Below are 144,179 nucleotides of genomic sequence, written 5' to 3'. Positions count from 1 at the left end.
GACTGTCAGCAAGCCAAATGAGCCATCTCCTCAGCCCCTGGAATCATTTATTTTTAAATATTTTTAAGTCAATCTTAGTCTTTCAGATGAAACATTTTCAATATTGAAGAGGAAGTAGGCTGTTGTAGCATTGAGATGCTGTTTTTCACTGTTATAGTGGTGGTTGGGGAACAAGGGTCAATCCCCAGTACTCTCTTGAAATTAGAATACCATCTGCAAACATGACTATTTCATTATGTAGCCCCACAATGAAAGTTCAATAATAATCAAACAAAAAAATTAATCATCCCAAAGCACCATTATTTTAGGAAATAAAGGGGTGATGATAATAGTATGCATATTAATATATTAGTTACTATGGATATGAGTGGGTAGGAAAAGAGGAAAAATAAAACAAAACAATATAAAACAAAGAAAGAAAAACCACTGGGACTCAGCAAGACTAGTGATTAGTATTGAATTGAAAGAAAAGCTTGGAAGAGGGACATGCATTTAGAAGAGGGAACAACCTGGGTGGTGGTGGCACATACCTTTAATCCCAGAACTAGGGAAGCAGAGTCAGGTGGACATCTGTGAGTTCGAGGCCAGCCTGGGCTACAAAGTGAGTTCCAGGAAAGGCACAAAGCTACACAGAGAAACCCTGTCTCGAAAAACCAAACAAACAAACAAACAAAAAAAAAAAAAAAAAAAAAAAAAGGAAAAGAAAAGAAGAGGGAACAATAGTGTGAAGAAAAAGTGTGGTCAGGCAGTTGGTAGAAGGTTGGCAGAAAGGGGAGAGTAATATAACAATGCTATCAAAGGACAAAAGTCATTCCCGGCTTCCGGGAGGCTAAGACATAAAGACTCATAACCTGGCTAGCCTGGGGATTTGGGAAATGGAAAATGAAAAGGAAGGAGAAGGGAGGGAGGGAGGGAGAGGGGTGGGATGGGGGGGGGGAAGGACAGACCAGCACAGAGCTGGCCTGCTAAATTGGCACTGAGTTATTAAACAAGGAAGAATAAATTGGAGGGAGAGAGGGCTCCATGGAGTGAAGGGTACTGAAGCAATTTGTCCTTTGTCAACACAAAAATACAACTCTCACCTCATAGAGAATAAGAGCTAATTTATTCCAGAGCCAGTTTTTAGTGACCACGTCCCAAGAACATAGATTTAGGTCTCCTCCCAAATACCATGTTCCAATATGGAAGCAGTTTCATCAAGTTTTTATAGCCACAAAACAAAGGAAAGTTATAAATCAAGGAAGCTTTCAAACACATTTCAAAGACATTAAGTAGGTAGTTAAAGCACAGTGGAGAAATCTCAGCCACAGGCCTCAGATATTATCTCAGCCCTTTGATTTGTAGAGAATAGGGTTTTGTTAATATATTCCAAAGGGTTTTATCTGCTTATCAGGGTTTTAAAGCCAACACAGAGGTGGGCAAGGAACGGCTCTTAGACCAAGAAACAGTGTAATTAGCCCCTAGGACCGCAACATTCCAAACTCTCCACAGTCCTTGACGTTTTAATCAGTCAGCTGGCCTTTGCGGGGACAGCTCCTTTCCAGGGTTGCTTGTTTACAGCCCATTTCTTGATTTGCTCTATTCCATCTCGAATCTGAGTCTCTGGGCATCCTTTCCCTGGCTCCCAGAAGTCTGCGGTGCAGACATTCCTGCTCTCATTTCAGGGTCTCCCTCCCGGGGATCTGTTTACAACTGTGGCCTGGTCACCAGTCAGGGCTCCCCAGGTGGCTTCTCAGATGCTGGCCACATGTCCAGGTGCCTGTCAGACCACTGGGTGCCAGTAACCGTCCCGTTCTTATGTGAACTTTTGTCCATTCAGTGTTGACATCCCTTTGCCTGAGACTTTTATACGACCTTGGGTTTACAGTATATGAAATATGTATGTAAATCAAACCTTTACTGATGTCAAACCGTGAAGTGATGTATATTATATATTAATTTTTCTTTATTCTTGAGAATTTCATACAATGAAGCACAGTCATATTCATCCCGAGTCCCTCCAATACAGCTCCTTTCAGTTTCGTTCTTATTATTTTTCCTTTCTTTTTATTTTTTCGATAATTCACTAAGTCCAGCTAGTGTTTCCAATGGGGCCATTTATATTAAAGCAGTTCTTTGGTATGCATATAATTTTACCTTGTGTTAAAGATGGAATCAAATTTGCATGGTTAATGAGTTGGATGTGTTTGGTTATTTCTATATAAAAAATTTAAATCATGGCTGAACATTTGATACTGCAGGATGTAGAGTAATATCAGTGTTTTTCTTAGTTGAACTACATTTTTACTGTATAATTGTCAATGCTGAAAACCACACTTCCTGTAAACACAAAATGGCAGAGGTATGTTTGGTGCCATTTCAGAAACCGTTGAGAATTTTGTCCTAATCCCAAGCAAAATTTACTTGATGTCCTTTTTATGAAACTCCTGTCAGCAACTCCAACCGCATCCCCACATAATACAGTCCAAAGGCAAACTAACCTTGCACATGCTGAGAATTGATGATAGGAAAGGATTAAGTGCTTTGATTTTCTGTAATTAAGCCATCGTGTTTCTTTAAGAGTGGGAAACTGTATGTACAGTAAGAACGCTGCTATTCATAACATATAATCATCTCAACCCAAGCCGAGGCACTTTAAACCCAGCTCATTGGAGCTGTATTGCCTGATGGCACGCACAATGCAAAGTGCACATGTCCTATGCTTAGAAAAAGGATCCAGCGAGGTCACATGATGCCACTTGGGCAAGCATTACCAGAAGCACCTCAGATTCATTACATATTTGGTTTTGAATTCATTTTTAGCAGCACATTGCAAAATCTTTTGCCACTGCCAAAATTGTTGCAAGCCCTACATTCAGTTACACAACGCCATATGGGGTCATGACCCCCAGCTTAAGAAGCTGGGCTTTAAGGTATAGGTGGTTTCTTTCCCCTTTGTTATTCTCTTTTCTAGTTCTAGAGATCAAACTCAGAGTCTCATCAGTGTTAGCTGCCACTGAGGCAAACCTCAGTTCCAGTCCATGCATTTTAAGTTCAGGTTGCAGAAGCCATGGGCTCATCTTTGCAGTAAGGGGGGCTTTTTCTCCAATAGGCTTGCTGAGAGGGGAGGGTTTCACTGGAGAAGCATGGGCTTTCCTATCAAACAGATCTGGAACAGGATCAGGTGACCCATAGGCTGGCCTTGAGATTGTAGGTAAATTACTTAAGTCCTGTTTTCTTCATCTATAAGTTAGAACTCATCGTTGAGTCTGAAGATCTGAGGCTGCTGAAGCATAATGCAAAAACTACTTGACACGAGACTCGAGAGTCTAAACATCTAATTAATGGAACATCTCATTTGGCTTCTTTATTTTCAGATATGGAAGCAAAGATCCAGGGAAAATGTCTTTCCTAGCCCAGCTCTTGTGGCATGTAGCAAGGTGTGGACCAGAACTTGGCCCTTTGCACAGGTGCTGGGAACCGAATCCTGCAAATGCTAAACACGCAACTCTACTTCTGCGTTCCGTCTCCACCAGAACCTGCTATTTTGTTTTCTGTTATGAGGGATCGAACACAGGGCTCACAGGCAAGTGATCCACCCTAAGCTGCACCCCTAACTTCTCAGAGCCTGTTTAATTGTTTTTTGTTTTTACATTTTTGTTTTTCCTCAAGTGAGACTGGTTTTGCTTTAATCCCTTACATTGGGAAACATCTCTAAACATGATGTTTCAAAACTCAACATTTTAGTACTGAAAACTGATTTCTACAGCAATATAGAAGTGGAGGTTTATGACAAGCATTTCAAAGGGCCATTTTAGTCTAATGTGATTTAATCTACCTTTCAAAATAACCATTCTTGACCCAGGCCATGGAATCTCAGGACCCAGAAGGCCGAGGCAGGAGAATGAAAAGCTCCAATCCAGTCTGGGTTGCAAAACAAAGTGGTTCAAAAAACATACAAAGTAATTCAGCAATCAACCATTGTCCATTTTGGCCCAGTGGGGGCCTGCCTGTCATCCCAGCACTTGGGAGGCTGAGGCAGGAGAAACTAGGGTTTCAGGCCAGCCTGGGCAACACAGCATGACTGTATCCAAAAACAAAACCAACAAAGTAAGGCTGGAGAGACTGCTCAGTGGTTAAGGGTGCTTACTGTTTTTGCAGGGAACCTGGGTTGAAGTTCTTAGTTCCCATCTGTAACTCCAGTTTCAGAGGAACTGATGCTTTCTTCTGATCTTCATAGGCTTCTGCATGCTATGCTCATGGTGCTCATAAACTCTCACAAGAACACATGAGTACACATAAAAATAAATAAATAAACAAACAAACTAACTAAAAACACAAAGCCTCTAGGCACGGTGGCACACAACTTTAATCCCAGTAATCAGAAGGGAAAGGCAGGTGGGTCTCTATGAGTTTGAGGCTAGTATGGTCTACATAGAAAGTTAGTGAGACCCTATCTCAAAACAAACAAAGCCACTCCCTATATAATGTTGGGAAGCATCATAAGTAGAATCAAAGTATAAAATTAGAACCACTTAGTTTTAAAACTTAAGATCCCTGCTGGGATTCCTTTTTGTTCTAGAATTGAGTGACACTGCTAAGTAGGAAGACTGTTTGATGGGCTGAGCAAAGGAGGCTGAAGAAAGCCAAAACCAAGAGTAAAAAGTGTCTACATCCAGGGGAAGGACTGTGGTCCAGGCTACTTGTAGTTCTGGCCCTGGGGAGTCTGAGGCAGGAAGGATTCTGTGTAGGCATTTGAATCCAGCCTGGGCTGTATACCAAGACCCTGCCTCAAAACAAAAGTGTAGGGTCACTTTCATGTTACTTTCCTTCTAACAAAAGGACAAATAACTGATGGGTGAACACGAAGTTGCTTTGGGTGACCCCTCTACGTAAAGATAAAAGCATAGGGAACTTCACAACCATTCCCTTAAGTCTGTCCTGTAGAAGAAACTTGCCGCCTCTCACTTCTCCCATTTTTTCAAATCAAATGACAATGTTATTATGCATTTAGATCGATGGCTTCTCACAACTCTTTAGCTACTGTTTGAAGCTTAAGTACCCAGATTTCGTCAATGATGCTGAAAGTCATCCCACACAGCAGAGATTTTCACTTGCCTTAGAAGGACTTACTGAAATGTAATGAGTCTGTGTGGTAAAGAGGATGTATTTACAGTCATTGGGGAGAGTGCTAAATGAATCAGAAAGCCCAGGGTATCTACCCAGTTGCTGATAATCTACAGGCCTCATAGATGGGAAGGTGCCTTCCCAGGGGGACAATGGGAAATCCCCTTGAAGAGCCATTTTGATTGTGGCTACAGCTTGCAATGTGTCCTACTTCTGATGATTTGGAGCTTACTTTAGTAGGCCTGAACACTCCAAAAACAAATGATTTTGACACGATGACATAAATTATGTATGAGTATCAATTGAATATTCAAGCATAATGAGTTTATGGAATCCAAGAGAATGTTTCCTTTGAGATACTGCAATACTGCTATTGTTAGGTTCAGGGCCCAGCTGATCCCTTATAGGGAGCCTTTGTGCGAATCTGAAAGAGGCACCCCCTCTGGGTGATGCAGTCCTGTGGGTACATGACTTGGCAAGCAGAGCCTGGGCTCAATCTTAGCTGCCTTTTGTCTCCCTGGCTGGATGCCTTTGTGCAATGCACAAACTGCGCCCCTCTAAGTGGCAGTCCCCATTGCTGTTGGAGCCCTGTGCCAGCAGAAGAGAAGATTTACAGGCTTAAAAGTGCCTGTGCTGCTTGTCCCAGAGGGCATTTGAAAAATGCAGAAGTGACAGGCATTTTCCCTTACCCTACCCCTGAATTCATTTGCAAGGGCTAAAGTGCCAGGTTCAAACATCCGCTGAAAGTTGGTGAAGCCTTCATGACGGAGAACCGGGGTTAGAATCCTTTACCCAGTCTTGACGGACTGAACCTGCGGGTTGTGCATGGTAGACATGAAAAGAATACGGGCTTCAGTGTCCGCTGCTGCTCCTCCTGGAACTGCTGCTTCTCGGTGCCACAGCGGTGAGAACACAGGGCTGGGGGTGGGGCGAAGGATAAAAAGAAAAGTGATGGTAAAAAAAAAATCACAGGAATTAGACAGCACTTCCGGTTCTAAGACGCAAAGGAGTAAACGTGTATCTTCCCATGTCGCCTGGTCACTTTGTGTCAAACAGTGCTAGAGAAAAGATGAGTTTGACTAAAAGGGCACGGAAGCCTGGAACCCCGCCCCGCCCCACACCGCCCCGCCCCGCCTCCCCGCCTCCCCGCCTCCCCGCCTTTGCCTTCTAAAATCTAGACTGGGTCCTAGGAAGCAGGCAGTGTGAGAATGTTCACAGGTGCAGACAAACAGCCCTAACAAAAGCCAGTTCTTTCTAGCTACAGGACAAGGAAAGGGGTGGCCTTGTAGAACACCTCAGTGGGAATTGCTTTCTGCTCTAGTTAAATACCACGGCATTAAACGTGCCCTATCACTACTCACAGCAGCAGGACTGAGGGAAGAGCCTAAGCTCATGTCCTTGCTCAGCTGCTGCAAGGTCCTCTTCTCCCCACACCTCACCCGGTGAGATTAAGGAAGAACCAGTCCGGAGCCAGGAATTTTACAGGCGTTTGGCAGAAATGAGCCTCCAGCAACTTCTACCCGAGATGTTAGTTACTATGTGGGGAGCCAGGTGTTCTGCACTCAGCATTGAGCAGGTGCTGTTCCCAAAGCAGTGCTATCAGAGAGGACAGGGTGGGAAGCTGGTAAATCCTAACTGTGCAAACGTCCTGGTTGTTGTTTTTATCAATCCGACACAAGCTAGAGTTGTCTGAGGAGAGGAACCTCAACTGAGAAAGATGTCTCTTTACAGATTGTCTGTAGGCTAGTCTGTCTGACATTTTCTTGATTGATGATTGATGTGGAAGGATCCAGCCCACAGTGGGTGGTTCCAGCCCTGGGCAGATGATCCTAAGCAAGCCATGGAGAGCAAGCCAATAAGCAACGTTCTTTCACGGTCCCCTGCTCCTTTCCGTTCCTGCCTCAGGTTTCTTCTCTGACTCCATTCAGTGATGGAGTGTGACCTGAGCCTTGTAAGATGAAATGAAACCTTTCCTCTCCAAGTTGCTTTTGGCCATGGTGTTTTATCACAGTAATAGAAACTCCAAGGCAATGTCCTGTACTATACTGTGCTGCACTCCATTCCACTGTCTGATCCTACCCTGTACAATAGTATACTATGCTATAATCTGGTGGCAGAGGCCTCAGGGTGGAGACTTGAATTTACTCCACCCAGCAACAATGGGATATTCCTCTGTTTTTGTGATTTGACGGAAGCCAAACAAGTAAGCCATATTCTATATCACCTGACAATAACAACGTGTCACCATCCTCCAGGATCTCAGAATGATAGCAAGGGTGCTCAAGATACAGTTGAGAATCACTAATTTCATGAGTCAGGAAAAGCCGGGCATGGTGGCACTTCCTTGTAATACTAGTACTTGCAAGGCTGAGGAAGAATGACCAGGAGTTTCAGGCCAGTTTGAGCTACATAGCAAGACAAAATAGTCTTAAAAAACAAAACAAAAGAAAAACAAAAAACAAAAACAAACAAACAAACAAAAGCTAAACCAACCTGATAAGTATTTTGAAAATCCCGGTAGTGGGTAACTCCACCATTGCAATAAGCCAAATCAAACCGAATTAAAAGTCCAGATTTAATGAGCAAAGCACTCCTAGGAGGGCTCAGGGAAAGAGGAGAAACCTCATGGAAGGTCTATGGACCAGACCTTAAATACCCTGTCTTGAAGAGCTGGGGGAAGGAGCTGCTGCTTGGAGGATTTTCTGAGGGTGGGGTTTAGAATGGAAGGGGGAACAGGTTCCCAGCCAAACATCTGAGCAGGGTTTGGAATTCGGCCAGAGCTGGAGATTCCCAACACAACCAACAAAAACAGCAAAACAAAGAACTAGGAAAACTAGAAGAGACAACTAACAGAGACCAATTCCAAGATGATACAAATGCTCGAATTATCTGACAAGGGTTTAAGAGCTGCCATAAAAATACTTTCACTAAGTAACCCAAACCCACTTAAAGCAAACGAAAACGCAACAATTTTAGACAAAGGTAGTTGATATAGAGAGGAGCCAAATAGGGGTAAGAGAAAAGGCTCAGCAATTAAGAGTATTCCCAGCACACGCATAGTGGCTTACAACCCTCTGTAACAACAGTTCCAAGGGTCCAATGCCCGCTCTGTCTTTGGAGGGCACCAGTCATGCACACAGTCTCATGGCGCACATACATACATGCAGGCAAAGCATTCAGACACGTGAAATAAATAGAACAGAAACAAATTTAAAAAGCCAAATAGAGCCAGGCGGTGGTGGTGCAGGCTTTTAGTCCCAGCACTCAGGAGGCAGAGGCAGGTGGCTCTCTGAGTCACACAGAGTCTGTCTGGTCTAGTCTACAGAGTTAGTTCCAGGACAGCCAGAGCTGTTACACAGAGAATCCCTCTCTTGAAAACAAAAACAAAAAAAAGCCAAATAGAAATTGAAAATAAAACAATCAGAATAAAACTTTCATCAAATGCTGGCGCTCATGCCTTTAGTCCCAGCACTCAGGAGGCAGAGAAAGGCAGAAAGATCTCTGTGAGTTTAAGGCCAGCATTTTCTACAAAGAGTTCCAGGACAGCCAGGACTGTTATACAGAGAAATCCTGTCTCAAAACAAACAAACAAAGTAAAACAAAACAAAACAACAACAACAAACACTTCTATTAATGAGGTCATGAGCAGAATGTAGAAGTCATAGAAAAGAAAATCAATGAACCTGAAGACAGAACATTAGAAGTTAAATTGCACAATCTGAACAACAGAAAAAAAAAAGTTGGAAAAATAATGAACAGAACCTTAGGATGTATGAGACTATAAAACAGGTACAATATTCATGAGGGTTGGGCTTAATTAAAAGGTGTTTAAGGAGATTATTGTCAAGTGGGCATGGTGGTGCATCCGGAACTCTTGAGAGATGGAAACAGCAGGACAGCCTGAGTTTCAGGACAGCCTAGCCTACATGGCAAAGTCTTGTCTGAAAAACAAAAATGAAAAGTTTGCCTAAATTTCCCAAAATACCTAAATATTTAAGAAACAGAGGCTAAAACCCCAAACAGAAGAATGAGATTTCTCTCTCTTTAGAAGGAGCCAAACACCAAGATCAACCATGAAGTCAGGTGAGTCACATTAAAAACAAATAAAATATGTGGTAACACTGTATTACAGGTCAGTGTTGTAGTACATTAGGTCACACTCACACTCACACCCTACTTGGGCATTCACAGCTGAGTTTCAGGAAAGTTCATATATTACTCTAGTTTGGATCTTGGATATCCCCCAAAGGCTTATTTACTGAAGGTTTGGTCTCCACCCTGTGCCACTTTTGGGAGGTAGTGGGACCTTTAAGAAGTGGGCCTACTATGCAGGGACACTTTGCTCAGCCTAGGTCAAGGGAGGAGGTGACTGAACCTGCCTCAACTGAATCTACCAGGCTGAGCTGAATCCCCAGGGGAGTCCTTGCCCTAGAGGAGATGGGAATGGGGGATGGGTTGGGGGAGGATGGGGAGCGGGAGGAGGGAGGACAGGGGAATCTGTGGCTGATATGTAAAATTAAATTAAATTATAAAATAAAAAAATAAGAAATTTTTTTTTTTTTTTAAAAAGAAGTGGGCCTATAGCTGGGTGTTGGTGGCACACACCTTTAATCCCAGCACTTGGAGGCAGAGGCAGGGGGAATCCCTGAGTTTGAGGTCACCCTGGTCTACAAAGTGAGTTCTAGGCTAGCTAGAGCCACACAGAGAACCCTTGTCTCAAAAAGAAGACGAGGAGGAGGAGAGAGAGGAAGAAAAAGAAGAGAAGGAGGGGCCCAGAGGCTGGAGAGATGGCCCAGCATTGGCTCCTCTTCCAGAGGATGTGGGTTCAATTCCCAGCACCCACATGGCAGCACACAACCATTTGTAACTTCAGTTCCAGGGAATCCAACACCCTCTTCTGGCCTCCACAGGCATGGAAGTGGTACATAGACATAGAAGCAAAACACTCATACATATCGTGCAGTAGGGGAACTGCCAACATGACCGCTCCATTACTGGGGAGATTTTTATTGTGGGTAAGAGGGAGAAAAGATCCAGAGGATGCTATGCTGGAGGAGTCCAGAGCAGAGAGAAATCGGACTGGGCACTGCCAAGGCTAGGGAAAGAGTGGTGGGGACAGCAAGAGACGGAGTACTGGAGAGCACAAAGAATAGAGTGAGCGGCATCAAGATAGCCTGAGAATGAGGGGTGTGGACAAATCATGCCCATTATAAGGAGGAACGTCCCCGCAGTCGGGACAAATCTCTCACCCACAGTCCCGCAGCCTTTTATAAGATAATCACACAGAGGCTTAATATTACTTATAACTGCTCGGCCATTAGCTCAGGCTTATTACTGACTAGCTCTTACACTTAGATTACCCCATAGTTCTTATCTATGTTTAGCCATGTGGCTTGGTACCTTTCCTCAGTTCTGCCTTGTCATCTTGCTTCCTTCTGTGTCTGGCTGGTGACTCAGCCCTTCTTCTTCCCAGAATTCTCCTTGTCTGCTTGTTCCACCCATACTTCCTGCCTGGCTACTGGACAATCAGTGTTTTATTAAACCAGTGTACAAAAGCATTATTCCACAGCAAAGGAAGAGTAGCTTGGGGGAAGGGACTACTTCTGGAGATGGTTCCACAAGTTCCTGAGGAATGCTGGCTTCTACCTATGTCAGAAATCCTATGGTCCAGCTTGAGCTCATTTCTAGACATACAAAGGGCCTGCGACCTAACACATGAAATAAAATAAGATGAAAGAGAATTAGTTTAAAAAAAAAATGTGGGTTGGGGATGTAGCTCAGTGGTAGAGCGCTTTGCCTAGCAAGCACAAGGCCCAGGGTTTGATCTTCAGCTCCAAAAAAAAAAAAAAAAAAAAAAAATGAAGTGCGCCTAGAGAAAAAAAAAATTGTAGGTGGAGATACATCCTTCAAGGGGCTGATGGGGCCCCTGTCCTTATCTATCCTTTCTACTTCCTAGCAATTATAAGATATATAGGTCTTCTCTCCCACAGGCTACTGCCATAACATTCTGCACCAACACAGGCTCCAACCAACAGGGCAAAGTAACCAAGGGCTGAGACTGAGCCAGAACAAACCTTCCTTCCTTAAAAGGTGATCATCTCAGGTACCTTTGTCACAGTGATGGAAAACTAACACAAATATGCCAATCCAATGCATGGTTATATAATCCATTCAACTGTCCAATCACTGAAGTTGTTTGGGGAGATGAACTTTGTATGGATGAATTTCGTATGGGTATTTTGTCTGCATGTATGTCTGTGCACCACATGTGTGCCTGGTGTCTTGCAGAGGACAGAAGATGGCATCAGATCCCCAGTGTTTGGGGTGATAAGACACTTGTGAGCGACCACATGGTTGCTGGGACCTGAAACTGTCCTCTGGAAGAGCAGCCAGTGCTCTTAACCTCTGTATCATCTCTCCAGCCCAGGAGATGAACGTTAAGAAGAACCTTTGATTTTCATAATCTAACAACACGCCTATTCACAAGCCTCACATGTATACATTTTTCCCTTCTATGAAGCTTGGCAGCAAAATTAGGATGTGGGCGTTTAAAAATAAAGTCATTGTTTTAGTATGTGTATTATTTAAAGTTATTTAAATTAACGTTCTAGTGAGAGTAACATCCAGAAGTATTTTCAACAAAATACAATAACCACACAAATCATGATTTCCAACTGGAAATGGGCCAGCTCCTTCATCAGCTGGTGGATCCAAATAACCCAAATGAATGAGATTCCGTGGACAAGCTATTTGAATGCTTTTCTGTATAGCAAGGAATGTTGCTAACTTTCCCATTCAAATTGATAATTATTTTTGGATCCCCAGTAGTAGGTTTCTCCACAGAGGCAATAAGCCAGGTCAAGTCGAATCAAAAAGACCAGGTTTAATGAGCAAAGTGACCCAGGTGACTCTCAAGCCCCCCAAAAGTGAGGTGGGGGAGGGAGGAGGAGAAATCACAGGACAGGTGTAGAGACTGGAGCTTAAATACCCTGTAGGCAAGTCTTGAGTCTCTGTCTCAGAGGAGCCACCGCTTGGTGGACTTTCTGAGCAGGGGAAGGGTTTGGAGAGGGAGGAGGTGGGGCCAAAGCACAGCTCCCAACTGAGCAGAAATGACATGTGAAAAACTCTATCTTTATTGAAGTATTTATTGAGTCGTCCCCTGTAGTCCTTGGAACAAACGGGAAGATACTAGCCTCCTTACAGAGAACAACAAAAGAGACATGAGGAGGGATTTATGTTGGAGATCCCCCCAGCCTAGGGCAAGAGCTAACACAAATCTGATTACAATTCTGTTCTGGCCTTTTAAAGAGTGTCTACACGCTGGTCTTAGCTATAGATTTATGATGGAGAATGTCATTTATTTTAACTAAAATAAAATGCTTTGTTCAGTGGCAGATCTACGTCTTTGACAGAGCTGAATAGTTTTAAATTTTGCACTTCTTGGTTATTTTTTACTCATTTTAACAAACATTTGTGGCCCTATGTGCCAAGTATAAGATTGCTTCTTACTTTTGAGGGGAATGGGAGAGTTGTGAAACACTGTTGTATTTTTGTACACAAGTCTATTATCAGTTTAATCTCATTAATCAGAGCTTTATTCCTTGTTTCCAGGCCTTTGGATAATGTTCTTTATTTTCCAATTTAAGTCATAGAAATCAACTATTTATTATTCAATTCTCATCTTAGTATCTAGAATACTCCTAAATATTTCAAACATGAAGTTAAAAACACCAAGTACCCTTCGTTCTTATATTGTCTAACCTTCTGGAAAAGTACCTGTATTCCCCACCCTTCCATCCAGGTGAGATACAATGATACAGCTGGAAACTGTCAGAGCACAAATAAATCAATATGTCAATAAGCGATGACTCAGCAGTTAAGAGCACTGGCCGCTCATCCAGATGACCAGGTTCAGTTCCCAGCACCCGCATGGCAGTTCACAACCAACTGTGACTCCAGTTCCAGGGGATCTTCTGGCCTCTGTGGGCACCAGGCACACATGTGTACATACATACATGTGGACCAAATACTCATACATATAAAATAAAAATAAATATTTTTTTTTCAAAAAAGAATATATCAGGGTTGGGGATTTAGCCCAGTGGTAGAGTGCTTGCCTAGCAAGTGCAAGGCCCTGGGTTCAGTCCTCAGCTCCAAATAAATAAATGAATGAATGAATGAATAAATAATAAAAATAATATATCAATTAATTTCCTCTTCCCTTCCCCTCCCCAGAAATCACAAAAACCAAAACAACCCCTTCTCTAATGAGTTTTCTTCATCCTTTTCTCTTCACATTTTTCTACAGTCTGAACGTGTTTTACATTTAGTATCTTTCTGCCCCACACCCGCACTCCATTTGGTTACAGGAATTTTAAGAACAAGCTACAGTCCCAGGGGTATGTTCAGTTGTTTTCTGTTTTGTCCACAAGAGACAATCTAGGATGGCCGTTAGTCCCTTCTGACACACTTTAGCCTGAACTTGATCAAGCCTTAGCCAACGGTTTCACTGGAATGTCATTTGATGAGCTGACATCTTCTTCAGAGACTACTGGTTGTCTATTTCAGAATGCTAGGGCTTGTGCGCAGCTAACCGCGTTTGAATGAGAGATATGTCATGAATAATGGCCATGGTAGTGGAAAGGAACTGTCCTTGCACGCCCTCTTACTTTACTTGTAGACAGAGTTGAAGTTTGGCACTAGAAGAAAACTGTTCCCTTGGGACTGTGCCTAGTACATGCTTCCAGTGAGCGTTCCGGGGTGGGGGGCAAAGGCAGGCAGTTAATTTAAACTGACAAAACCCGGATGAGCCCATCTCACCCAACTGTGTCTGAGCAGGTCAGGTTCTGCTCGCTTCCACGATGAACCCACAAATCAATGCTGTCCCGACACCAGAGCTTTCACATTTCATCCTAAGAGAGTGACACTGGTTGCCTACTAGTGCGCTGGTTTGTTTTTTTGCTTTTGTCAACTGGATCCGAACCTGGGTAAAGGGAGCATCAGGTGAGAACTGTCTCTAACAGCCCTGTGGCAAGTCTATGGCGACATTTTCACGGTTGGTTAGTGCCTGATATGCGAGAATGCTGGCACCCCGGGTAGGTGGTTCTGAGCTGCATAAGAAAGGAAGCTGAGAAAGCCAGGTAGAGCAAATCAGGCTTCTGTTTCAGTTCCTGCCTCCAGATTCCTGCCCTGGGATCCCTTAAAGATGGACTGTAAGCCCTAAGCTGAATAAACCCTCTTCTCCCTAAGTTGTTTTTGGCCACAGTACTGATCACAGTAACAGGAAGCAAACTGGAACAGTGGTTACTGTTTGCTTTATTTTTCCCAGTTAGGGTGATATAATGGCTTGGCTAAGTATCCATCCTTCACAGAGGACTTCAGGGAAATACTGAATGGAACACAAGAGAGGAGAGGGAAAAGGAAGGGAGAGATAAGAAGCAAAAGGAGAGGCCAAAGATAAAACATGTGTTTTTCATATGTGGGAGGAAGACTATGCAGATACAAAGAACCACACAGAACCAATGCCCACAACACCTGGATACCAATTCATTTCTTTCAGTGGCAAAAATATGTTTCCATTTTTTAGTTTTTCGAGACAGGGATTCTCAGCGTAGCCCTGGCTGTCCTGGAACTTGATCTGTAGACCAGGCTAGTCTCGAACTCAGAGATCTTCCTGCCTCTGCCTCTCAAATGCCAAGATTAAAGTTTTGCACCACCAGGTAGGGATTCCTTTCTTATTCTTATTAAATAGCACTAACCTTCTCTTAATATGAAAGTAAAATAGTTGACTAATCCTGAACGCAAATCAATACGTTTGCATGCATCCTATTGCTGAACGCAGTCACAAACTTACCTGCAGGGTGGTGTGCAGCTCATCCATTAGTGGAGTCCTTACCTGATGTGCTCGAGGCCTGTGTTTGATCTTCAGTATTACAGAGAAAAACAAAAAGTCCAGGTACGCTATACTTGATGAAATCCCATTTTCCTCACTTCCCCTGAACTGTAGTCAGCAATCTCCAGTTCTAGGATGTAGTGGATTAGGGCAAAAGATTGCATTCCAGACCAGTATTTACTGGATTGACTTACTCTAAGAATTGATCAATTTCTCATATCTGAAAACGAACTCTTTAGATGAAAATCAGTCTTTTCTGGATTCCCCCACCTTTTCAAAGGATGTCTCTTGGGAAACGGTGAACCAGACTTTTTTCCTGCCTCCATGTGTGTTTGTTGCATGCTGTGTCAGCCTGAAGTGAAGTGCCATTAGGAAGATGTTCATTTTATGTCTTTTGATTTGTTTTTTCAGACAGGGTGTTGATGCTGTGTAGGGGTACAGGCTTAGGTCAGTTTTCTCTGCCCGTTAGTGAATAGGCAGGTAAGAAATATTCCTGAAAATCTTGAGGAGTCCCAGCAGAGCCATCATGTGATACCTGGAAGTCTTGTGGGCATCTTAGTTTTATTAATAAAAAGAATTAAGAACAGACTCAAAGGCAAGATCAAGAATAATTTATAAGAGATTAAATGAAAGCTCCAAGGCAGGCAGGCAGCTATAAATCTCACAGCTGCCTGCAGGAAGGAGAAGAATGGAGCAGAAAAGCAACAGAAACCCTGCTGCTTAAGGTAAAGTGGCATGGAGGTTGGCTACCTGGTGATAGGTGGAGGTCAGGTTTGCTTAGGAAAAGAGGCAACGCAAAGCATTAGTTAGTGTTGGTTATTGTTCTATTGCTGTGGTAAGACACATGACCAAGGGAACTTCCAGAAGAGTTTACCTGTGCTCACGGTTTCAGAGGGTTAGCGTCCATGATGACAGAAAGGAGGAAGCAGGCAGCTGGAGCAGCTGTTCCATCTTGGAACGCAAGCAAGAGGCAAAGAGAGAGAATTTAAAATGGCAAGTCTTTTGAAACCTCAAATCACCCACTTATACTTCTTCTGGCAAGGCTGCACCTCCTCATCTTCTCCTAAATAACCACCAACTGGGGCCAAGTATTCAAATGTATGAGCCTGTGGGGGCCAATCTCATTCAAAGCACCATAGGTAGGTAGTGTAGAAGCCTACTTAGGCTCTGGCCAGTGTCGGAAAGAAAAAGACAAGAAAGAAATAGTTAAACCTGGAGATGGAGATAGGTGGCTACAGAACCTAATTAATGTCATGAGTTCAGGGAGGTAAAGAGAATGGGATTTCATCGAGTAAAGTGCACCTGGGTGTGGGAGTCTGTGGTAGTCCAGCTCCAACCTGTTGAAGTGTTCTTTTGGGGAAGAGAGAGAAACGAGGACGAATTAGACAGAAATATAGGCAGAGATGGAGATGAAGACAGAGATACAGATTAGCTTTGGGAGGGCCCTGGATCAATACCCAGCCACCTCAAGGTTTACTCCAAAGGGCTTTTTATACAATACCAAGGGGCAAGGCAAAAGACCTCTCCCTTTCAAGATCAAAGCACAATGTATAGCCAACTGTAGACCCTTCAAAACTCCTGGTAACCATGCCTGTGACCAAATCATCCCATTATGCAGCTTTGCTGGGTAAAGCAAGCTTAGATTCTTAAGTAAGGTCTTACTAGGACGCTCCTGTGGGCCCCCACACCTGGGCTTTTTGTTTTTCTCTGTGATGCTGATGATCAAACACAGGCCTCGAGCAACATCAGGTAAGGACTCCACTAATGGATGAGCTGCACACCACCCCGCAGGTAAGTTTGGTGTGCTCAGCAATATGTTACATGCAAATGTATTGATTTGCATTGGATATTTATGGCTCAGGGACTTGTAGGGACTGTATTAGGAGTGAGAATTCTGAGAAGAAAAAGTATATTATCATAAGAGGAACCTGCCTTCCTAGGGGTGGTCCCCTAACCAGGTCCCTGATCTCTTCCACCATTAAGAAACAAAGGCATCTCTCTACCTAGAGGTGGATTCCCTTCTTTACATCACAGCCCTGTAGTTCTGACTGGCCTGGAGCCTGCTGGGAAAATAAGGCTGCCTCAAGGTTGCAGAGGTTCTCCTGCTTTGAACTCCTAAGTGGCAGATTATACTGAGTATCATCATGCCTACTTTATGTCTTTATAGTTTTTATCTTATATTATTTCCCTTTAACTATTTTTGTTTGATTTTTTACAGTAATGAGAACTGTCTTAGTTAGGGTTTCCTTTGCTGTGAAGACACCATGACCATGGCTACTCTTATAAAAGAAAACATTTAATTGAGTTTGCTTATAGTTTCAGAGGTTTAGTCTATTATCACCCATGGCAGGAAGCAGGACAGCACACAGGCAGACATGGTGTTGGAGGAGGAGCTGGGAATTCTACATCTGGGTCCACAGGCAGAGGAAGAGAGAGTGAACCACTGGGCCTGGCTTGAGTTTCTGAAACCTGAAAGCCCTTCTTCCAATAAGGCCACACCTACTCTAACAAGGCCACACCTCCTAGTAGGGCCATTCCCTATGGATCTTTGGGGCCATTTTTCATTCAAACCTTGTGTCGCCACTGAGCTACATCCTTAGGCCTATTTTACTTTGAGTCAGTGCTGTGGGTTTGGCCTCTGCCAGTCTGCAGCAGCAGTGGCAGCAGCCTGTCTCATTACCAGGTGCTGCCAGGTGTTGAGCATTTTCACTGTCGCAGGGCTGTGCGAGTTTCACAGAGTCGCATAGCAACATGCTCCCCTTTAAAGCCAGGCAGTGGTGGTGCTCGCCTTTAATCCCAGCAGTCAGGAAACAGAGGCAGGCAGATTTCTGAATTCAAAGCCAGTCTGATCTACAAAGCAAGTTCCAGGACAGCCAGGGCTACACAGAGAAACTCTGTCTCGAAAAACAGAGGGGAGAGAGAGAAGAGAGAGAGAGAGAGAGAGAGAGAGAGAGAGAGAGAGAGAGAGAGAGAGAGAGAGAGAGAGAGATAGATCCTGGCCACCTCAGATCATTCTGTCTTCTTCCTTCTCTCTCTCTCTCTCTCTCTCTCTCTCTCTCTCTCTCTCTCTCTCTCTCTCTCTCTCTCATGTCCCCACTGAGATGGCCTTTCACTCTCCCCCAGTAAACCTCTTGCATTAGATCTATTTCATGGCTTGATGTTTTAGGGGCACACCTTGGCCAGCCCACCAAACATCTTTCTGCTGCTTTATCCTAATAGTCAGGGTCTCAGAAAACTGCTCAGGCTAGCCTCAAAGGCCCAAGTAGCAGGGATTGCAGGCATGTGCCCACAGAACCTGCTCCATTTAGTCTTTGAGCATACCTATAGTAACTGTTTCACACCTGTCTTAGTTAGGATTACTACTGCTGTGATGAAACACTATAACCAAAAGCAACTTTGGGAGGAAAGAGTTTATTCGGTGTACACTTCCACAGTACTGCTCATTGACCAAGAAATTCAGGTCAGGCACTCAAGCAGGGCAGGGACCTGGAGGCAGGAGCTGATGCAGAGGCCATGGAGGACTGCTCCTTCCTGGCTTGCTGAGTCTGCTTTCTTATACAATCCAGGACCACCAGCCAAAGGGTATCCCCACCCACAATGAACTGGCCCTCTTACATCAAACACTAATAACAAAAAGCAGTGGTCCTCAACCTTCCTAATGCTGGGACCCTTTACGCAGTTCCTCATGTTGTGGTGACTCCCCAACCATAAAATTATTTTCGTTGCTACTTCATAACTGCAATTTTGCTACTGTTATGAAATTGTAATGTAAATATCTGTGCTTTCCATGGTCTTAGGTGAGACCCCTCTGAAAGGGTTGTTTCACCCCCCTCCAAGGGTCATGATCCACAGGTTGAGAAACACTGTTCTACATGCTTGTCTACAGCCCAACTGTATAGAGGTATTTTCTCATTTGAGGCTCCCTCCTCTCAGGTGACTCTAACTTATGTCAAGTTGACTTAGAAACTAGCCATGACGACCCCTCAGGTGATTCCATTCTGTCACTTTTGCCCTGTGTCATCTGTTCTCCCAGATGTGGTCAGAAGCCATTTGTTTTTTGCAAGCTGAGTTTTATTGGATGCTGTACTTTATGAATGGTACATTGTCAAGTGTTGACATTTTGTTTTTCTCCTTAATAATCCCTTCCTTCCTGCCATTCAACAGGGTCTCTCTGTGTAGCCAGGCTGGCCTCACATGATCTTCCTTCCACATGATCTTCTTTCCTCAGGGTCTCAGTGTTGGAGTAATAATTGCAGAGCACCTGTAGTCAGTTAAGTTACTTGCAAAGATTACCCTGATTTATTGAGAGCTTAAAAACATTGTTAAATTTTGTTTTGTTTTGCTGGGAACTGAGCCCAGGGACTTCCACATGGTCAGCAAGAGCTTTGCCATGAGCCATACTACCAATCTTGGGGATCACTTTAGATTTTTTAAAATATTGAATCTAGAGTTTCTTTTATAGTATCTATAACCCCATATCAGCAAAGACATCTCTGAGGTCTGGACGGATGGGACTGAAATACCCCCAAGCTATGTGTGAATTTGGCAATCCTTACTCTTTGCCCTAGGGGATTTCATGCTATACATACAGAGTAGTACTGAGCCAAAAAATCAAGGAGGTCCTTGTGAAAATTTCTCCGGCTCTTTCATATGCAGCTTGTTCCATTCCATTATTCTGTTCTAAAAATTTCAGCTACTTCAGCATCATGAAACTAGTATTTAGTTCTTCTTAGCTGAGTGGAATTAGCATATTCCATTTGGATTTTCTTTCCCTGTGTCCGAATCTAAATATTGCCTCTTATGAGGGTTGCCAGAATTAGAAAATAAAAATACAGCCTTGTACTTTTACAAATAAAAAAAAAATGTCTTTTGGTCGTAATCTCAAGGCAGAATGGAAAGACACAGACAATTATGGGGGCACCAGAAGGGAAAGGGCCCCTGACTCTGGAGTCTGATTGAGACTTCCCACGGGCTGGTTGCCAAGAATTCCAACACAGTTAACAACACTTGTTGTGAACATTCTATGCATAGAAACAATATTTCTCTTATATAGAATGTTAAAATTAAGAAAAGAATGTTAAAATAGCAACAATCCATGCTTGAGTCCTGAGCAAATATGGCCTTTCTTCTTCCCTGGCTGTAGACTTGTAATTTCTGGAATTCCCACGAGGAGAAACTCTATTTACAGTATGTCCCATTGAAAGTATGTCTTGATCCCATGTGCAATCCATTTGGCTCCTGGTTTTATGTTATCTGATTGTAATCCCACCCAAAGCATCCTGATGTCACTCTATGATCTCATTTACTGAAAGAGAGGGGGAAATGCTTCCTAAAGACACAACCTCAGGCTGTGTCTTCATCTCTTCCTGAATGCCTTTCTTTCTAACCTCTGTGCCTAAATCTGTTGAACTAACTTTCTAATAAATTGAATACATTCTGACTGTGCCTCTAACTAGCTCACTGTGAAATTTTTTTTCTGCAGAAGATATCAAGGATCCAGTTCTACTTGAGTGGAAGTCCCTAGAGGATGAGGGGCTGCTCAGACCGTGGACAGCTGTTCTGGGCAGTGTCTCCTGCTCACTTCTACTGACAAACTGAAATTTCCCGTGTACCTGATATTTAACAAGATTTGTCTAGCAACCCTACTTGTAGATGGAACTCTAGGGCAGGTGTGGGGCTGATTTCAATTTTTCTGTTCAGAATAAAAATCTTGACTATACTGTAGCCACACTGTTGCAATAGAGCTGTTTCTTGTATGCTGTTGAGCTCCCTAGCATTTACAATGGGCAGGTAATACTGTAGAGTTACTCCTCAGTTAGAAACAGAAGTCCATAGTGCATCCACAAGGCAGCTGGGCATGGTGGCACACATCTATAGTCTTAACACCCAGGAGGTGGAAGCAGGATTGGTAGTTCCTGGCTGGCTTTGGCTACATAGCAAGACTTCTTCTCAGAACCAAACAAGCAGTACTGACCCATCTAGAATTCTCTATGCTGTGGGATGTTCAAGTATGTCAAATGTGTTGCGTTGCTCTGATTGGTTAAATTAAAATGCTGATTGGCCAGTAGCCAGGCAGGAAATATAGGCGGGACAAGCAGAGAAGAGAATTCTGTTAAGTGAAGGCTGGGGAGGAAAGGGCTGCCAGCCACCGCCATGACAAGCGAGATGTAAGGTACAGGTAAGCCACGAGCCATGTGACAAGTTATAGATTAATAGGAATGGGTTAATTTAAGATAGAAGAAATAGATAACAAGAAGCCTGCCATGGCCATACAGTTGATAAGTAATATAAGCATCTGAGTGATTATTTTATACGTGGGTTGTGGGACCGCAGCGGCTTGGTGGCACCTGGAGAGAAGTTCTCCAGCTACATCTCTAAAGAAATCATTTAAAACAAATACAGGAGCTGGGTGTGGTGGCTCTAATTCCAGCACTTTAGGGGCAGAGGCAGGAAGATCATTACAAGTTTAAGGTTACTTTGGTTTGCATATCTAGATGCTATCTCATTGTGTCCTGCATCAAAGGGGTAAATTAGTGTGTGACTTCCTGTGCCAGACTTTGAGGTGTCTGTGTGAGAATGAGCTAACTTAATATTCAGAGGCTCAGTCTGACATTCGGTGTCAATACAAAAATAAATAATAAACATTTCTTCAAGACAGCTTCCATATGTAGCCCAGACTATTCTCAAATTTGTATTTCTTCTGTTTGTCTCTGTGTTCACCTTTAAAATAATAATTTCCCCCATGCTTCGTGGTTGCCATAGGCTTTCATCTGTCCTCAGTTTCAGGTGGTCTGGAGAATGCCAAACCCGTGGGGTTTCCTCATCATTCCCTTCCTTCTGGTCTCCCCTGCCCTCTATCTCCTTCCTGTCCTATCTTTCCCTTCCCCTCCTTTATTCTTTCCCTCCTCTCCTTTTTCTCTACTCTTTGGGAAGACTCAGTAAAAAGTCAAGCTCTCTTCACAATGGGGAGGAAATGGAGCCAGCCTAGATGCTCATCAACAGATGAATGGATAAATGAAAATGTGCCACATATATACAATGAACTTTTTCCTAGAGGCAAAGAAAAATGCAGTTCTGAAATTTGCAGGAAAATAAACACAGCCTGAAAGTCTCACACCAAGCCAGGCGAAGGACACCAAACAGAAAGACAGCCACCACCTACTTTATTTTCACATGCATGTCCTCGAGTTTTGTGTGTGTGTGTGTGTGTGTGTGTGTGTGTGTGTGTGTATGTGCGCGCGCGCGCGCGCGCGCGCGCGCGTGTGTGTGAATTGGTGTAAACAAGGACCTAAAAGTCAAAGGAGGCCAAGAACAGGTAGAAAGCAGGTGCCAAGGAAGTGGGGGAGGCAGAAGGACACACATGAACTGAAAGTCTAGGAAGACAGCAGGGTAGAATGTGAGAAGGGAGAACCAACTGTGTCTTAGGTAGGGTTTCTATTGATATGAAAAAACGCCAATACCAAAAAGCAATTTGGGGGCGCCAGGGTTTGTTTGGTTTACATTTCATCATTGCTGTTCATCACTGAAGGAAGTCAGGACAGGAACTCAAACAGGGCAGGAGTCTGGAGGCAGGAGCTGATGCCAAGGCCATGGAGGGGTGCTGCTTACTGGCTTGCTCCCCAGGGTTTGCTCAGGCCACTTTCTTATAGAACCCAGGACCAAGAGCACAGGGATGGCACCACTCACCATGGGCTGGGCACTGTCCCATTGATCACTAAATGAGACAACGCCTTACAGCTGGATCTCATGGAGGCATTTCCTCAGCTGAGGCTCCTTCTTCTCTGATGACTCCAGCTTGTGTCAAGTTGACACACAAAAGCAGCTAGTGCACACTATAACACACTTTGTTTGGAAATACCATGAGGACAGCTAACTAACTTTGTATGGTAATTTACAAAAAGGGAGAGGGGTGGTATGGTGGTTCCTTTAACCTTTGCAGTCAGGAGGCTGAGGTAGGAGGACCTCAAGTTTCTTGGGTAGCATTGGCTACATAGTGAGTTTGAGACACGCCTCTGGATTAAGCATGGTGATCGTGATGGTGGTGGAGACAGAAAGTGAAGTCAGATACACTCTTGAAAACACATCAAAGATGAGACTGGGAGGTTCAGAACAATTGTGCAAAGCCCACGGTGTCAGGGCCAGAATTAAAAAGCAGTCATTTATTGCAGGATGCCTCTCTCTTTCCATTCTAGTGTTTCCTGGACCCTCCCATGCAGATCAGAGTAGTTTGTGGTCCAGTGTTCTGATAATAGTTCCTTTAATGCAGTCCCTTTCAAGATGTCTCACAGATCCAACAAAAGACAAAGACAGCTTCTTTGAGGAGGTGAAGAAGATGCTAGAGAACCTAGACATGACAAGAGAAACAGATAAGTTTATGAAATCAGACTAGTGGAACTGCAAGGGCTAAAGTATGCATCCTGCAGGCAGAATCTGTGCACCTGTGCAGGAAGCATGAATAATTGATCCTCTTTGCCCACCCAACGGAAGGGGATCAGGGTTTGGCCTGGGTCTAGCAAAGGGAAGTCATCAGAGAAAGCAATACTAAGTGCTGGCAGTTGACAGGTGGGCTTGACCGGGCACTTAAGTAGTAGAGCAGGGCTCCAGCAAGATGGCACTGTACTGGAGCGCCCAATGAACAGCAATCGCACAGTTGTGATCATTAGAACTTGAGCTCATTAGAACTGGATTAGCTTTAAATCTTAAAGAGCCTTTCACATGTAGCATCTTGTAGGAACATGTAAAAGCAGTGTCAGAAAAATGGAAATGTCAGAAAAATAATTTGGTCATTGGTACTGAACACCTTTGAGGTATTATAAATCTGGTCTCTTTCATGAGAACTTGTGGCTTTTAAAGTTTTCCTTTTTTATTCAAAGTCCCAATTATCCTTATTCTGGAAACTCACAGAACTCATTTGGTGGGACAGGTATGAGAGTGGGGACATTTTGATGTGGGATCAGCAAAGTATATATGGGTGGTTTAAGTCAAACAATTAAATGCATCCTTTGACATGCATTTAAAAATTACTGAATGAAAAAAAAATAAAAAGAAAAGGACATGACTGCTCCTAGGTATAATGGAGGAGAAAGTTTACTGTAGATAAAAGGGACATCTGGGAGAGTCCAGAGAGGATGTGACCCTGAGCCATGTGAGGGGGAGAAGGGAAGAGAAAGGAACAAAGGGCTGCAGCAAGAGGGCAAACGGTAAAATGGGGGTGGGTAGCCAAAATGGCTGCCTTAGATAGGGAGGAGCAACTCAGCTCCCTGGGCTGGAGAGTTCAGAGTAGGGGGCAAGGTGTGCCAGCCAGGAGGACACTGTAACTGGTAGGGACTGAGGAATGCTGGGAGAACCTGGCAGCCAGGCCCTCTTTGATATGTTAAATAGGCACCTCAGCCATTTGTCCCAGGGACTTAACAATTATTAGACATGTGTATACATATAGGTGGGTAAGTTTTATGTGTGCCTGTGAGTGCAGGTTATGTAGACGAGAGTGAGTCACCTGATGAGGTGCTGAGAGCTGAAGCCAGGACCCTGTAGGAGCATAAGTATCCCTAACCACTGTGTCACCTCTCTAGCTCACATCTGTTTTATAGTAGGGGAGTGTTCCTTCCAACTTCTCTAAGGTCAGGTGAAGTGTGCTCATTCCCGTGAAGCCACCTGGGCCAAAGTCCTAAGCAATATCCTGGAGTCAAGTAGAGGAGTTTGTGCTCCTCAGCCTGGTTTTCAGGACAGCTGAGTGAACAGTATCTCTCTGAAAACAGCTTTCAGAGTTCCTCCCTCTGAAACAGAACTGCTCATTTTAAAAACCCCTCATGGCGGCCTGGCAGTGATGGTGGTGGTGGCAGCGGCGGCGGCGGCATACACCTTTAATCCCCAGAGGCAGACCTCTGCCTCTGTGGAGTTTGAGGCCAGCCTTATCTACAGAGCGAATTCCAGGACAGGCTCCAAAGCTAAAGCAGGAAACTGTCTTGAAAAACCAAAACCAAAACCAAAACCAACAAAAAACAAACAAAAATGAATCCCTTATTCTGGGTTAATGCAAAGCAGTGACCTCACTGTCAGCACAGCTGATTGAGAACTGGGACTGAGAGAAACCCTGAATTTGAGTGGGGGAGGAGAACGTGGGAAGAGTTGGAAAGAAGGGGAAGGGGTGAACCATGTCATTATATTTTAATTAAAACAAAATATAAATATGTCATCAAGTCCAGCTGGAGTTGCTTGTCTGTTGCAAAATGGTCCATGTATTTTGGGCCATTTAAGACAATCTAATATTATAGTGAACAATTATTTACAATTAAAATTTCGTTACAACATATTAGATCTTTATTAGCATGCTAATAATTAAGGTTTTAAACACCAACACCTTCTCAACTAAATGGGAATCGCTATGCCAGCAGAGAAGCGCTGAGCTAGAAGTCAGAAATTTCTGGTAAGGAAAAAGGGGCATGGCTTGCCACTTCAGAGGAATCTTTCCTGAAACCAGGGATGTTCATTTCATGTTCCAGGGCTGTCTTGCCTCTGGCCTCCCTAATTTAATCAGCAAAGCTAGGAAGACAAAGGCAGCATGTTTGGGGACAATGGACACAGTTGGAGACAAAGAGTCACCAGAAAAGGGTAGGATCAGAGCAGGGCAGGATTGGACAGGACAAAAGGTACATTTGCTCTCCTTTGCTCCCATCCCTCAGCCTTGGCATTCTTAGTGAACCATCATTGTATGGTTGCTTTAGGCTGTGTCATATCAGGCAAGCGATGCTAATGTCTAGGATATATATGTATGAATATATACAACACACACACACACACACACACACACACACACACACACACACACACACACACGGCCAAAACATCACCAGGACAGCTTCCTAATGGTTAGATGATTGTCATCTTGAGGGAGTCTGGAAGAGCCTCTGGGTGATTTTCTTGATTACATCAATGGAAGTGAGGATGGAATGTTTAGGAAGAGAATAGACTGGCACTAGCAAGCAAGCATTCATTATTGATCTCTGCCCCAGCCAGTTTAAGTTCGGTTGCCTTGTCTTGCCCACCATGACAGATTGTCCTCTGAATTGTAAACCAAAACAAACCTATTCCTTCCTTAAGTTGCCTTTGTCAGGGCATTTTATCACAGCAACAGGAAAAGATTGAAAGACAAGCTTTAGTTATAGAGATCCAGGAGCTCAGTGCCTTTTCTGCAATTCCAATAGTAAACTAGCACATTTTTGAAGAATAAAATCTAGCTAAATCACTAAAAATTATTTGTGGCCTTATATATACTCTCGACTCCACATTTATATACCTATTACACGTTACCAGGCACTGTGCAGAGAACTTTCTAGAACGAGCAGGTTTGAGAGATGCCTCTGATTCAAATCTTGGAAAGAGGATGTTAGCATTTAGGTATTTTTTACTGGCCTACTCTTAGGGTCCTGACAGGATATATCCTCAGCACCCCACTGTGCACATTGCCTTATAATTTTTGGTTGTGAGCCTAGCCTTTAATGGCTGAGCCATCTCTCCAGCCCATACATTGCCTTATAAAAGGCAGGCCTTGCCCACCTCCCATCTCTTTCTCTTCCTTCACTCCCCTCCCCTAATAAACCTCCCATGTGGGCCATGTTGTATGGTGTGATTCCCGCCATTTTTAAATTATAGCATACGACTTGAGCTAATTACTTCCTGGAGACACTGGTAAGGCACGTGAGCACAGGGAACAGCTTAGCAACCTGGGACTCTACTTGGCTTGTATGCACTTACTTACTTTAATTAAAATACAATTACATCATTTTTCCCCTTCTCTTGCATGTGGCAGCCTGATCCCTTTACCTGCATGTACTGTGCACACCTCTCTGAATAATGCACCTAGCAACTTTGGACTCCCACCAAACAAACACACAAAGCCCTCTCCGGTTTCTTTTACCTTGACAACCATCAAATTTAGGTTCTATTCCAGTCTGTGCTCCTTATGTCTGGGTAGAATGTAAAGGCTGACAGCCCTGAACTGGTTTTGGATGCATGCTCAATAAGGCAAAATTATGGTAAATTAAATTTTAGGGACAATATCCCAACTTACCATCTTATATGTCTTTGCATAATTGGGTATGCATCATGGGAAGAGACATGCACTACAAATGATTGTGATCTAATCTATCAGAATAACCACACAAATTAAACCCCTAGTAATCAACCAAATTCCTTCTCTTTAACCAAATATGAGAGCCCCAAGCAGTTACTGGACCCCTCCTCTATTTTCTCATGTGGCCTGTTACCTTGCAATTTATTTTTTGATCGGTCCCAGAGGTTTGCTTTGAATAGTTCGTTTGCTACTTGTGCAGCCTGTGTGGATTTTTATTTTAGCTCTTTGAGACCAGGGACCTGGAAGCACTGAATCCCAAACCAACCTCTGGCCACACTGGGAAGGATAAGACTAGGGAGGCCAGCCACCAGAATCCTTGCTCTCAAGCCTGTTTAGATTCTTTCCCCCATCATGCTCTGCTACTTCTTTGGTACTCTGGCTTCTCCGATGTACAGCAACAGTCCAGATGTGCCCACAATATGGGTATAAACAGTGCCAAGTGACTGATTTCTGCTCAGTCGCCATCAATGCAACATTTTAACCACTTAAGAGTTTCATTACAGTCTGAATCTGAAATGTTCCCCATCTGATGCTGCTGTTTGAGGGTTCGAGTCTTTGAGGCCAGTCTGGCTGGGAGAGGATGGTCACACTGGGTGGGCCTTCAAAAGTCTGGCCAGCTCCTCAGTTCCAGAGTGCCTCTGTCCTGCTGTGCTGACAAGTACACAGCTGCCATTGCAACCTCTTTCCACCATGCTTCACCACCCAGGATGGGCTGAGACCCTCAGAAAGTGTAAGACAAGAGACCCTTTTTTAAGTCAATTTCCTCAGGCATTTTGTCATAGGAACACCAAAGTAACTAATAACAAAGTTTCAATTTTATTCACACACCTCCCCCCTTTTTTTGTGGGAGACAGCCACTCACTGTATAGTCCTATCTGGTCTGGAACTGTATAGAACAGGCCAGCCTCAAACTCACAGAGATCTGCTTGTCTGTCTCCAGGGTGTCAGGATCAAAGGCATATGGATATGTATTCAAGCTTAAATTATTCAGATTTTGTTTCTGAGGTAGGGTCTCTCTATTTAGCCCAGACTGTTGGGCTCAGTACCCTTCTGCCATAATATCCTAAGGACTAGGATTAGATATGCATAACTACATCTAATTGTGAAGTTGACTACATCTGGAATCAACTAAAACCTAAGCAGTTGCATACACCTGTGAAAGATTTTCTTGGATTATCTGAGGTGGGTCACCAAATCCAGGCTATACTTTCTGGTAGCAGCCTATATAAAAAGACACGGGGGGGGGGGTAGGGAGGGGGGGCTGGAGAGATAGCTCAGAGGTTAAGAGCACTGGCCGCTCTTCCAGAGGTCCTGAGTTCAACTCCCAACACCCACATGGTGGCTCACAACCATCTGTAATGAGATCTGGTGCCCTCTTCTGTATACATAATGAATAAATAAATCTTTCAAAAAAAAAAAAAAGACACGGGAGAAGGAAACTTGCTTTTTGCCTGTTTGCCCTTCTCTCTCATCCCAATACAGCCATCTTTTCCCATTGTGTTTATCCCTTTGTAGGATAATTCCTCTGCATTTGGTTATTTCACACTTGGGTTTCTCTTCCTTTACTCGTGTTATACCTGGTATTCAGGGATTTTAATTATCACACTTTTCTTGTAGAGCTGGATTTCTAATCCAGGGCTAAGCTTAACCAACACATACTTCATATGTCTACTGCAGTTTCTCAGGTTTGTGGTGGGTTTGCTTAGGGTACACTATGCTTAGGGATATTTCACCCAGCCAGACTTAGTGATAACTCTTGACAGTGTCATATGGACTCAGCTATTCTATTTTCTCACAGTGGATCTAGAAGGTTTGGAGACTGACTTTGATACTCAGAGGGCTTGAAATAATACAAAGTCTTTAATGGTAGTATAGACGGCTTCTGATATTTACAAAAGAAACAATGTACTTAAATGCAAATGTTTCATCTAATTTTGTAACATAGAATGCTAACTAGAAGTTTTGATTTCTAGTTTATGTATCCACTTAGTATGAAAGAAATAGTTCATCAAAATTCTTTTGTTCTTTTTGCAACAAGGTGTTGCTCTGTAGGCCAGTGTGGCTTGGAACTCACAGCAATCCTCTCATCTAAGCCTCCCCAGAGAGTGGGATTACAGAATGATCTACCATGCCAAGCTCATTTTAAAATTCTGATTCAGATTGCACTATGCTCACAAATCTGCCTGCTAGCCTCCCCATACTAATTCAAAACTGACTTAAGCAGTTACTTTGGAATATATTAAATTTTTACTTTTGTGGTGTTAGGATCAAATGCAGGGGGCTTGTACATGTACAGCAAGCACTGTTCCATGGTGCTTTCACCTCAATCAGTTATCTTAGAAAAAAAAATCACTCTTGATTATTACAAAATAGCATTTCCCCCTTTTTTTTCCAGTATAAGAATTTGGTGTTTTCCATGATAAGGTCTGCTCAGTTCCATCTGGCCTTGAACTTGTTTCTATCTACTGCCTATGTGCTTAAATTATAGGCATGTACCTCACTGCCTGGCTGAATTTTATTCTTAAATCATACTATTAAAGCTTTTTCCTGTGAGTGTTCTAATTGTATTATGCATTTTTAGTCATGGGGGCCAAGAGGAAATAGAAGAGTCCAGTCCATCTGGATTCAAACAAGCCAATTAAACAGCTGGACAACATTTGTAGACTACTCTTCCTGTTTTTTTCTTTTTCTGTTTTTAAATCTCAGATGTCAAGCAGGTCACTTCCAGGCTAGTGGTGTTCACTTCCTTCCTCGGCATTACTCATCCCTTTAGTCATAGGCATCATCTATTTAGAAATGGGATAAACGCTGCCTCTCATTTCTGCAAATATACTCCAGTCAATTTCTACTCTATAAGTATAAATTGTTCTCAATATGTCAAATTTGTAGTAAATGTGATAAACTCTTATTTATTCATGTGGCCATACTTACTAGGTGCTGACATCTAAAAAGCTCTTATTTTACCTAGTAAACAAAATAGGTTAGCATTAATTAAATACACAATTCATTGAGAAATATGAAAGGAACAGCTTACTGGTATTGAGTGAATAACCAATATGATAATGAAAAACTAGTTATTTAAAAGACAAAATTAAACATTGGAGAGCAGATACATTTGTGTTATAATATCCAAAAGGGTCACTGAAGCAATCCTGGCACTCAGGAGACAGGCAAGAGGACTGCAGGGCCAAACCAGCCTCAGCTGTGTAGCTAGAGCCCCAAGGATCACAGCTATACTGTGGGATCTAGAAGTCTTACCACAGTGCTAATGAGCTTCGCCCCAGAGCAAACAGCTACCTCATCTGGGTTTGTTTCTGCATTTGTAAAATGCATGTTCAGGCTGTATGATCACTAAGCTTCTTAAGATTTGCAGGTTTACCTGGCTTCCTGTAATGTAATACTTGTTCAGGGAAAGTTGCTCTTAAGCTAAGTTTTGGTCATGTAGGATACATAAATGTACCAAGAATATGACAATTGCTATCAGCTACAATTTCAAAAATTCACTTTTATTTACTTATTTAACAATTCATTTCTTTTCAAAATTTTATGTGCATAGATGTTTTTGCTTGCATGTACGTCTGTGTGAGAGTGTCAAATCCATTGGGACTGGACTTATAGACAGATGTAAGCTCCTATGGGGGTGCTGGGAGTTGAACCGGGTCCTCTGGAAGAGCAGCCAGTGTTCTTAACCGCTGAGCCATCTCTCCAGCCCTCTTTTTGATTTATTAAGCTCTTAAACTGAACACCTTTACATATAATCCATCAAGAAAAAAATTGACAATATGTATGTGTGTACACACACACACACACACACACACACACACACACACACACACACACACACGCACACGCACGCACTTATATAGGAGAAAGAACTGGTAAAAATCACCAAAGGCCCAGGTCCAGAAAAGCTTAACACTGATAAACCACTTTATGCTATAAATTTCAGATCTACCAAGAGGTAAGTTTATAGTTAATGAGCCTACAGAAAAAACAACCAACCAACCCACAAAGATTTAAAATATACAACTTAACATCATCTCTCAAATGACAAACCAAATAAAAATTAGCAGAAGGGAACAAATAATGATAAATTATCTCTTACTGAGATAAATAAGAGACCAAAGGAAACAACAGAAACTATCAATAAAACAGAATGGGATCTTTAAATTTGTCTGAGACAGGGAGGGTCTCCTTATGTAACCTAGGCTGACCTCAAACTTAGGACAAATCTACTTAAGCCTCATGAGTGCTAGGTTACAGGTATGGGTCTCCACACCCAGCCAGAGTTAGCTTTTTAAAAAGACTGACAAACCTTTACCTGGATTAACCAAGAAGTGAAAAGGGAGACATAATAACTAACATTATACAAGAGCTCATTAGGGACTATTGTGAAGAATTAAATGCTAGCCAACTGGAAAATATTCTAGAACAAATTTCTGAACACCCATGACCTACTGAAATAGATCCATAAGAACACAAAACTACCTGAAGACCAATGAACAGGAATCGAACTGCAGTTAAATCTCCCAACCAAAGCCCTATCAGATGGTTTCATGAATGAATTGTTGAAATTGAAAGAGTTAACATCAATTTCTTTCAAGCTATTCTAAAGGAATGAAGGGGAGGAAACACCTATTACAGTTTAAATGGGACCCCTCCATATATGTGAACACTTGGCATCTAGTGGAAGCGCTGTTTTTGGAAATCTTGGGACCTTTAAAGAAAGAAAGTATGGCTCAGCTGGAGGAAGCAGGTCACAAGGAATGGGCTTTCTGGGTTCCCACCCAATCCGAGTTCTGAGCTGAGTACTCAATCACTGTGCTTCAGTGATGTGACCAAGCACATTCTCCTGCTGCCACAAACTCTACTGTCCTGGCTAAGATGGACTATACTCTCAAATGCCAAGCCAAAACAAATCTCCCTCCTTCAGGCTGCTGCTTGTCAGTTATTTTGGTCACAGTGACACACTTTCCAAACCCATTCTAAGCAGCTGGTACCACAGAAGGACACACACAACACAAGGAGAAAACACCAATGTTCCTCGTGAACACAGATGCAAAAATTTCGCACAAAAAACTAGTAAGACAATCAGTGATGTATATAAACAGGTATGATGTTGAGAGGCTATGAAAGGATCCATGGATATATCTGCAACCAATGAGAGGCTTCATAACACAAACTAACCAATACCCTGCCCTTGGACATCTGGTTTCCAAAAGAGAATATACAATTTTGTTGTCAAAACCCTAAACCAATTAAGTTCTGAAAGATCACTTTAACCTAACAAAATATATATGATAAAGCCTCAATCAATGTCCCAGTGAGTGGGGAAAAGCTAAAAGCATTATCAATAGCAACTAAAGGCATCATGGGCACTGTTCTTACTCAAATACAGCATTAAAAGATTTAGTTAGAAAATTACACAAGAGAACAATATAAAAAGCATACAATAGGAAAGAAGTCCAATTATTCCTGTGTGCAGATGATGATTTTGTAGTTAGAAAAGCCTAAGAGTCCACAAATGCTGGAACTGATAAATCAATTCAATAAAGTAGGATAAAAAACCAATAGCTTTTCTATACATCAGTAAGAAATCTGTTAAAACAGTGGGTGGTGGTGGGGCACACCTTTAATCTCAGCACTTGGGAGGCAGAGGCAGGCAGATCTCTGAGTTCTGGGCCACCCTGGTCTAGGAAGTGAGTTTCAGCGCAGCCAGGGCTACAGAGAAACACTGTCTTGAAAAACAAAAAACAAAAACAACAACAAAAAGAAATCTGCTAAAATTATGAAAGCTCTATCATTCACAACAGCTATGACCAAACAAAATGAGTACAACTTAAACAAACAACTAAAGAAGTGAAAGTCCTCTATAATGATAGTTTACAAAACACTGATGAGAAAAATCAAAGAAACAAAAAGAAAAACGCAAATACCTTCCATGTTCATGCACTGAAGGAGCAATAATTATTTAAAATGTCCATATTACTTAAAGTGATCTATATTTCAATGCAATCCTCATCAAAATACCAGTATTATTATTCAGGGAACTAAGAACTAGAAATAACAATCCTGAAATTCATATGAAAGCACAAAATTCTTCAAATAGCAATGTTGGGCAAAATGAACAAAGCGGAACATTACAATACACTAAAAGACAAGTCATAACAACCAAAATCAAAATGCTATTACCCTAAAAAAACCACCTTCATCAATAGAGACAGAAATCCCAGAAATAAACATCCACACATCTCATAGCCAGTATATTCTCAACAAAAGTACCACACACATGCCCTGGAGAAAGGGCAGCCTCTTGAATAAACAGTACCAGGAAGCTGATGGCAAAAGGCTCCTTTCTTCTACCCCATATAAAAAGCAACTCAATGGTCTAAAAGAAAGAGCTGGCACTCTCAAACTACTAGAGAAAATAGAAATGAACTATTCTAGAAACTGGTACAAGCAATGGCTATCTGGATAGGACCCCCAGAACATAGGACACAATAGTAAGAATCCCATGTGTGACCATACTGAATAAATCTGTTCATCATTAATCTGGTCTTTTAATGGGCTTGTTGAAGATGTATGCCAAGCCTGGCTCAATAGGGCTGCTAGGGAACAGGCTCTGACCTTAACTCTGGCAAGTTTTAGAGTCAGGAAGGAGACTGGAGCTGAGGCGGTGATGGGCTGGACCACAACTTAGCTGGTACTACTTAGCTATGCATACTGCTAGCCCTCTGCAAACTTAAACCTAATGTCAGGACCCCCAAAATGGACTTGAAAAGAGGACTCACTGGATTTCTTTGCCTTTCTTCAATGTGGCCACATTGATCACTCCCTCTCCTCCCCCGAGTTACTTTTTACTACTGTTTAATTGGCTTATTGAAGACTTGGCTTATTGGGAGCGTCAGGGCTCAGGCTCTGACTCATTAAAGAATAACTACAGTAACAAGCAGATTAGTTAACAAGTAAAATGTGTCACACACCCACAACAGTATTACTTAAGCATAAGGAATGAAATCCTGACATATGCAGTAAAATGGATGAAATTAAAGAACATTATGTTAAGTAAATAAGCCAGATATAGAATGATAAGCATGGGATTTTCCTTTCTTACACAGATGCTAAAAAACTATCCTGAAAGTAGAATACTGGAGCCAAGCATGGAAATGCACATTTTTAGCACTTGGGAGAGGTGCAGAGAGGGAGGTGCATCTTTGAGTTTGAGACCAGCTAGGTCTACATAATTCCAGGACAGCCAGAATTACATAGTGATACCCTGTCTCAAAAATAAAATAAAATAAAAAATAAGTAGATAAAATAGGATTATTAGTGTTAGAGTCCAGGAGGGTGGTGGAAAATCAAAGTTGTACCTGATCAGTCCAAACATTCAATTTGTGGGAATACCAAACTAACCTTTTTAAATGGACAATTAGTATGTTACTACAATTTTTAAAAATATAGAAAACTTTAGAAATGTCCCATAAAAGTGTTTGATTTTTACTCTTTTAACGTGGGGGTAAGGAGTTCCGAAGAAGGCAAACAAGCACAGCTGAGTGATACATTTGTTGTTTTACTGTTAATTTGACATATCTGAACCAAAGCATTCACAATACTTGATATACTTTGAAGAATCATATACTATAGTCTTAGACATAACCACAGAACAAGCAGAACAATGAAAACTACATAAGGCCTTAAAAACATATCCACAGTGTGTATTATTTCAATTCTCATTCTTTACAAATTAGACTACATACCATTAGTTTAATTTTTATTTTACTTTCATTTATTCAGGCAAGATTCATTCAAGGAAAGGCAACTTAGTTTTTGTGTGTGTGAGCTTTATTTATTCATTCTTTTTTACTATACTGGTTAATATAAAATGTATGACATGTTTTCTCATCCCCTGTATTCAGGAGTAAACCCATGACATTTTCAGATAGTAATCCAAAAGAACAGGCCCTACTCTTAAAAACAGCCAAGATGGAAAGGGACCAAACAGCGAGTCTTGAAGAACAACTAATGGAGTTTCAAGTATTCATATAAGGAAGACTACTACAATTCTAATATTAGTCAAAATTGAAAACAACATTGCATACAAAATCATTCTTGAAGCCCTAAATGTCTTAAATAACTGAATGAAAATCTTAAGTAGTTGTCTCACAGTACCAAACATAAATCAGAACTAGTTAAAATTCAGCGCCATCAGGACTTCTCATTTACACGATGAATAGCTGGTAAGTTAACAGATGGCATAAAAATTAAGACTTCATTGTTTTTTAGGATAATGTACTATCATCGGAGAGTACAGAAAACTCAATGTAGTTTGACAATAAAATAACCATTTAAGTCTCTATCCCTGTACAACAGAGTATAGATCAACTCTAGTTAACTTGGGTGTTTTCATACAGTTTTGTTTTTTACAGTTTATTCTGAGTACTTGAATTGCTTTAGATATACAGCTTTTTGAAAGAATATTATATTTGTATATCAGGATATTTAATACATTGAGATGTTTAAAAATATTTATAAATTTGCTTTTGATATGCAAAAGCATTTGGCAATACTTTTACAGCATTTGATTTTATAGAATTAAAATTTCATACAGTACTCATCTTGATGTTTAAAAAAAATTCACAGAAAAAATATAAATTACACAGCCTGACTGCATGATACTGCTATTTCCAGTTTCTAGTTCTGGTAATTAAAACCTTCATTAAGTCTGTTAACAAATCATTACCTGTACAGTTATGAAGGCAACATACATGATTTGTAAACACAACCTTCAGGTTTTATGTTATTTACCAAGGAGTGCAGTTCAGCAAGAAAAGAAAACCCAGTATGCAAATTTACAGAGTAGTTTACAAATTTACCAGTTCCTGTGACACAAACTGTTTTAACCTCTCAAGGTATTGTCCGTAAAGCTCCACATCATTGTGTCCTGCCCCTTCAACCCACAGAGGCTCCACAGGTCTTTGGCAACGCTCAAATAATGCGAGGCCATGCGAAAAGTCAATGACTTCATCTTCAGTCCCATGAATTATTAATACTGGAGAGGTTATCTTAGAGATTTTGTCAATACTGGAGAGAAAAAGAGAAAGGAAGAAAAAAAATCAATGAACTATATAAAAAGGAAAGAAAGTTCCCTGTGTTAGAAGAGAAAATTCAAACATTAGAGGTGTACCAATCAGCTTTGGGGATAGAAGCCACTTAGGTCTGAGTAGGGTCCAAAAGCCACCCATGGTTCCCGTGAACTCTTCTGGGTGGAGGACATCACCTTTGCACAGCTCTTCTGCTTGAGTCACTCACTGTCACCCTTACCCTGAAACACCTTTCTACCGTGCTGAGTTTCCCCTAGGCTTTGAGAAGCACAAACCAAGGAAGACACCTGACTGAACTAATTTTATTCTGCGAGTGCAGAATAAATTTTATTCTATCAGTCACTAAAATTCAAGCAAAATGGTTTGGTTTGTTCTGGTTTAAGGTTATAAACTAACCAAAAGACAGGGAGAATATTAACATAAAAAAAGTTTAAAGCTGGAAAGCAGATGAATGTATGAAATAACTGATTAAAAAGATAAGTAAAAACATAATGTCAAGTAAACAGAAGGCAAAGTGAAGAAGCAAGTTGCAATGGAAAACCCCAGAAGGCCACGGCATTGCCATGGAGATGAGGGAGAGGGATTGAAACATGAAGGAATCCTTCAAAGTCTGTGTAAAATACAATCAAGTCCCTCTTTCCCAGACTTTTTGGAAAAGCTGAGTAACTTTCTTCCTTTAACTCTGGAAAGTCTGTAGATGCAGGACTCCAGTTTAGGGGAGAGGTACCACAGTCACACACACACAAAGGGCTGGCTCTGTGGGGCCTGTTTGCTTCTGAGAATTCTGGCTGGCAGGCTTCCTCATCCAAGGCAGAGAGTTCCACAGTGTTCTTTGCACAGTGTACTAGAGTAGTTCTTTGGTTCTCCTCTCTTACATATGACTAGATAGCCAAGAATGATGAGAAATTGAAGAGAACACATTAAATGTAGGATAGAGACCCAAACAAACAGAATTTTAGAAAGGCAACTTGGGAGGAGAAACTATGCAGAGGAAATCTTACAAACATGTTTCCTGCACCCTCCACCCTAAAGAGAATACTTTATAAAGTAAGATGGAATCTTATTACTCAGTGAAACTGCTAAGTAATCTCTGCCCTCTCAAGACTATTTCCTAGTAAGCAAAACAGAAATGTTGACCACAAAGAAATTCAAGATTAAAATAGTGTATTTCCTTTTCATCTATTTTTGGGAAATGTCTAGGTATGTCAATCATAAGAAAGATAGAAAGAATGAGTGAGTTATGCATCACTCCAACCAACTCTGTAATTCCCATCACTCAGCTAAACAAACTATGTTCAGTGGCCAGGGAGCCCCAGGGACCTACCAGTTTCTATATCCAACCCCTCACCAGCTCAGATACTAAAGTATTTACATGTGAGTATCACTACTTTTTTGTTTTTTTTTTCTTAATTAAAAATGGGTTCTAGGGATTGATCTCAGGTCCTCATGTTTGTAACATCTCTCTAGCCCAAGACTGAATAAATACTGCTTTCGAAATAACTTTTGTTCTGCTAAAGAACCAAGTGATAACTTGGCTTCTGGCCTTCCATTCACAAAAATATCCTTTGTATTCTTGCCAACAGAGGAAAGAAGACCAAATGAAAACTGCCAGCTTTTGCTATTCCCCTCTTGCCTGCTCTGTCCTTGAAAAAAAATAGGCCATTAACTTTTTTTTCCAAGTATGAAGAAGGCAGGTGGCAACCACTCGTCGCCTTGGAGAGCAAGAAGCAGCCCTCCTTTCAGATCTATCCACTACTGTGTATGTCAGCAAAACATACTCGAGCCACTTCAGTCAACCTTCTCTGCAGGCTCCATCCAATGGACTGGGGATCATTACCCAACTTCTCTCCACCCACCCTTCTTTTCTCAATGCTGTGCATCTCACTAACTTTCATATTGTTTTAGCACCTCAAGGCAACAGCTTTGTAGAATCCTACCTCCAACCTACTGCTCTGACTGTTAATTTATATTCACATTTGTTCTCTTATTTTCAGCACTCCTGCTCCTGCTTAGGATCTAAGGCCATTTCACACTCAAACATTTCAGCATTTGTTTTTTAGCTCTTCAAGCTAGTTTCCTACAATTCCTACGTGATTAATTACATGAAGTAGAAGCTCAATGGTATATCTTACTGGTTCTTGGAACCGAATGATTTTGAATATTGAACTTACTTTGGGAATGCATCAAAACAGTAGGTCTTCTTGGTATCAGGGAAAGCAACTCGCATTCCTGAGGTCAAAGGAGAATGGAGAATAACAGCAGCACTCTCATACCGAGCAGCAAGATCCACAGATGGTACCGTACCTATGCTTTGGCCATATATAATCACATTTTCAGGACGAATGCCGTATCTAAGGAATTCACAAGTTCAAAAGATATAGTTGACTAGAAGGAAATATTCCATTATTCTAAAAATTTGCTACAGAATGTCTCACAATAAGACAATGCCAATGTATATTTCTAAATTTAAATTTCTTAGCCATCATTTTTAATGTAACAATAAACTCTATACTCTGAATTATTTCATGCTCAATTCTATTCTTTTAGCAAAGTAATTTCTAAGGACTTTTAAAACTTCAATTTTATGAAAAAAATTTAAGATATTCATTGTGTTTTAGAAATTTTAAGCTTAGACTATATAGTATCATTTATACTTATTTCACTGGACTAATAGTTAATATTTAGTGTTATTTAGTGTGAGTTGTTATTTTCTACTCAATAAAACAGATGTTCTTGATTGCTCTGTACATCAAGAGTAGGTTTTATGATTTTTCTAAACTGGCCCCATGGTGATGAGATACTACATAAAGTTATGGTATGGAAAGAATACAGAACTTATACTTTTAGTCAAGATCAAATTACAGTAGTTCTTGAAATCTCCCTATGGTTATTCAGAGATGGACCAAAACTTACAAATATAACCAAATGACCTAGAGTTCCAAATGGCATTGTTTAGTTAAGTAGGAATAGAATTCATGCTAAAAACCTGAAGAGTATCACTTCATCCCCTTTGACAGCCCTGCACATTTAGGTATGTGAACTCACTAACTCCGAAGATGCTCCAGGAAGTGTTACTTGTTTAGAGTATAATTGTTCCAACTGTAAACTACTTCAGATGTAGGTGAGGTGTCACAGGAGCTAAAGAATGTAAGGGCTAAAGGTTATAGAGACTTTCGGTATGTTTTTCCACTTAGAAGGCCGAGTGGTTATTTCTGGCAGCTAAGAGTAATCTGGACAGCAGTGTCTAATCTTTTGGAGAGGTTAGGGAGAGTTTTGAGAATGTGATCATTCACCAGGAGCAAGGCAAACTCTTCCTATGTCCTCTTCCAGGTACTCAAGACCATTTTTACTATCTAGACAATGACATACCTCCCCACAGCTTCTTCAATCCGTCCTCTACAAGTATACAGGGTACCACCAGAGGTGGGTTCTACCTATTCCTAACTGACTGGACATGTCACTTAACTCAGAAAAGCTCTCAGTAGCCAAGAAGGTGGGAGGATGAGCATTTGCAATATCAGCATAACTCTTGAGACCATACTATTGCTGTCAGCTGCCTAACAGCACTGCATATAGTAACTGGAGGTTTGGGGCTAAAGTCAATATAATCAAAACTCAAGAGGTTCTAGTTAAACAATAATAATTTGAGAAGAATGAGTTAAAAAGAATTTTAGAGACCATTCAATCTACTTAAGCTGCTTAATGACCAGCTATTCAAAATCACAGATAAGTTGATAGTAAACCTACTGTGTAGAACACACATAAACTGACTTCTAGTCCATTAGTCTTTCCATGAAAGCACACAGAGACTGAGGACTGTGGGAGAGGACTGCATAGACTACCACACACACTTTTGTTCCTGTTGATCCATCAGGTCAGAATCTACTATTATTAGAGATTCTCAATTTTCTTAAAAAGATCATTTAAACAATAAATTCATATTGTATTTCCTTTCTTTTGGTTACTTAAATAAAACTGTATGTATAAAAACAGAATAAAAAGCATTTTAACACACATGCATTGAACTACTATAAGTATATACTAAAGATGTGTTAAACTTGCAGAATTTTAAAAGAAATTCAAGGCATTCACATTCTAACTTGAGGATAAATTTCTAGAACTGGACAGGATCTTAGATGCCATTTACCATAACCTCTTTATTAAATAGATGAGGAAACAGGTTTAGAAGCCTGTTAATTTCCCAAGACTACTTACATTACTAGCAATTGCACTGTATTTACAGTTTGTGGTGGTCTGAATAGGAATGGCCCCCAAAGACTCATGTGTTTGAATGCTTGGCCCATAGGGAGTAGCACTATTAGGAGGTATAGTCTTGTTGGAGAAAGTGTGTCACTATGGAGGCAGGCTTTGAAGTCTCATATATGCTCAAACCATACCCAATGGGACAGACAGTTCACTTCCTGTTGCCTTCCTGTGGTTCAAGATGTACAACTCTCAGCTCCTTCTCCAGCACCATGTCGGCTTGCATGCTGCCTTGCCATGACCAAAATGGACTAAACCTCTGAACTATAAGCCAGTCCCAATTAAATGTTTTTCTTTATAAGAGTTGCTGTGGTCATGGGGTTTATACACAGCAATAGAAACCCAAACTAAGACATGGTTTAACATGACAGAAAACATAAAAACCCTTTCAATACTTTTTAGTCTATGGAATTATTTAAGAGTTTATTCAGTTCCTGTTCTTCATTAACACTGGAAATTGGATATATTAAAAATATTAAATTAGGCATAGTGGCGCACACCTTTAATCCCAGCACTGGGGAGGCAGAGACAGATGGATCTCTGAGTTCAAGGCCAGTCTGATCTACATAATGACTTCCAGGATAGCCAGGGCTACACAGAGAAACCCTGTCTTATAAAACAGAAACAGAAACAAAACAAAACACAACACAACATACATTCATATTGGCACTGACATCCACATATAAATCTGAGCTATTTTTTAAAGACTGCTTTGGCTATTACACAAAATTTCAATCTGCTTAATACTTAAGTTTTATATATATCTATACACACACACACACACACACACATATATAGTATATATAATGTATATACATATATTAGTTTATACGTAGCTAGTTTAATATATATAATATATATATATAGGCAAATATCCTCATATTGTAGTTCAAAGCATATATATGTTAAAAATGCTTTCCATTCTGCTGTTCATTCTACAGTATAACTTAACCACCATTAGTATAAAAAGTGATCCCTATAACAATTACCTTGTCCGAAGAGCCAGCCAAGCAGCTTCAACATCTGCATATAGGTTCTTCTCTGTTGGTTTTCCAGAACTAGCACCGTATCCAGAGTAATCATATGAGAATATATTACAATTAATCCGGGACCCCAGACCTATGTAAAAGCTGCTCATCTGACCAAGATCAACAGCATTTCCATGTGAGAAGAGTAAGGTATATTTAGCATTGGGTGAACAACGCACAAACATACAAGCAATTCTATTGCCTTTACTGGTTCTTGTCATGAAACACTCAATAGCATCTTTTTCTCTGGAAGAGTACTGCCAGTCCGCTCGTTCTGACAGGTGTAAAGTCCAGCGGCTTCCACTTTCATCACACATCAGAGTGTAAGTTGGATCAGGTGGCAAAAATGCTAATTTTGAAGCAATTTTCCCTGGACAAGGTGGACAGCAGAAGAGGCAACATAGCTCACTAAATGAAAGATTATTCATCTTCTGAAAAAGAAAAGGAGACAACAAATATTTTAATAACTCAATGTGGACTCTGCACTCTCATACAACAGGCTAAAACAAAGACATCAATAAATATTATTGGTAGTTAATGTCTATTAACTATAATCAAGAATCCTCCCAAATAGATTTGCTGACATTGTTCTGAAAATACTTTAAATCCTGGAGGAAGGCAAACATTCCTGGAAATAGACAGACTTAAATACTATATATTTCTAAAAGCAGTGATTATCCTACTTAACAAAAACATTTAAGTTTATTTACAAATAAGACACAAGGTGTGTTTAGGTTAGTTGGTAATTTCTGTGTAAGTTGATGAAAACTGTCAGAATCCCACAGGAAGGTAAATAAACAAGAGCATTTGGAGACACTATTGGTCAGCAATGTGTGTATGTGTGTGTGTGTGTGTATTTATGTTTATATCTTGATATTCAAAAACAACCTTGTATATAAATTTGAGAAAAGAAATTTGTACAAGTGAGCCAGGTAGGACACTAGTCACTGCTACATTCACACAGAAACAAGGTTTTGAGCCCCTGAAGTGGTTTAACCAAGTGATATAATCCTTTCACACCACAAACCTATTATTGCAGTTTATAATTATGATTCACAAAAAATTCAAATCATAATAACAAATAAGCACAGAGAAAAAGAAAACATTAATGCAGATACTACTGAAATAGAGAACAAGAGCAACAGAGAGAGCCAAAGCTAATTCTTAGAAGAGTACGCAGTATCAACTGAACCTACTCACTTTACTCACTGCCAGGGATTTTTATAAACAACTTTCTCCACAGATACTAATTCATTTAAGAATTTCCAAAAGTGCTTTGACATAGAGACTATGATCCAACCCACTTTGCAATTGAGGCATGAACAGTTATACAATCTGGTTGATTATGATTGAATAAGAAGGCCAAAGAAGCTGGGAGCTCAGGACACACTGCAGAAGAGGAAGCAAAAAGAATTTAAGGGATGGAGTATGGAGAGGAATGCTGGGAAATCCTGTCTTCTGGTCAAGATATGGCTGTTACAATCATGAACTCACAGCAGCTGGAGTTACTTGTACAAGGCCTACACAAGAGCAAGTCAGAAAAGATCCCAGCTTACATGGTTGGAGCTTTGAAAGAAAATGGCCCTCAAAGGAAATGGCACTATTAGGAGGTGTGGCTTTGTAGGAGTAGATATGGTCTTACTGGAGGAAGTATGTCACTGTGGAGGTGGGATTTGAGGTCTCATATATGCTCAATATACCACCCAGTGTCTCAGACCACTTCCTGTTGTCTGCAAGATGTAGGACTCTTAGCTACTTCTCCAACAGCATGTCTGCCTACATGCTGCCAGGTTCCACCAAAATGATAATGGATTAAACCTCTGAACTGTAAGCCACCCCAATTAAATGTTTTCCCCTGTAAGAGTTGTTGTGATCATACTGTTTCTTCACAGCAACAGAAACCCTAAGACACATGGGGTAGAGGATCTCCAGCCCCACTCCCTGCCCACAGTGAGAAGCTATTGGCAGTGGACAGTTGCTGACAGAGGGAAAATTACTCTTTATTCAGGATATGGTCACTGATAAGTTTCCCATGACCAGTGGATCTTCAGGAAAGAAAAACAAGAAAGGAAAAAAAAAAAAAAGGACATTAAGTTCAGAGAGGGCATTCTGGCAGAGGGAAATGGGGCTAGATAGGATCACATTTCATTGTATACATGTATGAAATTCTCAAGAATAAGGAATCTATAATCATTAAGATTTGGTTCTTTAAAAGATTAACAAGATTGACAAACACTTAGCCAACCGACTAAGAACCCAAATTAATACAATTAGAGGTGAGAGGCTGGAGAAATGGCTTGGCAGTTAAGGGCACTTCCTACTCTTCCAGAAGATCTAGGTTCAATTCCTAGCACCCACAATGGCAGTTCACAACTGTCTGTAACTTCAGGATCCAACATTCTGAACACAGATACACATACAGGCAAAACACCAATTAAACAAACAAACATTAAACTCGAAAAATGGCTGGAAAATGGCTTGGTAGTAAAAAGCACTTGCTGCTCTTGCAGAGGACCTGGGTTCAATTCCCAGCACCCACATTGGTTGGCTCATAACCTCCTGTAAATCCAGCTTCAGGGGATCCAAAACCTCTGGAGAGGACACATGAGGTACAAGGAGAGAAAACAGGAGGTACAAGATGGAAGAGAGGTAAAAAGCCAGGAGGCAAAATGTAGATTAATATAAATGGGTTAATTTAAAGTAAAGAGCTAGTGGGATAAACCTAAGCTATAGGCCAAGCTTTCATATTAATAAGTCTCTGCGCCATGATTTGGGGACTGGTGGCCAAAAAAATCCATCTATATCTGGCTTTCCCACTGATATGAACATATGCACACTCACATACACATGCACAACACACACACACACACACACACACACACACACACACACACACGTAATAAAATAAAATTAGAGATGAAAAGAAAGCCATTACAATAAGGTGCACCTTGAAAACACATATTCCACTAAATTGGAAAAAAAAAAAAAGAAATGAATGCATTTCTAGATAAACATGACCCTCCAAAATTAAACCAAGATGAGATAAAATTAAATAGATCTATAACAAGCACTAAGATTGAAATAGCTATTAAAACTCTTTCAACTAAAAAAAGTTCAGGCCCAGATGGATTCACTGGTGAATTTTATCAGATCTTCAAAGAATTAAAACTAATGCTCAATGTTTCTCAAGCTATTCCATAAAACAGAAAGGGAAGGAAAATTATCAAACTATTTTTACAAAGCTAGTATAAGGCCTGATACCAAAATCAGTAAAGATGGAGGGAAAAATTACAGACCAATTTCACTGATGAAAGATAGGCTGATCTCTGTGAGTTCGAGGCCAGCCTGGCCTATAGAGCAAGTTCCATGGCAGGCTCCAAAGCTACAGAGAAACCCTGTCTCAAAAAAACCAAAAGAACACATAGTAGAGATGACTGACCATGATCAAGTTTGAGAAATTTTATTCCAGAGATGACTCAATAAATTTTATATGAGTGGACAGACTCAATAACAGAAATCCCATTGTAATATCAGTATCAGTAGATTCAGAAAAGGCTTTTGACAAAATTCAAAATCTGCTCATGTTAAAAGTCCTGAAAAACTAAGAGTAGAAACATATCTCAAAATCATCAAGGCTAAGTATAACTACAGCCAATATTATATTACATGGGGAAAACCATAAAGCACTACCACTAAATAAGGAACAAGTTAAGTGTCTATTTATCTGACACAGTACTGGAAGTAACAGCTAGAGCAATAAGACAAGAGAAGCAAATAAAAAGGCTACAAATAGGAAAGGAAAAAGTCAAATAGGAAAGGAAAAAGTCAAAGTGTCTGTATTTGTGGATGACATTCTATACATGAGACCCTAAAGACTCCACAGCAAATTTTTAGAGCTGGTAAAACACTTTCAGCAGAGTGGCAGAATATAAAATTAATACATAAAAACCTACAGTCTTCCCACATACTAATGACAAAAAAGCTGAAAAAGAAATCAGGGAAACAATCCCATTGTTAAATACCAAGCAAACAAGTAAGAACACATCCCCAATAAATAAACAAACCCCCCACCAAACCCTTGGACTAAACCACAGATGTGAAAGACCTCTATAATGAAAACTTAAAAATATTTAAAAGATAAACTGAGGAAGATAAAAAGACCTCCCATTGCTCATGGATTGAACAAATCAATATTGTGGTGATGGCTATCTTACCAAAAGCAAATTATACACTGAATGCAATCCCAATCTAAATTCCAGTGACACTCTTTACAGAAACAGAAAAACAAAACAATTTTAAGACTCACATAGTAGCACAATGTATTTTGGATAATTACAGCAATCCTGAACAAGAAGAGCAGTGCTGGATTATCACCATACTTTGATTTTAAGTTATACTACAGACCCACACTACACACTAATAAAAATACAGTTCTGGCACAAGACAGGCATGTAAATCAATGGACTAGAATAGAGGATTCAGATATAAGGTCAGTTGTTAAATATAGTCACCTGATTCTTTGACAAAGATGTCAAAAATATACAATAAAGAAAATATGAAATCTTTAGCAAACTGTGCTAGAAAAACCAGATATCCATATGTAGAAGAATAAAACTAAATCCTTGCCACTCTGAACAAAATCAAAATGGAACACGGGTCTCAACACAAGCCTTCAAACTATAACCTACTAAAGAAAAATATAGAAAGTGTACTTCAAGATACAGGTAATGGTAAGGATTTTCTGACTAGAGCTCTGGCTTCTCATGAAATAAGGTCAATCCCAACAAATGGGCATTTCTCATGAAATTAAAGCTTTTGTAGAGGAAAAGACACTGAACAAAGTGAAGACATCCTACAGGGAATGAGAACACCCTTGGCATTACATTCCCAATAGAGGATTGGTATCTTGAACATAGAAATGACCAATTTTGAAAAAGAAAAGAGCGAAAGAGAAATGGCTATATATATTTAAAAAATATCAACATCATTAGCTAGGAGGGAAGTGAAAATTAAAATTAACCTTGAGATTACAAGTGACAGTGGATGCTGGTTAGGAGGTGGGGAGAAGGAAACGTTTATACACAAAATGTAAATTGGTCTAGCCCTACTGAAATCCTTGGGGATGCTTTCCAGAAAGTTACATACAATAAGTCAATTTATACCTCTCCTGGGCATCGAACCAAAGGACTCATCCTCTTTGCACATCCATGTTCACTGTCACTCTATTTACAATAACTAGGAAATGGAACTAGTCTAAAAGTCCATCAGTTAACAAATGGGCAATGAAAATATGGTGTATATACACAATAGAATTCTAATCCTCTCTAAAGAAAAATGAAATTATAAAATCTTCAGGAATTTGGATACAACTGGTGGACATCATATTAAGCGAAGCAACCAAGGCCTAGCAAGACAAATGTCACATATTCTCTCTCATGTGGCTCCTAGCTTTGAAGTTTTTACTTGTGTGTTTAATTTGGAGTGTCTATAGACGTCAAGAAGCTAGTAAGAGCCTATTGTGGGGAAGACAAAGCCTTGACAGGCAAGGGGACAGAATGCATGTGTTATGCAAGTATGGGGGGGTTAATTTAGGGTTAAAAGTTTAAGCAGGGGTGGTAAAGGGTCAGGGGAGACAACAGGGTGGAGAAAAGGTTAACCAAAACTAAAGATGCATGAAATCGTATCCTGGAAACACACTACCTTACTTGTAAGCTAATTAAAAAAATACAATCAAAATGAGTTTGAACACAGGAACCTTGTATAGTTGGACAATGCTTCCTCCAGAAAAAAAATGGTTATTAAATGAAAATCTCAGTACCAGGCATGGGATACCTTCATATGAGTTATTGGTCACTGAGGTCTCAGAGGACCCAAAAATAACACTGCTCTGTTGTCCACCATAACTAAGTTGTAATACTCCACTGTTGAAGACATAACATACTTTTGTTGTAGGACATAAAGAGATCAAGTACAACTGGCCTGAAAACTTCCTTCTTCTGGCTACTCCTCATAAATTAGTGCTGCTCTTCATTTTGACCAGAAGTTACTTTCTGCAGTTAATGTACAGATTCATAATGGTCAAAGTGTTAATAAGTGACTGCTGAGTATTAAGTGAACAAAAAATAAGGAACTAAGAACTGCTTATGTCATTAACATAAACTTATACATGTATGTCTGTCCGTAAGATACAATTAAAAAAGAAAATGAGCAAGCCATGAGGGGCAAGCCAGTAAGGAGCATTCCTCTCAGTTCCTGCCTCTAGACTCCTGCCCTGACATCCTTGATGATGGACTTGTAAGATGAAATAAACCTTGTCCTTCCTAAGTTGCTTATAGTCATGGTGTTTTATAGAGCAATAGAAACCTTAACTAAAACAATCTATTTAACATTGAAGAGATCTTATCTTTTCAAGAGATATAAAATTTCATCCTCCCTTGTGGTGGGTATTGTGTTCTCTGAAATATTGTGTGTTCCCCGAAATAAACATATCTGGGGTCAGAGAACAGACAGCCACTCGAACAAAGCCAAAAATGGTGGCTAGAAAATAGGAAGAGTAAGCCATAACAGAAGTTGGGCGGTGGTGGTACACACCTTTAATCCCAGCACTTGGGAGGCAGAGCCAGGTGGATCTGAGGTCAAGGCCACTTTAGAAACAGCTAAGCATGGTGACCCACGCCTTTAATCCCAGAAACCCAACCTTTAATCCCAGGGAGTGGGGGCAGAAAGAAAAAGGTATATAAGGCGTGAGGACCAGGAACTAAGGAGTAAAGCATGTAGTTAGTTAAGCATTTGGTTGGATAAGCATTTAGGTTTTAGAGCAACACAGTTCAGCTGAGAGCCATTGGGATGAGGACTCAGAAGCTTCCAGCCTGAGGAAACAGGATCACCTGAGGAACTAGCAAGGTGAGATAGCCGTGGCTTGTTCTGTGTCTCTGATCTTCCAGCAATCACCTCAATAACTGGCCTCGGGTTTGATTTCATTAGTAAGACCTTTTAAGTTTCATGCTACGCTCCCTGGCAGACTGTCCTGCTTTCTATAATGTACATCAATCTCCATCTTTATTTCCCTTTCTATAGGCATACACTCTGAAATACATACACATCCTTAAATATCTTAAGACAGATCTGAGATCAAGAACAGCCTAGTACAGAGTTCCAGAAGAGACAGAGCTACAGAGTAAGACCCCCCATCTCAAACAAAATAAAATAAAATACAGAGCTGAACAATGCAGCCCAAGTTAGCCTGCTTTAACCCATGCTATGCCTGCCCACCATTAGTTTTGTGCTCAATATTCTCTTCAGGTGCATGTTAAGTGTTCTACCACCAAGCTAAACTCCAGGACACATGAACACTTTGGTTACAAAAACTGATGCCTGGCGCTGAGGAGTTGGTACTTGCCATGACCTTAATTCCTTCTTGAGCCAGAAGTCATGTAAAAAATGTGGGTGTAATGGTGTGCCATGTCTTTGAAATCCCCTGTGGCTTGAGAGGTGGAGAGAGGAGGACCTCTGGGGTTTGCTGGCCAGACCTATCAGGGCCAAGTCTGAGATCCTGTCAAAAAGATAGATATATAGATATACAGGTAGATAGATAAGTTCTGAGGAATGCCATGCAAAGTTGGCCCCTGGCATCCAGATGAGCATGCACCTACATGTTCAATGCACCTCCTATCATACCCACCAAAATACTAAAGCTTGATGATTTGAATGAGCAGTTTAAGACACTAGAAAAAAAAAGTACTTTTGAGTCTACCTACTCTAGTAGTGAACAAACAGAATGGATATTTGTTAACAAGAGGTGAACACTGGAATGGACAAAATGACAGCAATTTATCATGTGGTGCTGGGAACCAAACCTGGGTCCTCTGAAAAGAGCAACAATTGCTCTTACATGCTGAGCCATTTCTCCATCCATCCACTGAATTTTTTTTTTCCATCCACTGTATTTTTTTGAGGCAGGGTTTCTCATTGCACCCTGAGCAGACCAGTGAGCTCCAGGGATCTATCTCCATCTTTCACAATGCTGGACACTAAGCCTGGGACTTGGGAAGGTGCTAGCAATCGAACACAGGTTCTCATGCTTGTAGGAGAAGCACTTCACTAGCCTACAAGGACACTGATTTATATTTAACAACTTAATGAATTGTAACTTCATGTAGTAGTGATGAGGTAGGTAATGAGGTGCAGAGAAGACAGAGGTGTCACTGGTAGGGTAACAACCTGTCATTTCCCAGAGCTGTTTTCCAAATGACTCTGCTGATACCCTGGAACTGGACCTACCATATGGGTGGAAAATGAATCCAGGTCCCTATGTATGAACATAGAGTGTGCATGCATGGGGGTTCACACACATACACACCATTCTGGAATTCTGGACTATAAAAAGATGGTAAGACTAGACATTTGAGTGTGGGAAAGGAAGTGTGGCATTGAACAGTGGCAAAACAACAAGCCAATTCTGACCTTGGTGCTTACACTGCACAGCTCTATTGCTCTTCTCTCCTGAGGATTTTGAGGATGACTTTTTAAATGGAAGGCAGTCTTCAAATGTGTCCAGATTCTAGCAAGTCTTTGGACCCAGGATTCAATACTGTTCAACTTCCATTTCATAAAATGTACCTGAGATAGAGCAAGGGCTAGGGCTGCAGCTCAGTGGCAGAGCACTTGCTTAGCACATGTAAGATCCTGGATTCACCCCCAAAGGCCAGAAAGAAAAATGTCATCAATTTGTAAAGGTGCATGCAAGAGCACCCAAGGATATGTATTATTTAGATTAATTTCCATGGTTTAATAAAAACAAGTGAGACTCTTAGAATGCTATGGCACTGACTCTAGAAACCAATTAGGGAGTAGAAATAAAATCTTGCGAGTCCAGTCCTTGTACTTTAGAACAAGTTCTTACTCTACCTTCTGAAAATTACTCTGTACATAGCAACCCTACCTAGAGTTCTTAGCTGATAGTTACCTGCTCATTACATTTTCTTACTTAATCAGAGGTCCTGATCTTGAGCACTGCCAAACAGGCTCCTGTGATTTTCTTTCTGTCTTTTTTTTTTTTTTTTTTTTTTTTTTTTTGTTGTTTTTACACAGGGTTTCTCTGTGTAACAGTTCTGGCTGTCCTAGAATTCACTGAGATCTGCCTGCCTCTGCCTCTGCCTCCCGAATGCTGGGATTAAAGATGCGCACCAACACTGCCCAGTCCAAGCTCCTGGTTTTAAGTGTAAAACAGACATAGCTTTTTCTTTCCCTCTGAGATACAGTCTTGCTTTGTAGTCCAGGTTGGTTGCTACCTGGAAAATGTGGGGATTAAAAGCATGTACCACAATATCTAATGGAGAGTAATCTTTTCAAGGATAATTTTTCCTGTAGAATTTTAAAATGAATATCCTTTATAATTAAGGGAATTTGGGAGCTGGAAAGATGGCTCACAGGTTGAGAGCACTGGATGTTCTTGCAGGGGAGTTGGGTTCAATTCCCAGTTCCATGGGATCTGACACCCTCTTCTGGCCTCCACCGACCCAAGGACACACGTGGTACACAGTTATACATGCAGACAAAACATGCATACACATAAAATGAAATAAAAAAAAAAAGAAATTAAGGAGGTTGTCTTTTCTTTTTTAGTTTCCAAAGAGTTTTAATGGGGTATATGATAGAAAACCAACTTTCTATTCTTGAAATAGTTGTTTTGGTAATAATATATATAACATTTACACATTGCTAGACTTGCTTTGCTAACATCTGCCCAAGATTTTTGTACTTATATACATGGTTGAGAATGACTTCAGGTGTGTCCTTGTCTCTCATTACATTTTTGGATTAAGATTATATTAAACTAATACAACTTAGTTGGGGGGTTCCCATACTAAAGAAAAATCAGTCTCTTATGACGTTTACTTAGATTATTATAATATTCCCCTATAGTTTAAGGGCCATGTCTTGCTGTTTTTCCCTCTTTTAACTTTTGTAGTAACCATGTAATGATATACACGCATAATCCCAGTAGTGGGGAGGCCGAGGCAAGAGGATTCCAAGTTTGAGTCAAGGTCGAACTGTATAAGTACATCCTATCTTAAAAACAACAAAAGCCCTCTGTTGCTATTGAAATGTTAAGAGAATGAAGTCAGAGAAATGGCTAATCATAAATGGAAGATGCTTAAGAGACAGAGACACAAAGTACTGAATATTAATTGCACAATGTTTGATATGTACTCAATTTTTGAAATTTAACATTCACTTTCAACTTCCAGAGGACAAATGTAGATATGTAAGCCTTGAATAATGTATATAATGGAAACTACTGACCTTGCAAAGCTGGCCTGAGAACTAAGCAAGGTCTAACAAATACCTGAAATGTAAATTACACTGCTGCAGTGAGGAGTGGCAACTGAAGTGCTATCAGCCAAATGACTTGTTTCTACGGAATCCTGGAAGACTGCTTGGACAAGCTTAGGAGTATATGGGGAGTGAGAGACAGTAGCACAGAAACCAACTTTAAAGCTGACCCAGCTTCCAGCCCTTGAACCTGGCCCCCATCTCATGCATGGCCTTATCTCAGGACTCTACATTTTATTTTCTTTTGAACCCTCTTGCTCTAGTTTAACATTCCTAGTTTCTGCTCAGCTGCTTTCTAGCAGTCCCACTGTCTTCCACCAAGTCACTACCTTCAGTTCTGGAGCTTGACATTTTAAATCAACCTCAGATCCATGCTCAAAGCACATACACCATCTACTCTATGCTGACTTTACACCTAGACAAAACAGTAAGTAACTAGACCCAGAGCCAGACAAACTGGCTATCTACTGTACACTGGTTAGATGAAGATTAGTCACCAGGCTAGAAAAAAAATCTTTGGATCTACCAGGGAACCCATGTGCTTTGTACCTGAAAATGGTACTTTCTTTTTTAATGATTAATGTTACACTTTACACCAGGAAATAATTTCTTTTAAAATATTATAAGCTATGGGCAGACTTATTCACGAGCACTGGGAAATTTAATAGAACTAGTGCTGATGCAAGAGGCAAATTCAGAGTGAGAGTGGAACATCACTTCCAAAAGCTACCATTAACGAGAGTAGATAACCATACACATGTCACATAGGAAATCCAGCCTGGAGCTGTGGGAGAGGCTTAGGAGCAGCATGTATTTATGTTCTTCTCTTTACTATCCTTTGGTGAGTGCAGGGCTCTCTGGCAGACATCAGTTCATGATTACAAGCTACTGCTTACAAGTTTTAGCCTTTATCTACCCACAACTTCAACAGTATACTTACGGGTTTCACAGGCTACCATCACGGAGGTATTCTTAGATCTGGACTTCAAGAAGTTACAACTCCTTAAAGACTGACCAGACCAGTACTCATATGCCCAAGGCTCATGTCCCATCCAAATGAGTAAATATATTGTACATCTATCATTCACTGAATCTTATTCTCAAGAGGCTTCTGCCTTTTGTAAAAACAAATGTGGAGAACCTACACTCCACTGATTTTTCTTTTTCTTTTTGGCAAATAGCCATGTCAAGCCTGGGGGATAAGAACTTCATAATGCTCCCTAGCTGTGGAAGAGGTTATATAGACGTCCCCCTTAAGGCCGAGCACTCAACAGACAATTATTTTCATCACTTTGAACAGTATGAGTTTGTGCAGTTACTGCTGATAATTGCAAAATGAAAAACCTCATGCCAGGTGGATCTCTGTGAGTTTGATGCCAGTCTGGTCTACTTACTGAGTTCCAGGACATATTGAGACTCTGTTTTCACAATCAAACCAATAAGGAAGCATCTCTGACAAAAGCTGGCAGCTCCACTAACTAATCTATGGGCACAAATATACATATTTTGGAGACATTTAGGTAGGTACAATATGTTCAATTAGAAAAGCAGAAGTAGTAGCCTGCCCCGTAGGACCACCTATGACCTCTCCAGCCATGAGCTTTACAGTACCAGATATAAATTCGAGGTGGAGCACACCTCAAACCAAATTAGAAAGGATTTGGTTACCCCTACCACAGATTTGTCACCATTGTGCTAGTGGGCACATTTTGCCAAGCCAGAATTAGTTCTATATTTAAATATGGTATTACTCTAAGATTTAAGTACAGTAATAACATATAGAGACTTATGAAATGTTAAGTGTAAATGTAAATAACTTCACACAACAAAATTTCAAGACTTAAATTTGAGTTTGTTTTATAGTCTCCCTTTAAAAGAGGTGAGAACACAACAAATACATTAGTTTTTCTTTTAGAAATGACTACTAGCGAATTTCTGAAAAGTATTTTAGCCAGAGCTGATAGAAGCCAACAAAGTGTTCTAAACTGTTGGCCAAGTATGGCAACAAGGGAAGGTGGGGTGATTTGAATGAAATGTTCCTGTTAGTTTTGGGGAGGTTTAGGAGGTGTGGTCTTGTCAGAAGAAGTGTGCCACTGCAGGTAGGCTTTGGGAGCTTAAAGACTTAAGCTATTTTGAGTTTTTTCTTTCTGCTTTGCGTTTGTGATTCAAGATGTGATCCCTCAGTTTCCTGGGGCTGTGCCTTTACTCCACCACCATGGGTTCTAACCCACTGGAACCTGTCAGCTCAAATAAACCTTCTGTTGAGTTAGTTATGTGTCTTATCACAGCAATAAAAAAGTAACTAATACAGAAGCTGGTACCAGGGAGTGGGTTACTACTGTGACAGACTTTGGAACTTTGGACAAGAAAAGTGGTTAAATGCTACAAGAAGAGCCTAATGGGTCACCAAGGTAGGAGCTCAGAAGACAATGGGGGTTAAGAGTTACACAGACTTTGGAGGCCTAGCTCAAAAGGTTTTCAAAGGGAACAAATACTGGCAATCGGACTAGAGATATTCTCTGATAGTTTAGCAAAATACATGGTTACTTTCTGCACATGTCCTAAGAACTTGCCTGGGGCTATGGACTAGTATTTCAGGGAAATTTTAAGACAGCATAATATTAACCAGTTGCCCAAACACTGGCAATCTTAATGTTACAGCTAAGGCATGTGTTGGAAGAGGCTGTAACTGTTAAGGAGAGCACAGTCACTAAGGAAAGATATGATTTGCACTGGTTATTATCTTTTCTACTCTTCTGCAACAGTTCCTGGTTTTGACAAAAAGATTAATAAGTAAAAAAGGAACAACTTAAAATATAAATAACAAATGAAAACCTTTTGGAAAGTAAATGTGAATTTCTTCTACTCACAAGTCCTCTGAATCTGAACCTATACTTTCTTAAAAGTAATGAACTCTGTGCTTTAAAAACACCTTGAGTGGGCCTTTACAGATCTTTTGAATTTGAGGCCAGACTGATCTACAGAGCAAGTTCTAGGACAGCCAGGGCTACACAGAGAAACCCTGTCTCAAAGACAAAACAAAACAAAAACAAAAACCCACGTTGACAGCTTCCTTCTATACTTCAAATAAAACTGAACTCTGTAGTTGTAATCTTAAAAGTTCTTATTAATAAAATCAAACCCGAGGCCAGTTATTGGGGTGAATGCTGGATGATCAGAGAAGCAGAACAAGCCACATCTACCTCACCTTAACAGTTCCTCAGCTGGTCTTATTTCCTCAGACTGCAAGCTTCTGAGTCCTCATCCAAATTGATCTCAGCTGAACTGTGCTGCTCCAAAGCCTAAAAGCTTAACCAGCCAAATGCTTAACTAACCAAATGCTTCTAGTTTCTGGTCTTCACGCCTTATAAATCTTTCTGTTGTCACTCCCTGGGATTAAAGGCGTGTGTCACCTTGCCTAGCTGTTTCTAAAGTGGCCTTGAACTCAGAGATCCACCTGGCTCTGCCTCCCAAGTACTGGGGTTAAAGACATGTACCAACACTGCCGAACTTCTGCTATGTCTTGCTCTGACCCATTTTCTAGCCACCATTTCTGGCTCTGTTCTAGTGGCTGTCTGTTCTCTGACCCCAGATAAGTTTATTAGGGTGCACAACATTGTGGGGAACACAATACCGCAGAACTCTCTACAGGTTCTCAAAGGTCTTGTATGAATTGGGCTTAGATCATTTCTCAATTACACTGCTGTAGTTTACAGGGTTCACATATGCTTTTATAGCTGAACATTGTGCTCCCTGACATACATTTACATGTGGGCTTCATTAATATCTGCATATCTATAATTTGTTATTTTTAACTACATGTTTGTGTATGGGTATGTGTACGTGAGTATATGTATTCGCAAAGGCCAGAGGCATCCAAAACCCCTGGACCTCTACTTACAGGCAGGCATGAGCCATTCAGTGTTGGTGCTCAGAACTAAACTCTGGTCCTCTGCAAGAGCATTTTATGTGTTCTTAATGGCTGAGCTCTAGCCCAATGTCTACTATCTTTACTAGATCATGTTTATTCCATGAAGTCAGCCACCATATTACAAAGAATACACATACTATAAGTAGAGATAATGCCAAGCAGGTTTTCAAGGAGGTTATTTTGTTTTTCTGAATTGGCGTTCTAAGCACCAATATATACATATTTGTGGCTTAAATCTTTTCTGAAAACTAGCACCACTGTGTTTTGTTTTATCTGTACTTCACTCGTGTATTACAGAACCCTACTTTCTGAATGCTTAAAATCTAGAAGGTAATCAAGTGAACAGACCACTGAAGTGAGAATTACTATTAAGATAATGCATTACATTGCTAAATAGAGACACACATTACCTGGTTAAGTCCAATAACTATAGCATATAAAAACCAATTCTATACCAATTCATCAATTATAGCTCTAACATTACTTACTATATAATTTTATACATCAAGCTATGCTATGTATTCTTCATAAGGCTGCAAAGTCTTTAAAACGTTTCATTTGAGGGGCTGGAGAGATAGTTTAATAGTTAAGAACTTGTACTTGTACTTCTGCTCTTGCAGAAGATCTGAGTTGAGTTCCCAGAACTCAAGTCAGGTGGCTCCCAACTCCAGTTTCAGATTCAGTGTCTCTGACTTCCATGGGCACCTGCATTCACATGCACATACTCACAGATACTAGCACATAAGAACACAATTTAAAATATAACAAAACATATCAAAAAAGTGTCATGGGGATGAGGGGCTGGAGAGATGGCTCAATAGTTTAAGAGCACATAATGCACTTACAAGAGGACCTGAGTTCTAGTCCTCAGATCCACACTGGATGGTTCACAACTGCCTGTAACTTCAGCTCCAGGGAGAATTGACATGTCTGGCCTTCATGGGCACCTGATACTCACATGCACATATCCCCTCACATTTACACAGAATTTATAAAAATAATAAAAAAAAAATGAATCTTTAAATAAACAATGTGCTATCTGGGAGAGGGAGGGGGAGGGTGGGCAACAAGATAGTTCAGTGGGTAAAGGGTTTGCTGTACAAGCTTGATGAACAGAGTTCAATGCCTGGAACTCATAAAGGTGGAAGGAGAGAATCATCTCCACAGAGTTGTCATCTGATCTCAAGAAACATGTTATGGTACCCCAATATCATATACATACACACATAAAAATAATAATAAAAAAATCATTCAGATGGTGGGGAAGAGTCAAGTGTTGAGAGTTCTAAGTGTAGTTAAGTGTTCAATGCCTGTAATTTAGCACTTGGGAAACAGAAACATGTGTATCTTGAATTTCAGGTCATCTTGGGCTACATAAAAGAAAATCTCATCCTTCTAGAGGTGTGCCTCCACCTGGTGTGCGTGTGCATGTGTGTGTGTGTGTGTTGCCATCTTGGTCAGCTTAGTCTTTGAAGACATAATTTAAAGCTTTGAATTGGCAAAAATTACACATTCCTGTATGTTTAAGAGTTTTTGAGATGATGTAATTTTGAAATGTGTGCTTACAGGCACGATTGATCTCCTTGAAGCATTCATTTTTAAATGCCTGGGGGCCATAAAAACTGAATAATTTGTTCATGCAACCATAGGGATAGCACATGTCCCTTAGTTGATGCAGTATTAACTAATGTCCTAAACATCACAACAGCTGTACATTTAACTTTGAAAGTGTCTTCCCTGGTCATTTACTCAAGATGGTCAGCTTTAGCTATAGAGACCTCAAATGCAGTAGCCTAACTAAAAAAATGTCTCGTCAAGAATCCAAGTTCTCCCCCGAAGATGGAATGAGAAGGAACAATTAAGAGTTGTTATTTTTTAGGCACTTCAGTTTGTCACTATAAATTTTTTTTGGTTGTTTAACGATGAACAGAATTAATAAGACAGTTAGATTTGGTGGCACAAAACTTTAATTCCAGTACTCAAGAGACACAGGTAAGCAAATAAATAAATAAAACCATAGGAATACAACAGTTTTTATGAACACAATCAAATCTTCAGTCATAATGGATTTTGTTTTGAAACAGTAATGTACTGTGCTTTTGCATACAGAGTTGCTATTTTGTAATTATTTCTAGGCAGTGGTGGTTTGAAGGTAGTGCTAGTTTGTGATAAAGTTTTCACCATCCTTTGGCAAAACAGAGTTATACGCAAATTAGATATGCCAAATAAATTTAATATGAATATAATTTATTTACTTATTTGGTCAAAGACAGACCCTTGATAATGTGGTACAGACTGGCCTCAAGATTAGGATCTTTGACCTAAGCCTTTTCAGTGCTGGGATTATGGACATGATCACCAATCTTAGCTATTTTTCTTTAGAAAGCCAGTCATGTTTAGAAGTGGGGAGCATGTATCAATTAGATGCCTTCTATTCTGAGGTTGTTTTTTCTATTTTTATAATGTTAAATGTTACTTGAGAAAACCAAAACATTTTATAAAAAAATTAAACAATGCTAATAGATGTTGTTTTTATTTCTTTGAAGTGATTTTACTAGGCAAAACCTAAATAGCCTTCTCATCTTTTTTTTTTTTTTTTTTTTTTTTGCAATTAAAAATTATTTTAGCCAGGCAGTAGTGTGGCATGCCTTTAATCCCAGCACTCGGGAGGCAGAGGCAGGTGGATCTGTGTGAGTTCCAGGCCAGCCAGGTCTACAGAGTGAGTTCCAGGAAAGGTGCAAAGCTACACAGAGAAACCCTGTCTCGAAAAACCAAAAAATTTTAAATTAAATACACTCATTTATATGTTCACATATCTGTGTATTCATGTGAACGTGCATGTGTCTCAGTGTCCATGTGAAAGTTAGGAAATGTGAGTCCCCAGAATGCAAATCCAGTGATCAGTTTTGACAGACTTTTTGCAAAGAAACTGGTCTTGTCAGAAGGTGCTGGTGCACGCCTTTAATCCCAGCACTTGGGAGGCAGAGACAGGTGGACCTCTGAGTTCGAGGCCAGCCTGGTCTATAAATTGAGTTCTGGGACAGTCAGAGAAGGGGGAGGGGGGAAGAAAAGGAAAGAAAAGAAAAGAAAAGAAGCTGGTCCTAATACATCAGTTTTTAACCTGGGGCCTGACCTTTGGAACCAGACACATGTACATTCAAATCATACCTTTAGTGACTCTGTGTATGTAACCTTAGGCAATCAGCTTCTTAGTGCCTCAGTTTTCTCAACTGTGAACTGCAACTCTGCTGGGAAGATTCAAGTCTAAACATTAGAAATTGATCAAGTCATGACTACCTCCTTTCTCCTGACAAAGTTTCACTTATAATGATCAGAGTTTCTCCATTCATCAATCAGTCATCTAAACACACACACACACACACACACACACACACACACACACACACACACACACACAATGAGAGACAGACTCCCATATTTGAGTTTTTTCAGATACAAATCTCTACTTTTCAGGCCTAAAATGAATTGTCATCTAGTATCTCTTCTATTAATTTCTTACAATACCAAAGTGCAATGAGTTTTTATTCAACTTTAATGTATCGTTTTGGTATTATTACTATTGTTCTTTTCTTCCTTCTTAAAGCTAATCTTCAACATCAATTTCTGCAGTCTTCAAGTTTTGTTTTTTTTTTTTCCTAGACAAATTGGCTATCTTTTTATTTCACTCAAACTCTCAATTCCCTTCCTCACAAAAGCTACACCCCAACCTTTCTAAAACAAAGCTAGCCTCAAATAATTCTGCTAGGGTTACAAGAATGAGCCACCATGCTTGGCTAAACTCAGGGCTCTAGGTGCCACTTACACACCAAGAACACCAAAAACCTATCTAAATCTCACTTTTTTTTTTAATCTTTCCATTGAACTCTACACTCTAAATATTTCAGTCTACACTTGCTTCCTTGTACTTTCTGTCACTTTCAACCATCCCCTCTTCCCTTGTATCCTCCATCAAGCCTCTCAGCCATGTCTTAACTATGATCCACTAGGCATTCTAAAATCACCGTGCAATTTCTACCACATATCTAATCAATACTCTGCACTGGCCAGGTGATGTTGTTTTCCTGTTTACATTTGCCAATATGCCTGTAGGCCCTCATCAATAAGCCTACATTTTTTAGGATGCTATAGAGGAGTCCCTGTGAATCCTGGCCTCTACTCTTATTTACTCATTAATTCTCCTGAACATGCTGATCTTGGAAACCACACATGCTTGTTTCTGTTTCTGTGCATTTGCATATACTGTGCATGATCTATTGATAACATCTCTATAACATCTATCATTCCCCTCCAAATAAGAATTCCACCTCCCCCTGCTGTGGATATCGCTCTGTACAAATAAAATGCTGTTTGGCCAGTGGCTAGGCAGGAAGTATAGGCGGGACAAGAGAGAAGAGAATTCTGGGAAGTAGAAGGCTGGGGAGACACCACCAGCCGCCATGAGAAGCAACATGTAAAGACACTGGTAAGCCACACGCCATGTGGCAAAGTATAGATTAACAGAAATGAGTTAATTTAAGATAGAAAAGGTAGATAACAAGCAGCCTGCCACGGCCATACAGTTTATAAGCAATATAAGTTTCTGTGTGCTTTCTTGGTTGGGTCTGAGCGACTGTGGGACTGGCGGGTAAGAGAGATTTGTCCTGACTGTGGGCCAGGCAGGAAAACTCTAGCTACAAATGGCGCCCAATGTGTTTGCAAGAATTTCCACCTAAAACCTGAGAAAAAAAGATTCTAAAACAGAGCTAAAAACAGCTTCCTAGTTGTATTTCTCAAGGTAGCGGCAGCCTGCTAGTTTGAGCTACTATGGCGGGTTCCTGGCGTGTGTGTCTGACCTGCAGTGTGGCGGGAATGAGGAGTCTACAAGCGGCACTTTGCTCTGCTACATGGTGGATTTAGCCTTTGCTAGTTAAAAAAAAAAAGGGGGGGTTTCTGGGCTATGTGCTGCTTTGATAGAACTGCTTCTGATAGTTGATGGTACACATGGCTCCAGACCCAGAGCTGGCAGTAAACTGTACCACCGCCATGTTGGGAAGCTGAGGTGGGCGGAGCCAGCAGCCACAGGGGCGTTTCAGTCTTACAAAGATGGATATTACACAGAGAATCTGGTTTATGTTGTCTTTGGGATTTTTAACCACAGAAAAAGATTTGATCATAAAAGCTGTTGAGTTAAACAAATATGTAAATTTTAAAGGTACCTTGACTTCGAAATTTGTATATAAGGATATGTTGCTTTGGAAAGGAGTCTCTGCTTTTGTTTCCACAGAAAGCCAGAGGTTGTGGATTTGTTCCAGATTAAGATATATCAGGTTTGATCAGCCAAGACCACCTGAAAGGTCTCCAATGACACCATGGCCCAGATGATCCGACATCCAGAATGGTTTCAAGACAACTGGCTCAGAGGTTCATCCTAATGGACTACTCCATAATCCTAAAATTTTCTTTGTATCCCCATAAGATACAGCGCCCCCATCCAGCAGGAAGTAGTAAGAGAAACTACGCCCAAATTCCCAAAATTATCAAGCTGGCTTTGGAGATGGAATTGGCTCACTCCTTCTCTAAACCCAGACATATTGCTAAAAGAAAAGGTTAAGAGCTTCTTGTGTCCCAAATCAGAAGAGCCCTCTGGTGTGGGACAGAGAAAAACCACTATTTTATTTTAATTGGGTTGATTATAAATGAGATCTCTTTCTAAAGAAGAAAGGGGAATATGATATAGATATAATAGGATGAAAGCGTAGATTAGGGAACTTACTTCTAAAGAGCAACAACTTGTTTAAAATGTTTTACATTGGTGTAGATTTTAGTCTATTGATACAAACTTAAAGTTAATTTTGTTATACTGTGTGTATATTTCTAATCGTGTTTAAGGTATTGTGTTTGTATAGCTCATTTAAAATTGTAATGGATAATTAAAAATAGATTAATAATTAATCATCTGTGATAATCATACTCATAGCCATGTTTTAAGTCTTCTAGGTATACACAGAGATATTTCAGATAGATAGGTAATCTTCAAATACTTCAAAGACCTTCAGAATATGGCATTTAAAATATTTTTAAAATTTAGACTTTCTGGACAGTGAGACATGTCTGCTCCTGGCAGCACCAATTTACTTCAGAGAGGAGGATGGGCATTGAAGACACTTCATATCTTATCTTCACCTTGGCAAGAATAGCCATTTGGGCAAGAAACTGTTCTTGCCTGGACTGCTTGATCGACTGGACATGCAGGACCCATAGAAAGGTGACCACTAAACTTTGCTTGACAAAATGGTCCTTCAGGTTCCTGCTTCGCAGAGGAAACTGCCAGACATTCTACAGGACACTGAGAGAAGTGACCAAGAGACTCTAGCCCTGTGAGCTGAAGACAAATGCCCCAACTTTACAAAGGAACATTAGGTGACTGTCCAGGCTGCCAGCTGTCTCTGTCTACTCTTGCAAGACTCCCGAAAAATGCTTACAGCCTTCTCCCGGTTCTCAGGTAATATTATATCCTTCTGAGGCCTTTGATGTGGTTGAAGACTAGATAGTTATAATTTCCTCAGTTATGATAAAAGATAAGTTAGATATAAAACCTTAGACTCACAAATATAAGATAGATAGGATATCTTCTTTAATACTGTAACTGTAATTCTTGCTTGACAATTGTTTTGTTATATGTAATTTTACTATGTAAAAGTTAAAACCTTCCTTAAAAAAAAAAAAAGAAAAGGGGAAGTGCTGTGGATATCGCTCTGTACAAATAAAATGCTGTTTGGCCAGTGGCTAGGCAGGAAGTATAGGCGGGACAAGAGAGAAGAGAATTCTGGGAAGTAGAAGGCTGGGGAGACACCACCAGCCGCCGCCATGAGAAGCAACATGTAAAGACACTGGTAAGCCACACGCCATGTAAGAGAGATTTGTCCTGACTGTGGGCCAGGCAGGAAAACTCTAGCTACATCCCCCACACCAAAGCTTATGTAAGGTTTATTTCTTTCTCAAGGGAAAATAAAAATCTGCCCTGAACTGTCTGCTTTAGAAACTCTCTTCAAAGTTTCACTTTGATTTTTGTATTTCCACGTTATGAAACAAAATGTTTTATGGTTCCTAACAGATAAAATGATAAAGCAAGTACCCTAGTGGTTTATACTAGAATGCCCTTTATGAACAAGAAGTCCTCACTAATACTACCTTCTTGCTCTAAACATTAAGTAATAACAGACATACTGAATGAAGTCTTTTAAGCTCTAAGTAAAATGTAACCTGTAAACTGGGTAAACAAAATGTAACCAGCTATTTGGATATCTGAGACAGGAAGACTCAAGGCAAGCTTGAGATAAACAGCCAGAACCCCCCCACCCCCCTTTAAAGGTTCATTGAATTATTTCAGCTACAAGCTACCAAATTACTTACACACACACACACACACACACACACACACACACACACACACACACACACACAGGGGGGGGGGGGGAGTAACAGGAGAGAGAGGGGAGGGGAGGGGTTATCTTTGTATACTGTGTAAGATGTAAGATACTAATCAGAAACAAAATCTAGGTCACAATCTGGGGACAGAATTCTTTGAGGTTATTACACAAACTGTGTCAAATTATCTCAGTTTTCAAAGCATATTTAAGGACACCCTAAATTCCGAAGCTAAGCAAGTTTATTACAACCGACTGATAAACAGCCTTCCATTTTTGTTCCTGGAGGCATTTATTTTTGTTTTGCCCTATAGGAATTACTCACAACAAATCAATGAGGCTGTTTCAATTCTTTATCTTGATCTACAGTTAAGTATACAATCATACTCACCCCCCCCCCACCCCCCAGTGCTAGGGATTATACCTAGGGCCCAGTCATGACTATTCAAGACTACTTTCAATGAGCTATTATAACCCCAAACCTGTATGTATTTTCTGATTCCTATCATTTCATGTGACTATATACCCTCAAAATAAATGTGAAATTCCCCCAAAAAGCCATACTAAAAAGAATTCATTAGCCCCAGAGACACCATATTTTTAAGAATAAAGGCTTGCTACTCTATGATTATTTCTAACACTTCTCAAATATTGAGGAGCTCTATGAGGGAAAAATGGAAAACAAAGATATAACTAGACTATTAATTTCATGTTTCCTAGTGATTTTCCAAAGGCTAAACCTAATGATTTATGGTTTATGTATTTTTGCTTTTAAATGAATTTTAGCAATATTGTAGAAAGGGAGGGAGAAAAAAACCTAGAAAGATGACCCAATGTGATCCAAATTTCCTTTGATTTTATGGCACTATGTGATTCAGCAGCCTCAGTAGTTTTAAAGTGCAGGATGAAACATACCTACTGCTTTCATCACAGTGAGATGTGCGGTGATTAATAAGCTAATGCCTTCAATACAGTCTAAAGCTCTAATTCAAAGAGACTGTATAGATGCAAAACACTCTCAACCGATCTGTAAAGGGTAACTTCTAAATGCGAGAAGGTTTAAAGGTTGTTTTAAAGGTGATTGTAAGTTGATGAAACAGTCAGTACTGCACTGACTGGTTCTTCCCATCAATATTTCAGAAGGGCTGAGATAAACTTTATCTAACTATGATGCAGATAATTATCAGCTGTGACATATACTATGAAAACAAAGTACAGAGTTCCACATGAGAAAAAAGTGAGGAGTGGGTCCTTTTACTTATCTCTTAATCTTAATAATACTTTTCTTACATTGTCATACTTTTATACATTCTGCTACTATCGGAAGAGCTGATTCCTTCACTGCTGGCATGGCTTGGCTCATTCTCCCCTGTTCAATGATACCTACTATGATCACCCTACTTAGTAGGTCAAATTGTGTCCTTTGCTCTCCTGGACCCTCTTTTACTTATTCTGAAATATCTATCACTTTCTAACATTATGAGATGTTTTATTTGTTATACATATTAACAGTGATTCTCTGCTAGATGTTAAGTTCTGGGAATAAATAAAACTTTATTTATTTTGCTCATGAGCCTCCCTCCATCACCAAAATCAACCCTACGATAGTGAACAGTACACATGCAGTGGACACACTCCCACTTTTCCTCTTTAGCTGTCCAGAAGAAATTGTTTAAACGTTGTTTTATTTATAGTTCCCAAGGAAACAAAACAGGCCCTATATCTGAGCCAGCTTACACTGAAATATTTTAATTTACTGTGACATTTTATTCTAAAGAAGCAGAGACTAGAATTATGGGTATTATTTAAAAAAAAAAAAAACCTAACCAAAATGAAATAAAAAGTAAAGCGGACTGTGAAACGAGAAGGATTTGGATACTGACCAGTGACAGAAGTGCCTGCCATGTTCTATGCATCTAGAAGTTGAATATGAGCCAGATGGAGTGTAAGATGGAACATAAGGTTTGGAGTACAGCTTGAGCATACCATGTAAAATGAGTAATCTATTTTGAAATATTTTTCTTAGATTTTACTAGCTGAGCATTCCTAACCTGAAAGTCAGACATCCTAAAATGCTCCAAAAATCTGAAACTTTTGACCATTGTGCCAGTACTCAAGAAAGTTGTGCTTTTCAGAGTGCAGATGTTCTATTAGGGATGTTCAATCTGTACTCTAAAGGAATGGTTGCAGCTTCCAAGAAACATTCCCTCTCAAAGAAATAGTGCAATGACAATAGCTACCAAATGTTATTATTCACTGTGTACATGTGTGCATATCTGTGCTCATGCTTATACCCACACAGTACCTATGGAAGTCAGAAAAGGATGTCAGATCCCCTGGAGCTGGAGTTTCAGGTAGTTGTTAGCCACACAATGTGGGTGCTTGGAACAAAACTCATGTCTTAAATCCAGCCCAAGAGTTGCCAAATTTTAATTTTCGATATCGGGATACTAACAAAATACAATGATCACCACTATAATATCAACAAACATTTAAAAAGCCAGTTTCAATAAAAAGGTAGTTTCTTTCAATGAACACATTTAATTCATAAGTCTTTTATTACAGAAAAAAAAATTCACATGAATTCCAGATCTTACTTTTCTGTGGTAAAGGACTATTGACAAAAGCAGCTAAAAGGGAGAAAGTTAATTCTGGTCCACAGTTTAAGGGATAGTCCATCCATCATGGTGGGAAGTCAAGATGTCAAGAGCTTAAAGCAACTGGTTACAATGCATTCATTCACAATCAGAAAGCAGAGAGGTAAACACACAGATGCTTAGTTCCCTTGCTGTGTTCAACAGCCCAAAACCCTGCCTAGGGAGTGGTCTCACCTGCTGGTAGGATGGGTGCTCTAGGATCCATTAACACAACCCAGGTGATCCCTCACAGGCATGCCCAGAGGCCCATCTCCCAAATGAGTCTAGATTCTGTTAAGCTGACAACACTAATTATCACATGATCTAAGTGTGAAAACATGAAAGTATGAAAAGTTTGACACTAAAATAAAAAATTCTAAACCAGGTGTGGTAACAATCCCAGCACTTGGTAGGCTAAATCGAAGACTGCTATTAATCTGAGGCCAGCCCAGGCTTCATAGTAGGACTATTTCAAAACATTAAATGAATCACTGAATTAAAAACTTAGTAAAATGATATTTAAAGTGAAAGCCACCCTAAAAAGTGGAAGAAGGTATCTTTAAAACCCCAATATGTTATCCAGAAAATAAAGTAAAATTGAGAAAAAAAAAATCACAGAAAAAGAATACATATGTCCAAGAAATAAGCCACACTATTACTAATAATAATATAAATAATTGGGAGGTGTAAATGAAACTGGAATTAAAGTACCATTCCATCTTCCTTAGAATGGCAGAAACCAATAAGTCTAAAGTATTAATAAGGTAGAAAAACCTATCACATCTATTACTGGCACAACCACTCCAGACAAAAAACTGGCAGTTATCTAATAAAGAGAAGCTCATACTCTGTGGTCTAGTAATCTATGAATAGATTTATGAATGAGGGCAATCTTTCTTACTGACAGCCTTCAGGTACAATGAATGAGGCACCACTAACCCAAAAGCTAGGTAGAAGAAGGTAATTTCTTTCCCTGTAGGAAGATAATGCTGTGGTGCTAGACTTGGTGAGATCAGTAGTTCAAGGCCATCAGAGGATACACAATGAGTCCGATTCTACACCTCTCCAATCAAACCAAATCAAAACAAGCCAAAAAGATAATGCTGCTCCAAGTCCCAAGAGTTTTAACTGTTCTACTGGACATTCACTGGGAGAAGAGGGGGGAAAAACAAGACCAACTCCAAGTTCATATATTTCAAAAAATGTACTCACTGCCTAGTTATATTAACACAGGTGATAACAAATAATTTATTTTTGTGAAAAGGGAACTGTATTCTGTTTTGGTCAAACTTTAAGGAGAGAGAGTATGGTAGTTCGAATGTAACTGGCCCCCATAAACTCACAGGCAGTGGCACTATTGGGAGGTGTGGCTTTGTTGGAGTAGGTATGGCCTTGTCAGAGGAAGTCACTGTGTCACTGTGGAGGCGGGCTCTGGGATCTCATATATGCTTAAACCATGCCCAGTATCTCAGTTCCCTTCCTGTTGCCTCTGGATCAAGATGTAAATCTCTCAGCTCCAGCACCATGTATGCCTGTATGCCATCATGTCCCACCATGATGAAAATGGACTGAACCTCTGAACTATAAGCTCCATCATGCTGTGGGATGGTCTTTCTGTATGCTGTGAATGTGTGTGGCTACCACTGGTTAATAATGAAGCTGCCTTGGCCTATGGCAAGACAGGTTATAGCCAGGTGGGAAATCCAAGCAAAGATACAGGGAGAAGGGAGGTGGAGTTGGGGAAGGTGCTACCTGCCGCTAGGGAAGCAAGCTGTAACATGTGTAAAGCCACAAAGACGTGGCGATACATAGATTAATAGAAATGGCTTAATTAAAGATAAAAGAATTAGTTAGCAATAATCCTGAGCCACAGACCAAACAGTTTATAATTAATATAATCCCCTGTGTGTTTATTTGGAACTGAGCAGCTGCAGGACACAGGAAAATTTCCGGCTACATCCCCAATTAAATGTTTTCCTTTATAAGAGTTGCCATGACCATGGCAACCCTTAAGCAGAGAAAATCACTTGTCATCAACAGTGCTGCTTTTCGTGTCTGAAGGCAATTCAGTACAACAATTGGAATGGGCAGTGGCAGCAAGTGTGCTGACAGTGATGCTACCCACTGGTGCGGAGTACCTGAATCTAGCAGTGTTTTCTAGACTCTAATGTGGATGCTGCAACCCCATGAACCTTCTGCATCTGAACCAGTGGGATAAGGTCTGAGGCACTGAACACCTAACAAACTCCTGGGTGGTTTTGATACTGTTGATGTGAGCAAAACCTAAGCGTAGCTGTTCTAGTATTGAGCTGTGAAATACACATTTTTAATTATTTTGGTATTTTACTAAGAGCAGTTTTAAAAAACTGTTCAAAGATTTTTTTTTTTTTTTTTAAATAAAAAGAGGATATAGGGCCAAGCACCAACACTTGGAGACGTATTTCGTACACACTTAAATACACATACAGGAAGACATGCTGGTGGTGGTGGTGTTCGCCTCTAACCCCAGCACTGGGAAGGCTACGGTCGAGGATCTCAAGCTTAAGGCCTATTTAGGGTCTCCCTGTCTTAAAAAACAAAGACGGTGAGACCTTTTCTGAAACCTGTTGCTAAGCTATTTTCTTGTGCAAATGCCAGGGTTTATTTACAAAATGACACCAAGGACATCGCTGAGCAATATAATTTTGAGACTGCTATTGTACACATAGTTGGCTATAGAACTGTTTGTATGAGATAGCAGTGAAAACATAACAAATATGGAAAAATATGGATGAATCTTGGCCAAACTGAGGAAACAAGTTACAGAAAGATATAAACATCATGCTTAAATAACTTAAGATCATCAAAATTAAACAAATATATATTTAAGCATAGATATAATGCTCAGGGATCTGGATGCTGTTTACATGGACACTGACAGCAAGGAGGCATGACAATTTAAGGCTAATGGCTGGAGTAGGAGAAAGACCGTAAGACTTGGGAAAATTTACAATATACAGGTAAAGTATCCTTTCGATTTGCACTTGCGTTTCTCCAACTAGATGAAAGGCACACGGATCCTCATTACATTTTATGTCACCACACTGATAATGCTATATTGTCATTTTACAGAGACTAAAGAAAGACTGCTTCAACACCAAGGTCTGAGGACAAGTCAAAAAATTTGGGTTCAAGTCTCAGTTCTTATTGTCTAACTTTAGACAATTTAAGTAGTTAATTTTTCTGGTCTTATTCTGTAAAAGCCAGAAAGTCATTATTCCAGCTCACAAGTCTGGGACAGACAAGGCAATGTATATGAGAGATCCCTAACAGGGTAGGAAAGGGAGATGTTAATTTGAGAATCACAAGGAAAACTGAAGTTAGTGTAGAAGTGAACTCTACCGGTAAATAAACCAATGAAATTAATAAACCCTAAATTTCCTTGTTAACACTTGTTAGAACACCAATACAAACACAGACACAAAAGTTTGACAATTAGTACTCTTCTCTTAAAAAGAAATTTAGATTTCTTTTTATGTGTATGAATGTTTTGTCTGCATGTATGTATATGCACCAGGCCTGGTGTCCATGGAGGTCAGAAGAGGGTGACAGATTCTCTGGAACGGGAGTTAGCCATGGTTATAAGCCACCATGTGGGGCCTGGGAAGGTCCTCTGCAAGAGCAACAAGTGCTCCTCCTAAGCAGGTGGCACATTTCATTAGTTTTATATTACTAATGTAGAAACTGATTCAGACGAGAACAGCATTCCTGGAGTTGTAGACCAATTTGGTGACAGAATAGGACACCAATTGCTTCATCCTACTGGGTTTATTAAGCCACTAAAAACATTATCTTGTCCTAGTACTTCATGGTGATTGTATGTGTCCGTTTTTTCAGTTGTCCTTTTATTCACATACAAAATGGGTGATGGTACGTAGGGAAACAAGCCACATATCAACCAGGGTATTGTACACCAAGAGACAAATTTAAAGCTGCCTAGCTTGCTGAAAATCTAATCCTATCCTTGCCAATTAACCTTATTAATACTAGACTAGGAGAAAAGAGAGGTCAGGGCGCTACTTCTTTCCTCCTAGATCTGAAATAGTAACGAAGGCACAAGAGAGATTTTATCCATTTTTCAAATTCCAACACGACTGCCTTCATCATTTTCCTTTTGTAATGTCCTTCTCCCGAAAGAAATTCAGTAACAAGCATAGACACCGACAATAGTGATGATGTTCAAAATACTGCATTGGCTACGAGGAGGTATGTTACCCAGCTGAATTCATGCGCCAAATGTACGAACACAAATCCTCCCTAAAATAAATGTTCATTAATCGAAAATCCCCGTTAATGTAAGCAAATGAATGTCATCAAAAACCGCACTGATGCTCCACTCAAGACTCAGTAGGTAGTTTCAAATGCTGGCCCGAGATGTCCAAAATTCTTTTTATACACTGAATTTATACACATGTAAATGAATTATCTTAGGGATCAAACACTACATACTGCATAAGGAATACCTTTCATAAACTCAAAGGCAAGATTTAAAGGTCACCCTTTCCGCACCCCGTTATCCTAATCTTTTCTTACCAAATCTGCTTCATATTGCCTTAAAATCAAGAGCACCGTTGATGGAACTCAATGCTCTGCTTTTGACAGAAATCTCACCTCGACTAAGGCTCTGAACGTTTTCGTTTTTTAATTTTTTTATTTTATTTTATTTAAAAAAAAAAAAACAAGCCGAGGTTAAACTCTCCGGACGTCCTCCACACACTACGGTCTAATTCGACACAACTTTTCAGGTTCAGTATTAAAACACAATTTCGAACAGGACTCGCCAACTTCCAATTCAAAACCCAACCTCCTCGAGTTCCCAATCACGGATGACACAAGTTCAAGCCATGGAAAGGAGCTCCCGCGACAGGCGGAGCGGGACACCCCGCTCCAGCTCCCGACAGACTCCATTGGAAATCGAGGCTGGCTGGACCCGGACACCCACCGAGCCGAGCGCTAAGGGCCCCCGAGCGGCCCAGATCCAGGGAGGGGAGCTGCGCCCGACCCCATCTTGCGGTCCTCCCTCTCCGGAGCCTCCCGGCCTGTTCCCCGGCGCAGAGCGGCGACCTCCCCCCCACCCCCCGGTGGCCCAGCAACCCGGCCCCACGCACCTGCAGCTGGGCGGCTGCGGCCGCCGACGCGCTGTCCTCCGCGGGGCGCCGCCCGCCCGCCCGCCGGCCCGCCGACTCTGCGCGCGCGGCCCGGCCCGGCCCGGCCTGGCCCGGCCCGGCGAGGAAGCGAACGAGCGCTGCGGTGGCCGGGCGCGCTTCGTGGGGGGCCCCTCCACGCGCGCTCGCCTTCTGCTGACTAACGGCCCCGGCGCGAGGGGCGGCCGCCGCCGGGGCTCTCCGGCCTGAGGTCCGGCGCGGCCGTGGTCGCCGTCCGCAGCGCAGGGCCGCCGGTGGCTTCTCCGCAGCCCGCCTTCCTCCGCGCCTCCTGAGCCCGCCAGGCGGCGGAGCGCGCGGCCGCGAGCCGGGAAGGACGCGGGAGGGGCGGTCGGGGGAGCGAGCGGCGCGCGCGGCCGGGCTGGAGCTGGTCACTGCCTAGAGGAGGGCGCCGAGGCTGACCGGGGCTCCGGGCTGCAGGCGGGCAGGGTACCGGCCTCGCCCACCTTCCACCAATCACAAACCGCGCAGCAGAGTCGCTACGCTACCAAGCCGCGGACAGGTTGGGAGCGTTCGGCAGGAGGCGGGGACTGCGGAAAAGAAGAGCCAATAGGGACGGGGGATTCCCGCCCCTCCGCTGTGATGGACAGCCGCGTTCGGGCCAATGGGGGAATTCTAGATTCGAAGAAAGCCGGACTTGCTCCCTAGGTAAGAAGAAGGCTTTCCGCGAAGAGGGCGGTCGGAGAGGCGCCGCGCCGAGCCGCGGAGCGTGATCGCCGCGATAAGTCACGTGGGCCGACCCGGGAATGGGACGGAAAGAGTGGAAGAACTTCTTCCGGGTCACAGTGGGGAGTCTCAATCTAGGGCGGGAGTTTCTTTCCGCGTCCCTGTAACATTAAGGCTGCACCGACTTAAGGTGCTTGTGAGTCTGTGATGAGTTCCCAGAAAGGCAACGTGGCTCGGTCCAGGCCTCAGAAGCACCAGAATACGTTCACCTTCAAAAATGACAAGTTCGATAAGAGTGTTCAGACCAAGGTAGGCTCCTGCCTGTTGTTCTGACTGCGATTCCAGGAAAAAGTGATTGGAAGGGGAGAGAGGAAATGAGAGAAGTTGGCCAGGGTGAGCGTGGATTGCAGCCCAGTTAGTCTTGGCTGCATTGCAACCCCGTCTAAAATATTTTTCCCACGCCCTTTCTTTGACTTGGCTGTGTTCCGTGAATACATCCTATGGTCAGCACATTTCACTAGTGGCGCCAAGATTGGACAGGGCAGCCTTCATCCAACCTAAGGTACCGGTGGGGCAATGGAGCCCTTGGATGCTCCCATCTGGATCACGCCCCTGCAGCGGGAAACTGAAGATTGTTACACGAGTGTGTCTTTGCAGTTCTTCTCTATGTCTGCCTAGCGACTGTTTTTCGAAAACTCCACGCCCATAGGCTTGTAGGGAGTAGTACATCACTGTCCTCACCAACAAAATGTTATTTCAGGTTTTGTTGAGGTTGTAAGAGCAAACTGTTTGGCCTCTGTGAAAGTTTATACAGTTATTTAATTTAGCAGAATTTGTGTAAACTGGAAGAAAATTCAGACTGTGGAGGTAAGAGAGGTATGCATGACTAGTGATTTTCTGTGGATAGATATCCCCTTCCCCATAACTGTAAGGAGAACAGATAATCGGCTTTAGTCATCCTGGAGTCCAACTTTACATCAGATAAAGTTAATATTTACATAAACAAGAGTTCATGCAATTTCCTAAGTTTGTTTCTTGAAGTAATTTAATAATTTCTGTGAGATTTAGCCTCAAATGAGAAATCTGGTAGTATTTTGAAGCTAACAAAGGAGTAAGTAGTCTGGGACATAGCAGGTGGTCGGCAGTGATTAATTTTAAAACGGTAAGAAAGCAATCTATTTATAGTAACTTGTACTCTCTTTCCCCCTTTCTATGGTTGACATATGTTTAATAAACACCTTTCATGTGCAGGGCTCTATACCCATGGGGGGGGTTGCTCAGTGCTCAGAAACATTGATTCTGTCTTTATGGAGCTTGTAGTTCTCTGAGTGATACGGACAGTAATTAAGCAGATTGATCTGTAATTACTGATTTCAGTAGAAGTTGCTAAGGGGAAAGGCAAGCAGCAGAGTGAAGACGAGTAAAGAAGGGTATTTCAAGTTAGGCCTTTAGAGCACGTGCTAGGTTAGCAGGCACTGGGTCCATAAACCCGCCACCCACTTTCCCTGTGTTCTAGAAGAACTTAGGGAATAGAAGTTGGTAAAGAAAAGTAGATCATTCCACAGTCTGGCCCAAACAGCAGTGGGGATAGGAGAGTATGATCTCCTCCCACTGTCCCTGTAGCATCTTAACATCTGTAGAGAGCTTTGAAAGAAAGACTAGACCTGATTTAAATAGAATTGTGAGATACACCAATTAGTTCTTTCCCGAGAGGAAAAAAAACTAGGACCCCAGGTTGTCTCAGCTCTCTATAAAACAGTTTTTAAATTCAAGACTGGTCAGACGAAATGGAGCGTTAGGGAACCTTCCCTCTACTCCCACACTGCCTCTACTTGTTTTTACCCTTTTGAGACAGTCAGGCTGGACTTGAACTTGCAGTGATCCTCTTACCTCAGTCTCCTGAGGTGTGTACCACCGTGCCTAGCCATGCTAGATGTTTTATTAGGATGTGTATCTAGATAAAGTGTCTGCTCTCATATTTCAATATGTTGTAGTACAGGAAAGGAGCTTGCTCAAGTCTTCCAAATGGCCAACAGGTCAGCGTACCAAGGACCTTTCAACTTAATATGAGCATTATCTAACAGTAAAGTGGTGCATACCGGGCTTTGTGACCTCCCATTTTCTGAGGCCCATTTTTATGGCCACTGATCAGCCATGCCATCAGACAGTTATCCAAAGAGATTTAAATTTCATTAAATTGAGATTCGTTGCATTGTTGATTCTGTCTGAATAGCTTTGCTTCCTTTACTGGAGAGGAGATGGCGTGTAATGAAAATAACACTGGTAATGTGGAACGTCATCTTCTGGGAGTGACCTGGCCAGTGACCTCCTAAACCCTTGGCACCTGTGATTACCTGTGAGACACATGCACAGGATTGGGCCCATTAATAGTCTGTCATGGAGTGGGGAGGGACTTAGGAGGCATCACCTCTTCCTGAGTGTATGCAAGCTCTCCATGGTTGGCCGATGGATGCTGAGAGACATATTCTCTTTGGGTAACTGCACACCAGTTGTGCTTGCTCTTGTAAATAGCCCATGTTTTTGTGAGATGATAATTAAAATTGAACTCACTGGTTCACTGAGCTCAACCCAGGAAGAATTGTTTCTTTGGCCTGTTGTTTCTTCATCTCCCCAGAAGTTCCTGCAACTGATTTAGCAGAAGAGAGACCTCACATTAGTTCTGCCATTTTTACTCAGTACTATGTCTACTCTTAACATTCCTGTCAAGATGGCTGTGCATATCATTAAAAAAATGTTCTTGGGGTTGGGGATTTTTAGCTCAGTGGTAGAGCGCTTGCCTAGCAAGCGCAAGGCCCTGGGTTCGGTCCTCAGCTCTGGAAAAAAAATGTTAAGAAATAGAGATACATATCAAGCATGGTGCCTTTCCTAAAGGTCTCTGGCCTTCATAGAGGGCGCTGTGATGTATGAGAAGACAAGAAATGGATGAGTGGAGAGTTCCAGAGTCCATTACAGGGCACAAAGGGCTGCGTTTTCTCTTTTAATTAAGAGAATGGAATGAATATGGATCAATGGATGAATGGAATTTTTGAGCATATGTAGCTGGAGTTTTCCCGGTCCTGCCAAACTCCGGCAGTCCCGCAGCCCACTTATAAAATAAACACACAGAATCTTATATTATTTAAACTGCTTGGCCATTAGCTCAGGCCTACCGTTGTCTAGCTCTTACTCTTATATTCAGCCCATTTCTATTGATCTATACTTTGCCACGTGGCTCGTGGCTTACTGGTACCTTACATCTTCCTTGTCCTGGCGGCCGCTCCCAGTGTCCCCTCCTGCCTTCCTCTTCTCCCAATTATCCTCTCTCTTAGTCCCGCCTATACTTCCTGCCTGGCTACTGACCAATCAGTGTTTTATTTACCAATGAATCATCCACAGCAAGCATAGCTGTGCAAACTAGACACCATGTCTTTCTGAAGTGATGGTAGGCAGTGGTTGTGAAGGATTGTTAATGCTACTGGGCATAGTGGTAACAGGCCTTTAATCCCAGCACTTGTGTGTGGCAGAGGCAGTGGGATCTCTGAGTTTGAGGCCAGCCTGGTCTACATACTGAGTTCCAGGACAGCCAGGGATATGTAGAGAGACACTGTCTTGAAAAACCAAAGAAAGAAAGGGAAGAGACCGAGAGAGATACAAGTATGAGCCAAGCATAATTATATGAAAATCTGTGTAGATTCGAAGTTGCTCAAAGCCTCAGAAAATGAGGTAGAAAAGAAGTGCATGCTTTTGAAAATAATTGTAACAATTTATAGAGCATGCAGATTTCTTTTCTGGGGTTAGGTGTGGTCATTGTTAGCAGTTAATGTGTGTTTGTAGACCTCTACGTGCATGCATGTAGTAAAATACAATTTCCTTTTTTTAAAAAATGTTCTTTCAGGGCAGTCTGTATACTAGCTGGAACTCACTCTGTAATCTAGGCAGTTCTCAGCTTCCCAATTGCAGGGGTCACAGGCCTAGGCCACCACACTCAGCCAAGTTTATGGTTTTTAATCATTATAAAACATTGTATAATACAAATACAGAGTAGCTTATTTAACCAATTTCCTATTAATAAACATTGAGTTCTTCAAAGTTATTTACTGTGTGTATTAACAAACAAACAAACAAATAAACAAAAACCTGAAGCGAGGAGTGGTGGTTTGTGCCTATTATCCCAGCACTCTGGAGGCTGAGGCAAGAGGACTGTGAGTTTAAGGCCAGCCTGAGCTACATAGTGAGACTACTCTTAGTGTCTTGTATCCAACATTGTGCCAGATGCTGAGGAAATACACACACACACACACACACACACACACACACACACACACACACACAATATATTACTTTATATAGATATACATTATATAATACATAACTTTAACTGAAACTTAAAATTTGCTGGGAAAAGTGACAATAATTAATCAAATAGTCTTTCACATTTCTCAGCACCTGTGACTATAATATCTATGAATACCTATGAAGGAAAGTCTACAGAGGTCTGAAAGTCTTGAGTTTGAAGAGTAAAGGAGGGCCATTAAAATCTGTCGGGTGAGTAACTGTAACTAATGTAATGAAATGGGAAGAACATATGCCATTCTCTAGAAACTGCTTTTTGTTTTACATATATAATCTGCATTCTTTTTGTTAGCATTTCCCTAAGTGTATATTTTTAGCTCTCCAGTGCCGTTTTATGGTCAAGTTGCTTTGTAAATATTATGCACTGTATTTGATTTTGTTGTGGGGACAAAGTGTAAGTTTGTCTAGCACTGAGATGAGCACTTCTGGCCTCAGTGAGGCAGGAGGATTGCTTGTACTCTAGACTAGGCTGGACTATGTAGTGAGTACCAGACCATCCAGAGGTGTACAATAGTATGCTGTGAAACAAACAAAACCCCAAAAGCACTGGGCTGTTTTACAACTTGAAAAGGTAATTGTTTGATCAAAAATTTCTTGGAACTGTTTGGTTTATAAAGTGTCCAGTGAACTGATTTATTATGGAACACACTCACTTTTGGAAACTGATTGTCATCTTGATATGGATATGAAAAATAGAAGTCTGTAGCTCTACTGTCTGAGTGATTTTTGGAAATATACTTGTATTAATGGCTGGTAGTTTTATACTTCAGTGTGTTATGTGTTATGCCACCTTGATACACATTATCTAATCTGCGGAATGACCCTGGGATAAATGCTATAATTATTCCATTTTACATACTGGGAAATTAGGGCTTAGGGGAGTGAATGATGTTCCCAAAGTTCCATAATTAGCATGTGGCTGTCCATTAATTAGAGCTGTATGATGAGACTCGGAGGACAAGTCATCCCAAAGCTCGTTTTTGAATGTGGGGCTTCCCCTTCAGTACTGGGGATTCTTACCGCCTCAGCTGTCTTTAAATTTTGAGACAGTCTCACAGATGTTTCTGTCCAGCGATTCATAAGCTGTGAACTTTGGCTCTTTCTGCCTCAGCTTGCATTGTAACCTGAATTACAGACCTGTGCCACCATGACCAATTTTTCTTTTGTGTTTTTGTTTGCACTAGAAGCAATGTGACCCTGAGATGACCCTCAGAGCAGAGGTGTCTGAGCCATGTGCTTTGCTTCCCAGAAGTTCACATGCAGGAGCTTTAATCTTTCACTGTGAGGGAGAGGTGGTGGGCATTTGAAAAGATGAGGTCTGGTGGGTTTGATGGGGCCCCCAGGCAGGTGCTGGGGAGGATGCGGTGTTGAATTCTCAGAATGAGTGCTCCATGTGCTTCTTAACTTTGAACTCTGCTGTAATCAGAAGGCCATGGCCTTGTGTGTGGTTGTTGTTTTTGCTGGCTCAGCCATAACCACTGGGAAATCATGACATTTTGGTTGATTTGGTACACATCCTAAGCGCATGTGGTCCTCCAACCTTACAGTGCCCTCCGGTAGCCCTTCCTCTTTGCCTTCTGGAATGTATAGTTCGTCATCAATCAGTAGAGATGGTGCTGAAATAAGCATTTCTTAAATTTCTCACCACTCCTGCCCGTCCCTCACAAATGAAGATACTTTCCTTGCCCCACATCTTCACCTTTCCCCTTTTGCTGCCTTAGTCAGTTCCTCAATCAAAGTCTAGCGTTAGAAAACTACATACTGTCGGACTAGTGTACCTCCAGGCAACCAGCCTACTTCCAGCTCTTCCCAGTGCCTGGCTTACTCCATGGCACAGTGCCTCTCATCATACTTAGTGTCACTTAATCACTGTGTACCCTGAAGTAATCCTCCAGCATCTGACCTCTCAGCTCCTTAGAAGTCTACTCTCAGGGTCAGACTCTAACCTTTAACATGGCTGCTAACAGTTCTACTCACAAACTTCTTTTTTTTTGGGGGGGGGGCGGGTCTTTCTATGTCCTGAGACTCAATACATAGACCAGGCTAGCCATAAATTCAGAGAGCTCCACCTGCCTGACTCCCAAGTGCTGGGATTAAAGGCATGCCCTAACATACCTGGCTCATTCAGAAACTTAAAAAAAAAAAAAAAAAAAAAGTGACTATCATTTATTTACATGCTTCCTTTTCCCTCACACACATTTTTGTTGTTGTTGATCTCACTGGCTATTTTTATCTGTTAACCCTTCACTTTTCACTGTACTTTGTATTCTCACGTGTCCTTACCAATCTGTGAGTTAGGCTATAACTGCCCCCTTGCCCTTCTTTCTCCATGGCACACCCTTGACAGACTTTAAACCCTGCTCAGGTCCAGCTTCCTACTTTTCTACCACTACGTCTACCAAACTACCCGTGCCTGCCCCTATATATTGTACTTTCTTATTGCAAAGATGAAATGCCTGTCTCTCCCTGTTCTACCTTGGTTTCTGTTGCTGTGATAAAACTGACCAAAAGCAATTTAGGGGGCAGGTAATGATAGTGCTTGCCTTTAATCCCAGCACTCAGGTCACAGAGGCAGGTGGATCACTGTGAGTTTGAGGCCAGTCTGATCAATAGAGCAAGTTTCAGGACAGCCAGAACTACACAGAGAAATCCTGTCTTAAAATAACAACAAAAAGCTATTTAGGGAGAAAAGGATTTATTGGGTTTTCAGGTTGGAGTTCATCGTTGAGACAAGTCAGGTCATGTCCTTAAGCAGGAACTTGAAGCAGAAGCCATGGAGGAATGCTGCTTTCTGGCTTGCTCACACACTCATGCTTAGCTAGGTTTCTTCTACAACACAGGACTACTTGCCCAGGGACTGGGACCACTCATAGTGGACTAGGCTCTCTTATATCTATTAACAATCAAGTCAACCTCCAACAGACATCTTCACGGTCCAGTCAGAGCTGGGTAATAATTTTGCAACTGAAGCTATGCCAAGTAACAGTTAAAGTTAGGTAAGACATTCCCTAAGGCCAGCCCTCATTTTGTACCTTAAGTTCATCCTCTCTTGCTTGTCTAGCAACGTGAGGGTACAAGACTCCTTACTCATCCACTCTTAATTGTTTCACCAATAATAGTTTCTTTATTATTGGATTATTATGGTTTCTTTAAAGATATCCCTGAGAGAGGCTGGAGATATGGCACAGTTTGTAGAATACTTGCCTAGAACAAAGTCCTAGGTTTGGTCTCTAGCACCACATGAACAGTATTGTGGCATATACCAGTAATTCCAGCACTTGGGAGGTAAAGGAAGAAGAATCTGAAGTTTAAGCACATCCTTGGCTGTATAGTCTAGTGGGCAAAACTACAGTTGACTAGGTCAATGGTTTTTGTGAAATTGTTGGTTAAAAATAGTCATTTGGGTGCCAGTGAAATGGTTCAGTGGGTGTGTGCTGCACAAATCTGATGACCTGAATTCAATTCCTGGAACCCACAGTGGAAGGAAAGAACCAGCTCTCTAGAGTTGTTCTCTGACTTCCACATGCACTCCTTGGCGTGAGTGTGCCCACATAAGCACACTGTCATACACACAATAGTAATAAATACAAAGCAAGTCTGAGTGCTCCATGTATGTCAGTATAGGTTCATCAGTAGTAAAGAAACGTACACCTCTGAGGATGTTGGTAATGGAATGGGCGTGCATTGTGGGGTAGTGGGTAAATGAGAGGGCTCTGTACCTCTCAGTTTTGCTGTGAACCCAAGACTGTCCTATCATATGAAGCCTATTTACAAAAAATAACAGTATCCAGTCCTCACATTTATCATCCAGTAGTTACTGCCTTGTAAACAGTCAAGAAACCATTCTTCACTGCCTTTGGCCCATGGCTTAAAGTACTATCTATGGTACGGATAACTCCTGGACCTCAGCCTCCAGCTCAGCCTTTCTGTTGAGCTTCAGGATTAAGTGTCTGATGACCTGCTTGACCTCTGTTCTTGAGTGAAGCATGCGGTAGCAAAGAAAGAACTGCTTTTGTCCCCTCTAGTGGTTTTACCCAGCAGTGTTCTCTAGCTTTATTAATGCCTCCACCATTATGCAGTTCCCAAAACCAAAACTACAAGAATTATCTTTAACTCAGGCTTGTTCTAATGTACTGTGTTTCAGTTGACAACAAAACTTAAGTCCTTAATTTTCATCATTGCTGACTTAATACTGTTTTTATTTATAGCCCACCTTAGGATATAAGAGAAAAAAACAAGGGTAGGTGTGTTTGCATGTGCATGGGTATGCTTGTTGTAGGTGCATATGTATCGAGTATCTTAATCTGTCACTCACTCTTTACATACATTATTTTTATTTATTTATTTTTACTTTATATGCATTGGTGTTTTGCCTGCATATATGTCTGTGCAAGGATGTCAGATCTTGAAGTTACAGACAGTTGTGAGATGCCATGTAGATGCTGGGAATTGAACCTGGGTTCTTTGGAAGAGCAGCCAGTGCTCTTAACTGCTGAGCCATCTCTTCAGCCCCCATACATTATTTCTGAAAACAGTGTTTCTTACTGAGCCTAAAGCTCACCATTTTGGTTAGAAGTGTTGCTCAGCCTCAGGAATCCCCAGTGTTGGCTTACGGGCACACTCTGCCTCACCTGAATTTTACAAGGGTGCTGAGGATCAGAACTCAGTTCCAAAATCTTTTGTGACTGAGCTGTCTTCCAGGCCATGATTTTTGTTTTGTCTGCAATACTGAGGCTGTGGACATGTATACAGATGGTATTCAGTAAATATCATACATTTGACTGTGTTAAGTGCTTTGACAAAGATAGGATCATTATAATTCAGAAATAAAAAGGGAAAAAAGGAATAACTGATAAATTATAATCCTCCGAGAGAAAGATTGGGGATTAGAGAGTAAGAAATTGAGTAGAACCAGATGGAAGAATCTGTACTGTATTAGTTACTTTGGTATTGTTGTGACAAAATTACCTGACAGAAACCATTGAAGGGATGAAGGATTCACTTTGGCTCAGTTTCACTGTGGTTTCATTACATTGTAGCAGGGAAATAATGACTGGAGCAGATTGGTTCATGAAAGGTGGAGTGGGTGGTAGAGGTTCCTCATGTAAGGGTAGACCAGGAACAGTAGCCAAAACCAGCTGTGGTGGTTTGAATAGGAATGGCCTCCTGTGTTTGAATGCTTAGTCATAGGGAGTGGCACTATTAGGAGGTGTGGCCTTGTTGAAGGAAGTGGGGGTGAGCATTGAGGTCTCAAATGCTCAAGCCAGGCCTAGTGTGACTGTATCTTCCTGCTGCCTGTGGATCAAGATGTGGAACGTTCAGCTACCTTTCCATAATGTCTGTCTGCATGCTGCCATGATTATGATGGACTAAACCTCTCAACTGTAAGCCAGCCCCTAAACGTTTTCCTTAATAAGAGTTGCCGTGGTCATGGTTTCTTTTTACAGCAATGGAGCCTTAAACTAAGACACCAGAGAAGAATTTAACTTTGAAGATCTCACTCCTAAGGACTACTTCACCATAGTCAGATCCTATGTCACATCTCAACAACCTTCAAAATATTGCCACAAGCTTGAGACCAAACATACAAAACATTAGCCTATGGGGACATTGCAGACTCAAACTGGCAACTATGAGTTCTAGGTCAATTTCAGGTATGTCCAGACCATAAAGTCACATGTGGCCAAGGAGATCTGTGAATGTGGCCCAACAGAAAATTGCAAACTTACTTAAAACGAAATTCTTTTTTTTTTTTTTTAATTTTTTATTTTTTTATTTTTGTGTGTGTGACTCAGTTGTGTGGTTCCAGAGCATAGTTTGTAGATGCCATCATGTCAAAGGTTAGACACACCTGGTAGTTTAATCTGAAAATGAAACCAAATTAGAAGGATCAGCTAAGAATATTACTCTGTGCAGTCTTTTGAAAACAGGACTATTGGCGAAATTATTAAGGCCACTCCACGTAGTTAAAAGGGAGGTTTATTTTGTGGGCTAACTTACAAATGAAGGGGTAGGTTGCAGGGTCTGGCAAAAGTATAGCGTAGTCCGGCGTTCTCTGGAGAACTCTGCTCAGTCTAACTCCAGCGTCCAGGGTCCTGGAACCAAGAGAGAGACCTCCTCTTGATCCTCCGTCTTCCGCTCCCTCCTTTGCCCCGCCTTGTGGGCGTGATCATTACTTTAGCCTCAATGGGGGTTGGAACTTCCAGGCCAATGCTGGGATGGCTATCCACTACACAGGACTTCTTTATTATCTTTGAGGAAGAGTTCCTGACTCAGAAATACTCAAGTAAATAACCAAAGGTCTAAGAGTATGTGAAAGATGTTTTGTTTTTCCTAGTAATTCCAAACCAAGAATGCAAGCAGATATTTATGCCTATTGCCAAAGTGAGGACAGTATACAGTCTGGTGGCAGAAGCATAGGAATGAAGGTCTCTGTGGCTTAAGTGACTCTCCAGGTTTACTTGGGTATATTTACTAGCTGTGTGATGGTTGTGAGCAAGTGCTTGAACTCTCATGGTCTTGGTGGGCTCATCCGTACTGTAAGTGCTTGGTAAGTTTGTGAAAATGCCCATCTCAAACCTGACCTGGTCTTAAGCTTTCAGAAATGGAATTCCAGTCCTTTATCTTACTAAGATGCTCGCCATGTCCATTTACTACTGACTCAGTTATGCTTTTTCTGGCTCATTGTGTTTGGAATAGCTCTCCATACCTGTCACATGTATTGCCCTCATCATACATATGATGCATGTCTTATTAGTTACTAGTGCACATATATTGGCTTCTTTCTTTTCCTCACACATATACACAAATGCTAACTATTGCCCACTGATGGAGGGTCCAGCATTAAGAAAAATAACTCATTGTATATAATATGTTCTGTGAGGTGGCATGAAAGAATGGAACCATTGATTTATTATCATTGATTACTGGTCTATGTGAATCTACCTGTGTGGTGAGCCACTATTGCGTGCTAAACACTGAAAACAATGAGTAGGATATGTATCCCCCATTCTAATCTTAGTCTCGTAATTAAATTTGAAAGTAGAAAAATTACATGTGAAATGTTTTTACTTAATAGACTTCTATTGAAATGTAACTTACATATAGAAAAGTATATAGATCATGAAGCAGTTTAGTGAATTTTCACAAATGAGGTCATGTAACTTTGTAGAACCCATTTCTCCTTGTCAACATCAGCCCCCTTTCTCGAATGTATCCATTAAGGAAATATGAACTATTTTTTAAATGAACTTTGAGTCATAACTTGGGGAACCTACAAAAGTGGCGTTCAATGGATGTGGAACAGCATCCTGATGGTTCTTCACTGTTCATGTGTATTTTATAGCTTCAAGTAATCCTCCTTTGGCCAGAAAGAATGCGTGTGACTTGATTTTCCAACAGTGACCAATTTGTCCCTTTTAAAACCGGGACTGTCCCATAGCTTTGGAGGTGAATACATAATTAAAATCCTAACTCTTGTGATTTACTTGTATCTTCAGGATGTCAAAGGACAATTCAAAACCTTATGGTAGATAGTTCTTTAATATCTTAGCAAGTTTATGCTAGTTGGAACAGTTAGGTTCACACTGTAAATTTAATGTAAATATTCAGTTTTGGGGGGGAACAAAATTGTATATTTTTTGTTTGGATGGAGTCATATGTTATTAATAGGAAGAACTTCTAGATGATGGAGCTGTTTGTGTATTTTAAATTATAGTTCATCATTAGAATTCTGTTATACCTTTATAGTTCTCAAACCCCATTTTGAAGGTCATTTGATATTGTAGGTCATTTACAACATCATGGATCTGAAATTCCAAGCTAAGCTAGGGATTACTTTAAATGCTTTGTTATTCTGTGAAGGTTTATATGTTATTAAATGCTCAGCCCTTTCCTACCAGGTGGCTGACTTGTTTGTCTTGAAGTTACTCATGTCACTGAAGTCATCAATTTGAGTAATATGATTGACATCATGATATATACTTGTGTAGTGAATGTTTGCTATACCATCAGAAGCCTTTATCACAAGATTCTTTAGTAATATGATCTCAAGTTTCTTATAAACTGGATGACATGATGGCAGTGATTGTTTCTTATAAAGTTGTAAGAGTCATATGGGGTAAGTTATCATCTGTTACCTGTATAAAAGAGAACATTGTGTTATTTTTATGTATGGAATGTATAGGCAGTTATTTGATCCTCATATGGTCAGCTGTTCCCTGGGAAGTTTGAACAAAGTCATGGCCTACTGTGGTTTCTAACTCTAATTTAAGGTTTCCCTAGGGATGTATTTATTAAGGTTTTTATTGTCCAGAAAAAAAATTTTATTAATGTTTCTAATTCAAAATGGCTGACTGACACCCCCCCCCCCCATGAAATGACAGGAAAAATTGTGACCTAGACAACTGAAAAAGATGGTCTAGCAAAGAATGTTATGGAGAGTGTCACAAGGACAAGAACTGTCATGAAGCCAGAGGCTGTGTGTCCTTTGGCGAAAACTAAGGAGGAAGCAGAATGCTGGAAAATGGAACGTATGTTTGACTGAGACTTTTCATAGAGGTGGTGGCTTTTGACAAACGTTACATCACTCATAAAAAGTGAACAAGTGCTTTTATATAGTTTAAATATAGAGACCTTTATAATACATATACTAAACAGATAAGCAAAAATAAAATCCTGTCTTTAGAATAAAAAATTAAGAAAATTCATAAGGCATAAAGTAGATAGACAACTCCTAAACTTACAATTGTGTGATATAATATGGTTGTTGTCAAGGTTTTTCTAGTTGCATTTCAGAATAATGCAAAGACAAAGTCAGAAGGACAGCTATCTAATGTGGGGGAATGCCACTAAAGAGAAAAGTGGGTCCATGGAATGCTGTACCTGGAAGCAGTGTGAACCTGTACAAAGTAAAGCCAAGCTTTACTCTCAGTCAAAGGCAGGGATTATAAAGTGTGAATTCTCTTCCAGGGCACTAGTGACTCTCAGATCTGATACATCTGTGCAGCACTACCCAGTAGATCTGTCTGTAGTGCTGCGGGTCATCTTTCCAGCGCCATCCAGTGTGTTCACCATGTGTACCGTTCTCAGTTTAGCTGAGGACTGGAACTTTACCTTCAGTTCATTTAAAGTAACTGCCTGTAATTGGTGGCTACCATATTGCGTAGTGCAGATCTAGGCTTGCATACACGGATTGAGCAGATTACTCATTGGCTCTAAGCATTTTAGGAAAACACCAACCGTGAGTTGCACAACTGAGGGACTTTATCTGTTGTGTCCAGGTAAAGAAGCTGTGCAGGACTCCACAAGAGAAGGTGTGTTTGATATTGTCAATGACTAAAAACATCTTAAAATCCCCCAAACAAGGACAGAATTCTGCATGCTGGTTGCAGAAGTTTAACCATCCTGGTAGGATAGCTGTATGACAGCCATGAGCAGGACTGAAGAATGACCACATTTGTGATTTGGGGGATTATACTGATAGATTGTTTAAAACGTAGATGTCCAAAGTAAGGAAAGTGAGATGGAACTTGAGATGTGAAGGACTTAGCTAAGCAACCAGTTTATGTAAAGAATTAACCCCAGAAGGCAAAGGCGATGGGAGCGGAGCTTTCCTCAAATACTGACAAAGGCCTAGATTTCAGATAGAAGCATCTGTTAAGAGCTTTACAAGAGTATTATGGCAAAGAAGATGCCATTGGGAGTGGGGTTTTGAGTTCTTGATAGAAATTCCCACTAACTCACAGGGGTAGGGGTGAGTACTCCTAAAAACCACATAGATTCTTCTAGGTTTCAAGGCTTTAGGTTTCTCAACATGGCCAATGGGTCAGTGTCTAAAGATCATTATAAAGGGAGTCTTTTTTATTTAGAATTCTTTTTAGTTCTAGGCTGTGACTTAGATGTCAGAGTTAAATAATGATGCATGTCTGTAATGCCAGAGGCTGAGGCAAGGGGGTTGTGAGTTTGAGGTCAGTTTGGTAAAAATATACAATCCCCTGTATCAAAACATGAAGTGTAATATTAGTGTTGTATTGAGTCATACAAGGGAGGCAGAGCTGGAAGTAAAATATCCAGTTCCAGATTTCAGCTCACCCTGAAATCTAAAGAAATGGCGGCTGAAGGTTGGGTCTGTTCTGGGGAGTAGGAATACCACAACGAAGAAGCATCAGCGTTGCTAAGGCGCTTGGTAGGCCGTACTGTCAGCTGTGGCTCTGAGTCTGTGCTAGCATGCTGGAGAGGAAGGGAAGAATTGATGGGCTGGCTGGGTGGTAAGGTCACTGTATAAGAAACGGGGGTGAGCAATTGCACTGGAGATCTTTTTTAAAATATTATTGATTTCTTACTTCGCTGTGTGTTTGTATTTTGTGTGCAGATGTGTGCCAGAGCAGATGTGTGGAGGTCAGTTATCTCCTTCCACCATGCATGTCGTGGAGCTCATACTCGGGTTATCAGGCTTGGTGGCAGGTACCTTTATCACCTGAGCTTTCTTGCTGGTCTGAGAGTGGCAGACTCTTTTTTTAAAATTTGTTTTAGTTCTAAATTATGTACCTGTGTCTTTGTGTCTGTGTATGTGTATGTGCATGTGAGTGCAGGTGCCTGTGGAGGCCAGAAGAGGGTTTTGGATTCCCTGGAGCTGGAGCTATAGATGGTTGTGAGCTGTCTGACATGGGTGCTAGGAACCAAACTTGGGTCCTCTGCAAGAGCAGTGTACCAGGGCAGTATACACTCCTAACTGCTAAGCCATCTTTCCAGCTCCCCAAAGACTTCTCGTAGTAAAAGTATCTGGGGTATTTTGTTATTGTTTTGTTTTTTAATTACTTAGCTGAATTGAGGATTAGACATGAAATTTCAGTTGAGTTAGTACAGACTTAAAATACTGGGCTGGGGTTATATCTCAGCTTGAGGTCCTGGGTCTGAACTCTGGCAGTGCAAGAAAGAAAAGGTTGAAGTGCGACACTGTTCCTCTATCCTAGCATTTATTTTTATTGTTTTTTAGTCACATGCATGTGCTTTTGTCTCTCTGTGGGTATGTGCACATGTGTGATGGTGCCTACTGAAGCCAGAGGGGTCAGATCCCTTGGAGCTAGAATTATAGGTGCTTGTAAGCCATCCAGTGAGAGTGCTGGACACCAAGCTCAGGGTCCGTGCAGAGCAGTACGTGCTCTTAATCATTGGTCCATCTCTCCAGCCCGGTCTTGGCATTTAACTCAGGAATTTGTCCTGTCGAAGCAGCCCTCTGAACTACCTCATTTGTCTTTATCGGGTCACATGACTTTCCGGAAAGGCTTCCAAGTTATCTTTCCTGGTTCTCTATGTGTGTGAGCCTTATTTCTAGTTTGACTGTCTGACTGGAGCAGTATAAGGAATACTAGAAAGGAGCTGGTATTGTGAATAAAATCTGTGCAGCTCTGTAGGCTTCCATCAGAAACCTTTTGAAGACTTCAGCTGAGCAGTGGTCGCAGAAAGCATAAAATGAGTTTTCTATTGTATAATGCCTCACAGATTTGTCGCAGCAATAGAGATGCTTTATTCCTGGGGAGTTGAGTCCATGAGGTGGTAGTTTTTGAGTCTTGAAGGCTATGAATTAGCCTGGATCTGTTGTCTAAACCCTCCTGAGAACCCAGTTTGAAGAAGCCCCAGCCAGCCTCTCCTTTTAAACACCTTAGGAACCCCTCCACAGACATTGCTTGCTCTTCAGATTCCTTCCATATACATTGCTTTCGTTTCTCCGTGGATATGAAGCCCATTAGGGAAGAACTGGACATGATTCATCTTTGGGATCTTTGAGGTACCGTGTGCAGTGCCAGATACATACTAGGTTTTACTTTTTTGAGCTGTTCCCATGAACAGCAGAGATGATCATGGTACATACTATCTTTAATTCTAATCCGTGACACATTTATAGGTTGATACATTGGCAAGAGTCCTAAATTTGGAGTCAGAAAAAACAGCAGTCTGCTAGTGTGGCTACTGAGTCACTCTTTATACAGCCCTGGGTGAGTTATAGCAACTCTGTAAGTTAGAATAACATTAAACTACAATACCACTTTCTTCACTCCATACACGGATGATTTGAGAAGACTAGGAAAAGGATTATACTACAAACTGGAAATATAGAAAAACTCCAGGAATAAAATGTTGTAGTACTGTAGTTATTATAGATAATCTGTACTCTTAGCTTTATACATTCATTTCTTCAAAAATATCTTTGTACTCTTTTTCTTTTAACAAGAAAATGTTCTCAACTGAACATTAATTAGGGAAGTCATATGTGAAATGAGTCTTAAGCCAAATGAATCACAGAGTAAACCTAGTTTTTCCCACTCAGGTGACTTAGCTCTTCAACCCATTGTCAGTGATATAAACGTGATCAGAATAAGGCAATTATCTTGGAAGATGTTGCTGGCTTCCTGGTGGTAATTGCTCATTCATTATTGCCTCCAAGTGTATGACTTATTGTATAGATTTATTTTTAAAGGTAAGTCATTTGGTTTGTGGCTTGCTTGTTTGTTACTTACATGAAAGAGTTAAATTCACACATTCTTCATATATGCCATTAGGAAGGAAAGGGTATTCCAGTCAGTTTAAAACCTGTCTAACAATGGCCACTAGTTTGTCTCTTTAAAGATCATTAACTTGGGGCATACCTTACTGGTTGGACAAGATCTCAGATTGTGACTAAGTTCTAATGAGTGGTTATAAAAACATGAGTGTTGCCTTGTGACACTTCCATGTTGCTGTTTGAGTTGGGCTCTTTGCATTCCAGTTGAATTGTACACAGGTTAGTCCATGTTGCTCACTGTTACTGACCCTTCATTGTTTGGCTGTCACAGGGGATTGATCCGTGAACAGCATAGTGAACAGGTGTAAAAGTCCTCCTCTTTTAGAACATTGCTTAATGAAGATAATATTTTCTTCTCTGATTAGAATGTTCTTTGCAGAAATAATTTACTGTGTACCGCAAAGGTTCCCTAAGGTTTGGCCCTGTACACGAAGCAGCTAGCATACCAGGATAGCAGTTTTGGGTCAAGTTATAACACCTTACAAGTGGAGATGTGTGTGTTCTGCAGAATTGGGTACAGAGTTTCTATTGATTCATTCTTAACACATAGAAGACCTTGAATGTTGTAGGGGGACACTTTCTACTTTTAACTTAATTCCACGTCCTAAGCTCAGAGACATCTTTTGATGGGTTTAGTCTCTGATGCTCCTGACTAATTTTGTGACCTCAGGTAAATCTCTTAATTCTCTTGAGCTTCAGGTTTCTCATATGCAAAATGAGGATAATTAATGCCTACCCCTAACCACAGGAATGTTGTAAAAGTGGCAGGGAGAATTTTTATAAAGGATTAGGCATGTGGCTTATGAATTTATAGTAGCAGTCTTTTGTAGTCAGTTTATTTAGTTTGATAACAATTAAGAATGCTGGTGTCATAGTTGCTGTGGTTTGAATGTGCAATGTCCACCATAGGCTGGTGTGTTTGAACACTTGGCCCCAGGTCTTGGTATTGGAACCTTTAAGGAAATAGAGCCTCATTGGAGGAAGTGGTTTACTAGGGATGAGCCTCGAAGATCTCTGACTCTACTAACACTTGTCCACCCTCTGCTTCTTGTCTGCCAAGATGTGAGGTTAAGAGACCTAGCTGCACATTCCTGCAGCCATGGAGCTGCCTGTCTGTCTCCATGCTTTCCCCACCATGGTGGTCTGTAGTCCCTCAAACCATGAGCCAGAATAAAACCTTCCTCACTTAAGTGGCTTCTTGTCAGGTCATAACAAGAAAAGTAACTAGTGCAGTACCTGTTATAAATAACTACATTGAGATATCTGAGCAGTGTACAACAGTGTAGAATACTGGTAGTGTAGACCTATGATCCAAGCTACTTGGCAGAATGAAGTTACAGAGTAAATTCAAGTCTATTTAGTGAAGTCCTGTTTTAAAAATAAAATGTAAATGAGCTGATTGATAATCCCAGTGGTGGAACACTACTTAGCAGGCTCTAGATTTAATTTTCAGTAGTGAAAAACTGTAGAGTTTAGCTGTCCAACCAAATGGCAAAGATTGATGAAATGGATTTAACACTGTGATACAGCTCTACAATGTCTACAAGAGACTATCTTGAGATTCCAAGTTAAAGGATGGAAGTAATAGTCCGTGCAAACATTAACCAAAAGAGAGTAGAGGTGGTTTTGCAAATGTCAGACAAAATAGACTTTAAATAAAAAAAAATTAGAAGAAACAAAAGACATTGCATTAAAAACTAATATGACAAGATATAATAATTAAAAACTTTCATGTACCTAATAATGGACCACTAAAACTGAATGAAGCAAAAATCTAGATAGAGATTTGGTGGGAGAAGTAGCTTAGCAACAGGTGACACCTTTGGTGAAGACCTTGAATAAAGGATCCAGCTGGATAGAACATAGCAGGAGCAGAGGCCTAAGTGCACAGTCAGCCTGTGGACTCATAAAGAACAGTGTCCACAGCAGCAAAATCCACCTTCCTCTTAAGTCTTAATGCGATGGATTGAATGATAGAGAGCCTCAGTGTAATTTCTCTGACTATAGTGGGTGAAGTCAGACATTAGTAATAGAAGAAAAACTAAAAATATTCAGAAATTTGTAGAAATGAAACATATCCTTGTATTAAATAGATCAATTGAATCACGAGGAAAAAGAAAATATGTAGATGAAAATCATAGCATACCATGAATACCCTGAAACAGCACTGTGCCAGAAACAAATGTGCAAATTCAGAAGCATCCCATGTCAGCAGTGCAACTGGCAAGGAACTAGAAGAACAGAAACCATCCCAAAAGCCACCAGAAGGAAGGAAATAGATTAGAACAGAGATAAATAAAATGAAAAGGTAAAAACAAAGACAGAAATCAATGAAACCAAAAGATTTTTCAGGTTATATTTATGTATTTAGCAACACACACACACACACACACACACACACACACACACACACACACACACGTATGTAACCATGACAAATGAAAAAAAGAGGGTATGATTTTGAAATAGAACAAAGAGGAGTATATGAGAGAGGGTTTGGAGAAAGGAAAGGGGGAAATGATATATTAATCTCAAAAAAGAAATTAAAATATACATATAAGCAAAATTGGCAAACATTTACGTAGGTTAAATGACAAGAAAAGAAGATTAAAATGACAGTAACCAAAAATGAAAATTGGCAATTTCGTGCAAATTCTACCCAATTAAAAAGGATTATAGTCGGGTGGCGGTGGCGGTGGCGGTGGCGGTGGTGGTGGTGCACACCTGTAATCCCAGCACTCGGGAGGCAGAGGCAGGTGGGGCTCTGTGAGTTCAAGGCCAGCCTGGTCTACAGAGCTAGTCCAGGACAGGCTCCAAAGCTACAGAGAAATCTTGTCTTGAAAAACCAAAAAAATAAATATAAGTTAGTTAGTTAATTAATTAATTAATTAATTAATTAAAAATAAAAAGGATTATAAAACGATGCTTTCAACAACTGACTTGAAGGAAGCAGGATTCTAGAAGTATCAAACCTAGTCTGAATCATGAAGAAATGGAAACTTGAATCAGTTTATAGTTGATAAGATTGAATCAGAAATAACAAAAATCCCCAATGAAGAAGCGCTCTAGACCTGATGCTTTTACTGGGGTAGTCCACCAGGCATTTAAAGGAAACCTCACTGATCTCCCCAAGCCTACAGGAGACACATCTTAACTCATTCTATGATGACTTTACCCTTATCTCAGCCAAATGAAGACACTACAAGAAAACCACAGAGCAGTCTCTCTTCTGAGCTCTGCTACTGCCTGTGGTGGTTTTGATGAGAATGGTCCCCATAGGCTCATTTGTTTAAATGTCTGTTCCCAATATGGTGGAACTGTTTTGGAAGGATTAAGAGGTATGGCCTTGTTGAACGAGTTGTGTCACTGGGAGTGGGCCTTGAGGTTTCAAAAGCCCACACAGGCCCAGTCTCATTCTCTACTGCAACTTGTGGACCAGATATGAGCTCTCATTTATTTCTTCAACACCATGCCTACCTGCCTGCTGCCATACTCCTTGCATGATGATCATGGATTAACCCTCTGAAATTGTAAGGAAGTTTCCATTAAAATGCTTCCTTTTATAAGTCTCTGGTCATGGTGTTTCGTCACAGCAATAGAGTAGTAACTGAAACACCACTGGAGTCGGACGTGTCTTGCCCTAGGCAGTGTTAAAGTCCAGGCCTCTAACTGGTAGTGTTTTTTTAATGAGGTCTGTAAATTTTAGGAGGTGGTATGTAGGAGAAGGAAGTAGGTCACTAGGGGGTTATACCATGTCTTTTTTTTTTTTTTTTCACTCTCTGCTTCCTGTTCTCCATAAAGTGAATATCCTCTATCACATGCTACTGCATCATCATGGAAACAGAATCAACATAGCTGAGGACTGTGGACTAAGCTGAGTCCTTCCCACTTAACAGTTATTGTTGCCTGCACTTTATCATGGTAATTATGATAGCTATTATATGCACCAGAGCAAAAATCCTCAGGCAAAAGAAAATGATAGCAAATTGATTTCAGCAGGATATAAAAGGATTAGATAGGCTAGGGCTAGGGCTCAGTGGTTAAGAACTGCTCTTGCAGAGGACCCATGTTGAGTTTCCAGCACCCTAATCAATTGGCTCCCAACTGCCTGAAACTCCAGCTCCAGGGGATCTGATGCTGTCTTCTGGCCTCTGTGGATAACCTCCACTCCCACAGCATACATTTATACAGACACACACACGTAAGTAAAAATAAAATAATAAGTAAATAATAAAGGATTAAACATTAAAGTTCAGTGGGATTCATTACTAGAATGTAAGAATAATTCAGCACTTGTACCACATGAACAGAGTTCATGAAAGAAAAATCTGTATGACCATTGGAACTGAAGTTATATAAGCAGTTGACAAAATTCAACACTCACACAATAAAACACTCAACAACTAGGTATAGAAAGGCTCCCTCAAAATAAAAAAGCCACTTATAAAAATCCCACAATGAGCAGAACCTTAGCCGTGAAAGTGTAAATGGCTTTTGTGTTTGGTTTATTTGTTTGTTTGCTTATTTGCTCTGAGCTGTTGAGACAAAGTCTGGCTGTGTGTGAGGCTGGCCTTGAACTCAGGATCTTGCTGCCTTAGCCTTCCGTGTGCTGGCATTACAGATCTGCACCAACATGCCCAGCCTAAACCTGGCTCTGGAAAGTGTTGCTGCTTGTCTGCTTTTGTCAATTAGTGCTGGAAGTTGGAGCCAGGACAGTTATGTAAGAAAAGGGACATAAAATGCACACAAATTAAAAAGAGGTAAAAGTAACTCTATTAATAGCTGTTATGACCTTATATGTCAAAAATTCCCAAGACTTCATCAGCTAAAACTAGTAAATTCATTCAGCACAGTAGCAGGAAACAAGTCCATGCACAAACATGAGCTACATGTCTGGCCACTAAAAATTAGTACTCTGAAAAGGGAATCATATAATTCCTTTATAATAGTTTGAAGAATGGAAACATAGAATTAACTAACAATAGAAAAGATTCACAGTGAGTGTTGTGAGCCATTGCTGGATTTAAAAGTAATAGAAGGCATTAGATAAATGAAAAATACCTCATGTTCATGTTTATTAAATGAAAGATTTAATATTAAGATATCAGTGCTACTGAGTTTATCTACAAATTCGATTCAGCCCAATTTGGAGGTCCAATGACATCTGCACAGATAATGAAAAACCTCTAAAACTCACACAAAATCTCAAGGGATCCCAAATATCCAAAGGCATCTTGAAAAAGAACTAAGAAGGAGAACTGACATTTCTCAATTTCAAAAATGATGGGAAAGGTAATAAAAGAAGTGTGGCATTAGCATAAAGATGTGTGTATGGACCAGTGCTACATTTTAAAAAGTTAGGAACAGGATCATCATAAGGTCCTAAAACTCTGCATTTTGATTCTATGCCCTAAAGAGTTGAAAGCTCGGTCTGTTTATAGCAGTATTGTTTCTGACAGCTAAGGCAGAAGAGTCAGAAAAGCCTACAGTAGACTGGATAAGCAAAGTATATTGACATAGTAGTGGAACATTGTTAGCATTTTAAGGACAGAAATTCTGAGGTATTCTCCATCTGTGACCCTTGAGGATACTGCCAAGTGAAATAAACTAATTAAAAATGACAAAAACTGTATATTTCCATTTATATGAGGCACTTAAAGTAATTCGAGTAGTCAGAAAGAATGTTAGCTCATGGGGTTGAGGGGAAGAGAGATTGAGTCACTGTTTAATAACAACTTGCAGAATGTAAAGAGTTCTGCAGATGTATGGTATTATCAAAACAGGAATGTAACACTACATATATATACACATATATGACAGATATTTTACAGTGAAAAACATAACTCTTAGTAATTGGGTTTTCCTTTTCTAAGTTCTTGGCCTCCTGTGTTTTGTTGTTGTTCACTTGCTTTGCTTTAAAGTGGCGAGGATCAAATTTAGAGCCTTACATTTGTTCTGACTGTGCTGGGTCAGAAACATAGATGAACATGCCTTGCATTTCTATGATCTCAAAATTTATTGAATAACAATAAATTTACAGGGGGCAGCACTTTGGCAGATATTTTTGTTTTTCTTTAGTATCCCAGGCCAAGGCCATGAAGGAGTAAAAAGTGACCTGGAATTTGTTTACTGGAACCATGGAGGAGTCTTTTCAAAGATGACATTTGGGACAGAGAAAGAACAGATCTGATTGCTAAGATAGTGACTGCTTTTGAATCTGGGAATTGAAGGTATCAATGATTTCTGAGGAGACCTGCTGCCTTCTGTGCAGTTGGCCGCATCAGATGATATCACATCAGTTGGAACTGGAGTCTGGTTACTAATGCTGAAGTTATGCATTCTGTTGACCTTGAATCAACAGTCTGAGAACAAAGGATGACTGCACAGGCACCTGCCCTGAGAAAGAGGAAGTCCATGACTAAACCAGGAAGTCTCGGCCAGGGATCCTGAAAGGAGAGATGGGTTGAAGATCTTTGAGGCCCTTCCAAGATGAACCTTACTTTCAAGAAAGACAAAACATCCCCAAGTGGACCTATGGAAGCTGTCAACATTTACAGTGAAATGATGGAGAAAAGGATTGTGCCCCATGAAGCCAGAACTTCAACTGTTTCTATTCGGAGCAATTTTTCTTGGATGATTTTCTTGCTGAAAATGACCTGGAGTGAGTAGTGAAGGTAGCTTGGGAACAACCAGCTGGTGAAATAGGTTGAAAGTATTTGTTACATTCCGCATCCCATCTTACTTTCTTTTCCTCACCAATGAGTGAGTAGAGCTGGGGATCATCAGGTCAGTGCTAGAGGGTTGCTGAGTACGCAAGGTGCTGCCCTTACATCCCCAACACCCAAGGAATAAAATGAGAGTTAAATGAAGTGGTTGTAGTGGGTTTCTTCTACCAGGAGAACATCCCAGCACATTTTTCCACCTGCAGGCCAGTGGTGTGTCTTTGAAGTGAGCATCTATGAAGTTCTCAGTGAAAATCGTAATTGTGTACTTTACTGCCAAAATAAGCCAGTTTATGCACAGGCACTCTCTGTTTAATTGCAACTGACAATAGATCTGCCAACTTGGTGAGAGAATAGCCCATTGTTTGGAATGACCCAAACTCATTTTATATTCAATTTCCTGGTGAAATGTGATTGTTTATTATTCCAGATGATGTTGAGTAAACAAGGAACGCGGGAGAGGAATGGACGTTCTTTCTTGGCTTCTAAGAAAGGACTTAGGTTGGAGGCTCACTGAGCTAGAGGAGCATCTGAGAAGTAGTGTACACACACTTTTGCCTCTCTCCTATTGGTGTTTTAGACTTGTGATAAATTTAGAGTAAATAAAAGAAAGATGGGCTTTGTGGAAAATGTTATCCCATGCCACAATAGAAATGTGCTTCACTTTGTGCTTTAGATATCTTTAACTAAAATGAGACATGCTAAAAACCAAACTTTTATGTATTTGGTACATACATGCAAATTAGGTATTTTAAAATACTAGAGTGCGTTTTGCTCATGGGAGACTGTTTTTTTTCTAATAATACTTACAAATATTTATAGCTAATTTCTAATTAACAGTTGCAGAAATAGGAGTTTCAAAGTGTTTGTAGTTAATCTCTAATACTGTTCAAAAAAGTTACATTTTCTTTAAAAATGGAAACTGATAGTTACCTGTATTACATTTCTCTGTAGATATTTCCTTACTAGAATTCACTCGAGAAGTATTTCTGGGTTAATCATATTACTGACTCATTTTCTGGAATAGTAAAACAAACTCAGTAAGACTCAGTAACTTACCCAATTAATCGTGAGAATAGCAGACAGTCAACGTTTCTCATCATCACATTAAAACTGTAATGTGGTGGCACACTTTCTATAATCCCAATATCTGGGAGAATGAGGCAGGAGAATCACAAGAGTGCTGGGCTCCGTAATGAGTCTCAGGCTAGCCTGGACTCATATACATACCTGTCTCAAGCAAATAAACAACCTAAGTTTGAAAATTTGTACCTGTGTATATATGCGTATTACACATATGTGAGTGTGTACATGTACGTGTGAGTTTGTTTTGTATTCGTGGGTGTGCACATGTGGAGGTTAGAGGTCAAAGCCATGTGTCTTCTCTCTGTGTGTCATTTTTCACACTATTATTATATTATTGAGACAGTGTTTGTCACTGAACTTGGAGCTAGATTGTCTAGGCTGTTATCTAGCGAGACCCTACAATCTGCCTGTCTGTGCTTCCAGTGTGGGGTTGCAGGTGTGCCCCCAGCCTAGCTTTTTACACACGCTGGGAATCCCCCTCAGGCTCTCATGCTTTGTGCAGCAAGCACTTTTTCTGATGTTTAAGTCAACAGTCTAGTGTCTTGAATTGATTAAGTCAGACATAAATGAGCATACAATTTTTGTGAGCATAGGTAAATATGCATACTGTCTTAACTCTAAATATGATCAATAAAATTATTTTCATCTATAAAGTAATACATTCTAGCCATAAGAAAACCATACAGAAGTGTGTACTATTGTTAATATACAACAAAAATACCGGCGGGGGATTGGCAGCAGAGACAGAGGCATTTATAGACTATTGGAGGTATGTAAAATACTTCCGTGTGACATTTGAGTATTTTCCTTCCTGCCCCAGGCATTTTATCTACATAAGAAGTTGAATGCTGCTGGGCAGCGGTGGCACAAGCCTGCCTTTAGTCCCAGCAGATTAAAGCAGGAGGCAGAGGCAAGTGGATCTCTGAGTTCAAGGCCAGCCTGGTCTATAGAGTGTGGTCCAGGACAGCCAGGGCTGCTGTGGATATCGCTCTGTATAAATAAAATGCTGTTTGGCCAGTGGCCAGGCAGGAAGTAGAGGTGGGACAAGAGAGAAGAGAATTCTGGGAAGAGGAAGGCGAGGGGAGACACTGCCAGCCGCCACCATGAGAAGCAACATGTAAAGACGCTGGTAAGCCACAAGCCATGTGGCAAAGTATAGACTAACAGAAATGGGTTAATTTAGGATAGAAGAAGTAGATATCAAGAAGCCTGCCACAGCCATACAGTTTGTAAACAATGTAAGTTTTTGTGTGCTTTCTTGGTTAGGTCTGAGCGACTGTGGGACTGGCCGGGTAAGAGAGATTTGTCCTGACTGTGGGCCAGGCAGGAAAACTAACTACACAGGGCTACACAGAGAAACCTTGTCTCAGAAAAAAAAAAAAAAAAAAGTTAAATCCTAAATATATCTAAGTATAATCAAGCTAGGGGGCAAGCTATTTACCATGAGGAGTTTCTTTAGTTAATACAAATTATTGAGGGTGGTGGAAGTATGACTAAACCACTTTGTATTTATAAACATTTAAAGTTATGGATTTGAATGTATCCTCTAGTAGTTTTTTTAATGTAGTATTTTGGGGTATATAAAACCTGTTTTAAGTCCTCTCAGCAATATGAATTTCCTAGTAACTTAAGCTAGACACCAGAACTAGGCAAAATTATTTAAAAAAAAAAAACTCATTTAACTATGTATATCCCTTGTGACATAACAGAAATCTCCTACAAATGTTAGCATGGTGAAACCAGTGAATTAAAAGGATAATATCATAACGAACTGTGGTTTGTTCTGGGTATGCAGTATTCATGTATTATAGAACCAGGGCGGGGCTGATGAGATGGCTCAGCAAGCAGAGGTGAGTGCCCTAGTGTGACAACCTGAATTCAATCCCTGGGACCCACCCACATGGTGGATGAAGAGAAGAAATTCCCAAAAGTAGTTCTCTCTCGTCCAAGTGTGTGCCATGGCATATGGCATCCTTCACTCACTCACCACACAAAATGAATAAATGAATGTAAAAAATTGTTTTAAAAGAAAATTCAGTGTTGTTAAGATGCTAGTTCTCCCCGAAATTGACCTACATTTTCAGTGTGATCCCAATCAAAATCATAATGGGCTTTTTTGTTGTTGAAATCAACAAACATTCTCAGATTTAAATAGAAAATTAAAAGAAATTGTAATAGTTGAACAATTTTGACAAAAAACAAAATCAGAGAATTCAATGCTGGTCCACATCTTACTCTAAAGTTGCCATAACCACAGTGAGGTATTGGAGAAAGAACGGTCACATATACTAATGACAGGATGTTTGTTGAGTGCAGAGAAAGCCCACATGTACGTAATTTTTTAATGCAAATACAGAGCGATTCAGTGGTGCTGGAACAATTGGGCATTGTGTATAATTGAAAAAGAACAACCTCCCTTAGTATCCTGTACTGTGTACAAAAATGAACTCACAATGAGTTATAGACTAAATGTAAACGTTAAAATTGCTGAGCTTCTAGAAGAAAACAAGTGGAAATTTTTTGTTATTCTCCAACAAACGTCTCTTAAATTTTAGATAGAAAGTATAATTCATAAGAGACAGACTTACTGTCTTGCTCTTCATTAAAATTTAAAGACATCAGCTGCTAAGAAAATAAGGGTAATATATTTTCAAAGCATTATCTGACAAAAGGCTGATATTCAGAATTAGTACAGAAAATGAAAAGACTGATGGAAAGACCACTGGGCAGAAGACCGAGCAGATGCACTGCAGAAAAGAAATGCAGCGCTGTGATGTTAGAGAAATGTAAATTCAAGCCGCAGTGAGCGCGCTGCATGCCTTTGCAGATGAAACAGATTTTACAGTTTCAATTCTGAAAGGCATTTGGAAAAACTGGGTCTTCACAAAATGTATGGCTATTCTGAAAAATGCCTCCATGTCTGTAACTTTCTGCAAGTATGTACACACGGAAAGGGGAAGGGCAGACTCAGCTTGTCTTGAGGCATTGTGCCTGTAGCTAGATGTAGAAATCAACCCATGTACACACATACATATATTCATCGACATACATATGTACACATATATTTTTGAGATAGTCTCAATTTGTAGTCTAGCTGGCTTGAGCATTTTGTGCCTCAGTCTCCTGAGTGGATCACGGGCATGAGCTACCACACCAAATTGTTTCAACTTTTGTGTAGATTTGACACTTTCATGGTAGAAGGGCTCAGTTGATAGTAATATTTCTTCAAGATGGTCTTGTGATGCACAGGGCCTTTCTTTATAGACCTATGACCACAGGAAGGCTTTTTCATGCTTCTTCCTCATCCCAGGGAGAAGGCCTTGGTATTTCTTCATGGGCCTGAGGCCATGCCTATGTGAATAACACACACACTCAGGATGTCACTCCCTAATACCAGAGCAAGCACACACACTTGCCCTCTCTCCCCTCCCTCTCCTCCCTCCCTCTCTCCCCTCCCTCTCTCCCTCCTTCTCTAGTCTCTGCCCCCCCCCTCACAGAGCACTTGAAATATAATTAAAGTAAAGGGTTCCTATTTCCAGAGCAGCAGTAATGTAGCTAGCTATCTCTGAGTAAAACTCCTTACTTACCTGCAGCAAGGTTGCCAGGCCCGTCTATGGTGATCCCTGTTGGCAGCAGTTGGAATAGACATTTTCCTTTAAGAATTTTTTTTCCAGTTAAGAGAAATGAAACAGGCCATCTGCAATTGTTTTGATTTCAGCACTGCTGAAATAATTACCTCATACCAAAAAAATCCTAAAGAAAAATTCCTAGTTGTTTTAAATTCCTTTCCTCTTCCAAACGGTATCTCTTTCTGTTAAGTGATACTTTGTAACTCATGAAATGTTCATCTTCTAGTTGATACATGTTGTAGTTAGTTTGCTCTTGTTACCTTCCAAGACTCTAAATTCTCACCCAGTTCCTAGTTGGGATTCCATTATGGAAGATTTGTTGTTTGGCAATGGACTATTCACAGCAGAGATAATTACATGGTAGCATATGCTAGTATGGCTTGATAAGCAAAGGCATTTTAAGGCATTAACTCTATGTTCCACCAGGAGTATCTTTTGATGTGTTACATTTACTTTGACTTTTAAGCAGTATTCATTTCAGGGTTGGGAATTTAACTCAGTGGTAGAGCGCTTGCCTAGCAAGCGCAAGGCCCTGGGTTCGATCCTCAGCTCCAAAAAAAGTATTCATTTCATTTTTCTGTACCTGATTCTCCGTAACTAATTCCTAAGTATGTGCAATTTTACTCCTTTAAAAATCTGGAAGTTACGGGGTTGGGGATTTAGCTCAGCGGTAGAGCGCTTGCCTAGCAAGCGTAAGGCCCTGGGTTCGATCCTCAGCTCCAATAAAAAAAAAAAATCTGGAAGTTACATGTGCTGGGGTATACCTTTGATCCCTACACTTAGGAAATTAAGGCAGGGAGATTACCATGAGTTTAAGGCCAACCAGGGCTATACACCAAGTTCTAGACCAGCCAAGACTAATATATATAGCAAGACTTTTGTCTCAACAGAAAAAGAAATAAAAGATCTAGAAAGCAGCGAGTTGAATGGATTGATCTTCCTTGTGAACCAAGCTTGCTTGCTTTCTCACCGCCCCCCATTGTCGTGGTATTGTGTTCCCCACAATATTGTGCACCCTAATAAATTTATCTGGGGTCAGAGAACAGACAGCCACTAGATACAGAGCCCAAAAGCAGTGACTAGAAAATGTGTCAGAGCAAGCCATAGCAGAAGTTGGGTGGTGGTGGTGCACGCCTTTAATCCCAGCACTTGGGAGGCAGAGCCAGGTGGATCTCTGAGTTCAAGGCCACTTTAGAAACTGCTAGGCATGGTGACACAGCCTTTAATCCCAGAAATCCAGCCTTTAATCCTAGGGAGTGATGCAGAAAGTAGAAAGATATATAAGACGTGAAAAGCAGGCACCAGAGTGAGTTAGGCATTTAGTTAAGTATTTGGCTGGTTTAGCATTCAGGCTTTGGAGCAGCACAGTTCAGCTGAGAGCCATTGGGATGCGGACACAGAAGCTTGCAGTCTGAGGAAACAGACCAGCTGAGGAACTGGCAAGGTGAGGAAACTGGCCTGTTCTGCTTCTCTGATCTTCCAGTGTTCACCCCAATAACTGGCCTCAGGTTTGATTTTATTAATAAGAACTTTTAAGATTCATACTGCACCTCATATTTATTTGTTTATTTTGGTTTCTCAAGACATAATTTCTAAGTCTAGCTTTGGCTATCCTGGAACTCCCTCTGTAGATCAGGCTGGCCTAGAACTCAGAGATCTACCTGCCTCTGCCTCTGGAGTGCTGGGATTAAAGATGTGCCACCACCACCCAGCATAAACCAAGTTTTAATTTATATTTGCACAGTAGCCTGTGACCGTCTACCTTGAGGTGCGTACTAAAGCAAGTTGCCGAAGGAGGATTAGATACACATAGGAGTGTGTGAGGTAAGACTGCCATCTCCTTTGCCCAGCACGGAACAATTCCTAGAAGTAGCATCTGGCTGTCCCTGCTCACCTCTCTGGAGTTGCCCTCTTTCTATATATATGTACTTTTGAGTGAACATAGTCTTTGTTGCCATCCTCATTCATTTCTTAATACATAAAAACTAAGTTGATTGTGTAGTAGTTACAGTTGGTCACGTAACCCCTGTACAAGATTTCCATTTATACTGCCTTACCAATCACTCAGAACAAGTTCCCACAAAGTCCTGTTTTGTTCTGCAGTTGATCCACCCTAAGGAAACCAGTTTCCAAATTACTCAGGGCTTCATAAATCAAGATGAACTGGTCAGAAATTGTATAGAGAAACAAACAAGAAACCAACTAATGCTTCCTGGTTGGCAAACAGTGTATGTTAATGTACTACAATTACACCTAATGAAATTTCCTGCATCCTCAGAATCCTTACTCTTGTTAGAAAGTTTTCTTCACATTGTAACTTTGGTTCAAAGCCATTAATGTAGTCTTACAATTGCTAAATGACACAGATACAAGTTGTAAGATATTTCAAGCAACAGACAATGTAAGACAGTTAACAAATTATGAATTTGAAGTCTGTCTCTCTTAGCCATCCCTGTATGGGTCAACTAAGTGCCAGGGTGCAGAGGAAGAGGGGCTTGGTGTGTGGGCATGGAACTTTATAGTATAGCATGGTGACAGTGAGCAGAGGGGCTGGTGTGTGTGCACGGAACTTTCTCTGTAGTATAGTATAGTGATATTTTATTTGTATTGAAATGTGATTTTATTTATATGTTAATAAAGTTGCTTGAGGTCAGAGCAAGCCAGAGCAGAAACTGGGCAGTAGTGGTGCACGCCTTTAATCCCAGCACTTGGGAGGCAGAGCTAGGTAGATCTCTGTGTGTTCAAGGACACAGCCAGAAGGACAGACACACACCTTTAATCTCAATAGCAACCATAGAAGACCTGGAGGTCTGTACAAACAGGCAATGACAAGGAGGTCATGTGGCTGGGTTTACAACCAATGAGAAAACAGAACAGAAAATCTATTAAAAAAAAAAAAAAAAAAAGGACACACAGAGGTAGGCTGGGGCAGAGAGGAAGAACAGCAGAAGCAGTGAAGGGTAAGGTTTTCTGCTCTTGCTCTGACCTCGTGGTTTTTAACTCTGCAATTGATTCCGTGTTTCTTATTTAACAAGCCAGTTACATCTACAGTATAGCATCCTGACAGTGAGCAGAGGGAGATGGTGCTGAACTTGCTTTGCCTGGGTCTGTCCTTTGCTATGTCAGGAAGGAAGGAAGGAATAAACCCATACATAGTTCATAAATAACAGTGTACTCTTTACGAGAGTTCAGCTGAGACACAAGTCTTCAAAGCATACTTTATGGATGTTGAAAATGCCCTTGAAATATATTCTCTTATAATAAAAGTTTTGTCAGATTATTTCACCCTCATCAGCTTTTTTTTAAAAATTTATTTATTTTTATTTTATGTGCATTGGTGTTTTGCCTGCATGTATGTCTGTGTGGGGATGTTAACAGATCTTGGTGGTTACAGACAGTATGAGCTGCCATGTAGGTGTGCCTGGAATTGAACCTGGGTCCTTTGGAAGAGCATCCAGTGCTCTTAACTGCTTAGCCATCTCTCCAGCCCCTAGTTTTTTTTTTTTTTCAACATTTATTTATTTATTATGTACATTGGGATTTTGCCTGCATGTATATCTATCTGTGTGAGGATGCCAGATCCCCTGGAATTGGAGTTACAGACAGTTGTGAGCTGCCATGTGGGTGCTGGGAATTGAACCCAGACCCTTTGGAAGAGCAGCCAGTGCTCTTAACCTCTGAGCCTTTCTCCAGTCCCCCTCGTCAGCTTTTATGGCTAGCAGGGCCTTTCCAGTTGTTTTCTTCAGCTGACCTAGTCCAAATACTGTGTTTTAGCTCATTATGGAATAGCCATCCAAAGAAACTGCATCTTGTATGATGTACTTTTTTTCCCCCCAAGGAAACAGAAAGAGAAAAAGAAAAAGAAAAGAAAATATCCTTTGTAATGGCAAATATCTGCTGTGGATATCTCTCTGTGTAAATAAAGTTCTGATTGGCCAGTGGCCAGGCAGGAAGTAGAGGCGGACAAGAGAGAAGAGAATTCTGGGAAGTAGAAGGTTGGAGGAGACACCGCCAACCGCCGCCATGAAAAGCAACATGTAAAGACACTGGTAAGCCACAAGCCATGTGGCAAAGTATAGACTAACAGAAATGGGTTAATTTAAGATAGAAGAAGTAGATAACAAGAAGCCTGCCATGGCCATACAGTTTTTAAACAATGTAAGTTTCTGTGTGCTTTCTTGGTTGGGTCTGAGCGACTGTGGGACTGGCGGGTAAGAGAGATTTGTCCTGACTGGGCCAGGCAGGAAAACTCCAACTACAAATATCCTTTCCAACAATGGACAAAGACCAGCCTTCCTCTTTTGTCAAAAGAAATGAGAGAATTCTCAGAACCTAAATCCTGTAGCATGTGAACATGTCTTACATAAGATATGAAACTATTACAGAGGACCTAGGGTACATTTAAACTGTCACCTGTTCATACAAATACATTTTGATGATAAAATCTATTTTTTTTTTTTTTGAGCTGAGGATCGAACCCAGGGCCTTGTGCTTGCTAGGCAAGTGCTCTACCACTGAGCTAAATCCCCAACCCGATAATACAATCTTAAGTGTCTTCTTTCCTCATAAAGTCCTTTCTTTACTAGATGTCCATGTTTACATCATGTGTACATTCATGTTGTATTCCCATAAAACCAAGAGAACTGGAGGAGTTCTTCTGTTTGTTTAAGGCTGGGCCTCCAAGAAACCTTTGTAAAACATTTTCCTTATGTAGGAGCAAAAAAAGAAACAAAATGCCTGTTGGCTTCCTGCTTGCTTCTCACTGGCACATCTTAACTTTCAGTTACTGCCATCCCAAATAATCTGATAATTTTGATATTTTAATTTAATTCAGAGTCATTGGTAGAATTTGAATTGTTAAAATAATAATCTTGTGTTTCTCTTATTAGAATTTTTATGTAGGTTTAGTTTACAAACAGTAAAATTCATGCGTCTTAATTATCCAATATTCATATCATCAGGGCCAATGAGGAAGATGTTCTCAATGTCACCTTGGAAACCCTTTAACATGTTGTCAGGTTAGGAACTATTGGCTTTTACAGAACCAAATTGAGTAATATACATAGAGCACATGCTATGTCGTGGACTGTTACATAGATAAAAGTTAGGTTACTGCATTTAACTTTTTAATTGTTTTTATTGGTTTGCGTGCACATGTGGGTGTGTGCTCCATAGCATGCACTTGGAGATCAGAAGACAACTTGCAGGAGTTGGTTCTCCTTCCACCATGTAGATCCAGGGGATTGAACTCAGGTCCTTGGGCTTATTGGCAAGCACCTTTACCTGCTGAGACATTTGCCCACTCAAGGTTATTTTTAAAACATTCCTATGAACCTTTTTATGGGACTTGCCATATTGGCTTATGGATGAGATTCTTAATTTATGTATTTTTATTTGTTTTTAGAAAATTAATGCCAAACTTCATGATGGAGTATGTCAGCGCTGCAAAGAAGTTCTTGAGTGGCGTGTAAAATACAGCAAATACAAACCATTGTCAAAGCCTAAGAAGTGGTGAGTTCCTTCCCAGTGATGTGTCATAGTGTCCATTTTCTAACTCTCAAAATTGTGTTTAGATAAACTTGAGAGGAAATAAAAACAATTCTAGCCTCTACTGTAGAATTTCATTTTGAATGCTGAGTCTTAGTTTATAAAAGCAGACAGATGAAAAAGTAGATTAATCATTCTCTGACTCATGGTTTTGTCCAGGTTTTATACAAACTTTCTAGTAGGTGAGCTGAGGAAGAATGGAAAAAACCTAGTTATTATAAAATCTTAATTTTCACTGATAAAGTAGTAGTATTTACTATAGATTGTGTTTATGATTTTTTTTTGAGAGGGTGTGTCCTTGTGTGAGCTAGATCAGCCTCCAACTAATGACCCTCCCACCTCAGCCTCCAGAATGCTGGAATTTATTGGCCTGTGCCACCATATACAGATATTATACCAATTCTTAGAAGGAGTCTGACCTCTTAATTCCATGAAGATTACTAAAATGACCTGCATTGACAATCATATGTGAATCACTGGTTTGTAATTTACAGTTTCATTCATTTGGAGACTTAAGTCAAGATGAAAAGGTACTCAGCTTAGGGGCTAGAGAGATGGCTTAGTGGTTAAGAGCACTGACTGCTCTTCCAGAGGTCTTGAGTTCAATTCCCAGCAACCACATGGTGGCTCACAACCATCTATAATGAGATCTGGTGCCCTCTTCTGGCCTGTAGTGCATACATGCAGGCAGAACACTGTATACATAATAAATAAATCTTAAAAAAAAGATACCCAGCTTAGTTTCTTATCTCTCTTCCCCTAACCTTTCTATAATTCGGCGTCACTTTTGTGTCATCCTTTATTTCAGCTGAGTAAGAACAATTTGATAATAGCTGTATCAAAGAACACAACTATATTTACTATAAATATTAGTGTATTCTTTTTATATTATTTAACTTGGTGTTCCATGTAGTAGTTGTTTAGAATATACTTGTTCATTGTTGCTTTATATATGCATATATAAGGCAAAAAAACTAAAAGTATTTAGTAGTTTACATTTCTCTTTTTCACTTGGTATCTATGTATCTGTTTACCTTCTGTCTATATCTAATCTATCTATTAAACCATGTAAGTTAGCGTTCAAAGTTAACAGTCTCATTATGGCATTTGCACATATTTGTGTCATTATACATTCTAGTACAGGGTCTTCCCCTTCTGCTGCCCACTTCTTGCCCATCCTCTTCCTCCCTCCAAATAGTTACTACTTGTGCTTTCATACCGCAGATGTTCCGTTATCCTCACCTTTCTCCCTTCCCCGATCCCTTACGATTCTGTCTTTCTCTCTCATGATTCCCTTTCTAATAGCATGGCATACACACACCTAGATCTATGTGAGAGAGAAGACAGGCAATATTGCTGTTTGTAGTAATTCCTGGTTCCATTCATTTTCACTCAAATGTCATTTCATTTTTCTGTGTAACTAATCTTTCATCGCATATATGTACCACGTTGTTTGTTTTAACCTATTCATCACTGAAGGTCATGTAGTGTACTTTCTAGCTCTTATGAATAGAACAGCAATGAATGTGGATGTGTAAGTATCTCTATGGTGTATTGACTTAGTCCTTCAGGAATATACCCAGGATTGGTACAGTTGGTCCCCACTTGTTAGGTTTGTTTGTTTATTTGTTTATTTCAGTTTTGAGGAACCTCCAAACTGATTCCCATAGTGGCTGCATAAAGTTTACATTCCTGTCAGGAGTTTGTAAGAATTCTTTCGTCACACCCTTGAATTGTTGGCGTGTATTCCCAGCCCTCATTCGTTCTTTTGGTGATAGCCATTTTGACCGCGGTAAGATGGTTCCCCATTTCCACTTCCCTGGCACAGGGATTACAGGCAGACACTACCTTTTCTGTAGGTGCTAGGATCTGAACACAGACCTCTATGATTCTGTGTGGGCACTCTCCTGACTGAGCCATCTCCTCAGGCCGAGACTATTGTTTTATACTGCTGACTTTCCTTCCCAGGTCCTGGGTTGAATTAGTCTGGTATTTGTATCCATTTTGCAGTTGTTGATTTCTTTTTTTGTTTGTTTGAGACAGGGTCTCACTCTGTAGCTCTAGCTGTCCAGGAACTCACTGTGTAGACCAGGCAATCTTTGAACTTAGAGTGATCCACCTGTCTTTGCCTCTGAGTACTGAGATTAAAGGCATGTGCCACCACTGCCCTGCATGGTGTTCATTTCTTATAGTAAACCTTAAATCTCCTGGCATTGCACCCGCTCTGGTGTTTCTGAAGAGTTGTGCTGTATAGATTTTTCATGTTTCTTACATTTCTTCCTTGTGATTGATCATCTGCTAGAATGTCCCTTTTTGGTTGTAGGATCTTATTGAGCAGTTTCCTCTCGAGACCTCAGTTAACCATATCACTGAGACTTCCAGGTCTGTGTACAAGGGTGGGAGCTGACTCGGTTGTGGACTCTTGTCTTTACTGTGGCTTATGCTGTTATTAAGCCTATCTGTCACAAATGTTCAGTGTCCTCCAGAGGTGTCTTCAGTTTAGTAGTTGTGGTTTGAAAGAAAATGGCCCCCAAAGGAGTGACATTGTTAGGAGGTGTGCCCTTGTTGAAGTAGGTGTGACCTTTTAGGAGGAAGTTTGTCTCTATGGGAGCGGGCTTTGAGGTTTCTTTTGTTCATGCTTCGCTCAGTGTGACACTCAGTCCACTTCCTATTGCCTGTAAGATGTAGGACTCTCAGCTACTTCTCCAGCATCATGTCTGCCTGCACACCACTGTGTCTCACCATAATGTTAATGGATTGGACCTCTGAACCGTAAGCCACCCAATTAAATGCTTGCCTTATCAGAGTTGCTGTGGTCCTGATGTTCCTTCACAACAGTAGAAACCCTAACTCAGACAGTAGTGTACCTTCTTTCTGTATCAGGAGCCTGTGTTAACACAGTGGATCCCGCAGTCTGAGCCAGACAGGGTCTCACCCTCCTGAGACTTCACTGGTCGTGCCCAAAGTGGCTTATGTTTCATCTAGGGAGTATCTCACCAGGGCATCAGAAGTGGGGAGTAGGCATAGCCTTGAAGTCTGTACAAAAGTCTCCTATAAGCCTTTGACATCATCAGTCACCCTGCAGGCATGTGTCAGGTATTCCACCCGGGCTGCTTCTCTAGCTTTACAGCAGTGAATGACAGGTGAGTTGCTCTAGAGAGTGACCAGGACTGTCCATTTCCAAGGTTACTGTCAGTTGATAAAATCTGGTCCAGGACTCAGGAGAGAAGGGGTGCTTTTTTTCTGTGACCTTCTATTCCTTCCTTGTTCTCCACAACCAACTCATTGGACTGTTTCTGACCATAGAACCGTGGCAGGCTAATTTAGCCTCTCTGCCTTGTGGCAGCTCTCTGTTCTTAGCTGCCCACAATTGTCCAATTTTAAATACTTGCTTTCTTAAGGTGGCACTTGGCCAAGTGACGTAGTATGACAAAAAATGGGATTCCTCTGCACCACTGACCCATCTGCTGGAGACTGGGTTATGAGGTTTATGAGGACTATTGGCTGTTCCTGGGGGCCAGGTCACACAGACAGTTCCTGACCCACCATCTTGCTTGCAAGTGCCTTCTCTCTTAATGGGAAGAAATCATAGGAGTTTGTGATAGCCATCTGATTCCAATAGAGGTTATTGCAGAGTGCTAATTTCCAGTGAAAACTATTTTAGCCTTTTTACAAATCTAGAACTCCAGGTTTGGAGATTTTGTTTACTTAAGAATATTTAATAGTGCTGGGCAGTGGTGGCCCACGCCTTTAATCCCAGCACTCGGAAGGTAGAGCCAGCAGGATGGATCTCTGTGAGTTCAAGGTCAGCCTGGGCTACCAAGTGAGTTCCAGAAAAGGCGCAAAGCTACACAGAGAAACCCTGTCTTGAAAAACTAAAAAAAAACCAAAAAACAACTTAATAGCAGTGGTCATGGTAGCACATGCCTTTATTCCAGTTCTCACTGGGCAGGCCGAAGCAGGTGGATCTCTGTGACTTCGAGGCCAAGCTAGTCTTCATAGTGAATTCACAGACAGCCAGGGCTACCCCATCTCAAAGAAAAAAGAAAAAGGATATTTAATAGCTGTGGATGTTTTAATTTTGGCTATTTATTTTGCATACCTACATGTTTCTTGATTTTTTTGTTTGTTTGTTTTTTTGTTTTTGTTTTTCAAGACAGGGTTTCTCTATAGCTTTGGAGCCTGTCCTAGAATTCACTTTGTTAGACCAGGCTGGCCTCCAACTCTCAGAGATCCACCTGCCTCTGCCTCCCGAGTGCTGGGATTACAGGTGTGCGCCGCCACCGCCCGGCTTGTTTCTTGATACTGTTAGAAGGCCTCAAGAAAGGGCCAAAACCAAATCAGCTATTTAGGGTTTTTCCCCTGGTATTGCTTTCTCAGTATTTTTTTTTTCATTGTAAGTATTGCTGAGTCTTTTAGACAGTGCTATACTATAGTGATATTTTATTTGTATTGAAATGTGATTTTATTTGTATGTTAATAAAGTTGCCTTGAGGTCAGAGCAAGCCAGAGCAGAAACTGGGCAGTGGTGGTGCACGCCTTTAATCCCAGCACTTGGGAGGCAGAGCTAGGTAGATCTCTGGGTGTTTAAGGACACAGCCAGCATGGCAGACACACGCCTTTAATCTCAATAGCAACCATAGAAGACCTGGAGGTCTGTACAAACAGGCAGTGACAAGGAGGTCATGTGGCTGGGTTTACAACCAATGAGAAAACAGAACAGAAAACCTATAAAAAAGATAGGACACACAGAGGTAGCTCTCTGGCGGAGAGGAAGAACAGCAGAAGCAGTGAAGGGTAAGGTTTTCCGCTCTTGCTCTGACCTCGTGGTTTTTAACTCTGCAATTGATTCCGTGTTTCTTATTTAACAAGCCGGTTACATCTACACTATACATGTCTTGATTGTTTTTTTTTCCCCAGTGTTTTCTTCCTGTTCCTCTGGCATATTTGCTAAAGAAAATCCTTCTAGTGGCTAAGGGTGTAGCACAATGGTAGAGTGTATGCTTAGTGTGCTGACATCCTGAAATCAGTCTCCAGAATTATAAAACCATAAACCATCGCTTATAAACAAGCTTGTGGAATCTTATTCTAAGTTATCCAAATTGGCAGCAGGGAAATTAAGCTGTAAGATAGGTGGTCAGAGCATCCAACTTCAGCTTTCTGTGAATGAATAATTGTTTTCTAGGTAGCAATTAAAAAGTAGCTATGTAGTAAGTCTTGTACTTTTAGTTAATAAGCCAAACACAAGGGATGTGGTCTCAGAGCATTTCCTATAAGGTGCCTTTCCTATAAAGTGTGTATGGTTTCACCACTGCTTTCCATTTTCCCCTGACAGCTTTTCTCCCAAAGCAATTTGAAGAATACACAATGGTCATCACAGTGGTTCCTTTTAGCAGACATTGTAACAGTTGAAGTCACTTAGCTGTTTCTTCCATGTCCATTACTTGTATTCTAGTCCCGGTAGTCTGTGCTGTGTCCTGTGTGCTTGTCTTTGTTAGGAGTATGCCACTATGTGAAAGATCACTTGCAGACTTCTGTACAAGTGTTATTCCTCCTCTGTCTCATGTGATCCATTGTTCTATCAAGGGAGATGAGAGCCAAAGAAGCCTTAAGGCCTGCTGTCTATCACACTGAAGGTCATGTCACAACCTCAGAATGAAGGAAATGAGGTATTATATAAATACAAAATACAGAGAAGTCATATTGGTGGTTTGAATGTAATTGTACTCCATAAGCTCATAGAGATTGGAACTGTTGGAGGTGTGGCTTTGTTGGAGTAGGTATAGCCTTGTTGGAGGAAGTGTGCCACTGTGGGGATGGGCTTTGAGGTCTCATATATGCTCAAGCCACGCCCAGTGGGAACAGTTCACTTCCTGTTGCCTGCTGATTCAGATGTAAAAATCTCAACTCCTCCAGAACCATATCTGCCCTCATGCTGCTCTATCCCATCATGATGATAATGAACTAACTCAAACTGTAAGCCACCCTATTAAGCGTTTTCTTTTATAAGAGTTGCCTTGGTCATGGTGTCTTTCCACAGCAATAGAAACCCTGACTAAGACAGTCATTAAGGGAAGTCACTAAGAATAAGGAAGTTCAAGCAAATGCAAAGGAAACCATGTCTCACAGGAGCCTGAGAAATACTAGTCAAAGCAGAGCTCCAGGAAGACAGGGGAGGAAAAGCCTTTTTCATCTGCCCTTCTGGATCTTAGCTAGGATTTAATATCTAAAGCAGAACAAGACCTCAACCTGCAAATGTAATTGATACACATTTTATATAAGCATGACAACCTTCATAAGGAAATAAAGGAGTGGTTAAGTCCAAGCTAAGCCTGCACTTGGGAAGCTGAGGCAGGATGATCACAAGTTCAAGGCCAACCTAAAATATCTAGGGGGTTCTAGGCCAGCTTGTGATACATAGGTCAGTGCTCTCTCCAGAAACCCAGAGGGGAAGTGGGAGGAGGAAGGATGAAGAGGATGAAACTGGAGTGTTTTCACACTAGGTGTGCTGAAAAGTGGGAAGCCATGGGGGATATAATAGAACAAAGCAGAGCAGCAGTGAGTCATAAGCTGGTGGGTAGGGGTGGTGGGTGGGGGTGGTGGGTGGCTTATGTGCTCAGTTCCTCCTGTCTTTGGACATAAGGATGCTGCTTCCTTTTAGGCATCATCAGGATTTTTCACATAAGGGCCTTCCTATACCTGCTATAACTTGGAGTCTGGAAGTTTAAGATAGTCCTTAGTCCAAAGCACCTTTTTGGTTAGAATGTTTTAAATTCTTGTAATCTAAAAATGTTACTCAGGGGGTCAACTGTCTAGTCGTAGAACACCATGAGTTTCTGATTATACTGACATGTGGCGGCACATTAGGCATTTCACAGTCCAGTCCATGACTGTAGTGTTGTAGGAATATACTTCACCAGTATCTGCTTTGTTTCACTGTGTATTAAAATATATCCCATATTGTAAGGGATTTGAATCTGTTGAGGATGCTGACAGTAAGACTTAATTTTAAATGTTCAATACTTTATTCAAGCCAACCACCTAGAAAAATTACCTTTGTTAAGATTCATATTCCATATACACAGATATTCCTCAACTTAGATCCTAATTAACCCATTGTATAAATGGAAGTACCTCAGCTTAAAAATACACTGAGTGTGTCATTATATATTTTTCCTTTATGTACCTTAAAATGATCTGCACTTCTAGCTTGTAGTAGAGCAAAATCACCTAGCACAAAATAAATCATGGTCAGTATTGGATAGCTTAAGTAATTAGTTGAATGCACCCAACTATAGTCCAGGCCCCAGGCTGTGGCTGGCTGCCTGTTCTATGTCAGCTTCTTCTGCAATACTAGGACCAAGTTAAACACAGGCTAATGCTGAGTCCTGTTGATTCTGTTGAATGGATGAAAAGAGAAAGAGAAGTAGCTTAGAGCTTCTCATAGAAATGTGGGTATTTGCTTTATGGCATGTCTAAACTGATATCAGGGAAAGGTTGCTTGGTGGGTGGTCTGGGTGCTATGACATTCTCATAAGCATGTACACAGGTGTTCTCTTTCTTAATAAATAATTATTTTAAAGATTTTTTTTTTTTTAAATTTTACAAGAATGTTGCTTGGTTACCTGAAACAAAAGGCATTTCACAACCTAAAAGTAAAACCTATTTGTCTTTCTATAAATACACAGATTTAAAAAGAAATGCACAGGGTGGTTCTAAGCAGAATATGTTACACTACAAGTACATGCAGTTCACAGCTCCAGACCATTCCATAAACAAGATTGGTGACATTTGTAAGATTCAATGAAGCCCCAAGCTTTTGCTGAGTGGAGGGAAGGAACCTTTGGAATGTTTAGTGCTGGGCTGTGAGAGAGCAGGAAAACAGGGCTTTGGGATTAGCTGAATTTGCATTTGAATCTAAACTCCCTGTGCTTTACTTTGTCCTGAGTTAAACATATAATCCCCCTGACCCAGGGCATTTTTTTTTTTTTTTTTTTTTTTTTTTTTTTTTTTTTTTTTTTTTCCTGAGATAGGGTTTCTCTGTGTAGCTTTGGGCCATTCCTGGAACTTGCTTTTGAGACCAGGCTGGCCTCGATCTCACAGAGATCCGCCTGCCTCTGCCTCCCGAGTGCTGGGATTAAAGGCCTGTGCCACCACTCTCCGGCTTAGTCTTTTTTTCTGAGCTAAATATGAGTGCCTGTGGCTAAGGACATAGACTGAGTTGCCCTGAATGGCATGTTCCCTCATGGAAGTGTTTACATTAACTTTATAGTCACAGAACACAAGAAAGAAATCAAGACACTTCCAAATCCACTGGAGAGAACAGTGAGTAGGCAGCTGCCTTGAGGGGTGGGGGGAGGAGTCCCTTCTATAGGTCTTATGATAGCTGAGCACACTCCTAGCCTTTGGGTGGTGGAAACTAGTGGTCTATCAAGTTAATGCCTTCCAAAGGTTCTACCTGACAGTCAAAGGACGTCAGACACAGAGATGAGAGGCAGTGGCTGTTGACTAGGTATCTTCAGGTAATTTTGGCGCTGTCAGTTAACCCTCCAGCTCTCCACAATTCCCCAGTTCTAAATGTGGTAGTGTGAGCCTGTCCTCCCAGGGAAGGAAGGCTGATGCAGGAAGATAGCTTGAGCCCAGGAGTTCGGGAACAGCCTGGTCGAAAACCACAAAAGATAACAAACAGGAAAGAGTAGCACTGTCCCCCGTCTTTCAGAGGAAACAAGTCATTGGTTCGCAGAAAACACGGTAATTAGTGCCAGTGCCTTGCTTCAGTACTGCATTCAGTACCAGCCCATTGGCACTCACTAATTATATGCATTGGCTGAGCAGACACTACTGCAAAACTGGTCTTTCTGACGCTGTAACCCTATATAGATAGGCAACTTCCATGACACCCAAGGTGCTTTCCCTTCTGTTGTTAGAGCTGAATGAATGATGTGTGCCATTGATCAGTGCAAGCTACCCCTCATTCTCTGTGTAATTGTAAAGTGCATAATTCAGGTGGCAAAAGTGGAAGTGTATGTGCTTATGGCCTTAGGACTGGCTTTCTATAGATTGTTTTATATTACTAATTAAATGTAGCATTTGGGTTATTTGTCCAGTTTGTAATTTCTGTTTTTACATTAGGGTCTTAGACCAAGTGGGACAAACAATTTAGGCTTGGGAAATGATGTATCCTCTAAAATTAGAAATTATTTTCAATTGATGGGTAATCATAAGAATTACTTCAGTAATTCTTTATAGAGAATTGTCAGGAAACTGACACAGTTTGGGAAGGAAGGAAAAGAGAAATGAAAAGATCTCAAATATTGAGGTGAGACCTACCTAAAGAGGTTGGCTTAGTCAGTGCATATCTATTGCTGTGACCAAACACCACATCACACTTCGTCATCAAACAAAGTAAGGACAGGAACTCAAACAAGAACCTGGAGGCAAGAGCTGATCTGATTCAGGGAGGGATGCTACTTAGTGGCTTGCTCATTATGGCTTGCTCAGCCTGCTTTCTTATAGAACCCAGGACCACCAGTCCAGGGATAGCACTCCTCACAAAAGGTTGGGCCCTTCCCCATCTATCACTGATTAAGAAAAATGCCATACAGGCTACCTATAGCCTGATCTTATTGAAGCATGGTCTTAATTGAGGTTCTCTCCTCTCAGATGACATTAGCTTGTATCAAATTGACATAACCACCCAGTACAGAGGTCATTAATATCCTTATATTAAACATAGTATCCTTTCAAAACTGTATCGTAGAAGTGGAACCTGGTGGCACATACTTGTAATCCCAGCACTTTGGAGGTAAAGACAGGAGAATCAGGAGTTGAAGGTCATTCTTGGCTGCATTGTGAGTATGAAGCCAGTCTAGGCTATATCAGACTTCGTCTGAAAGCAAAACAAAAAAACAAAACTATCACATCACTGCATTTTAGTACCCACCCCTTAAAGGCACCTGCTAGAAAACCATGTCTTATGTGAACAAGTTTTATCTAACTATATAACCAAGAGACTGAGCTGAATTTAAAGACAATTTACTAGAATTGCTTTATGAGGAACAATAAATATCCCTTGGAAAAGTCCAGGTTAATAGAGATATTATTCTAGACATAGCTCTTTAATTTCTAATTGAAAAAAAAATGCAGGGTTGCCTGATAAGATGTTGTTCAACTCACAATTATTTTAAACAGCAGCTTCAATGTACAAGACATTGTACTGTATATGATAGAAAGTATGAAGAGTTTCTATCAGCACGAACTTATAATCTCTCTAGAGATATGGGTCCCCAGGCAGCTTTTGAGCGGATGGCTAGAAGTGGTAGTTATCAGTAAAAGGGAAGACTTATTTGTGTTGGTGTTGTTTACCAGGCTGGAGAGAATATGCGGTACAGTAGAACCCACTGTAAGAGTTTTTATTAGGGAAGGGAAAGAATAGTCATGAGTAGGCCTACCCGAGGAGAAACTGGGGAGAGAGTGGAGCAGGTGGGCCTTCTAGCAATACCACCCATGCACATAGATTATGTGCCCTGAGCTCAGATCATCTAGTGAGGCCTGGAGTGACTAATCATTTTCCCTGACCACTGACAGTGAATGCAAGGTCATGTGACTCCAGAAGTAGCTAAGAATAATAACAGAGACCCCGAGCATACAACATATGACCGCAGAGGAGTAATACAATAAGAACAGGAGAGAAAGGTTCAGAAAAGCTGTGAAATATGGTTGGGGGAGTGGTGCGGATGATGCTTACAGGAAACCTTGTAGAGAGTAGCCTGGGAAAGAAGGGAAGAAGAACAGAGCCACTCCCACCTCCATCCCTCACAAACAGTGCAGGTGACTACAAGCTGCTCCAGATCCTGTCTCACAGCTCCTGGTAAATTCATTTGTTCTGTTTCTTTGCTGTCTGCTTGTTTGCTAAGACAAAGTCTGATGGTGCCCTTTGGACTACCTGTGGACTCACTCCTGCCACCTCAGCTTCCCCAGTGCTGGGATGACAGATGTACCACCATGCATCTATTTCTTGCCATTCTATCACTTGGGTGGTCTATGAATATGAATAATATTATATGCAAGAAGAGGTTTTGGTTGACCTCAAATATATATGTAACAAAGAGAAAACTACACTTAAAAGTTTGGTTTTGTTGTTCAATTTCTGACATCAAAAACACTGGATCATCTTTTTTATTTTTATTCTTTCATCAAAATAAACATCTATCACCGTTTATGTAAGTATTCCAGGGCCCAACTCCGCCAGTCCCTGGCCTGGAAAACATGTGAAATAAGTTGTATAGCATGGCTGTTGTGGAATATTAGTTAAAGATGTGTTACATTCTTTTATGCTGCAGGACATTTGTTTAATGATGCAAAGATGTGTTGCTTCTTTTGTGTTACATTTATTTAACTCTATAAAGTTGTGTTACTTTGCCTGTCTAAAATACCTACCTGATTCTTCTAATAAAGAGCTGAACGGCCAGTAGCAAGGTAGGAGAGAGAAATAGGTGGGGCTGCCAGACAGAGAGAATAAATAGGAGAAGGGAGGAGATTTTGAGAAAAAAAGGAGGAGTGGAGGATACCAGGGGCCAGCCACACAACCGGCCACGATGTAAGAAGTGAAGGAAGGTATATAGAATAAAGAAAGATAAAAGCCCAGAAGCAAAAGGTACATGGGATAATTTAAGTTAGAAAAGCTGGCTAGAAATAAGCTAAGGCCGGGCATTCATAATTAAGAATAAGTCTCTGGGCATTTTTTTGGGAGCTGAGTGGTGGGCCTCCAAAGAGTAAAAAACAAAGAACAGACAAACAAAAAACAACTACCCATGGCCTCTCCCTTCCAGCCTTTAACCAGTGAGGTGCTACTGGTTGATGCGTCACAAGAGAGCTGTCCTATATTCCATAGCATTGAAAATCACCAGCCCAGAACATTTTCAATTCTTCTGTTAATAAACTGCTCTTGGCCAAGGGTGAATGTTTTGTATTCTTTTAAGAATTATCAAGCCAGGCATAGTCGATCGTGCCTTTAATCTCAGCACTCAAGGAGGCAGCGACAGGCAGATTTCTGAGAGTTCAAGGCTAGCCTGGTCTACATAGTGAGTTCAAGGACAGCCAAAGACCCTATCTTGGCATGATGATGATGATGATAATGATGATGGTGGTGGTGATTGTGATGGTGATGGTAATGATGATGGTGGTGGTGGTGATGATGATGGCGATGATGATAAATTAACCTATTCCAGGCTAATACTGCAGTAAGGGGAGGTAGTATTACCTGTCTGTTTAGTCATGAGTGTATGTATAGTCTAGAGACACCAGGAATGAATTGTAACTACTACATTAGTTTTTGGAATAGGAATAGGAGGTAAGTGTTTTCCTTTAAAAGTACTTAAAATCTAGTGGAAGCCAATCCCATAGTTTAGTTTTAGACTCTCCTTATTGTAAACAACATAGGTGGCTTATTGCCACTGGAGGGAAGTACCTGGTGGAGCTGCCCATATTGAGTTTCTCATTTGCATACAAAGGGTGAGGTGCTGACAGTCCCTGTTTACTGAGGTGTCAGTCAGCCTGTGTGCACATACCACAGAGGGCTAATGATGGCCACAGTCAGAACATAGTAACCAGGACACTAAGGCAGGATTGCGAAAGCAGCAGAGGGAAATTCGTTCCTGTGAACTACTACTCTGTTCTGTTTGGCCTAGTGGATCCACTCACAGATCTTCCTTTACTGTCAAAACAATGGTAAGTCCTGAGGTTTTGTTTACTGTGAGTTTGCCGAGGCAGGGAACACAATGTAATTCAGATGTTGTTGAACCCAGTACCACTGACTTGTCCTGCTCAAGTGTCAGCTGTTTGGGTACCCATTATGAAGGGTGAGACTCAAAAAGTTCTAGTGACTTTTAAAGGTAACGGGGATTGTCAAAACTGAGCTAGTCTCCCATTCCAAATCATGTGCTTGTCTACTGTTTATTTTCAAAATATTCGCTAGAGCTTGCCATGATACATTGAAAACTCCCCATCTGGTCCTGACTTCATGTAGTCAGCACTTATTTTTTCTTTTGTGTTTTGCATTGTAAACAAATTATGTTATTTTTAAGATTTGTGTTACTGATTGCATTATCAGTCAATATGGCTTATAAGAGCAAATTGTGTTTTAATTTAGCCAGATTTCTCTCTCTCTCTCTCTCTCTCTCTCTCTCTCTCTCTCTCTCTCTCTCACACACACACACACACACACACACACACAAATATAAGGAGGAGGAAAAACTAGATTAACATCTGTGATGTTTCCTTAATAAAATGCAGTAAATGCAGCAATTTTCAGGGAAAATTAAGAAAGATAAATATTTAGGTGAATTTAAAGTTATTCCATACCACAAATTTTATAAGGAAAAGTACTCAGGAGTGATTAGAGATTGATAGCTAGTTTTAAAATACTTTATGGGTTTTATGCAACTTGGAATGAATGCCTATTAAAGTGCTTTGTAAACTATTCTCATACTTAATGATCCAAGTCCTTTGGGTTTAAAACTAAGTGTTGTATTGAGTTTTTTTGGTTTTTTGTTTTGTTTTTGTTTTTTTTTTTAAATGCAGACCTCTGTTAGCTAGGGAACTCCTCCCCTGTACTCACTGCACATGCACAAAGCCTGGATTATGTGTTTTGAAAGAAAGGGCACACTAGCATTCCTCTTGGGAGATAGGAAATGGAGACTGTAAAGAAATGTTGTCATTCATGTTGTCCAAACATACATCAATCACCTCTATAGAAAGTGAAATGCCGTTTTAAGTGAGTCTCTTCCCATTTTCATTCAGAGATACCATTCTAACCAAACTTGGTTTTCAGAAGGAATTTAACTTTGAAAAGATCATAATTGCTTTCAGATTTCATTCTGTTCTTAGAATTGGTCATTGTAATCACTACCACGGCCAGGAAACCCCCATTTAGGACTGTATATTTTTTATTATGGATGTCAAGAGTTCTCAAATGTTTGTGGGCATAAGAATTTCTTAAAGAGTTTAGCAAATTCATGGGGCTCATTCCCAAACTTTTTGTTCTGTAAACAATGCATGGAGCCTAGGGATCAGCATTTAACAACTTCTGTGTAACATGCTGATGTGTGTGTGATTCCCAGGAGTCGCCTTTGTTGAAGCAGATGTACTAGCTAAAGGATCAGGACCCTTTTGTCACAGACTGAAAAACAAAAGAGCCATTTTCAAGATTTACATGTAAATCTTAACACTGAGAGTTCCCATGACTATAATTTGAATCCTGCATGAGCAACTTAAATACTCAAAAATCTGTTTGTTGAAGTCTCTCGAATGGGACAAATATTTATCAAAAAGAAAACAGGCTGTCATTTCCTTGAATTATCAGATGAACCAAACCAAGAGAGACTTAGCAATATTTTAGGACTTTAAGAAATTAAAGCTAAAAGTGTTATGGAAACTTTCATAATCCATTGGAAAGATTGGGATTTTTTTTCTTATGATCCTAATGGTGTGATCTTTAAATCTGTTTTTAAACACAGAATAATTTAATAAAGCTTTTTGAAATGCTAGAGTCCAAGTATACCAAAACAGTTTACCACAGAAATTTTAATAACTGTTTTCATTTAGTTCCTGTGTCAAAGGTTTTTACTATTTTAAGTTTGGTTTGCATTCTAATTTCTCACAGTTGAAGCTCTTGGTGTGTAATTTGGGCACTGTAAAATCCACGCTTTGCCGTGCACAGTTGGAGTTTTAACCTGTGCAGGTGCAAGGTCAGCATCCTGTGGAAGAGGAGAAATTGGCATTACCCACGACTTTCTCCATGGCCCTTTGGTCAGTCCCACCCTCTGCCAAGCGCTGGTTTCCTTCTGCCCATCTGTTCCCTTCTCTGTACATTCAAGAAAGCCTGAATGCCAGATGTGGGGAATCTTAGAGTGGAGATGTGAGCACCATTTCCGAGGCCAAATGTGAGGTTTGAAGTTCATCCATAGTGTGTGCCCAGGGCTGCTTGCTGAGTCCATTGAAAGGGTCACAGCAGAGTTTTATGCACTGGCCAGCTGAGAAACATTTAGAGTGTGCTATGTTTTACCACTTTTGGTTTTTCGAGACAGGTATTCTCTGTGTAGCTTTGCACCTTTCCTGGAACTCACTCTGTAGCCCAGGCTGGCCTCGAACTCACAGAGATCTGCCTCCCGAGTGCTGGGATTAAAGGCGTGCGCCACCACCACCCTGCTGTTTTACCACTTTAAAGTTAAACTATTGGTAATATTCAGACAGGGTTTTGCATGAACAGTCGTTTTCATTTTCCTTAAGATCTCAATGAGATGATTCGATTATAAAATAGGGATATATGTGTTGAAAATATGTGGGCTAGAGAGATGACTCAGTGGGGGAAGATCACTTGATGTACAAGCATGAGCACCTCAGCTCTCATCCTAGCACTCACGTTAAAAAGCTGGGTGTTGGCCCCACATGTGCCTTTAGCTCCAGTTCTGTGGGGAGTAAAGACAGGAAGGTGGATCACTGAGGCTTGCAGGCTGCCAGCCTAGCTCCAGGTTCAGTGAGAGACCTTGTCAAAAAGGAGGAAGGAAGAGAGTGACAGATCCAGTTTTCTCTTCTGGCCCTGGGGACTGTGCACATAAGCCTGCGCACCTAAATTCACATGGACATATCTCACACACACACACACACACACACACACACACACACACACACACACACACAGAGAGACACAGAAACAGAGAGACAGAGAGATTGCAAGTTGCTTTCTAAACTTGCCATACTTTTGTGAGCTTGCCCACAGTGTATGGGAGTCCTGCATTATCATCACCACTGAATATTATTATTTTTGCTTTTTGTCTTACTCTATTGGGGTCTGCAGTGAGTAGTAGCACCTCACTGTGCTTTTAATTAGCATTTCTCTGCTGACCAATAATGCCAAGCACCTTTTTATTTTTCATTTGTTGAAGCATCTGTTATAATGTTAACGGATGAGAAGCTCATGTTTCCCTCAAGTGTTTTGATAGTACTGGATTTTTGAACTTTTTGTGTATCCCTTAGCAGCAGTGGGGAGAGGCCTGAGTCAGCCCCACACTGCCCCCCAGCACAGACTGAGGGGTCTTTTCAGACATCTCCATTCCAGTGAAGCTGGGACTCTTCTCCAGGTGGGGGAGGGAGATGAAGCAAAGCTGAATTATGACCGGAAGGAAGTTTGTAGATTTAAGCACAGGGTTGTTAGAGAGAGGTGCTCAGGAAAGCGCGATATGTGCCCGTGCCTTGTAACTGTTGGAGCAGTGTTGTGTGGACAGAGCTTTGGAGGCTTTCAGAATGGCATTGCTTAGATGGCTTCGAGAAACTCTCCTTCTTCCCTCCACTCTTCCGTAAGGGAGATGGTAGGGTGGCTCGGAAGCTGCTTTGATTTCCTCAAAGTCCCATAAAGCAAAAGCAGAGTTTTAGAGGTTATGCAAAGAGATTTTTTTAAAAATGTAAATGGAGGGGTTCTTGTGAGAGTTCCGTAAAAGCAGATGTACAACTAGGAAGGAAAGGGCCAAAGATGCTTAGGCTGTAAGCACAATTCATTGCTATTTTAGTATTCTTTTTTTATTTAAAAAGTTTTCACACAGTACATTTTGATCATCTTCTTTTCTTTCCCTCAACTCCTCTCTGAACCTCCCACTAAGAAGCTATTTTTGATTGATACCTGGTGGGAAAGGGAAAAATCATTTTCTTCATTAGAGAAAAGTTGGGTATTTCATCCAGGGTAGGCCCACTGCCCAGGAGTAGTTGGCCAACACAAAACTGACCCCAGGTTTTTCTTGTACTTTTTTGTTTTGTTTTGCTAGTTTAACATTCTTATTTAAAACACCTGTGTATTAAATGACCTGGGAGAGCAATTTTCATAGCAGATGTTACTTTTCCTGTAGTTCTTGACTGTCAACTGAGAAGCTTCAACAGGATTCTTGGGTAAGGATCACCCTTCCTACATCACCTTCAATGTCCCTGTCCTTATAGCCATTGTCTCATTATGAGAACAAATAAAATATGTGGTTTGCAAATATTTACTGCTGGCTTCTGGCTCTCCCCACATTTTCAGTGCATTTTAATTAGTTTTCTTGGTTTTTATTGAGCTTGGCAACATGCTAGAATATCATGCATACAGGGATAAGTTTTAAAAAATAGTTTACATCTCCTATGAATTCCAACCTGTTAAACAGATAGATACATGTGTAAACAATAATAATAATTGAATTATTATGCCATTTTTCCTCTTATTAAAAATAGATTTTTTTTCCGTGCATAATATATCCTGATTATGGTTTTCCCTTCCCTCTGCTCCTCCCAGTTCCTTCCCACCTCCTATCCCATTGGCTCCACCCCCTTTTGTCTTTCATTAGATAATAAACAGGCTTCTAAGGGATAATTATAAAATATAATATAATAAGATAAAACAAAAACAAACATATCAGAATAGGATAAAACAGACAGAAAGAAATGAGCCCATGTAAAAGCACAAGAAATGGATAGAGACACAACTCTGTCATGAGCTCAGGAATCCCATAAAAGCACTAAACTGGATGCCATAATATACATGTAAAGGACTTATAGGGTAAGAAAAAGAGGAAACAACTTTAAAAATATATATAAAATAAAAAGATTAAAAAACAAAACCCTGGACTTGACATTTTGATACAAGGAACTTCCAAAGATGCACTTGAGTTTATTTGCTGTTAGCCGTCTGCTGCTGGACCTGAGGCCTGTTCTTAAAGAGTCGTTTGCTTCCCCAATGAGACTCAACTGGAGATAGCTTCTGTGTTAGGGATGGTGTTGTGTGTCCATTTCTCCTTTCAACTCTAGAACCCATCTGGTCCAGACCCTTGCAGATTCTGTGAATGCTGCCCCAGTCTCTGAGTTGATATGTGCTTCAGTCCTGTTGTGTTTAGAAGGCCTTGTTTTCTTGGTATTGTACAGCCTCACTGCCTCTTACAATCTTTCTGTCTCTGCAGAGTTCCCTGATCCCTGAGGGGAGGGATTTCATGGAGACATCTCTTTTAGGACTGAGTGTTTCTCTGCACATTATCCGGTTGTCCTCTCTATCTACTGCAAGGGGCTACTTCTCCTATGATGGCTGAGCAAGGCACTGATCTATGAGTATAGCAGAATGTCATTAGGAGTCATATTATTCCTGTGTTCTTTTAGTAAAACAGTAGTATTTGATTTTACCCTCAGTCCCTGGGCTATCTAGTCTCAGGTTCTTGGTCACCCAATCAATGTCACGTATGGGTTCTATCTTGTGGAGTGGGCTTAAGTCAAATCAGATATTGGTTGGTTGCTCCCACAAGCTTTGTGCCATCATTGTCTTAGCATATCCTGCAAACAGAACACCATTGTAGATCAAAGGGCTATGGCTGGGTTGGCGTTTATGTTTCTCCTTTGGTAGTGTGCTGAGTATCTTCCTGTAGCAAAGACACTAGCATGTAGCTATGAAGGCTCTGTGCAGGCACCAGCTCAACTTCTCCATGTTCAATGAGTTGTGTGGGTGCTGTCTTCATCAGCAGGGCCTTGCCGTCAGTTTGTGGAGAGAAACCTGTAGTCTTGGCAACAGACTGGGTTATTTGGGGATTGCCATGGGACCCCTTTGCCCAACAACTCAACTAGATGTAACCCAGTCCTGGTACTGGAAGCTTCATTTGGTAACAAGAGAGGCTAGTTGGGGCTCTGTCTCCCCCATTATTTGTTGATTTCATTTATATTGCCTTCATATATATTTTTTGAGAAGTTTCTACTGTATTTATTTTCCATATTACTCCTCAGATGGCCCTTAATTTTAGCCATCTCTCTCTAATATTCCCTCCCTCCTCCCGCCTCAACCTCCCCCTCCCCATTTGATCATCCCATTCAAGCATCTCCATCTATCCCTAACTATCTATTCTATTTACCTTTCTTAATGAGATCTATGCTACTCCCACCCCGTAACTACCCCCTTCACCCACCCCCCCCCCCTGTTGTTTTTCTGTCAACACAGTGGCTGCTCCTGAATCTGCTGCTATTTCAGACAGTAATTGAGGCTCCAGTTACTGGCCCTCTTCTCAGGCAGTGGACCAGTGGGACTTTTATACCCCATGCCAGATCCACCTCCTGCCACTGACACTAAATGTAGATTTTTACTAAATCTCTATTGTTCTATTTATCAGTAAGACTCAGGAGTCAGAGGCTGGGGTAAAAATCTGCTTGAGCTCAGAGAGGTTGAGTAATAACTAGCTAACCCTCCCTCTTTGTTGGCATCTCAGAAAAGAGCATCCTTCTGTTCCACCAAAAAAGACTGCCACACTCAAAGTCTATCCCTACTACTTCTTGTGCATCTCTATCCATCTTCCAGACTCCTTCTGACTCTCTAGGATTACTTTCTGTCCACTAGTTGCTGGCTCCGCCTACTGACCCTGATTCTATTTAATTTATGCAAATGCATGCTCACGTTTCACAGTGTGATCAAATACCCCACAGCACCTATACCCCAGTCCCTACTCTATATCTAAACTCTGGTCAGTGGTTTGCAGCTCAGTTATCATTGACTTAGCATTAAATCCATGTATAAATGAATACGTAATATATTTGTCTTTCTGTGTCTGGGTTATTTCACACTGGATGATTCTAGTTAAATCTGAAATGGCCATGTTTTTTCTTAGAACATTGCTTTATGAACCTTTATTGAGTTTTAGTGCTGAATCAGCCTTGTGTTCTCAGGATGACTTCCCTGTCCAAGATGTATCTCAAGATTACCAGTTCTTTATTTTTACCTTACAAAACATGTGCTACATCCTAGGCAATTAAGTGTTTTCCACATCCCTTGTTAGGGGCTGATGTAGCTGGTGTTGAGCTCCACCCAGTGCTCACTTACCTTTCTGAAAATCCTGGAGCCCCTTTATTATCCTTCTGCTTCAGCCTCTGCTTGGTATTATCTAAAATGATAACTTTTTTACAGAGGATTTTTTTTTTTTTTTTTTTTTTTTTTTACAAAATGCATTTCTTAGGTACTAAACTAAGAGTTGGAAGTTGACACATCTTGTTGCGTGAGCTGCAGAGTGGATGTTGTGTTAGCAGGAATAAAAATATACACATTTCATTGTCTATATCAGCACCCTTTGGTGATCAGGGGCATTCCAGATGAGCAGCAGATCTGTACAGTGGGCTTAAATATTCCCTAACTAACTTTATAAACAACTGTGTCCTCATCCTGGCTTTGTTGTTCCATTTGAGGAGCACAGCCAGAGCACATTTACAGAACCCCACGATTTTCCAAAGGATAGGTGAGCGCTGCCTTTTTGTTTAAAGTCAGCAGCTACTCTGCCCCTAACAAGACAGGCAAGCATTCCTGGCAAGCCTTGGACCCTGGAACTGACTTCTCCCTGTCTGCAGAAAGGCCTGGGCCTCTTCTTCACTACTGTTTACATTGGGAATCTGCAGTGGAGTGTGGCCACCATCTTCTGTTATCTTAACTACATCATCTGCATTGCTGTGGTCCCAGAACAGACCTTGAATTTACACATTGTTTACACTGCATGGACCAACATCAGCCAGCTTCAGACTTCCTTCTGCAGCTTGCCTCACCTCCCTTGGTCGCTGTTGGATTGAAACAAGTTGGGGGCTTGTTCTGGATTAGGTTCAGTTTGTGAGAATGGAGCAGATTGGAACTTGTATCTTCACCCCTGCGATCTCCACCACAAGGTTGCTCTTATCTTGTCATCCCTGTGTCCACCAGAGTAGCACTTTGAGTTCCCTTCAAGAGATTGTCTTTGCCTTTACAGTCTGGCTAGCTGTGTACTTCTGTCTTCAGCTGTCTCAGCTTTCTGCATACCATCCTCACAGCGTGGAATTGTTTCTGGCTTTGGTTTAAAATGAAAAGAGATCAGTGACATTCATTTGAACAGTTCAGGGCCACACAGAGCTGTGACTGGCCTAATTTCAATACTGTGAACACAAGCAGCGGGAGGAGGGAGAGGAGGAGGTCATGGTTTTGCCTGGTAAGCAGAATAGTCAGAACCCATGTGACACCAGTTGCTTTGCTGTGTTATATATCACAGTTATTGGTGTCCTGAACCAGGTATAACAGCAACACAGATTACCAATCACAGATTATCACAACAGACACAATTATAAAAACATTTGAAATATTAAAGTCAGACAGGATTTTAGTAGACATGGCATTGAATCTGAAGGTTTGTCAGAGTATTGCCACTTTATTGATTTACCCCAGTCCATAAACTTGGGGCATTTTCCCACATAGTTAGGTCTTCAAATTTTTGTTTGTTTGTTTTGTTTTATTTTTTTGAGACAGGGTTTCTCTGTGTAGCTTTGTAACCTGTCCTGGAACTCACTCTGTAGACTGGACTGACCTTGAACTCAAGAGATCCACCTGTCTCTGCCTCCCAAGTGCTAGGATTAAAGACATGAACCACCACCATCCCTAGTGGTCTTCAATTCTTTTAATTAAAAATTTTCTTTGTATGATATGTTTTGATCATGTTTCTTCTACCTTAACTCCTCCCAGGCCCTACCCACCCAATTTTATGCCACCTCTCAAAAAATAAACAGGAAACAAAAATAAAATTAACAATAAAAAGCACAAACAAACAAACAAACAACCCACAAAGATGAAAATCAAAACAAAGAAAGCCAAACAAAAAGTTTACAAAAATACATTGAGTTCATTTTGTGTTGGCCAAGTACTCTGGGCATGGGACCTGCCCTGGTGTGTGGTTGATACAGCCAATGTAGGTGTTCAGTTTTTTTCGTAATGTTTCAGGTTAGTTCTGTATATTAGGCTTACTATTGTAGAATATTATTTTAAGATGTGTTACATTTGTTTATGCTGTGGAACATTTGTTTTAATGATGCAAAGATATGTTGTATTCTTTTATGTTACATTTGTTTAATTCTGTGAAGCTGTGATACTTTGCCTGTCTAAAATACCTAATTGGTCTAATAAAGAGTTGAACAGCCAATAGCTCAGCAGGAAAGGACAGGTGGGGCTAGCAGTCAGAGGGAATAAATTCGAGGAGAAATCTGGGAAGAATAAAGGAGGCAGAAGAGAACAAGGAATGGAGGATGCTAGGGGCCAGTCACCCAGCCACACAGCCAGCCATGAAATAAGAGTGAAAGTGAGATTTTCAGAAGTAAGAAAGGAAAAGGCCCAGAGGTGAAAGGTAGATGGGAGACTTTAAGTTAAGAAAAGAGATAAGCGAAGCTAAGGCCAGGCATTCATAAGAAATAATGTTTCCATGTGTGCTATTTATTTGGGAGCTGTTAGGGGGCCCCCCAAAAGAGAAAAGAACCAAAAAAGTAAAATAACAACCAACAGCAGTTCACAGAATTTTTGTTAAGTGCTTTATTCTTTGTGTAGATTGTATATTGGTAGTACATGCAATTGGCTTTTGCATTTAGATATTATTTTAACAAGTTTTGATGACACTTAAAAAACTTTAAGGAGGTGGTCAACCGTCAGGTGCTATTTTCAGCTGTGAGTTTTGACCTAGAAATACTCTGTTACTTAACATGGCGTAAGATACGTATCTCAGCTAGACGTTAGGGTCCAGGGAGACAGAGCAGTCAGTGAAATGTGTGCTGTGTAAATGTGAGTGTCTGAGTTCAGTCACCAGAACACACATGAAAAGCCAGGTGCAGAGCTGTAAGCTGGTCATTCCCAGTGTTGAGGAAGCAGAGACAGGCAGGTCCATGGGTTGCTGGCTAGCCAGCCTGGCCTCCATGGCAAGCTCTAAGACAGTGAGAGACTGTCTCAAAGAACAAGATGATGGTATCTGAGAAATGACACCTCAGATTGACCTCTGACCTCTGCACACATGCACACCCAGAGAAAAGGCAAATATCTGAGCTGTAAGTCTTGTTTTCAGCTTTTAGGCTTTGAACCCGTCCGTCCCTCACATCTAGTAGATCTTATGTGGTAAAAATCAGTGTTTAATTTTCCCTTCTTCTTTCAGTGTTAAATGTTTACAAAAGACAGTCAAGGACTCTTACCACATAATGTGTAGACCATGTGCCTGTGAACTTGAAGTTTGTGCAAAGTGTGGAAAGAAAGAAGACATCATTATTCCGTGAGTATTTCCTTTTTCGTTGGAGTTCGTTTTGAGCAATTCATCCATGGGCTTTCTCTTAGGCAGCACTGACTCACTTTGAAGTTGCCTATCTCCCACTAATATAAGCACTTTCTACCTAACAGGAAAAGGGTCACAGTTTTGTTAAGTTTTTCTTTTAGAGGATAAAGTGACATTTATAGGTTTAAGAAAATAACTCTTCAGCCTTGAGCTTCGTCTTCATTATGCAGAATGGCTTATATCGTAGCAGTTGTCCCTAATGGACTCCGTTTCCCAGCTCCTAGCCCGCTCTTCTCCCAGCAGGGTTAGAATCTGCTGACTCGGTGAAGCTAGTCTTTAAAACAGCTTCTTCTCTGTTTCTTTCTGTAGGCTCCCGATAGGAAGAGGCAAGTAAAGGCCTTTTTAACCTCCACCATTAAATAATGAAAGCCTGGGTAATAATCATGAACTTTTCTTCTATTTAGGTTTAATAGAGAACCAGAAACTTCAGCAAATACTGAAAATCAAGATTCTAAGCACAGAAGAAGCTGCAAAGGGAAGGAGGACAGTGATGAGGATTTAGATGATGACACCCACTCGGAGGACGAGGAGGGAGACACTTAGGTGGCCTGATGACAGCACAGAATCAGCCGCAGAGGGCTCAGCAGACACACTGACATCCTAATGTGGGTGTCAGAAAAGGTTCTTCAGAATCGGTGAACTCACCCATGAGCAATATAAATTATTTATAACATTTAAATAACAGAAACTTTCAGACTTTCACAATAAAACCTAAGCTGCATATACAGAGTATGTATGGAAACTCTTACTGTAGCACGTTCTACAATCTATGGAAATTGTTTAGAAAAACATATTATCTAATGTCAAGCTATCTAGTGTTGAGAATTGGTGATTGTATCAAAACTATCTCTTGGAAAATTAAGATGTTTAGCTCACAGTGAGTACAGTTCTGTAGCCTGACCTCAGGTGTGTGGCTTCCTTAGCAAAAGCCCCTTATAGCTTACAAAGCAAAACCATTTATTTTTAGACGTGTGCGCACACGCATACACACATACACACACACACACACACACACACACACACACACACAAATCATGTGTAGTGATTTTCCTTCAAAAATATTTTTTATATATGTTATCCCATTTTTTTTTAACCTTTTCTCAGTTTGGAAATACATACTCAGAAAAAAAATGTGTGGACTATATAATATTAATAACTAGAAAGGAAAATGCAACATTGATACTTGAGTGGAGATACTTGCAGTATCAGAAGCTCCTCCCTCACAAACTTGTCCTTCCCAGAATTCCATTGTTCTGCACTATCACTTTGCTGCCAGTGTTTCTACTTGTAGGTGATGTAGGTTGGCTTTGTGTGATTAATGAAATGTGTGTCCTTACGTTGAAAATCCTAAAGCTACAAAAAGGTAGGTAGCAAGGCAATACAGTGAACTTTCACACTCTGTACTTCAATCCCCAATTTTAATGTTTTACTATGTTTTCTTTTTGTCTTAATACACACGCGCGCGCATGCACACACACACCACACACACACACACACACACACACACACACACACACACACACGACATTGTATGTATGTGTATATATGTGTGTATATATTTTCTAAACCATTGAAATAAATGTTGAACCCTGGTTTTGGACTTGTATGTGTGGCTCTTTTGTTGTTATAAAATTTTGGAAATTGACCCACGTTCTTAGAGAAGCTATGATTTGCTCATCTTACATTATTGTACATTGTTCTAATGTTGAGAGGCATTTGGGTTTGACAGTTTTTCCTGATGCACACAATACCCATGTAAAGTGAAGCAGGGTTAGAAGTTTTATTGAAGATATTTTAATTTAGGCTTAAACTCGAAGCTTAAGAGCCCAGAGGAAAGTAAGACATACACAAGAGTACAAGTGTGGGCTTCTCAAAAAAAGAGGCACAGAAGTAGGATGTAGCCAAGTGTGGAAATGGGCTTCACCAGGAAGAATGAGCAGTTACCTGTCTTGGCATTAGCCATATGTACTCATGGGTTGCATCTCAAGTTTCCTATGTATATTAGTTACTTTCAGTTGCTGTGATAAAATACCATGGCCTACAAAACTTATAGAAGGGTTTATTTGGATTTATAGTTCCAGAGAGATAAGAGTCCATTGTGGTAGGGAGGCATGGCAACAGACAGGCATGGAGGCTGGAACAGGAAGCTGAGAGCGAACTCGTAATGGAGCCAGCTTTAAACTCTCAGAGCGTCCTTCCAATGACACACTCCCTCCAACAAAAGAAAACAAAAACAAACAAACAAAAAAAACCCTCCAAACCTTCCCAACTGCCTCCAACTGGGGACCAAGAGTTCAAGTTCAAATACCTGAATCTATGTTCTCATTCAAACCACTACAGAGTTAAAAAAAAATTCCTCTGTCTCTTGGTGAGATGGCTCCTTCATGAATGGAATCATAATCTGATCATGTAAAAGCAGAAGCCACTGAATAAGAAGCTTAGTGCATGCCCTTCCTATATAAAGTTTCTGGTGAAACTAATAAAAAATGATAGGTTTGGAGCTGGGAAGGACAGAGACCTCAAACAATTGTGGATTGTGCTGGAATCCTTGCTCTGCTGCTAGCAAAGGCTTCAACTAGATTCTAGGGCAAGGAGTTTTTCTCTGCCTCCTGTCTTAGCCAATTTGAATGTGTGCAGCAGTATATCTTATTCCCCTTTTGTTTATCTACTATGAGTTTTGGTAGTAGATGATACTAGGGTTTTCTGGTAAATTTCATAGTGGTGTTTCACAAATACATATGGAAATTCGTGTGTAATGTGAATTTACTTTCACATGCTGGGATTAAAGATGTGCCACTGCACCTGGCTTCAGCTATTTCTGATTTTTTACCCAGAGAGAAATATGTAAGGAAGGGTGTCACCTAGAGGCACAAACCACAGCTACAATTTATCTCTTTAGGAATAGTTTTGTTTGCTTTGGGAAGTAGACCTTGATATATTTAGTTCCTTTATATTTCTTTAAGAAGTATCCTTTCTAAAGACCAGACATGGTGGCACACACCTTTAATAGTTGCACTCAGGAAGCAGATGCAGATGGGTGGGTATCAAGTTTGAGGCTAGCCTGATCTACATAGTGAGTTCCAGGATCGCCACGGCTACACCAGGAAACCATGTCAGAATTATCCTTTCTGGCCTACAAACTTTTTTGTTGGAATTCATCATGTGGAAATGAATTGACCATGTTTCACTTTATTGTAATGAATCGATATAAAGTGAAAGTTGCCCTGCCTTGATATTCTGATTATCAGAACCATTGTGTCCAAATACTGATGTTCCAACTCTAATCATACATTTCATAGACCCTCTTAAGGAATTCCTTTTCCTGGGACATTGTGGTTCATTCCTCCTGGGTTATAGCCTTGGATTTTTTTTTTTTTTTCTTCCCAGGTCTCCAGCTGACTCTGATTGTCAGCTACAGAAAATACAGTTAGTTGCTTGTAGTAAAAAGCCATTTTCATGCTTACTAGATACACGACCTGTTTGCTGAATTTCCTTCTTCACAGACTCTCTTGCAGCTAGAGGTAGGTAGCCATATAAAGGGATGCTGGGAAAGAATTACCAAGAAAAAAAAATAGTTTGGCTCTTCCTGTCTAAACATGATGTGAGAATACATGACATCTACAACTTGTAGCCATTTGCCCAGTGCCATAATGTTGAACAAAAGCTGCTGACCTGAGTGGTGGTGACCATGTCAGAGGAGCTGCAGTTGGCAATGGAGCTTATGGAGTACAACTCACTGGTTAGCACAGCTGTGTTGAGTGCAGCAGCCCAGAGATGCAAAGCCCTGGTGGTGGTGGTGGTGGTGGTGGTGGTGGTGGTGGTGGTGGTGGTGGTGTCGTCTCCAGAGTGCCTCTTGTTTTTGCTGGCCCTTCTGCTTGCTGCTAATATGTTCTTACTGTATTTGGCATGGTGTGATGGCTAAATCCATCAATGGATACAATGGAATCCCACTATATCTAGTATAGTGTGATTGTTTGTTTCATGGGAAAATCCTACTCCTCACAAGGCAATTTACTTGCAGATCATAATGAAGATGATTTTTATAGGGCAATGACACTTAGAGATGCCAGATCTGCCAAGGGTAGAAAATATAACAAGGAAGTTTCATGCAATATAGACACCTGAATTCTTCCTGTGGAAAAGGCTGATGATCAAAGAAAGCAATTTTATGATCCTATACCCAAGGTTAGGTCTGAGTTCCTCAATCATGTAGCCTGCAGAAGTAATCACAGGTTTTGGTATGCTCCTTGAAAAAACAAAGTTGTGAAAGGAAATTAAATGACCATATTGTGTGTAGAGAAAAAAGAAAGATGGTTAGCTGACCACTTGAGTAAAGTTTTGTAGTGTAGAAAAAGGATGGGAATCTGCTACACTGAAACCACAGACAGCTGCCTGCTAGTACAAAGAAACTGGTGGAAATAGACTCGGCCTGCTTAAACATTTGTTAATTAATAATAAAAAGAATCGCTGCTTTTGGATGAAGATGATATGGTGACAAAATTAATACAAAAGAAAATGTTTAACTACATGTGAGCTTCTAAGCAAAATATGTAACTTGTGATCATAATGTGATTTTTTTTTTCCTATGTAAAGATTTTAATTTGGTTTTGGAAAATGTAACTTGTGGTTGTGAGGTTATCTCCTTGCATAGAGAATTTTGTCTGAGGTGGTATAAAAGGGTTAAGAGAAAAATAAAGAAAAAGGGAATTGGGGCTGGAGAGATGGTTCAGCAGTTCAAGAGCACTGACTCTTCCAGAGGTCCTGAGTTCAATTCCCAGCAACCACATGGTGGCTCTCAACCACCTGTAATGAGACCTGGTGCCCTCTTCTGGCCTGCAGGGATACATGCAGGCAGAACACTATAAATAATAAATATTTTTTAAAAAGAAAAAGAGAATTAAGTTTTGCTCCCTCTGATGAATCTTTTTTTGTGTGTTTAGCTGCTGATTCCATATCTCCTCCTCAGTTTCCCTGACCTGCTTGTGTTGGACTCCAGCACTTGGGAATCTTGGGCTTACAACCTCTCAGTTCTTATAAAGTAAATGAATGTTGTTTCACAAGGTACTGGCAATCAGAAATCCAGTTATTTGCAGCCAGAGGCATTCCAGCTGATACAGCAACAATTTTGCAACACCTATTCTATAGCACTTGCTGTCTGTGGCAACAAGAAATAAATTGATGTATTAAATATGATTGATTGGCTTGTCAATTTGACCTCTTGCCTTCATTCTACAAAAGAATTAGCATAAATCAAATAGCTACTAATTATATGATAGCAATTGTGGTAGTCATAGATTCTGAGCATTTATATACATTAATATATTTAATTAAAACTGCCTTTGTAGTGATGAGCTGTTAATTAATGGAGACAGACAATAAGCAATACTCTATGATACAAAATAAAGCATGGGAGAGTAGAGTCAGAGCCCAGTGGGCTAGAGGTGAGGAGTTCAAGTAAGTGAGGAGTGAGAAATGATTTTTAAAGTGTCTCGTTGAAAAACCCATTGGGGGGGGGGAGGAGAAGAGACATGAGAAGAATGTTTGTAGTGGTTTGAAAGAAAATGCCCCCAAAGGGAGTGGCACTATTAGGAAGCCTTGTTGGAGGAAGTGTCACTGTGGGGGCAGGCTTTGCGGTCTCCTGTATGCTCAAGCCACACCCATTATCTCAGAACACTTTGTCACCTGTGTGTAGCTACTTCTCCAGCACTATGTCTGCCTGTATGCCACCATGTCACACCATGTTAATGGACCAATTAAGTGTTTTTCCTTTGTAAGAGTTGTTGTGGTCATGGTATCTCTTCACAGAAACAGAAACCCTAACTAAGACAATGTTCCATGCAGAAAAAACACACTGGGAAGCCTCAAAAGGAAGACTTGTTGGTCTGTTCAAGGAACTTCAAGGAAGAACTGATTACCTTAGAGCCCTTAAGGGATGATACCAGTGAGGTGACAGAATCAGAACCTGCTGAGCACAGTGACCCACTCCTGTAATACTAGCACCGAAGAAATGGAGGCAGAAGGCTCTGGGGTCTGCCTGTGCTATGTGGTGAGTTTGAGGCCAATCTGGGATACATGAGACTGTCTCACGAAACAAAAACCTTTTATTTTCCTTCTACTATTTTGTTTTAGCCCTTTGATTTTACCGATGTAAATGTTCTATGTGAAGTTTTCTGAGCCTCTGGAATCTGTTGATATCTTTAACATCAGACTCAGGAAACTGTCATCCATTATTTCTGCAAATAGTGATTCTGTTCCTTTTCTGAAACTGTAGTGATGCACACTGGTAGATCCTCTGGGCTGGACCCGCTGACTCACTGGTTGGCTTGTTCTTATTTGCATCTTCCTCCATATTTCAGCAGTTGTTTCCCATTTGCCGCTCTTTGCATTCATGAGTCTTCTAGAGAAGGGTAGATTCATGTGTTCAAAGCGCTTTTAAACCTTTGACAAGTCACTCATCTTAAGACGGTGAATTTACAGTTCTAAAATGACTGATGTTTGAGTAGATGCTAACCATTGAAATTTCCATCGTGCCTGTTTTGTGCAGGTTTTTCTGTTTTCTGTGCTGGGATGATAGTAGGTTGCTGACTGTTGGAGTTAAGATATGGCAGCAGCATCCTGGCTTATATGCTGGAAGCATCGGCTCTAGGGCTGTGGGCTTGAAGTGGCGGACACTAAGAAGAGGGCTCAGTGTTAGCTAATTAGGTCATGAAGGAACCACCTTTGCAAGGAACTGAGTGAGTTCTTGCCAGAAGGGACTCTTGAAGAAAACAAAAAGCCTTTGCGATGTTCTTTGACCCTTTCATTATCAGAATTGTGAGCCAGATAACTGTGGTTACTTTATACTTTAGTCCTTTGTTGTGGCAACACAAGATACACCAACAGAATCATTGTCCTTCATTTGTTTCCCAGTTGCTTTGTCCATTCATTATCAGTCCCTTTTACACTCTGTGTTGAATGATTTTGATTTTCTCTTAGAACTCATGGGTGATAGGTTATTTTTTAAGTTTGCTTTTTTTTTTCAGGAGCCTTTTTTTTTTTTTCAGGTACTGTGTCATGGTAATGAGAAAAATAAGTACTATATAGTTGGAAAAGTGAGTGTAATTAATTTCACATACAAACAGTAAGCTTTAGGTTGAGAGTTTGAGCCTGCATGGTCATCTGACACCAGAACCATGCATGTACATTACTCAGGTTAGAGTATGTGAGATGCTATACACTGCTGATTGCACAGTCTGTTATTTCTCTCACTAGCACACTAGGGCTCTTGTGAGAACTTCTTTGTCATTCCCCTCTCTTCTCTCATTTTGGACAATTGTAACTTTTGTCTAAAGATTCCCCTTGAGTTCCAGGCACTACTGGAAAGTGCATAAGTACTTAACTGTAACTGATGCATTTGAATTCTAGTCACTTTTTAATATTTCCCTATGCATATCAGTACACATGTATGAAACATCTGTAATCGTGCTAAAAAGATGGCACCACTTTATTGTGAGATCTGTTGGCATCATAAAAAAAATACAGGTTCTTTGTGTCATGCTTGGATATGTGGTACAGAATACAAACTGAAAGGTGTGTCACAGTGACCATGTAGCGAGTGAGGACTATTAGGAGGAAATGAGCATGTGTATGTGTGTGCAGGAGTGTGCCTGTTCATGTACGTGTATGCAAAAGTTTGCACACCCATGCACACACGCACGCATGTGTGTGCGTATATGTACTTGGCACTTCTATTACCACTTACAAATAATATAAGATCAATAAATGGCAGTTTCTGATGAGTGTTCTGTTTTCATGCTGCCTGTGAAGTTGTCAAAATCAAAAGATAGCTACCAGAGATGCAAATGAGCTCTGTGTATCTCGAAAGCCTGTATTATTTCAGGCACACCTATGAGAAGTTGTAACTCTTGCACTCTCCTAAACTTCTGTTTTTTTAATTAAATGCATCTGTGACGTTAGCACAGCTCTCTCTTTTTGTCCTTCTCTGTTTCTCTCCTCTTCATCAGTTTGTTTCTGTCTTGGGTGACTGTCCTGTTCAAAAGCCACCTAAATAGAACAGGAGACACCCTCCTCTCATCTTGCCTTAGAATTGCTATCACACGTTTTGTTAGTTGTCAGGAGTCCTGAAGGCCACAGGACCATTTCCCACCAATTCTTATTGGCCAGGCTCATGTTAGTGAGTCACACAATTCTGTCAACCATCACACATTCCGGAAATCTTTCACCTTCCCAAATCTCACACGTAGAACTTTTCAAGAATCCGAGCACCACAATTACACAGTTTGGATGGAGTCTGCTCCTATGGAAGCTCATGTTGAAATGCGGCTGGTGATGTAGTTGTGTTGGGGTGTAGGGTTTTTAAGAGAAACGATAGTATCCAGTGAGGCTGGACTGTTTCTCTTGAGGACACATGGATCTCATGGGAGCCTGTGGTCACGTGTCTGCCTCTCTGTTGTCCCTTCTTGTCCTCATGTCTCTGTCTGCTCGTAGCCACATGATTGGCAGCACCACATTTTCTGCCATGGAGCCCTTGTCAGAAACCACACAGCACAAAGTACTCATTCTCTTCTGACTGCCAACTGCTTCAAACCTCTCAGTAGGAATATCCTGCCATGATAGGTATCCTGGAACTATGAGCTGAACCAACACTTTCTCCCTTGAGTTTCTTTTGTATTTTAACACAACAACAAGAAAAGCAAAAACAAACAAACAAAACCAACTAAGACAGATGGCTTTTGGCTATAGTCTACAAAAGTTGAAGTCAACTAAATGACATCAGTATTCCATCAAATCCTAGTTACAAAACCCAGTATCAATTTTAAGTATAAAAATTAAAGTTTTAATATTAAATAATATTAATGCTAAATAATTTAAATGCTATTTTAAAATCCACTTTTTCCATTTAAAATTTTTTCAAATACCCTTGGAATTAACATTAAGTTAAATTTGCTTTTTTTTGTTTGTTTGTTTGTTTTGTTGTTTTTCAAGACAGGGTTTCTTTGTGTAGCTTTTTGGAGCCTGTCCTGGAACTCACTCTTTAGACCAGGGGCCTCGAACTCACAGAGATTCACCTGCCTCTGCTTCTTGAGTGCTGGGATTAAAGGTGAGCGCCACTGCTGCCCGGCTCAAATTAACATTTTAAGAATGATATCTTGTTCATTGGTCACTTCCCAGACACAGTAGGTGAAAGAATCCAGACACAAGAGCTGCATCTTGATTCAGGTGTTTGTACAGGTACAGAAATATAATGCTCGACCCACATGATTTGACTTTATTATATGTAAATTTTACTTCAGTTGAAAGTAGTAATTACAAAGTAATAGTACACTTCTGTCAAAGCCAGGCCTTGATCACATGACTTGGCCCTTGACTTAAGAAAAAGCAAGCAGTAAAGTCATTGTGAGGGAGGAAGAAGTGTGTGAATCCTATGCCTGCCTCTGAGCATTGCGGCCCTGGGCCCCACTCCTCTGTGACAGTTTCTTTCCATGCCTTGTCTAACAAGAATGTGATCACCACTGTAAATGTTCAGTGAATATAAACATACAGAAAATGCCTGACACGTAACAGCTGCTCTAGACAAGAAGTTTATCTGTTAGCTGTTATTATGTTTGTAGCTGTTTTCAATCTTTTAAATTTACATAAAATTCATTTTAAATTGACTAATAAAAACAAAAAAATGTAAATATTTATGGGGTACTATGTGATGTTTTGATAAATGTATATTTTGTGTAATGTGTAAATCAGGTTAAACATCTCAAACATTTGGCATTTTTTTATGATGAAAACATTGAAATCTGTTCTTCTAGCCTTTTGAAATACATTAATTATCCTTCTCTGTAGGCACCCTCCATGGTCCACTTTCCTCCTTTTGTGTAGCTGTAACTTAGAACCCACTGATCCACCTTTCCTCATGCCTCTTACTCCTGTTTTTCCCAGCATCTCGAGAACTTGACTTCTATAAGATCAACTTTAATTTTTTTTTTATTTTATTTTTTGTTTTTGGCGTGTGCATGTCTTATGTAAGTTTTCTATTGCTGTGATCAAACATAAGGACCAACTTGGGGAGGAAAGGGTTTATCTGGCTTACATTTCTACAGCACTGTTCATCAACACAGGAAGTCAGGGCAGGAATTCAAACAAGACAGGAACCTGGAGGCGGAAGCTGATGCAGAGGCTATAGAAGGATGCTGCTTACTGGCTTGCTCCCCATGGTTTGCTCACCCACAATGGGCTGGGCCCTCCCCCGTCAATCACTAACTAAGAAAATGCCCTGCAGGCTTGTGTACAGCCTGATCTTATGGATTCATTTTCTTAATTGAGTTCCCTCCTTTCAAGTTGGCATAAAACTAGCTGATACAATGCCTGTCTCTGTGCATTCATGCATGCCCAGAGCATGAATGGAGGTCAGGAGACAACTCAAAGGAGTCAGTTCTTTCCTTTCCTCATGTGGGTTCGGGAAATCAAACTCAGGTCCTAGGGTTTGGTGGCAAATGCCTTTACCCACTGCACCAAGAACAGCTTAAAAAGGAAGTATTCTTTAGTCATTTTTGGCTCAGACATTTTATTTCAATTTATCCAAGAGGTTTGTGGGCCTGTGAAGCAAGTCAACTAAAATTCTCCAATAAAAGGAAAGAAAACAAGCTTGATACGAATCCCTCTCTACTAGAGGAGGAAGCAGACACCACCAGTTAGAAGAGTTAGGTTTGCTTTGGGCTATTTTTAATACTTGTGAAATGTGGCCCCTTCAATAACGCCATTTCCAAATTTGGTGCAGCAGCAAGCTTTAGAAAGGATGTTTCTGGCAGTAATAATGTTACGATTTGTTTTGGTTTCTTTGTCAAACTGGGGCCTATTTCTAACACTAATTGTTATCACATGGTACATACTCAGGAAGCTGAGTAAATCAATTAATGGAGGGGTTTATTTTTAAAATAGCAGTTAACTCGGAATGGAAAGTGAATTTAAAAAAGCATAGTCCTTTACAAGGAACTCTTATTTTAAAATGTACATTTGCCCATTGAAGTAAAAAATGTTTGCACAGTTGAGGGGGATCTTATCCAATCCACGTTTTACTTTTATTTGAGTAATTATAGATTTATTTGTAGAGTATATTTCACTTAATCTGTTATTTTTAAATTTATTTTACAATGATCAAGACAATCATTGTAACATAGGACAATGATCTCAATGATACAGGAAATGAACCAGCCCTTTGGAAACTGCTAGGACCATTTGAGGTTAGACATGCTGAACGACAGCCCTGATGTCCCTCAGCCCAGGATGTTACACTGTGTCTGCAAAGTCAGGAAACATAAAGTGGAATGATTTATTTTTATTTTTTATGTGTATATGAATGTTTTCCTGAATGTATGTCTGTGTAGCACATGCCTGCCTGGTGCCCAAGGAGACCAAAAGAGGGCATTAGATCCTCTAGGACCAGAGTTACAGGGCACTGAGACTTGAACCCTGGTCCTCTGGAAGAGCAGCCAGTGCTCTTAATTTCTGAGCCATCTTTCCAGCCCCCATGAAATGATTTTTAAACTGTAATTTACATTCAGTATGTTTTCTGGTGATATGCTCTGAACCAATAGGTCTAGTTGTTCCTCTGGAGAGAAAAATTTAGTATTCTGTGCCATGCTCAGAAAGTCTAGAAACAGCGAGAATAGTGAATTTATTTTATTTCACCCAAGAACATACTGGGCACACTACATGGAATTGGAAGAGCAGTTACACAGTTAAAAATAAGATTCACCCATTTCTTTCCTTCCTGGTACCGTGGCTGCCAGCTGCCATGAGGCAGGTGCAGTGTTAGCAGCTGCCAGTGGACAGAGACAGCAACTTACTGAAACTGGCGAGTGTTTCCTGAAAGTTTAGGGAAGGGTTTGGAATTCATTTCTTGGCACTGGACAAGGACATTTCAGATCCTGTCAAGTAACTGATTTATATGTGGGAAGGCTTCAGTTGGGAGTGCCTGACATTCTTGATGCCATGTTCCTGCATGGAAATCAGGGAGGAAATCCTACAAAAATAAAAGTCCTATAGCAAGGAAGCCTTCATTTGAAGTAGCCTATCTTCAGGGGACCATGAACATGTCAATGTTGTATAATTGTCACCACAATCGAGCTTTGGCGCATCACCCCATCAAGATCCTTTATGCCCTCTGTGGTCACTCCTGTTTCCTAACTCTAGCCCAAGGAACTAATCATTGCTCTGTGTTGATAAATTCTTACGATTTTTCCTATAAATTATGTCTTACAAAGAGCTAAACAAAGTAGTGCTTCCCATCTGTGCACTGCTCTTTGGAGAAACAGTTGATCCAGGTGATCGGAATATGCTGTGTTGAATCTTGTTAACAACATCTTTCTTTAGTAGCCCCTTAGCTGCTGACTCCTGAGAACAGCTGCTCCTCAGACGGAGGTGGTGGACATCCAGAGATCCTGCCCACACTCTGTAGAAAGTTCTCATTATATGATGCTAATCTCTAAGCGTTTTTACAGATGTATGTTAAAAACACCGGAAAGACCTGCAAACACACCAAGAGGAGCGAGGATGGGAAGTCAGTTCACACAGGATGCAAGGACCAGGCACAGCTGTGAAAGGCCTTTATGACATCAGATACGGTGAAAGAAAATCCTCCAACAGCCTGTACCTGATTGTTAAAACAATGGTTACAAGAGTTTGATGAAGGTGCGCTCTGTGGATGGAAAATGACGTTCCCAGAATCCATAACATCCCAGTGCCAGGGGTGGGTCTCCTCCCTGTGAATTGTTGCCTGGGGAGGTCCCTGAAGACCCCCACCCCCACTCACCCAAACAATACAAGTTATTGATGCTGCTATTGACTGCCCGCCAGGACTAAACGGTATGTCCTTAGTACTGAAGGTAACACAGACTTTGTTCTAGAACATGGAGAAATGAAGGTGGGACTGAGCTGTAAGCTTTTCTCTCCTGGCTAGCTTTCATGGCGGCAGAAGATTCTGTACAAACTGCTGTAGGAAAATGCCATCAACAGTTCTATCTAGCTTTTGGGGAGCGGCTGCAGGCAAGATGTGCCCACAGATGTAACAGTGGCATGATTGTTACAAATGCAACAACTAGTTTCCTATTGAATTTGGAGCCCACATTACAAGAGAGAATTCACATTTGGTTCTGTTAAGTGTCTGGTCAAAAGCCCATAGCTAAGGAAGTCATAGGACCTAGTGGGGAAGCCACTGCTGCTGTTCTGCTAAATTGACGTGATGTGTCTATCAGTTCTCTTCTAAGAATTTATGTTTACACCCATGCATTACTGCTGCTGTCAGCCTTTGTCAGAGGGAAGCCTCTTTTTGCAGTGAATAGTAGTTACTATGGAGACATATTTAGTCAAACTAGTGACTGCTGCTGTAATATTGTGGTCCAGTGCTCAACCACAAATGCAGAAAAATAGCCACACATCCAAGGCTAAGGGAACACCATGGAAGAGGGGGCTGAAAGAATGGAAGAGCAGCAGAAGGTAATTATGGAACCCTTGCCTCCAAGTATAACAGTCACCACTATCTTTTTTTTTTTTTCTTGAAAGATTTATTTATTTATTATGTATACAGTGTTCTGCCTTGCACACCAGAAGAGGGGACCAGATCTCATTACAGATGGCTGTAAACCACCATATGGTTGCTGGGAATTGAACTCAGGACCTCTGGAAGAGCAGCCAGTGCCCTTAACCTCTGAGCCATCATCTCTCCAACTCCCCCCCCCCCCACCAGCACCACTATCTTAATCAGGGCAGCTGTGGTTATCTATAAGCCACCCTTGCAATTGTGCCTGTAGCCATCCCCTCCTAAGAAGTGGGTCAGGAGGTAGGAAGGGCTAGAGCAGTGTTTCTCAGCCTTCCCAATGCTGCATCCCTTTATCACAGCTCCTCATGTTGTGGTGACCCCCAACCATAAAATTATTTTCGTTGCTACTTTGTAATTGTGATTTTGCTACTGTTATGAAATTGTAATATAAATATCTGTGTTTTCTAATGGTCTTAGATCCCCTGTGAAAGGGTCATTTGACCTCCCAAATGAGTCTGACCCACAGGTTTAGAACCTCTGTGCTAGAGTACATAGCGTGTAGAAATTTAGTTGGGGGGATGGGCAATATGGGGATAGTCCAACTTTGAAGCCATGAGGATGTATTTATCCATTGAGATGAGACCTTTTGGTGATATGACTATTTGGGGGTCATCCACATTCCTATAAGTAACTGATTATAAGGAGTCCTGACCTGTAAATAAACCCAATAAATTCATCAAGTCACCAAGGTAGAGTTGGGTAGAACCTGTGTTTTATCTGCTATAAATAGGTTTATTTACATCTCCTCAAGAAAAGTTCAACAGAGTCCCTCATAAAGAGGCTCCACATTTTCACCATCAGTTGTATTTTTATTATTGCCATTCTGATGGGTTTGTGAAATACCTCTCTGGTTTTAATTTGTATATTTCTAATGACTCATTGTTGACTCAGCATATTTACAAGTGATTGAAAGCCAGTCATGTATCTTCTTTGGTATAATATATATTCAAATTTGTTGTCCACTTACCAAAGTTAATTGTTTATTATTATTATTAATATGATTGTTATTATGTTATATGGATTTCTTACATATATCCTAGATATATATAGGTCCTTATCAGGTGTGACTTGGAAATTGTTTCAGCTAGTCCATGACTTGTTATATAATAGCTAAGAAATCCTTTACTTGGAAAGATAACCATGTGGTCAGTGATAGAACTTGAGTCCTGAAGCTTGCAGACTCCCCACATCCTTGTAATATGCTTATGGCTTGTGAAAACATTAGAGCAACCATTATAGTTACAGTTTTGATTGTTTAAAGTGTTTAGAATTGGAAAACAGAAAGACCATGTAATTGAGCACATTATCTCAAAAATGTTTTTGTGTGGACTGTTACATTTTCATTTTCTTCTGTGGTCAATATATTGTGGGTACATCCATCATGACTGGTGAAGGAAGGGAATGACTCCCTGTGATAAGGTAAAGAAATGGCTTCAATGATTAAGGTTGACTGGCAGTAGTTGAAGGTATGTATGTGCATCTATGTGAATGTAGGTAAATAAAACTGCTTGGAAGGAGCGACTCAACTAGAGACTATGAAGCAAAACAGCGATTGGACCTACTTCCAAATATGGACACTATAGACAGCCATCAAGACAAGATTTGAATTCTCACAGTGGCCTAAGACAGTAACTGTGTGACCAGCATAGTGGCAGGGCTTGTTTGGGTTCCCTGTAGACCCCTTTTTGTGCTTGTTCTCATACATTGCTGTGGTGGTATTGTGTTCCCTAAAATATTGTGCACCCTAATAAATTTATTTGGGGTCAGAGAACAGACAGCCACTAGAACAGAGCCAAAAATGGTGGCTAGAAAATGGGTCAGAGCAAGCC

The 144,179-nt window shown here is 40.7% G+C and overlaps 2 protein-coding genes across 2 annotated transcripts; one reads left to right on the top strand and one right to left on the bottom strand.

Annotated features, from left to right (window-relative positions):
- Positions 1-34,681: 34,681 nt before the first annotated feature.
- On the bottom strand, positions 34,682-71,532 carry Abhd17b (abhydrolase domain containing 17B, depalmitoylase). Its single transcript, XM_036207493.1, has 4 exons — positions 71,000-71,532; positions 41,485-41,954; positions 38,404-38,583; positions 34,682-36,212 (listed from the first exon to the last, which is right to left on the bottom strand). Exons 2-4 carry the CDS (start codon positions 41,949-41,951, stop codon positions 35,993-35,995), a joined length of 867 nt encoding a protein of 288 aa, XP_036063386.1. The 5' UTR covers positions 41,952-41,954; positions 71,000-71,532; the 3' UTR covers positions 34,682-35,992.
- A 179-nt stretch (positions 71,533-71,711) lies between these two features.
- Positions 71,712-129,783, top strand: C1H9orf85 (chromosome 1 C9orf85 homolog). Its single transcript, XM_036207496.1, has 4 exons — positions 71,712-72,028; positions 105,476-105,582; positions 128,586-128,699; positions 129,164-129,783. Exons 1-4 carry the CDS (start codon positions 71,927-71,929, stop codon positions 129,300-129,302), a joined length of 462 nt encoding a protein of 153 aa, XP_036063389.1. The 5' UTR covers positions 71,712-71,926; the 3' UTR covers positions 129,303-129,783.
- The last annotated feature ends 14,396 nt before the right edge of the window (positions 129,784-144,179 follow it).

This window comes from Onychomys torridus, chromosome 1 (assembly GCF_903995425.1).
Source record: "Onychomys torridus chromosome 1, mOncTor1.1, whole genome shotgun sequence".
Classification (NCBI taxonomy): domain Eukaryota; kingdom Metazoa; phylum Chordata; class Mammalia; order Rodentia; family Cricetidae; genus Onychomys; species Onychomys torridus.
The sequence above is the reverse complement of the archived record's forward strand: the minus strand, read 5'-3'. Positions and strand labels throughout refer to the sequence as shown.

What these genes read in the sequence shown, in the direction of transcription:
- Abhd17b (XM_036207493.1), bottom strand. Translation starts at nt 41,951, where the DNA reads ATGAATAATCTTTCATTTAGTGAGCTATGTTGCCTCTTCTGCTGTCCA. An exon ending in TGGCTGGCTCTTCGGACAAG is followed by an intron (nt 38,584 to 41,484) that starts GTAATTGTTATA and finishes TGAATTCCTTAG; the next exon opens with ATACGGCATTCGTCCTGAAA. An exon ending in TGTTTTGATGCATTCCCAAA is followed by an intron (nt 36,213 to 38,403) that starts GTAAGTTCAATA and finishes TTTTCTCTCCAG; the next exon opens with TATTGACAAAATCTCTAAGA.
- C1H9orf85 (XM_036207496.1), top strand. Translation starts at nt 71,927, where the DNA reads ATGAGTTCCCAGAAAGGCAACGTGGCTCGGTCCAGGCCTCAGAAGCAC. An exon ending in TTGTCAAAGCCTAAGAAGTG is followed by an intron (nt 105,583 to 128,585) that starts GTGAGTTCCTTC and finishes TTCTTCTTTCAG; the next exon opens with TGTTAAATGTTTACAAAAGA. An exon ending in AAAGAAGACATCATTATTCC is followed by an intron (nt 128,700 to 129,163) that starts GTGAGTATTTCC and finishes TCTTCTATTTAG; the next exon opens with GTTTAATAGAGAACCAGAAA.